Here is a 144179-nt window from a genome sequence, read left to right on the forward strand (position 1 = left end):
TGAGGTACTAATGGACCAAGATTAGATAGGAGGAAAGCTCTATCCTACAAGGATCTATCGGAGAGCACCGAAGCTGAGGGATCGAGATGAGTGATGCATCTAGCAAGCTGAACTAAGAAGGATAACACTTTTGTAACAGGAGATCGAGCTAAAGGATGCATTGGAATAACTAACCAAGAGTTGTGTGAGATGTGCAAGATGCAGAGCGAGGATGAATGGATGTGAAAGCTGTGATAGAGATAATGATACGAAGCGAAAGAGGATGGACAAGCTGACAGACCAAGAGATGTTAAAAGTGTACAAAGTTGTTTTGTTTTGTTTTTGCGAGATGGGAATTTTTTTGAAGGGTGGGATGACCGAGAGGGGTAGTCAGGGTATCGGGGTGGGCTATAAGGGGTGAAGAGGGGGCTAGAAGGGGTTATTTGCAATCAGATTGAGGAGGATATACTGTTGATTAAGAGCTCTGCAGCGGAGATTACTATGGTAGGTATTGGGCGACCAGAGCACCGAGCAGACATAGTGCGACGAGTACGAGTACGAGGGATGCTTGATTGATCGGTAGGGTCTAAAACCTCTTCGTGATTTTTGTTTATGCTTTCAGTAGATCATTCTTGCAAAGGCGAAAATGCAATCTCGCAGGCATGGGTCCAGTAGGAACGCGAGTGGGATCAGTGGGATCATGATCTTGCAAAAAATAGCGTTGGGTAAGAGTGATGCGGGGGTTTAAATAGGAATTTGTAGGAAAGCGATCCCGGGGTGGGGAATTATGCGAGAACGGGGTAGAGTCAGTGGGATCATGTCCCCATGAAGAGGAACGTGATTTAGGTAGCGGGAATGCATCCCCGTGTGTTAAGGGTTTTGCACAGCGAAAAAGTGGGAAAAAGGGGACAGTGCAGGAACGCGATCCCATTAAATCAAGGATCAATGGGATCGCCAGGTGTAGAGACTGCGAGAATGCGCTAGTGAGATCAGGGTAAAAGGTCAAGGGTTTAGAGCAGAGTCAACATCGTGATCCCGCCGAAAGATAGTTTCGCGAGAACGTGGGAGGTTAGGCTTCGTGGGAATGTTATTTTCACGAGAATGCAATTTTTGCAGAACAAAGGTAGAAAAAGCAGGGGAGGGTGGGAGGATAAACAAGGAGATAAAAAAATTGACATTTGGATTTGTTTTGGTGGTGTGCAATGGTCGCTGGATGCATTAGTGTCACGGGAGAGATGAGCAACAGTGTTGTGCGTTGGAGAGATGTTGACACCAGCCGATTGGGTGCGGATCGAGGTGATTGGGCTAGGTCACTTGGCGAGGTTGCCCCATACTCGCACCTACATGATGATGGTCACAGCGCTGTGCAAGAGATGGCACAATGAGATAACGATGTTTCACCTACCGACAGGAGAGATGATGGTGAGACTGGAGGATGTGTACCGCATATTTAGACTACCAGTGCAGGGGACGCCAGTCATGGCGACCAAAGAGATGAAAGCAAAGGTGGCTGTGTAGAGACTGGTAAGGCCTAGAGTGGAGTACAGGATTCAGAGGGGATAGTTTTCACTAGATGAGCATCTTGATCGTGTGACAGCAGAGAGGCAGATCTACTTCCATGTGCTGGGGCTATTTCAGGGTACATTGCCTCATATACAGGTGGGATAGGGGTTACACTGGCATTGATTCCAGTAGTGATGTAGATTGTGGATGCGGGATGCCTAGCGGCATGGGGTTCTCTGATGTTGGCTGAGCTATACTGGGACCTACATCAGATAGTGTACTAGGGCGATGGCCGACAGGGGAGGAGTATTGGGTTCCCTACACTTTTACAAGTATGAGCATGGGAGCATATCGTAGTGCTTAGGCTATTGGGGCACAAAGATAAACAACCAAAGGAGCCAGTGGCATACAGCTGGGCTGAGCCATTGACATACCACCACATAGATTCAATGGATTACTGGAGAGTGCAGATTGATGAGATAGTGACGGTGGTATGGAGGCCATACATAGGCCTAGGACCATGGGCAGAGGAGGGAGAGCAGCTCCCACACACCATTTCTCCATGTTTTGTGTTCGGGAGGTAAGAGTATGTGGTAGAGTAGTACAAGCCAGATAGGCACTATGGTAGTTTGGGTGGTAGTAGGTGGCATTAGGAGATCTGCACTAGTATCAGCAGGTCACACGTGAGCCAGTGTTGATGTACGGGCTAGCCCTGCGGAGGGATGGGTTGCTGAGGGCATGGAAAGAGCTGGAGCCAAAGCAGTGAGATTGGTTTGGTGGGGCAGCAGATGCGGGCTCCACACAAGAGTAGCAAGATACTTTTGTGAGGTAGAGACTAGTGGGGAGAGCACAGGGCACGACGGTGGTGGTGGTGGCGGGGGAGCTAGCCTGAGAAGCTCGACAAGGGCAGTATGTGGCGAGGGGGTTGCGGCAGCAGTGACACAAGAGGAGGAGCTAGCCTGGTAGAGGAGGAGGGTAGGGGGGAGGAGAGGAGAGTTCAGCCAGAGAGGAGAGCAAAGGAGAGGGGAACTTAGCTGGAGAGGAGATGAGAGGAGGCACAGAGGTGACAGAGGGTAGTAGGGGGAGAGGCAAGGGGATCATCTGCCGGGGGAGGAGATGACAAATTGATAGGCTCGAATGCCTCGCTAGAGAAGGCACACATAGTGATGAGCCAGCTGCTCCAAGATACATAGCAGGAGAAAGATCAGCTCTGGGTAGAGCAGGATCAGTTTAGACAGGAGCAGGATACAGCCCAGGGGCAGGCAGACAAGACAGGGGTGGAGGTGGGGAGGCTACAGATGGAAGTGGGGAGGGTGGAGGGGAGGTTGGATGCCATGACTGTGGAGTAGTAGGGGGTGTAGGCTAGACTAGACGCCCTCCAGCAGGAGCGAGATAGGTTGGTGGTGGAGGTGGCGACCTTACAGGTGTAGGTGGCAGTGGGAGGGGGTTTGGATGAGCTACAAAGACTGTGAGCAGAGATGGAGGAGTTGAGGGAGAGGGCTGGATTCTACCGAGGGAGGTACCATGCCGTAGTGTCAGCATCACAGATTGAGCACTACAGGCGACTGACATGGTCAGGGATAGCGGGTACCCACACAAGGATGTAGGGAGTAGGGGAGAGTGGATGGAGCACTGGGGGGAGAGTATAGGCAGGTCCCAATGCACAGGGAAGAGTCAGAGGGCAGGGTTGAGTTAGTGGAGTGGGATGAGAGAGGAGGTAGAGAGTTTTGGGATAGGGGAAGGATTGATGAGGCCGCCACCTCCACCACCACTAGCATTAGGGGTCGGGAGAGGGGCACAGGAGGAGACTGATGAGGCAGGTACGATGGGTTGATCATCAAGGAGTAGGAAAATTTTTAGGATACTAAGTGCCATGTATATATCGACTTTTTGAGACACATGGAGGTTTTGTGCAGGCTCAGACCCGTTTGTATGATATGGACATTTGTACACTGATGGACTGTTATTCTTTCATTCTTTCATTGATATATAGATCTGATGATTTTGGTGATATATGTGTTATGGATTGGTGGTGTTATGTATAGTGGTTGATAGTGATGTTTTGATGGTATTGCTAATGATTGGTGATGCAGGATGCGACATGTGCTATGATTTTATGATTGTGCTGATAGTTTGTGATGCAGGATGTGATTTTTTGATGATATTGTACACACGATGTAATATGATTTTGATGTGATTCAGCTATGATAGTGCAGATATGATGTGATGTGATTTTGATCTATGATATCACAGATGTGATGTGATTTGATGTGATCCTTGATGACATGCTTTTCCTTATGATATTGTAGATGTGATGATGATGAGATTTTTTGTATGATAGATGTGATAGGTTTTTGATACGATCCTGATGATGTGATGTGGCATATGATGGATGTGATGTGATCCCAGAAAATTAATTTCTTTGGAGAGTATTTGATATGATGTTGCATGATGATAAGTACAAACTATAAAATAAGTGAGAAATGTAAAATGAATCACCAACTAAAGGATAAACAACAGATTTATGATACGAAAAAAGAATATAATGTCATGAAACTTAGGATATGTTAACACAAACTAAAGATGGATCAAAGATTAAAACAAAAGAATTACAAAATAAAAGATGAAAATATAAAAAATGAAGTACAACTTAATGATGAACTACAATGCTAAAATGAAACCTATACTAATAATGAATGACTATAATGCTAAAATGAATCATAATCTAATGATGAGCGACTATGCTAAAATGATTGATAATCTAATGATGAATGACTATGCTAAAATGAACCATAATCTAATGATGGATGACTATGCTAAAATGAACTATAATCTAATGATGGATGACTATGCTAAAATGAACTAAAAGAGAGAATGGTAAATTTATGATATGCTAAAAAGAACACAAACTAAAAGATACACCTAAGATTTATGATAAGCATGTGAGAATAAAATAAAAAGACCGAATGCAATGATATTTCGTGATATGATAAAAGGATACAAGCTATGATAATACAACATACGAGATTCGAGGAGATGCAAGACAAACAATGATGGTGGAATAGGATAACCAATGCTTTAACTTATGATAGTGTTTTATGATATAAAAAGTGTTCATAGGAGATACTGACTCTAAGGAGAATAATGTTGGAAAAAGAGTGACCAACAAACTCGCAGTCAGGAGGATAACATAGATTTTTTAGAGCTAGGATAGTAACTTATGATAGGGATCACATCATGAGAAAGAGTAAGGATTGATGTTCGAGGTTTTGAATCAAATGATTATGAGGGTGGAAAAGTGATAGTTCAAGGGAGAGGGGTGATAAAAAGGAGGAAGATACCAGGGGTTTCTAAAAATAGAAGTGAAGCGTAGGAGAAGCTTTAGCATGGGGTACTTTGTGAGGAAGTACCACTATGTAGTGTGAACACTTTAGTTGATATAGGATTGTTAGGGATCTGCCAAGGTTACTAAGAACGTCAAGGCCTTTTCCCAAAATTCCATAGGACTGACTCAAATAGGCATACAAGGATTGCCCCAGCATCACACATGAGTCTTAGAGAGATCAGCATTGGAATGATGCTGGATGATCCACAAGCAAACAAGATTACCCAAGTGCATCATGTTTTATCGAAAGATGAAAACATGTTGGAAATATGCAAGGATAATATCAAATTGACTCACAAGCAGCAAAAGACTGTGATCGAAACCAACCTCCTTAGTTGTCCCAGTCAAAACACACCATGATATGAAATGATCATGGCGATCTTGAGGAGGAAACAACAAAAGATACGTGGAAACAATCAACCAAAAAAGAAACAATAAAAGATTTTGCAAAGTGAAAAAGGAACCTTTTGTCAAAGGGATTAGCTGACGGGTTGCAACAAGACTGGGATAGTATGTACAAGTATGACTAGTTAAGGACATGGGAACTCGTGACTAGATAGAAAAACATAGTAGTAGGTATATGCATGATGGGGGAAAGCTCAGGATGAGGAGATAGCATTGTTATAATACATGGTTTTGGTTAGGTGGGATTATGTAAAGCGTGATTTATGTACAAGGGTCCGGATATTGTTGTATTCACATAGGTATGGTACATGGGAGACAAGGGTTAGTGTAGAGGTATGAGACACATGTTATATGGGTTGTATATGCTACACATGGTAAAGTAAGCAGATAAAAAGCACTTAATAGGGTAGATCTAGTAGAGTACAATGGTGGGATACATCGAGTATGATACATGGGATGCTATAATACCAGAATGAGGTGGGATGTTGGCATAGTGCTAAGTGCTAGAGGATGATGTTGCGAAGCATGTCGAATAACAATGAGGAACACCTTGGAAAAGTGGGGGGGGATGAGTGATATATTATGGAGGAGTGATAAAGGGGTGTGTGTCGGTGATAGATAATGGAAGAGCTGTAGTACACCTAGTGCCTATTTGCTAGGTTTTCACCAGGGACCTATCCAAGGCGCTTGAATTACCAAGTTTTCACCATTGGATGCTTTATTTTTATTTTATACCTTTTTTTTTTCCTTGATTTTCAAATTTTGTCCTTAGTCATAGAATTTATTGAGGTGAATAATGTTGGTAGGATCATTTAAGACTTCACCTTCAAGGGTAGATAGCTGATAGGCTCCTGAGCCAAAAGATGCTGTGACCACATAAGGACCAAGCCAGGTGGGTTCGAACTTGCCTTTCTTTTCTCTATCAGCTTGAACCTTCATATTCTCTTTAAGGACCATGTCACCTTCCTAAAAATTGGCGGAGGGACTTTCCTATTGAAATTGCGCTTGAGGCGACTTTCATAGACCATGAGATGGTCGTAGGCTTGTTGCCTTTTTTCATCAAGTAGATCAAGTTGAGTAAGTCAAGTCACTCTATATTCTTCATCAGATATCTATCCTTAGAGAGAAATGTGGAGTGATGGGAGTTCAACCTCAATAGGTAGGACTGCTTCAACACCATAGACCAAGGAGTATGGAGTTGTGCTAGTGGTTGTATGGAATGAAGTGCGGTATGCCCATAGGGCGAGATTAATTTGCAAATGCCAATCACAGCCAGAGTCATTGACAACTTTCTTGAGGATTCTGAGTAGGGTTTTATTAGTTGCCTCTACTTGACCGTTACCTTGTGGGAAATACGGGCTAGAAAAGCGGTGGTGGATGCGGAGGGAAGTGCACAATTCTTCCATATTTAGGTTTTCAAAATTACCTCTGTGGTCTGTGAAAATGGTAGTTGGGATGCCAAAGCAACATATGATATGATACAATATAAAATTGGACACCTAAAATCCCGTGGCAGTAACAAGGGGAACTACTTTGACCCACTTAGTGAAATAATCAGTGACAGTGATTATCCACTTGTGCCTTTCTGAAGAAAGTTGCACAATAAGACCAACAAGATCAAATCCCCAGTAGGCAAAAGGCCATGGTGGTGCAATGGGTTGCAAGTCTTGTGCTAGAACCCATATTAAATTAGCATGTTTTTGACAAGGTAAACATCATTTCACAAATTCACATGCATCCTGTTCTAGAGTAGGCCAATAATATCCAGCTCGAAGGATCTGCTTTGCTAGCACCATCCTGCTCGTGTGAGCACCACAAAGTCTATCGTGTACCTCTTTGAGAGCCATCACAACCTCATTTTGATCTAAACATTCAGAGAGAGTATCATGATAACCACGACGATATAGGGTTTGGGCGATGATAGTGTAATGGGAAGCTTTGCGAATAAGGTTTTGGCATTGGGCTCATGTGAGGTGAGGAGATATGATACCATTTAGTAGGTAAGCATGAATTTCATGGTACCATGGAGATTGGGGACCAACCAAGATACAAAACCATGTTGATTCATCATTCTCATATGGGGGTTCATGCAGTTGCTCAACCAAGAATTCATACTGCGTAGCTTCATGTGGTATTTTCGAGAGAGAACCAATAGTAGCCATAGCATCAGCTACCTTATTATGGAGTCTAGGTATCTATATGAACTAGATCTGAGTGAAATGCTCCTTTAGTTGATCAACCAGATCTTTGTAAGGTAGTAACTTGTCATCCTTGGTTTGATATTCATTCAAAGCTTGTTTGATGATAAGCTAAGAATCACCATAGACCTGAAGCTCTGTGATATTCCATTCAATGGCAATTTTTTGTCCGGCAACAAGGGCCTCATACTCTGCAATGTTATTGGTACACTAAAATTGTAGCTTGAAAGACTTAGGGATATAATTTCCTTGAGGTGTAACCAAAAGTATGCCCACACCGAAGCCATGAGATGTGTAGGAGCCATCAAAATATAGCTTCCAGAATGATTGTTTTCTATAAAATAGAGGTATTCATCTAGAAATTCCATGATGAGTGGGTGATCTACAACTAAGGGTGCATCAGCGAAATGATCTGCAATAGCCTGGCCTTTGATGGCCTTTCTGTCAACATATTGAATGTCAAACTCACTGAGAAGCATAACCCATTTTGCCAGGCGTCCGATGAGTACTGTATGAGAGAGCATATATTTCAATGGATCAATCTTTGATATCCATTGTACAGTATGACTCAACATGTAGTGATGCAGCTTCTGGGTGGCAAACACTACTGCTAAGCATGCCTTCTCCATTGGTGTGTAGTTGAGCTCATAGCCCACTAATGTTTGGTTGATGTAATAAATAGTTCATTCCTTTCCTACATCGTTAAGTTGTGCTAGCAGAGCACCTAATGCTGTAGGAGTAGTTGTGATGTACAATATGAGGGGGCGCCCTGCAACTGGAGGAACCAAAATAGGTGGATTAGCTAAGTATTGCTTGATGAGCTCAAAATTGCGCTGGCAAGCTGGGTCCCATTTGAAATTTTGATCTTTCTTAAGTAAGTGAGTGAAAGGTTTACAGTTATCAGCAAGCTGAGAAATGAACCGCCAGACTGATTGGAGTTTTCCTTGCAAAGAACGAAGGTGCCTGAGTGTCTTAGGAGGAACCATATCCATGATGGCTTTGACCTTCTTAGGGTCAATCTCAATACCGCGTTGTGACAAAATGAAGCCTAGGAGCTTCCCTAAAGTAACACCGAAGATACACTTCTTTGGATTTAGCATGAGACAATATTCTACTAGTCGGTTGAACACTTCCTCGAGGTGAGATAAGTGATCCAAAGCATTGAGAGACTTGACTAGAATATCATCCACGTAATCCTCAAGTATCTTATGGATTAGGTCATGGAAGATGACCGTCATTGCACGCTGATAGGTTGCCCCAGCATTCTTTAACCCAAATGGCATCATATTGTAGCAAAATGTGCCCCAAGGTGTAGTAAATGTTGTCTTATGCTAATCTTCTTCTGCTATACAAATCTAATTATATCCAGAGGAACCATCCATTAGTGACAAGAGTTCATGACCTGCAGTGAGATCCACAATCATGTCGATATTTGGTAGGGGAAAGTCATCCTTTGGACAAGCTTTATTAAGATCCCTAAAATCGGTGCAAATTTTAATATCACTAGAGGGCTTGGTAACAGGTATCATATTAGAAATCCATTCAGAATAATCTATTGGTCGAATGATTTTGGCCTCTAGCAACTTCTCTAGCTCTGCTTTGACTAATAAAGCAACTTTGGGGTGCATTTTTTGAAGTTTTTGCTTGACAGGCTTGGCCCTTGGATCCACTGCCAGATGGTGTACAACTAATTTGGGGTCCAACCCTGGCATATCCTGATATGACCAAGCAAAATGGCCTATATTTTCATGAAGAACTTCAAGAAGAAGATCTGTTTGTTCAGGTGGTAGAGAGGTTGCGATGTATGTGATATTTGGTATCTCTGTCAGACTGATGTTTAGAGGCCGAGTTTCTTCTATCAAAACTGAAGATATAGGAGGTCGATGCTCTTGCGGGGGGAGGATGAAATCTCCATCCTCAGGTACCTCTAAGAGGTTTTCACCGTTGGATACATCCTTTATTTTTGTTTCATTTTTTGAGTCACCCAATGGTGCTCCAGAGGAGTTTTCACCATGGGATGTTTTTCTTTTATCTTTTTGCTTTTTTGCTTTTTTTAGAATTGCACTTTTGCGACTAGAGATTTCCTCCTCCCTGAAATAACCTACAGGATCCAGCTTGTATACATATGTCGATGGTGGAGGCGGCCGTTTATGTGGCATTTTTGCCCCCATGAATTTAAGGAGCGCATGCTCAGTAGAGAACTCATCAACATGAACGACACTTGGTTGGTCCCAATCTATGAGTTCGAGGTGAGCGAGGGGGAGGTTGATGAGATTCAAGGATAATTGGTAGAGCACAAAGGCTCCAAGGATTATTTTGTCAAGAAAAATATCATCATAAGCTTTCTTTTCAACTTCCTCAGGGATGTCTTCAACCTCGACGAGAGTGTTTTGGATGTTCATAAATGCGTGGCCTTCTGTTGTAGTGCTCCCAGTTGTGGGGAGTCCATTGCCCAAGCCTTTGGTTTTTTGCCCTTGGTGTGCTTCTATAGGCTGTCTCATACCTAATTCCTGGCAGCCTAAACCACCTCCTTGATAATCCCATTGCTTCGTGGCCAAGCGATGTGACCAGAGATATTTCTGTTTAAAGTGATCAAAAAGTGCTTCACTTTTAGGAGGTGGCTCTTTGTATAACCATGTGTTAATGTCTGGTGTGTTTTCTGCTCCATCAAGGATACCTTTGGTGACAAAAGTGGTAGGGCCCAACTAGTGAAGTTGAGAGGTGGTTTTTGGATAGGCCCTTGATGTATTGGGCATCCTTGAGTATGTGGGTCAAGTGGTAAAGTGCCAACAACAAAAGCATCTGTGAGACTATACTTGCCACAACCTTGGTAGTTGATCTTAACTGTGGAAAGAGTGGAGGCTAAAATGGTGTCCAGATCATGGCAGGTACCAGAGGAACTGGCCATGGTGGTGCCAATTTTGATCCTAGGATATTGATTGGTGTATGAAGCTTCAATCGCATTGCAATACGCAAAGGGTTTAGGATCTGCGTGGATGGTTATCTCAGTGCCATTATGCAAAAATTTGATGCATTGATGATATGTGTATGGAACGGCCTTCATGGCATGAATCCATGGACGACCGAGGAGGATGTTATATGGAAGATTAAGATCAACTACATGACAAAATGTTTCTTGAGTGGCTGGGCTGACTCTGATAGGGAGCAAGATGGTTCCTTCGGTAGTACGCTCCAAATTTTCATATGCCTTGATGGTGATCACCTCATTGATGATATCTGCTTCAGTATATCCTGCTTGCTTGATGAACTTTAGAGTACATAGGTTTAGAGCCGATCCATTATCTATCATGACACATTTAACTACAAAGTTAGAGACCATGACAAAGATGCAAAGTGGGAGGCTAAAAGATGGCCAACTAAGCTGAAAAACTCAGTGGCATTTATGTCAGAGGGGATGCGAGACTCACGTATAGTGCTGTCAAGGATCTCTTGATAAAGTGGGCTTGTCCGTAAGAGATCTAGGATGGAGATCTGGGCCGGTGTGTTTCCAAGGTGTTCCAAAATGTTATACTGTGGCCCTAGTGAAGGTGATTCTGATGGAGATGCTTGAGATGGAGGTGGACGTGCTGATGGTGGTCTAATTTGTGTGGATATAGGTGGACCAACTATATTGAGTTGCATCCGACGGGTAGCAACTACACACTGAGTGTTTGGGCCTTTGACATTGATGACATTGACAGATGGTTCAACTTGGGATATGCAACCAATTAAGCTACCATAGTCTAAGTATGTTGAGGTATAATTCTGAGACGTGTCTTGGTTGTCACCTTGTTTACCCAAAGCATTGTTAGGTTTGTTGACAGGAGGGTTTGTAGGTGCCTTTCCTGGGTTTGTGTTATGAGGAGGGAAAGCATTTTGATACATCATTAATCCTGCATTAGGTGAGGGTTGTGCCCCCACTGTGATGTCTTTCTAGTCAATGAGGTCCTACACATAATCCCTAAGCTGCATGCATTTAAGGGTAGTGTGCCCTTTGACACGATGGAATTTTCAATATTCGTTATCTTTGTACCAAGATGCTCTAGACTGATTGGGTTCCAAGGGTTGCATTTGTGGATATCGAACAAGGTTATCTTTGGCCAATTTTTTGAAGATTGTATCAAGAGGTTCCCCCAACGAGGTGTATGTTCGTGGTTGTCTCTGAACACAAGGTTTATTACCTATCAACAATGTGATAGCATTAGTTTGATTATGAGGAACATGTATTCACTGATGAGTTTGCATGGATGGCTGGTGATACATAGGAGGTTGCTATTGATAAGTTTGTTGTTGGCAAAATGTGGTGGGAACACTAGTAGCTGCCCCAACAATATGGACTTGTCGAGTGTCAGTGGCACCATCTGTCACTGTATTCTTGTTTTTGTTCCAATATCGGGTTTTGTCATTGCTCAAACTGTGGTCCTGGGTGTTTTCTTTGTACAATCTAATGACACCATCCTTAATGAGGCCTTGCTGAAGGCCCATTCCTTTTTCTTTGATGTCCTTGTTTATTTGCAAATAGTTCATAACCATATGATGATCGAGGATAGGGTGTGTGTTGTTTATGAACATCTTGACAAGATGGCACTTAGGATGGTGCAAGAGATCCTTGTTGTGAGGATCTACCAGTGTTGCAGGTACTCTATAGGACTTTCTCCTCCCTTTTTTTTGGTGTGGACAAGGTCTACTACAGATAATTTAGTTTCAACGAGATGGGTATACTGAGCAACAAAGGCCTCAGAAAGTTCTACAAAAGTTTTAATAGTACCTTGAGGTATACGACAAAACCATTCCAAGGCTGGTCCTGCTGGGCTCCTGGGAAAGAGCCACATGAGGAACACATCATTATAAGCTACCTCCTAACAATGCATATAGAATTCCTTAATATGTGTGACTGGATCACTTTTCCCCCTAAATTTTTCAAACTTGGGGATCTCAAAATGTTTAGGAAATGGAGTAAATGTGATAGTCCTATCAAATGGGTATGGGCAATCATTTTCAAATTTGAAAGTTTTGGTGTTTGTCCCATCCTTGAGGGCTTTGAGAGCATTTTTCATTTCTTCCCATTTAGACTTTATAGGTGGAGGAGCAGGTACCCCCGATCCAGGTGCCCCCGGTGTAGGATACGTGCCAAAATCTGAAGTGTGATATGGAGAACTCTGATGACCATATGGTGTCTGTGGAAAAATAGTTTTCATAGCCGGTGGAGTGGATGCTATGGTTTGATGGAATGTGGGTTGTGCATATTGTTGCATCTGTTGAGGTTGGTGTTGTAGATAACTATGAGGTTGCTGCCCTATGAGATACTTTTGTGTGGGTGCTTGGGCATACTGCTGATGTGAAGATTGCGGCTAGAATGGTGGTAATGCAAATAATGCTTGTGCTCTTCTCTAGGAATATATGCCATGCCCAATATATGTGGGTTGTGCACCTACTTGAGAGTAGGATTGATTTGGAGTAGGCGCAAGGTAGTTAATTTGCGGCAAAGTGTTTACTTTAGGGCACTGCAGTGGTGGTGGATTTGGGCTATTGCCTAGAGGTGGCATGGAGAAATAGTTGGTGAGGGGTGGGAGTGAATAGCCATGTGAAGCAGTGGATGACAATGTCGGAGGTGCAGACATTACTGCAGTGCTAGGGGGAAGACTAGTGATAGGTGCCTGTGTTGCAACAATATTCCAAGGTCCTAAAGGAAAAGCGGCTAAAGAGCTTTGGCTAGTTACAAAGGGGTTGATAGTGATGTTTGGTGGGATGGAGGATGAGGTATTGGACCCTAATGGTGGTATTTGAGTAGCAAATGAACTAGATGTGATATGGGGTGGAAGCGAAAAGGTAGTGCTGCTAGATGCAAATGGAGGATTTGGTGGAGCGAAAAAATGAGTGGTGGAAACAGATGCAAATGGTATACTTGAGGTTGGTTGAGATGTAGTATGCACTAATGGTTGAGTGGGAATGGGATGAGTGTTCTGTGGAATGGGAACTAACACTTGGGTCAAGGGGGTATTTGGGTCTGCTGGTTCTACCTGAGGTGGTTGCTATCCAAACAATAGACGAGTAGGATCTGTTATGTTGATAGGTGGTGGACATCCAAACTCAAAGACACCAACATTGTCTTGTAAGAAATTTTCCATGATGGTTTCCTTGTTGTGATCTATGATGGTATTTATGATAGTAGCATGACCAGGTTGGTTCATAAAAACCTCAATATCTATGGATGATCCTAGTTCTTCTAGGATTTGTGGTGGTGGGTTTGATGGTGTCAGGGATACTATAGAGTATGGCTGAGCTCAGGATGTGTTACCACTATGACTAGGATCCATGTCTCTTTTCCGTGTGTGCCTACCAAAACGTGTGGTGGGTGGCATGAAAGGATGCTTCTCCTAAAGATGCAAATGCAACAAGGGATGATACTAAGGGTGTCTAAATGATATGGTGCTAAGTGCAAGAAGCTTGTGTTTTCCTAAAATATGAATATGGGAAATGTGATGGTGATGCAAAAGGTGCGACCCTGACCTTTGGCTCAAGGTGATGTGGGACACCAATAACAACCTGTTCCTAGCAAAGTGTTATGTTTCAAGGATACTCAAGATGATAGGAGATGTGATGCAAAAATGTTTCTAAGTGAGTGAGGAAATAACACTAAGACTTTAACAATGCAGGTGGACTATTCTTCTTCAATAACCCAAGATGAGAGGAGATGGTCTAACCTCAAATGCTTGAATGGGATAGTGCAATTCCTAGATGAGAGACTAAACCTATAAGCGTGTAAGTGTGTGCAGAAAAAGGAAGGACCTAATCAGAATGAGTAATAGTAGAGTTGTCGATAAGGCTCATATTAACACCACGTCGAAGGGTTAGGTTTTGGATTTTGTAGTCCCATTCAATTTGCAATGCTACTTCAGCTCCGTCTTTCTCAATTTGATCCAATTTGGAAATCCTAGGGTTAGGGGTATGTTTCTTATGCTTTGGTTCAATTTCCTTATAGGCTGGTATTTGAGGAAGCTTAGCCTTCTTAAAATTATTCTTGGGTGGCTTGACATGAGATATTTCCAAGGATTAAAAATCACAACCATGGGGTTTTTGAAGGTAGTGACTAAGCTAGGATTGACCAAGTTTGACAAACATTCATTCAACAAGTAAAAGATCAAGCAATAGATAGGAACAACCAGATAGAAGTTTTGATTCCCAGAATGTGATACTTGCGCCAAGGAGTGTGTATGTTTTTACAAATGTTTCTAACAATCACTTCAAGCACATGAACATCCTAGATGGTTGACTACAAAGTTGACAGTTGGTTTATCTAGGGAGTTCTTGATAAATGCAAGGTACGTGAGGCCCAAATTCGTAGATGAAACCAAAAAGATGTCACATAGCCAAGAGGAGCAGTAACCCACTTCTCCTCTTTCACTTCTCAAGGGTATAAAGTTCCTTGAGGCTTAGCCCGAGTGATAAAATCTTGATCCCAAGAGAGGTGTCTTTGGATTCACCTCTCGATCTTTATACTCCACTGGAGCACTAGAGTTGAGGTCATCCCAAGGGGTGATGAAATCCCTAAGCAGGCCTCCTAAAAAAACTAAGACAAGATTTTGGATTCTAATATTATGCACCCAAGATGGCCTGCAAAGGTGACAAGGGGAGAGAAGACTCAGATGATCTTGGGATAAAAGACAGATGTTCTTTTCCACTGACACTTAAGTTGTCTAGTCTAGATCTTGCAAACACACATGTTTAGGATGCAAATGTTCAATTCCAATTTGATATACATGAACAAAAGAAAATGCGATCAGAGAATGAATACACAAAGGAGAGTTAGGGTCAACAAGAAAGTAAACCTGCACGCCTAGAGGCCCTCCACGTTAAGTATTGATTGATTTTCTTTAAGGCATTTAAGAGTTGGTGTTTGTTCATTTTAAGGCCAAAACAAAGATGTGTGTAAAGCTCGATTTCAAGTACGTGCCCAGAGGCCCTCCACATAAAGATTTGTTCAATTTTTATGCCCAAATGAAGTGTTAGCGAGACTAATGTGCATTCAAGAAATTTTCTATCTTAGAAAAACCAATAAAAACTCAAGTGAGTGGAGTTTGATTTTTGTGGAGCACTTAACACCCTCTTAGGTAGACCCATCCCCATATATGGCACTGATATTGCAACCAATGGTTAGAATGATGGGTGATTAAAGAGGGTGAGTCCAACAACAAACACACTCAAAGTGTCTTTATTTGTTTTTATAACTTAGAAAGTTTCTAAAATGTGGATACTTTTTATGCCCCAAAAGATGAAGTGTGTTTGCAAGATTGTTTTCAACGTGCACCTAGAGGCCCTTCACGACAAGATGGTATTCATTTTAGCTTTGCATTCAAGAGTGAATTTGAGTGAACATACATTCTAATAAATTTTTAAAAAAAACACTATTCATTTTAAGCCCGAATTGAGATGTGTGTTTTGTTTGTGATTATGCATACATGTTCATTTCCTAAGATTTAACCATGCAAGATAAATAAAAAGACAATGACAATGACTAGACTCTATGAAATAGACAGCGTTCCCGTAGGGAAAATGTGAGAAGCAGCGTTCCCGCAAGGGTAGCATTCTCGCAAGTGAGTTCGCAATCTCGTCGGAGTTTTCTTTCACGGGGATGCGTTCTCGCAGGTTTACGTAGGCACGAGAATGCGAGGAAAAATTGGTAAAAAAAACAAAATAAAAAATCAGGGAGTTCATTTTGAATAGAGAAATCCTGTTGGTTTAGGATTTTTACAACTTTTTTGCACACGAGAATGACAGTTCCGTAGAAAGATAATTTATTACAATTTAAACAGTAGCTATAAAAACAAAGCGCATTCCCATAAGCAGGAATGACGATCCCACTTCTCTGAGGTGCATTCCCGCTGGAGGATTTCTCGATGGGGATGCAAAGCAATTTTTAGGATACGTGGCGGAAGCTGTTTGGTGATGAACTGCGAACTCGCTGTCGCAAGTTCGCGTTCTCATCGGCGAATGACTGCGTTCCCGTGGTTGCAGGATCACGTTCCTAGTTCACGAGATCGCAAAACAAGCTGGTTTTGAAGTCTTCAAAAATAAAAAATAATGAGATGGCCGGGAGCGCGATTTCCAAAAGGTGACCTGTGTACCTGCAACAAGATCAGCAAACCTAACACAAAAACTCACAAGCAAACAAGTTTAATTTGGTTAGTTAAAAAAAAAAACTTAAAAATTGATTAGATTGACCCAAATGCGAGGTCCCACTGGGCGTGCCAAAATGTGTATGTGAATTTAGTGATGTTAGGAAAATAATGAAATAAACAAAGCATTCACAAAACCAAACTAACAAAACATATAAAGAGAGACAAAGTGAGGTCCTCAAGTGAGAATATGAGCCATGGATAGGCTCTCAATGAGGATGATCACTTGATTTAGAGATGTGTCTATTTGATAGGATGTATGCTCGATTGCTTCCAAAGGCTTCAATGGATGTTTGATGGCTTTTTGGTGTGAGTGAGTGAGATTGGTAAAATGGCTTCTCAAAATAAAATTTTAAGTTTATGGTAATGGATTGTGCTTAAAATGGCTTGGGAGGGGATTCCTTAAATAGGCAAAGGGCTTGAGGGATCGATGGATAGGATGGAAGGAAAGGAGAAAGCTTATGGAGGGTTCAAATTGAATGAGAGGAAAGAACATGGATTGTGCTTCCTTATAGTCAATCAGGGAGTGACACATGTCACAGGGTCATTGGTTAGAGCAAGAGGGGTTGAGGGGTCAACAAAGGAGGCTCAAAGCTCATAAAGACCCTCATAATGGCTTGTAAGAGCAATAAATGGGCTTGTAAGAGTCATTTATGGCTTGTAAGAGCACTTATGGCTTGGTGGTTGGGATATTTTGAGAGGAGACTTTGGCTTGGTTTAGGAAAGTCTTAAGCTTGCTTAGGAATGTGAAAATGATTAAGGGATGGGTTAGGCTTGGGTTAGGATTAGTTTAGGGATGTTAGAGATGTGCAAGTGGATGGTATTGATGAGGGTGGGTGAGTTAGTGGCTAAGCTTAGTTAGTATGGGTGGATGGGGTGGATTAGGCTAAATGGAGGATTTAGGATAGTTTAGGGGCTATTAGATTTGAGGGTTTTATTTATTAAAGTGATTTAATAAATTTGGGATTTGGAATTAGATAGGAGAATAAGATTTAATTTATAAATGATGGGTTATTTGATTTATCAATTAGGACTATAGATGATTAATTAAATTAATCAGCTAGGGGATGACAAAGGATTAATTAAATAGGAATTTAATTAATGATGCCTTTAGAAATAGCTAAATAGGATTACCAAAGAGGTGTAATCAAATTTAGGTGTCTGCACGTGCAAGTGCATCATTTCATTCCATATTCACCATTACATGCTAAGGCATGTTGCATCCATTCCTTTCATATGGAATCACACTTCAAAAGCAGTTACATGTAATTCCACTTTTCATGTCATGACACACTGCATCTCATTCTCCACATGCGATTACATGTAATCTCACCCTCCATCCATATTTACATGCATTTCCATCTTTCAAACCTAAATACATGTTCATTTTACATTTAATCCACTTTATGTTTAATGAAATCTAGAGAACTCATTTTTGACTAAAGGTTACACTTCTAAAGTCGAAAGTTATCATTTGCACGCATCCATATGGATTCCATCTTGCAATCTTGACAATACCCACAAAAACCCTTTATTTCCCACATGCAAACCATCTTTCCAAGTCTGACTTTGGCAATTTGCATCCACATACATACACTTTCTGATTAATTTCTAACCATCATATGTGTTCCATAAGTGTCTAATCCATACTTCGAATACTCACCTCTCATGGATTCATCATTGTAACTCAAATCCAAAAATTCTTAAGGACTCAATCTCATTGGAAGATGTTATCATCTTCATGTTGTGACACACTATTCAAGATATGTCAAAACTTCTTCAAAAATAAACATAGATATCTCATCAAGAAGGCATGTTTTGATTCTCAAGAAGTAGTAATTCATTTAATCTTTATTTTCCCTATGGTTGTTTGAGAACCTGAGTTCGTGTAGGAATGTGTCAAGCACTTTGTTCAAAAAAGAGAGTTGTAGATGCTTATCAGAAAATTGTTTTGAGTTTACATCCTGATACCTTCAAGAAGGTTTTGAAAGTGTTAGAGATTTCATAATGTGCTAATCTACAAAGGAGAATTCACAACAACTTGAGTGATAAAAGCTTGATCACATCAAGATTTCAAATAACAACAAACAATTCATCAAGGAGAGTTAGAGACTATCAGAAGACATAACACCATGATTATCAAGGTGAATGTAGAGGTAGAAAATACAAGAACTCCCAATCTTGTTATCATCCGAGATTGCATTGCCAAGTACAAGGCCCTTTAGAACAATCCCTAGGATTATTTCAATTTTATTTTGTCTTTCTTCTTCTTCTTTCATGTTTGGAATTGAAAAGGATGTATTACATAAAAATGTGTAATTACATGTAATACGACTTACATGTGTAATGACATGTAATCTGACAATTTCTCTCATAAGTTAGACCAAGTCAAAGTTGGTTGAGTTGCTCCCACTTTTTCCCCCATCATTTTCTCAAGTCCTTTTCCTATATAAAGGAGTGCCCCCCTCATTGTAAAAACCATCTTTTTTTGTATGCAAGAAAGATTTACCACACTTGTGCAAGCATAACTTTGATTGTGTAATATGAATTTGGGAGAAAAGTGAATAAAGGAAGAAATTGGATTCAAAGCTTTGACTGGAAGCAATTGTGATAGAGAAAAGATTTGATTGTAATTTGTGTCTATTGTCTTTGATTCATGTTATTATTATGTGTTCAATAATAGAGCATAGTGAGTTAAGAAGAAATTAAAGTCAAAGCTTTGACTTGGAGCAATTGTGGTGATACATAGAATAGAAGTTTTGAAAGTAGCTTGTATTACCATCTCAAATTCATGAGATATAGTTATAATTTCCCTACTTATGGAAGTATTTGTGCCCCAATAGTAGAGGTTTTTCTTATAGAATAGAATAGAAATCATCTACTTCTAGAACTCTTTGCACCCCAATGGTACTGATTTTTCTTATAAATTAAACAAACAAGAATTAGAGCCAAACTGACATGCTTTCAATCAGCCTTTGAGTTAGTATTGGTTTATCAGTATCACCATTTCTAGCTACAAGATAGAAATGTATTTAGAGATTTCATCTTGCCCGTTACTCGCTCCACATGTAACTGAATTCTTTATTGAAAGTTAAAAGGAAAGAATATTAGTAACACCCCTTACAAAATCTCTCAACTTCTTTCTTACCTTGAGTTGATCCAAGGAACAGTGAGAAGGGGGAGCCTTCCCTTTAATGTAGGAGAGATTTTGTCTCACACACTATGGTTGGTCTACCTATTTTGTGATTGGTTTTACCCAAAACTATCACTTGCAAAATATTCACCCGACAGTTTTTTGGTGACTCTATTGGAGATACAATGCACATTTGAGACCCTCATGCTTTCATTTGAAGCATGCATGTGTCCTTTTTCATCATAAATCTTCATTGTAATCTTGTTTTTTGAAGTTATTTCACACATTTACCAAGGACATGTAAATAGACCAAGGTCCTTGGGGAAATGCTTTTGGAACGTTGAATCTAGCTCCACCTCTACATGATCTTCCTAATGGCTCACAAAAGAATTTACCCAAATTCAGTAGCGAAGAACAACATCCTGATGAGCATATTGTTTCTTTCTAAATTTCATGTAGTGGTCATGCTATTGAATATGAGGATGTGTTTGTTAGGTTGTTTGTGGAAACCCTACAAGGTGTGGCTACTGATTGGTTTTAATATTTACTACCACATATTATCACAAACTGGGCTACTCTCATAGCCAAGTTTGAAGAAAGGTTCAAGCCTCTAGAAGATGCTCATGCATTGTTGGCTTGACTTTCTTAGCTGAACAAGTCATCTCATGTGCCTATGTGTGATTTTTTTTTCTCATTTCAAAAAATTGACACAAAGAATTCCATTTTCTTCTCAACCTAAAATTGCCAATTTAAAGTGTTTCTTTTTCAATGTTGAGATTCATGAAGTCAGTTTTCTATAAAGGAGAGAAACCACGACTACTCTTGCAGATGCACAAACATTGGCAATTGAAATTGAAGATGATCTTATTCTTGTTGGGAAAATAAGAATTGAAGCAAATGAATTTGAAGAAAGTTATCCTTTTTACAATTCACCTTCTTCTAGCACAAAGATAGATCCTATAGTGTAGAGTTTAGCGAATGAGTTACTTTCCCTCAAAAGGAAAATAACTTAAGGCATGTTGTATGAAGATGAATCAAGGAGAGCTCTTCCAACTATCCCTCATAGTTCTATTATTGGGAATCAACAAAAAATAGCTTCACCATCTATGAAGCTTGTAATTGAAGCACCATTAGCGAAGACAACAGTAAAGCATCTTGTATTTGAAACTAGCGATCTTACTATTCTCTTCCAAGAAAAGAAAGAAGACATAGCTAGTGACTCTTATATCTGATGTACAGAGTCTCAGAAGACTAAAGATAAAAAGATGAGGAAGGATATTTTTCGTTTCAATATTCAAGATAATCAAGCTGAAAATGATGTATTTGTGTCTCAAGGTCACGAAGTTGAGCATACAATGCATAAATATTCTATCCCAAAGATTTAGAAGGAATTTCTCATAAACCATAAAGACATTCCCAACTTAGAAGTTTGTGAAGAGTATGTTGATCTATGCAGTGCAAGAATGTCATCACAGAAATCAAATGAGCAAGGTTTTCTCGAGTAGTTTGAGGTGCTAGTAATTGATGAACCAATCAAGCAAATTGTAGTTAGAAATAACTCAGGGTTTTTCAATCAAGGGGATGTTCAATTTGACATCTTTCTTGGTTGGACCTACCATAAAAATTATAGGGCTAAGGCTAGGGCTAGGCTAGGCCATACCATAAAATTTTAGGCTAGGGGGTATAATTTTAGGTATGGTATGGTATAGGCAAATTATTGATGTAACACTCCTTGATCTCCGGTCAACTATTATCCACATACACTAGGGGGCAACTAGCGACATCTACTTCTCCTTCCTCCCCACCATTCTTCTGTCCCCACCCCTTGTAGACTTCACCTAAAAGCCGAGGCCCAATACCACCGTTAAAGAAATATGTTCAAGACTAAAGGTGCAGTTTCAATTCATGTAAGCATCTTGGAGCAATAATACATGTGATTCATCTCAAAAGGGTGAATTCTTCCATCTCTTCTAAGAGGTCTTATGTGGCCTTGGTATCATTACTCCAGTTGTTCATGTTCCATCAATATAAAGTTTCCTATGAACATGTCAGGTACCTTAAGGTGCTAAAAAAAGGTAGCTACTCTGTTGAGCCCATAGATGGTTTCATCTAAAAATTTGTATTTTTGGCTAGTTTTAATTAGGTAGGTTTTTCTTTGTTTACAATAAGTGCACTTGCACATTTTATTTTATTAGATTTTTTTTTCTTTACTCATGTTAGTTTTGTTTTATTTTTGGTCGTCTGATTGTATCACCCACTGGAGTGGATGAAGGCACTTAGAGAATTGGACCTATGTCACTCTTTGTTTCCAAGAATAAATGAGTAACATTCCCTACATAGAGCCAGTTGTTGCCTTGCATATTGTCACCACAAAATGTTGGTAACAATAGGAAAAAATTTCAAATTATTTTCGCATTTCTCTAAGTCTAACTCATTATTTAATTGGTTAGTATTGATCAACCAATTGATAGTAATTGGTTTAATGGACTCTTTTACAAAAGGCTCTCATCAAGTCTTTTTAGTTTTCTATTTATCGAGCCTATGCTTGATTTTTGAGTCCTTCAATGTCCTTTTTTAGTGTGTGTTTATTGGATTTTAGTCCTTTGGTTTTTCTCAAGTCATTTCTTTTAGTTTTTCCTTCGATTTGGTATATCTTAGGGCTTAATTGGAGTTGACAGTCAAAATATATGATCATTTTAGTTCCTGAAAAGTGGACTCTCCAAGTGCAACTGCACGAATTATAAATATCATGTTATATTTTTAAGTTGACATTCAATTTTTGAAAAATATAACATAAATTCACTTTATGTTATATTATTAAGTTACTTTATCATTTTGATTTTTCACTTAAAGTAACTATAGTGCACTTTATGCTATATTTTTAAGTTGAGTTACTTTTTGATTTTTCACTTAAGTGACTATATAAACTATATAGTTTAATTTAATTTTTGATTTTTAATTTAAAACATCCTAGTAAATATTATTTTTTAAATGATATTTGCATGATATATGATAAAACATATAGTATTAATATTATTTATGGCCTAATAAGTAATATTTCTTCAAAAATTAAATGAACATGTGCTTATTTAAATCACTTAAGTTGTACAATTTTACCTTTTAGACCCAAAATATGCAAATGCATCTAGAGAGTGAGCTTTTGAACTAAAAACATGTAAATGCCTTTGATTCAAAATATGCAATGACCTCCCAAGAATGAGCCAAGCATATTTCATATTTTTAAAACATGCATATGCACTCTAAGAGTGCGTTCAACATGTTAATTATGTAACTTTGATCTCATTTTGATCTAATTTTATAGATCATACTGATCTTGTAATACATGTATATCATCGTCTTAGATTTTTATCCTTATCGGCAACCTTCCTAGATGCATTTATTAATGTTTCTTTGCATGATAGTTGTTAGTATATTTACTAACAAATTATGTTCACTAGGAGATGCCGATCTTGGAATATAATAACTAAGTTATATATAAGGGTCGAAAAAGGAAGAGACATGTCCTTTCTAAGGACATGCCTCTTGGGTGCATTATAATTATAAGGTTAGAACAAGGTTAGAGAACACACAATACAAAATAAAGTCTACTTCTCTACATTACCTCCTTATATGAATTATTGCAGAGTAAGAACATTTCTAGAATTGAGATTATACCATTGAAGACACTTCATATAAGTTTGATATATAAGATCATCTTCAACAAGCAACTAAGAAGGTATTATTTCAGCTTGATTTATAATAGATTTTTCAGAAACTTTACATGGTATCGAAGCTCTGGTAGTCGAACCTAGGCTTTGCAAATTGACAATTAAATTTAAATATCTAGCAACATCCTTCTACATTTAATGGCTAGAACAATTAGACCTAAAGATAGGTTTGATGGAAAGGAACACTTCGTTGCTTGGAAGTTCAAAATTATGACGATTCTTGAAGACAATAATGTGAAATAGTTTATTGATAAAGAATCCAAGCAACGTAATGCCGATCCCTATAAATCTATCTGGGGTAAAGGAAATAGGAAAGCCATGCAAATCATATTAGATGGAGTAAAAAATGATATAGTACCTATGCTCATGAAACATCAAACAACATTTCATATGATGACTGCATTACTAAATGCATATGAGGTTAACAATGCGACTAGAACCCTTGCACTAAAAAGGCAACTAAATCATATATAGATAAAGAAGGGAGAATCTATGAATTCATACTTCCTAAGGGTGGCTAGTCTAAGAGATGAACTTGCAAACATAGGGACCATAATTGAAAACAAAAAGTTAACACTTATGACTATAGATGGGTTACCAGATTTGTGGGAAACATTCTCACAAGGAGTAAGTGCTAGAGACAATCTTCCAGACTTGAATAGACTTAAAGGAGATTTCCTTCAAGAAGAATCTAGGAAACTTAAGAAAGGAGGAAAATTGAAAACTAAAGATGAAGAACTTCATGTTCTCAACACAAATTCCTATAAAAGTAAGAAGAAGCACTTCAAGAAGAAGAAGGGTAATCAAAGAAATGACAAACCTAAGAAAGATTCATCCAAAATAAAATGCTTAAAATGTGAAATGTTTGAACACTATAGATCTAATTTCCTTGAGAATACAAAGTGAGAAGTAAATTGTACAAACATTACTAGGAAAGAAGAAATCTATGAACCTAAAAATTGTTTATTATATTTTGCTAAATCAAATGAAGTATCAAGAAAAGCATGGGTAATTGATAGTGGATCATCTCAACACATTACAAGATACAAAGAAGTACTAGATTCTATATCAGAGGAAGTTGATGGCAAAGTTACCATTGGTGATAATTCCTCTCATTCATTCAAAGAGATTGGGAATTACACCTTGAAATTGAAGTTAGGAATTTCTCTACATCTCAAAAGAGTACTCTATGTACCAGGAATAAAGAGGAATCTAATATCTATTACAACACTTGAAGATGATTGACATAATGTTTCATTCATGGATAGTAAAGTAATGACATGGTCTAAGAACAATTCATTTAAGAAATCAAAGTTGATTGGTCATAGAAAGGGATTGTTGTATGAATTAAATACAGAACCTGGTCAACCCATTCAAGCCTTAATTCATGAAGCTATTGATAAAAATGAAATATGGCACAAAAGGTTAGGACATCTAAATTTCAAAGCCTTATCAACTATAGAGAAGATGGTTACTAGTTTACCTAAGTTGAATAAAGATCATTCAAGCATATGTAAAGGATGCACCCTAGGTAAGAACACAAAAAGTTTATTTCATGATAGCACTAGAAAAACTAACTATTTTGGAATTAGTTCACTCAGATTTAGGTGGACCTATGTCTATTCCTTCTCTTGGAGGATTTTGATACTATACACTTTTCATAGATGATTTCTCTAGGAAAACATGGATTTACTTCTTAAAATGTAAAGAATCAAAAGAAATCCTTAAGAGATTTAAAGAATTCAAAACCTTAATTGAAAATTTATCCAGACACAAAGTTAAAACTCTTATGATTGATAATGGAGGGGAATATACTTTAGAATTGTATAAAGATTTTTGTAAAGAAGTAGGAATTAAGAGGGAATATACTATTCCTTATAACCCACAGTAAAAAGGAAGAACACAATAATTATAAAAACATCAAGAGCTATGATATTTGATCAAAATTTAGAACATTATATTTGGGTAGAAGCCTCTTGTATTGCAGTTTATATTTAAAATAGAAGTCCTCACTCTCATCTTACAGATAAAACTCCTAAATAAGTTTTTACTAAGGCTAAACCTAATATAAGCCATCTTAGGATATTTGGGTGCCCAGTATATATACATGTCCCAAAAGAAAAGAGAACTAAGTTAGAACCCTCTGAGAGGAAAGGTATTTTTGTCAAGTATAGTGAAACATCTAAAGCATATAGAATTTTCGTACCTAGTCAGAAAAATATTGAACTTACTAGGGATGTAATATTTGAAGAAGATTTAGCATTCAAAAGAGCCCCAAGTTTTGAAGATCCCACACATATACCTAGTTCTGAGGAAAATCATGAATCTAAGTCTCAAAGGGAGAATATTGAAGAAATTGAAGATAAAATTCAAAATCTTAATCTTGAGGTAACTCAAAATTCTAAGAAAAGACCACTTTGGGCCATTAAGACAATAGAGGAAGCACAAGACTTCGTTGCACCATCTAGAACCTTTAGAGAAAGCAAAAGACCCAAAATATTTTATAGTTATGCATCAAACATGAGTGATTTATCTAAATTAGAACCAACCAATATTTTAGAGGCTATTAAACATACATCTTAGAAGGATGCTATGATGTAAGAATACCAATCCATTATTAAGAATGATGTTTGGGATATTGTTCCAAGGCCTGAAGAAAAATCAAGTGTTTCTTCTAAATGGATATTTAAAATTAAGCATGTTACTAATGGTACCATTGAAAAATATAAAGATAGTTTTGTATCTAGAGGTTTCTCTCAAAAAGAGTGAATTGATTATGAAGAAAACTTTGCTCCAGTTGCTCGACACACCTCTGTAAGAGAAGTCCTAGCTATTGCAGCATCGAAGGGATATAAAGTACATCAGATGGATGTAAAAACAACATTTCTAAATGGAAAAATTATAGAAGAGGTATATTTGGAATAACCTGAAGGATTTGAAACTCATAACCCTAAAGTTTTTGTTTGTAGGCTCAAGAACACTCTCTATGGGCTTATGTAGACTCCAAGGGCATGGTATGAATGAACTGATAAGTATCTCACTAGTTTAGGATTCTCCAAGAATGAATCTTGTCCAAATCTATATTATAAAAGGGATAAAGATGATATGGTAATTTTGATACTATATGGCTACGATTTACTAATAATAGGTGATGATCATCTTATAGATCAATGCAAGAAAGATCTAATCAGAGAGTTTAAGATAAAAGATTTAGGACTCCTTCGTTGCTTCCTATGACTGGAAATATGGTAGAATTTTGATAGCATCATACTTAACTAAGGAAAGTATACATTAGACATCTCGAAGAGATTTGGAATGTGGAATTGCAAACCTATGCCTTCTCCAATGGAGACTAATCTAAACTAACTTAAGGAAGCAGCTACAGAATCACCCTCCATAGATTCCACTTTTTATAGATAGATGATTGGGTCTCTTATGTACTTGGTAAATACAAGACCTGATATTTGCTACACTATTAATGCCTTGAGTCAATTTATGTGTGAGCCAAAGGAGATTCACCTAGTTGTAGTTAAACACATCATGAGATACTTATAAGGCACTCTTAATCTTGGGCTCAACTATGAGAAAGTTGAATTGGACTTACATGGGTACATAGATTCAGATTGAGCTAGAACTGTTACTAATAGGAAAAGCACTTTAGGATGTTTCAGTTTAGACTCAACAATGATATCTTGGATATGCAGAAAGTAGGCATCAGTAGCATAGAGTTCCACAAAAGTTGGATACATTGCCACAACAATAGCCTCTCAGGAAGCAGTTTTTCACCATAAAGTTACTTGTAGGATTATTTGGTCAACCCATGAATCCTACTATTATTCATTGTGATAATTAGAGTTCCATAAAGCTTTCTGTGAATCTAATTTTTCATGATAGGTCCAAGCATATTAAAATTCCTTACCATTATGTAAGAGATATGGTAGATAAGAATACTATACAATTAGAATATATTTGCACTATAGATCATACATAAGATATTCTTACCAAACCTCTCTCTCAAGTGAAAATAGATCACTTCGGGAAAAGACTTGGTATGGTTGAATTGTAATACATTTGTATTCTTTGATTATTAATAATTTTGAATTAAAATTATTATTTTTAGGCTATTGACTATTACGGGCTTCACCATTTGTATTCATTATTTAAGAGGTGATGATCTTTGAGATAATGAACACTTGTATAAAAGAATTATGAGAGATGAGGATCTCTTAGATAATGTGTTGAATGGTAGAGAACTACTGTTAGATCTAGATGAGTTCAAGATCATGTTTTGATGTAGACATTTCTATGTCTATGAGTCACAACTTGGATAAAGAAAGAATTTAGTCATTCTCCAATTTTTATCTCATGTTCTAGTAGATCCTAACTTAGGATCATGTTGTGATATAGGACTGCCAATACCTATGAGGCACAACTTGGATAAAAGAAGAATTCAATCATTCTCTAGATTTTATCCTATATATTACATTCCATTTAATACTATTATCACAAGTATAAGTGATAAGTCATATCAAAGATATAGTAATGTGTTCAATAATACCACATGCTTATAAGATTTAGATAGATATAGAGTATCCATCTATGCTTATTCATCTTAATTGATGATGCTAGAAATGTTATCTCTCCGTATGAATATCAAGTTAAGAGGGACTGTTAATTTTGTAACTTTGATCTCATATTGATATGATTTTATAGATTGTATTGATCATGTAATGAATGTATATCCTCATTTGGATTCACCTCTTTAATATTTCTTAGATTGTTAACCTTATCATCGACCTTCCTAGAAGCATTTATTAATGTTTCTTTGCATGATTGTTGTTAGTATATTTACTAACAAATTATTTTAACTAGGAGACATCAATCTTGGAGTATAATAACTAAGTTATATATAAGGGCAGACCTAGGAAGAGATATGTCCTTTCTAAGGACATGCCTCTTGGGTGCATTATAAATATAAGGTTAGAATGAGGTTAGAGAACACACAATACAAAATAAAATCTGCCTCTCTACATTATTGCCTTATAAATCTGCCTCTCTACATTACTGCCTTATACAAATTATTGCAGAGTAAGAACATTTCCAGAATTGAGACTATACCATTGAAGAAACTTCATATAAGTTTGATATAGAAGATCATCTTCAATAAGCAACTAAGAAGGTATTATTTCAGTCCGATTTATAGAAAAATTTGTAGAAACTTTACACAACAAAGACCAACACTTAGACATATTTTAAAACATGCACATGCATCTTGAGAACCCATTCTTGACCAAGATGCATATTTTAAAAATATGTTAATGCATTCTAAGAGTGCATTTCGGTAAAAAGAAGCTCAAAACATGTTTTAGAACATGTATATACATCTTTAAAGTAAATTTGTCTTATAACACATGCATTTGCATCCCAAAAACCCATTTTTGAAGATTCAATGGCAAAAACTTCATTTTTTCCTCCTCCAAGAATATGTTTTTCATCTAAAATGCTTAGATTTACCCATATAATAGCTTGAAATCCATCACAGGGGGGGGCATTTTTGAGTTTTAATGCATGTACATGAATTTCGGGGTCATGATTTTGCATATTCAAGACAAAAATGACTCAAATACATGCATTTTTTAGCCACGTTTTTGCTAAAAATGCTCAAAATTGGGGCAATTTTTATCATGTTTTGACTCAAATATAAGTCATATTGAGGTTTTAATCCACATATATTCTATTGGAGAGAACATTTTTTTCCTTTAGATATCAAAAAAGCTTCATTTCATGCCTTTTATTAGTATTATGGCCCACGTGCAATCCATCTTTCCAAGTCTAACTTTGGCCCTTTCCATCCATATACATACGCTTTTTGATTCATTTCTAGCCATCATATGTGTTCCATAAGTTTCTAATCCATACTTTGAATACCCACCTCTCATGGATTCGTCATTGTAATTAAAATCCAAAAATTATCAAGGATTCAATCTCATTGGAAGATATTATCATCTTCATGTTGCAACACACTTTTCAAGATATGTTAAAATTTCTTCAAAAATAAACAGAGATATCTTGTCAAGAAGGCATGTTTTGATTCTCGAGAAAGAGTAATTTATTTGACCTTCACTTTCCCAATGGTTATCTGAGCACCTGAGTTCGTGCAAGAATGCACCAAGCACTTTGTTTAAAAAAAAGAGTTGCAAATTCTTGTCAAAAAAATATTCTGTGTATACATCCTAACACCATCATGACAGTTTTCAAAGTGTTAGAGATTATAGAATGTGCCAATCTACAAAGGAGAATTCATGACAACTTGGGCAAGAAAAGTTTGATTAGATCAAGATTTCAAATGAGAATAAATAATTCATCAAGGAGAGTTAGAGACTATCAAAAGACATAACACAATGATTATCAAGGTGAATGCAATGGCACAAAATACAAGAACTTCCAATCTTGTTATCATGCAGGATTGTGGTGCCAAGTACAAGGCCCTTCAAAATTATCCCTAGGATTGTTTCAATTCTCTTCCATATTTCTTCTTCTTCTTCTTTCATGTTTGTAATTGAAGAGGATGTATTACATGAAAATGTGTAATTATATGTAATATGACTTACATGCGTAATGACATGTAATCCAATAATTTCTCTCATTAGTTAGACCGGGTCAAAGTTGGTTGAGTTGCTACCACTTTTTCCTCCATCATTTTCTCAAGTCAATTTCCTATATAAAGGAGTACCCCCTCATTATAAAAAAAATCTTTTCTTGTATGCAAGAAAGCTCCGCTACACTTGTGCAAGCATAACTTTGATTGTGTAGTACAAATTTGGGAAAAAGTGAAACAAAAGCAATTGGATTTGAAGTTTTGACTAGAAGTAATTGTGATAGAGAAAATTAGCTTTGACTGTAATTTGTGTTTATTGTCTTTGATTCATATTATTTTTTGTGTGTTCAATAATAAAGTATAGTGAGTTAAGAAGCAATTAGAGCCAAAAATTTGACTAGAAGCGATTGTGGTGATACATAGAATAGGAGCTTTGACTGTAGCTTATATTAACATCTCAAATTCATGAAAAATTGTTAGAATTTCCATACTTCTAGAAGTCTTTGCACCCAATAGTAGAGGTTTTTCTTATAGAATAGAATAGAAATCATCTTCTTCTAGAAGTATTTGTGCCCTGATGGTAGTGATTTTTTTTTATAAATTAAACAAATGAGACTTAGAGCCAAATTGATATGCTTTCAATTAGCCTTTGAGTTGGTGTTGGTTTATCAGTATCACTATTTTTAGCTACAAGATAGAAGTGCATTTAGAGATTTCATCTTTCCCATTACTCGCTCTACAAGTAAGTGGATTCTTTCTTGAAAGTAAGTGGAAAGAATATTAGTAACACCCCTTACAAAATCTCTCAACTTCTTGCTTTCCTTGAGTTGATCCAAGGAATGATGAGAAGGGGGAGCATGTTGGAATTCTTTAGAATAATAGGGTGGGTGGGGGGGGGGGGGTGAATCAGTTATCCAAGGTCTAGATGTACAAATAAAACTTTTCAGTGCTTAACATATTCATATCCATAAAACCATAACATGCATGCATCCATTAGATCATACAATACCTTAACTTAGTAGCTTATTGTCCTAGGTCAGAATAACTTTGCAGAAATGTAAAAATGACATACCACAAGAACATTCACACAATTTGACACAAGGATGTAAAATGTAAACCAAATTTGGGAAAAATCACTAGTAACATGCTACCCAATTTTACTCTTTTGAAGTGATGCTCTGTGAAAGGCCAATCCTATTGAGGTTACAATACACATTGTTAAATGTGACTTGGTCAGTCAATCACCTTGTTAAGAGTGACCCTTATTAGAGGACTTTAGAATATTCCTATAGAATGTCACTTGGTTAAAGGATTTACAAATAACTATTAGGTCAACCTCAATCCAAAGGGTTTTATCCACATTGGTACAGTTGTTAGAAAGCAACATTAGGATTTGATTTGATAAAAAATTACAACTCACTTGTAGATTACAAATCTCTAGTTCAATCCTCCATTCTACTTGGCATTCATACTCTTCAGCTCTAATAACTTGTTCACCCTTCAAGCATTCATCCCCTTAAGTCTTCTTGCTTTGTATGCCAATAACAGTCTCTTTTGTTCGGCCACTAGATGAAGCAACACCCTAGACTTCTCATCTTCTTTAGGATCTCACACTATTGGAAATATAAGAGGAGTAGCTAAGAGGAGAGGGGTGAATCAGTTACTACTAAAATAAATCCCAAATCCCTTAGATGTTAGTACAAAATGCATACAGATAACTGAATACTGCTGAAGCTTGGTAAACACATAGAATACTATAACTCAGTAATAACTTTATTAGCTCAATAAAAGATTAACATATAAATCATTAGATGTTATCTGTGATTATCATTACTTTAACTTAGTTGTAAAAACATCAAGAAAATAGCATGAACACATTTAACACCAAGATTTAACGTGAAAACCCAATTTGAAAAAAAACCACCAATAGCAACTAGTTACTGATTTTCACTCTTCTAAAGTGAGTCCTATTAGGAGCCAACCTTATTAAAGGTTACAAAACACACTATTAGGTGTGACCTTGTTAAAGGATTTAATCACCCTATTAGGAGTGGCCTTGTTAGAGGTCTTGATAACAATTCAATGGTATTGCCACCTTGTTAGAGGATTTGCAAATAGCTGTTAAGCCAACTTTGTTAGGAGATTTAGATTAATACTACAATGGTTAGAGAGTAACAATGAGATGACTTGATTTGAATGCAACTAAATTACTAATTTTAGATCTCTATTCTAGCTTGTACTTGATCCTTCTTGATCGAATAGGGCTTTGCTTCTCCACAAGGATATTCTACTTATTCTTCAAATTTGCTTCCTTTGCTCATTACTAGATCTTCAATCATATCATCACATTCACTTCCACTTTTCACACACACTTTGAAATCACAAATTGACCTTATACTTATATCTTCCACTTTGTCAAGTTAGCTCAAATACAACTTACAATAATCAATATCCATCACCTTGGTTGATTGGAATCAATAGATAAATCAATTAAGCTTAATACAACAAAATAAGAAAATCCTTTATTAGCTGACCCTGCTTGATAGAAACCAACTTTGAAACAATTTCCTTCATTAACCAACAAAAGATTTGTTAACACTACAAACTTACAAAAATCCTTTGGCAACTGAGTGAGCTCGGTTAGTCCTGGTTCCATCCAACTTTCCTTTGTTACCCGAGTGAGCTCGATAGACACTACCTTCTAAACTAGGCAAACATTCTTGTTAGACACTGAGAACTATTTTTGTTGCCTGAGTGAGCTTGGATTATACTAACTAATAATGATTATGACATTTGTGTAACATCAAAGACAACACACAATTGATCAACTGTATCCAACAATCTCCCTCTTTGGCATTGATGACAACACAACATGTCATAGCACAATGAAATTTTGGATTTTAGATTTGAGAAATCCCTCTATTAGTATACTTCTTTGGAAGACTTCTCCCTCTCTGGTTTCTAACTTTATTCTGGTTCCAAAAATTTCTTAGAGATATGACAGTAAACTTCTTCCTCTTTAACAACACATTCCAAAGACAATAATTTTGTAAATACCAACGTACCTTAAGTATTGATTCATCTACAATATGCCCTTGCCAATTCTTGCACTAACTGATTGATCTTCAATAGGTTCTGGTTGATGCATTCACTAAAATTCATATAGTGAATTTCAAATAGGGGAATGACCCCTATCTTACCTCTTAGATACAGAAATGCATCCTTAGGTAATGGCTTGGTGAATATGTCTGCAATATGTACCTTTGTATTCACATATTCCAATTTGACTTCTTTATCTTGCACCAACTCTCTTAAGAAGTGATATTTTATAGCAATGTGCTTTGTTTTGGAGTGCATTACTAGATTCTTTGATATATTGATTGCACTAGTGTTATCACAATATATGACAATTGGATCTTTGATCTACCTTCATTCCTTCTAACAATTGTTTGAACCAAACAATGTTAGAACAATTGACTGCTGCTGCTACATATTCTACCTTTGTTGTGGATTGAGACGTATAATTTTGGTTCTTGCTTGTCCAAGATACTAGTATTTTGCCAAGAAAGAATGCTCCACCACTAGTGCTTTTTCTATCATCAAGACTTCCTGCCCAATCAGCATCAACAAATACTTTCAAGTCAAAATTGCATTCAAGTTTATACCATAAACTATAGTCTTCAGTACTTTTTAGATATCTCATGATTCTCTTGATTGCTATCATGTGATTTTATTTAGGATTTGCTAAGAATATTGACAATATTCCAACTACTAAGATATTAGGCCTTGTGTATACTACATACTGCAATTTTCCAATCATTGATCTGTACGTGGTCTTATCTACTTCTTTGGAATCATCATTTTTGGAAAGCTTATGTCCAGTAGACATAGGTGTTCCAACTGGTCTTGAATCTTCCATTTCAAATTTCTTCAGTATCTCCTTGATACACTTAGATTGAGTGATGTAGATACCATTCTTGTTCTGTTATATTTGCAATCCAACAAAGAATTTTATTTCACCAAACATGGACATCTCAAATTCTTTACTCATTTCTTTTGAGAATGCTTTGCATAAGTCATCATTTCCTATAAATAGAGTGTCATCAACAAATATTTTTGCCAACACAATCTTCTTATTTGGTCCTTCCTTGATATATAGACTATTGTTATCATTAATCCTTTGAAAACCAATCTGTACCAAGTAATTATGGACTCTTTCATACCAAGCTCTAGTAGCTTGCTTAAGACCATATAATGCTTAGGATCTACAAAACCTTATGGTTGTTCAATGTAGACTTCCTCATCAAGAATTCCATTCAAGAATGTAGATTTGACATTCATTTGATATACTTTAAATCATCTATGTGTTGCATATGCTAACAAAGTTCTAACACCTTATAGTCTTGCTACAGGAGCAAAATTCTCACCATAGTCAATTCCTTCTTCTTGAGAATAACCTTTGTATACTAATCTTGCTTTATTTCTTAATACCTTTCCATATTCTTTCAACTTATTTCTAAATACCCATTTTGTACCAATTACATTTTTATCCTTGGTTCTAGGAACAAGAGTCCAAGTTTTGTTCTTTTCTATCATTCTATCTCTTCATTTATTGCGTCAATCCAAATTTCATTTTCTAGAGCATCTTTAACACTTCTAGGTTCAAATTTAGCAAGTAAACACGTACCTTTTAATTTACTTCTTGTCATTGTTCCATCAGATTTGTCTCTAATGATCTAATCAAGTGCATGATATCTTTTGAAATATCCTTCTAACATAGGCTCCTTGGTCTTTGAATGAGTTCCACCATCTTCTTCTTGAACTTTAGTTTCAAGCTTGGGTCCTTCTGTTTGTGACTTGATTCCATTAGGTTTAGTTTGAATTGGCTTGGTAGCCTTTGATTGTGACTCGGGTCCTTGCAGCTTGGGTTACACTATCTGCAACTTGGTAACTATTGGAGTTTCTGGGGACTCAAGAGATGAAACTTCTTTTCTATTAGATAGATTTGACAGACTATCAGGTTCATAGTAAATGAATCTTCTATAGTCTTCAGGTTCCTTGTTTCTTTCTTCTTCACTCTTTTCTACATATTCATCAATTCTAACATGTGCACTCTCTATAATTTTGTGAGTAGACAAATTCAAACATCTATATGCTTTACTTTTGCAGGAGTATCCTAAAAATATGCCTTCATCCCCTTTTATATCAAAATTTCCTTTTCTAGATTGTTTCAATATGTAACATTTGTTGCCAAATACTTTCAAGTAACTTACATTAGGTTTGTAGCCATACCATAGCTAATAAGGTGTCTTGTTTGAATCTTTCTTCAACTAAAATTTGTTCAAGGTATGAACTGTAGTGTTGATAGCTTCCTTCCAGTATTTGAGAGCAACATTCTTTTCAATCATCAAAGTTCCTGCACAATCCATGACAGATCTATTTCTCCTTTCTACTATACCATTCTATTGTGGTGTACTAGGAGTAGATACTTGCCTTTTGATTTCTCTTTCAATGCAAATTTTTTTGAATTCATGGGAGATGAATTCACCACCTCTATCTAATCTTAGGCATTTCAACTTTTTTCCAATTTCTTTTTCTACTCTCACTTGATACCACTTGAATTTTTGAAATGCTTCTAATTTTTCTTTTAGGTACATTACTATCATCATTCTAGAGTAGTCATCAATAAAGAGAATGAAAAACTTTTCTCCACTATAACTTTCTATTCCAATAGTTCCACATAAATCTGTGTGAACAATTTCTAGGACTTCTTCTGACTGATAGTCTTTGCTTTTGAAGCATGTCTTTCTCATCTTACCAATTTGGCAATTCTTGCATAGACCCATGCCAGGCTTCTTCAAACTAGGAATACCTCTTACTCTTTTATGTTTGATTATCTTAACTAGATTATCAATATTCACATGACATAGCCTTTTGTGCCATAGCCAACTTTCCTCTACTTGAGCAATAAAACATTAACAATAACTAAGATCGAGATAAAATAGATTACCTTTTGTTTGCTTCCCAGAATCAACCAAATTTCTTTTTCCATCCAGCAGTTTGGTTTGTCCATTCATGAATTCTACCTTGAATCCAATTTTATTCAACTGTGCCACACTCAATATATTATGCTTTAGTCCTTCAACCTAGTAAGCATTATCACACACAAGTTCTTTAGTCAACAAGATACATCCTTTTCCTTTTATGTTACAAGGTTCATTGTTTCGAAACCTTACACTACCTCCATCATAATATTTCATATGCTCAAATTTTGTTTTCTCACCAGTCATATGATGTGAGTAGCCATTGTCAATAATCCATATATTTTTTTTTCTACCATGAGAGATAAGTTCCATCTTATCTTCTTCATCATCCAATTCATCTTTCACAACTATATAACATTTTATCTTCATTGTTATTAGAATCTTTAGCCATAAAATAAGATTTTTTACCTTTATCCTTGAAGCTCTTGTAGTTCTTGGAGTCCTTCTTACCTTTATGCTTATTTCTTTTCTTCTCATCCTTAATTTCCCTATTTGGACACCTAGCAACAATGTGACCAATTTCTTCACAAGAAAAACATATCAGAGGAACTTTACCTTTGTACTTTCCTATTCCTTTGGAATACTTTCTTGCAAGTAGGGCTTCAACAAATTCAAGATCACTGTCTAAACTTTCTTTTGATGATCCATCTTCCCTACTTCTTGATTAATTAGATTTTGGCTTTTTACCCTTTTATTTGAGTGAGAGTTTAACTTTAAATGCAGATTCAATATTCTTTGAAGTAGGAACATAGTTATCATAATTGTCTAACTCAAAACCTATTAATCTTCCAACTAGAGCATCCAACCCTATTTTATGATTTGGATCACATCTCATTTCTTGAATAGTAGATACTCTAATAGCATAAATAGGAAGAAGAGTTTTGAGTACTTTACTTACAATAGTTTCCTCCTTGATGTCTCCTCCAGATGCTTTGATTGCACTTACACTGACTTTGATCCTTTCCACATATTTTCAATGTTTTCATCTTCTCTCATTTTCATTTGATCAAATTGTCCTCTAAGGCTTTCTGCTTTGGCTCTTCTTACATTGTCATCTCCTCCATAGATATCTTTCAGTTTGTTCCACATTGCAAAAGCAATTTCGCAATCTTTTACCTCATCAAATTCAACATAACTAAGAGCAGATGCAATATCAATCATCATGATATTATGATTCTTCTTTTTACCAATGTCTTCAATTGATAATGTTCCAGTGAGAGTCTTATATTTAGCATCAAGATACTTACAACTTGAATCACTGATGGTAGCTAGATGTAATCTCATAAGTCCTTGCCATGTTGCAAAATTGTCTCTGTTCATCTTGGGAATCTCTCTTTTGTAAGACATCATGATCTTTAGCTTAGTTCCTTGAAACCTTCTTTGTAAGCACCAACTACTCTGATACCAATTGTTGGAAATATAAGAAGAGTAACTAAGAGGGGAGGGGTGAATTAGTTACTACTAAAATAAATCCTAGATCCCTTAGATATCAGTACAAAATGCATACAAATAATTGAATACTGCTGAAGCTCGGTAAACACACAGGTTGCTATAACTTGGTAATAACTGGATTAGCTTGGTAAAAGATTAAAATATAAATCATTAGATGTTATCTGTGATTATCATTACTTTAACTTAGTTGAAAACACATAAAGAAAATATTATGAACACATTTGACACCAGGACTTAACATGGAAACCCAATTTGGGAAAAACCACCAATAGCAACTAGTTACTGATTTTCACTCTTCTAAAGTGAGCCCTGTTAGGAGCCAACCCTATTAAAGGTTACAAAACACACTGTTAGGTGTGACCCTATTAAAGGATTTAATCACCTTGTTAGGAGTGGCCTTCTTAGAGGTCTTGAGAACAATTTAATGAAATTGCCACCTTGTTAGAGGATTTGCAAATAGCTATTAAGCCAACTCTGTTAAGAGATTTAGATCACTGCTATAATGGTTAGAGAGCAAAAATGAGATGACTTGATTTGAATGCAACTGAATTACTAATTTTAGATCTCTGTTCTAGATTTTACTTGATCCTACTTGATTGAATATGGCTTTGCTACTTCATAAGGATCTATTTGACTTATTCTTCAAATTCACTTCCTCTGCTCTTCAATAGATCTTCAATCATATCATCACATTCACTTCCACTTTTCACACACACTTTGAAATCACAACTTGACCTTATACTTATATCTTCCACTTTTTCAAGTCAACTCAAATAAAACTTACAATAATCAATATTCATCACCTTAGTCAGTTGGAATTAATAGATAAATCAATTAAGCATAATACAACAAAATAAGAAAATCCTTTGTTAGTTGACCCTGCTCGGTAGAAGCTAACTATGAAATAATTTCCTTCATTAACCAATAGAAGCTTGGTTAACATTGAAAAATTATGAAAATCCTTTGGCAATTGAGTGAGCTTGGTTAGCATTGGTTCCATCCAACTTTCCTTCATTACCTGAGTGAGCTTGGTAGACACTGCCTGCTAAACTAGGCAAACACAGGAACGCTTAGTAGACATTGAGAACTATCTTCGATGCCCAAGTGAGCTCGACATATACTAACTAATAATGATTATGACATTTATGTAACATCAAAGACAACACATAATTAATCAATTGTATCCAACACACACATGATGACCTTTGCTTCTGGCCAACTACGTCTATAAAGAATTTATATTTTTTGTCACTTAACCATAATAATCCATTTTAGGGTTAGGTAAGATTCAGTGAATCTACTCACTTTTCTATTTGAGTTCCTCTAGAAACTTCCTCTATAATATTTCTTGAATTCACCTCAAAATGGTTTACCTTGAATTTTGTGCCACTAGCTCATCATAGTAATCTTCCACATGCTTCACATAATTCAAGAAATCAAATTAGTTGGCTCAAATTTGTCAAATCTTTGATTTAACACTGTTTGTTGTCACTCGACATCTATACTATTCTATCACTTGACCAACACTAATTCACTCAACAAACACCAAATTTTACTAATGCTCAATATCAATTAAAATTTACTCAGCGTATACTAACTTTCATGTTTTGTTGTATACAAGAAAGCTCTGCAACACTTGTGCAAGCATAACTTTGATTGTGTAGCATGAATTTGGGAGAAAAGTGAATAAAAGAAGCAATTGGATTTGAAGTTTTGACTGGAAGCAATTGTGATAGAGAAAATTAGAAGCTTTGACTGTAATTTGTGCCTATTGTCTTTGATTTATGTTATTATTGTGTGTTCAATAATAGAGCATAGTGAGTTAAGAAGCGATCAGAGCCAAAGCTTTGACTAGGAGTGATTGTGGTGATACATAGAATAGGAGCTTTGACTATAGCTTGTATTACCATCTCAAATTCATGAAAAATAGTTAGAATTTCCCTACTTCTGGAAGTCTTTGTGCCCCAATAGTAGAGGTTTTTCTTATAGAATAGAACATAAATCATCTACTTTTAGAAGTATTTGCACCCCAATGGTACTGATTTTTCTTATAAATTAAATAAATGGGATTTAGAGCCAAACTAGTATGCTTCAATCAACCTTTGAGTTGGTGTTAGTTTATTGGTATCACTGTTTCTAGCTATGAGATAGAAGTGTATTTAGAGATTTCATCTTGCCCATTACTCACTTTGCAGGTAAGTGGATTCTTTCCTAAAAGTTAAGATTAAATAATATTGTCAACATCCCTTACAAAATATCTCAACTTCTTGCTTTCCTTGAGTTGATCCAAGGAACAATGAGAAGGGGGAGTCTTCCCTTTAATGTAGGAGAGACTTTGTCTCACACATTGTGGTTGATCTACCTATTTTGAGACTAGATTTACCCAAAACTGTCAGTTACAAAATATCCATCCAACAGAGATCAATTATATATTTACAAGGTTTGAGAAAATATCATTCAAACTATTGAATGAAAAATTGGGCAAGCAATTATTGAAAAGGTTGTTATTATTCCAAGCACTAGTACATTTGGGCTCATTTTTTGACCTTTATTGGTTGAAATTTTGACCCATTTTTTGACCAATCTTCAACCAAATTTGACCAACGAATTGGTTGAGAATTTTTCAGTCAAAAATTTGATGAACCTACTGGATGGTCAAAATTCTAACCAATACGTTGGTCGAAAAATGTTTAGGTTGTTGAGCCATTTTCTACCATTCATTGGTCAAACTTTTGACCAATGCTTGGTAGAAATCTGCGAGACATTGGTCAAAATTTTGACCAATGCATGGTAGAAAACTAGATGGCATTGGTTGAAAACTTTTTGGTCAAAAATTTGACCATCCAGTAGGTTGGTCAAAACTTCGACCAATATGGTGGTTGAAAAATATTAGCATTGTCAGCACATTTTTTGCCATTCATTGGTCAAACTTTCAACCAATGCTTGGTAGAAATCTGTAGGGCCCATATCATGGACAATGATATTATGGACCCACTTCCCGTGTACTAGGTACGAAGATTTTTGATCGTGAGATCGAGCTGAGATCAAAGGGTGGCATTGACTCGCTATGAAGAAGTGCTCGAAAGTTAAGTATAGCGAGTTAGCGAGTGTGGCCCACCACTGTTGAAGTAAAATTGCTGTCCACAAGATCAAGTTTGGATCGACGATGCTCATTGACTCGCTACAAAGAGATGTGCAAAATTAGGTATAGTGAGTTAATGAGCAATGGAACCACCATCGTGTTCTTAAAGGTTGTTTTAATTGTCTACCACATGATTAAAGTAAGATCAATGATCATCGCTAGCTCGCTGTGGAAAGGTGCTCAAGAATTATGTATAATGAGTTAGCGAGTTGATGACATGTGTCCGTAGTCATCCATGGGCCCGGTTTGAAGCACCAGCCTTAAAGGAAAGGTAGAGGTGGAGGTGTTTTATTGGCTTGACTGCCAATGTGTTAAGAAGAAAGCTGAGTTAGCTTAGTTGTCATTCCCAGATTGTAGGATTTTTCAAGGATCAACGACACAAGTTTAAAAAAGAAAGTGCGACGCCACTCTATTTTTCTGTTTGATGCATTTATGATAAGTGAAAGCTTCATGTGTGGGAGAAATAGAGTATAACACAGAGATTTTCATTAATTCCAGTCCCACGCAAACAAAGATTGCAAATTTTTTGAGCACAAGAGCCTGATTGATTGTGTTGTGTTAAGCCTGGTAAAGATGTGAAACTATTCTTCTATCGTTTGAGAGAAATTTTAGAAGTTCAGAGAAGAAAAAGTTCAACAATTCAAGTAAGTACTCATATTATAACCTTTATGGCATTCCAATTCTCTCAATACTGTCAAAATGCCTCCTAAGAAACCATTCTCTAGGAAAATTAATTATATGGATAGGAATGTCCACGATGATTTATTAGAATTACTCCCAGAATCTACTGTATAGCTTGCACAAGTTAAAAAGTTAATTTCCTTAAACCCTAGGCTTAAAATTGGTGATGGCCTATATGACAAGGGGAACTGGGTTAGGGATGTAAGGAAACTCTGGTGCGGAAATAGCTTCCTACACTAATCTCATAAGGAAAGTACGATACAAATCCTATTAAAATCTTCTACACTTACAGATTCAATATCATGTAAACAACAATATTGCAGCCAACCATGCATACAAAAAATAAACAGAGAAAGAAACGCATAACACAAAGATTTTCCAGTGGGGAAAAACCTTTCGATAAAACAACCCCACCCCTTCAGAACCTGAACAATGTATTATCTTCAACAAAAGATTACAATACACTTGCAGTGCAAGCTCAACATTGACAACAGAAGACTCCAGTAGCTACATGCAGTACCAACAATATACCTTTTTCGCATCACATCTCTTCACAACCCTAAAAATGCTTATAATATGCGCTTCACTTTTAGGGCTACTCCCAAAGGTAAATCGTATTAGGGTTTTACCATTCTCTGAGAAAATAGGAACCCCGAATTTTTTTTCCCCACTATTGGGATAGAGTGTACAGTACTCAAATATCTTAGTTGCCACATGTCTTCACCTGTCATTGAATCTTCCTAACATAGCTCTTACGTGCCATAGGAATCTGTCATAACCGTTTTAGTCATGATCTCCTTACACACAATTCAAGATGTCGACACATCAACATTATTTACAAGAAATACAATTTACAAAACAAATAATAAGAATAGGAATTATACAAGGTTGAGAAACCTTATTCCTAACAAGGGATGCAACAACTACTCAAACTGGCCTTATCTTGTTTAAAAAGTGGTTTTCAGAAAGAAAGTTGTTTGCCCCACATGCTAATGTCTGGAATTTTGATTTGGGAAAGTTAGTAGTCCCAAGTGTTTTCATGGATTATGATTTTCTTGAAGCCATTGCTAAGAATTATGACCAAGCCATTAGGGTTGTAAGAAGAAATCAAACTGCTAGAATTGGAGAATGAATATAAAGCAAAGAAGGATGTAATTAGGGGAGGTGCACTAAGGGCACATATTGGTACAATAGGAACTTTGCCAGTAATTACTGTAGCCTCTAGAGAGCCTTTTAAGAAGAGTCTTTTCACTTCCCAGGCTATAGAGATATACAGGACCTTATGCTGAGTTTTTGGTGAAGATGAGCAAGAATTTATCCCCATTGGTTTCATGTACATGGTGGTTTAGATTGCTTCCTTCAGTGTAGATGTTATTTTTGATTTTGCTTCCTTTTTGGCTGAAGAAATTCACATTGGTTTAGTTGGGATTGCGAAGGGCAAGGTGGAAAAAACTTTTGGTCACTACTCTCTATTAATGCATATGCTTTTGTTCAAAGGAGTGACATATTTTGGTAATGAGATGGAACTAAACAAAGAGGAGAATGGGGAAATACTGCCAGTCCAGTTGTGGAGTGCAGATATGACTTGGGACGCAAGTAATGCTAGTTTTGTCAGATTTGATAGATATTTTATTGCTAAATTGAGATGCCTCATATTGAGTGACAATCCCAGAATCCCTAGGGTACTAATGAGTCTCATTAGGCCTATGGATAACCCCCATGACTTGAAAGTTTCACATAATTGGGGAGATATCATCCCCTACCCTGTTTCTACTATTTTTAGAATCTATGGTTTCAAGGGGAACCCTCATGTTTTTCCTTACCAAGTTCCTTTGAAGGTGGGAATTGCTAAAGTTTTATGGCAGTTAGGGAGAGTGGAAGAAATGTTTTTGTTGAAAAGGAAATTAGGGTCAATTTTCCCTACCTGCATAGTGGCCCATCAGTTTGTGATTATAAAAGGGGGATGGATCTTTTTGCATAAAATTTTGGGGGCAGTATATGATGGTTGTCTCTCATCCCCAATTTTGTGATTCTGAGGGATTTTTCAATCAGATGTTGAGGCATAGAATCAAGTTGGGACCGGTCAAGCACGATTCTTATTATCCAGAGGATATTATAAGGAATGAATTCTCATTGCAGGAGCAGGAAAATAAAAATGAAAAATGGAGAGTTTATTCCTGAGTCTTAGAATTCATTCATTGTTTTGATAATAAATATGATCCTTTGGATAATGCTATTACAGAGGCTGAAAAAATAAGTAAGCTCATGAATACCTTCCCTAAAATAATGGAGGTCATGAATGAAAAGAAACAATTTTTTATTAATTCATATCTTGATAAGGCCAGAGAGGTCATGAGGAGGTTGGCTTTCACTCCAAATGTGAGAATTGATAAAATAATTGTACAAAAGAGGCACGGATATACTATAATTCAGAATAAAAGGGTTCCTATAGACAAGGGCAAACAAATAATAGGATCTACCAGTATAGCCCAAGAGGAGAGACTTGAAGAGCCTAGTCCTAAGAGGCAAAAGGTAATGACAAAAGAAAGGTCTCAAGATGAGGAATATTCACCCACCCAGTCCCCTTTGAGGATTGGAGAAGAGCAGCTCACTAGTGAACAAGTTGAACAAATGGGATCACAGGGAGATATTTTTATTACTCAAGCAGAATTAGATGAGGGTAACCCTCCAAAACTTCCTCTCCCAAGTTTGGATCTAACAATAGCTGATTATAGAGGCAGGGAATTGGACCTTGCATTAGAGTAGACAAGTCATCAATTTTTGACTGATGACAATTTTGTGAAATCAAGGGCTTTTCAACAGTTTGCATGGAGGACAAACATGAACGTTTTCGAGGAGAAATGTAAAAAGATGAAAACAGAGCATCCATAAATGGATGAAACTTCCATGAAAAACCAAATTAAAGAAGAAATGATGAAGGAATTGCAAAATATAAGCCCTGAGGAGGGGAGGAAAATGATAAAGGCATCTAACATTTTATTATTGCCCAATTGGGATATTGCAGATGCATTAATTTTCAATTCTGTTTCAAGTAGATTGGAGTTGCAAAACCCAAATAGAAGAGACTTCCAAGGCACTTCATTCATTGAAGATCAAGCTACATTGGTCAGTTGGTCATTGAGAAAGGGATCTAGAGCCACACCATCACAATCAGATGAGTTTGGGTTGATGGGAAATATACTTGTAAGAAGGGTTGCTGACACTTCACATGTACAGGCAGCATATTAGAATGTGGATTCTTCTAAGTTTGTGTTGGTCACTACTAAGAAGGAGGAACAGGTTATGTCTAAGTTAAAAAATAAATATGAAACACTTCTTGAGACCTATAATAGGGAGGTAAAAAAGATAATTGAACTTGAAAACAAGGCAATGGGGAAATCCACAAGGCCAAGAATAACATGCCCCCATCCTCTAGTGGAACCTTTTAAATCCACCCCCCTTGTAGAGATACCAAACACACCTCAAAGACCTGAATATTATACAGCTGAGGAATTTGAAGAAGAGAAGAGCAAACTATGGGCCTTACATGTAGAGTTAAATACACAGTATGAGGATAAGCTTAGAAAGGCTCTAATGTATTTAGCGGAAAAAATTGAGTGGCCCTTATTCTTTGATCAGTTGGTAAAAGTAATAGATATATGGGAGGAATTGAAAAGTCATGATGATACCCTGAAGCCTATTGTTAATAAATGGGGAAGAAGGGAAAAGGAAATCACCCTTCTATGTTATTCAGTTATAAAGTCTTCCAATGACCATGTTGAAAAATTGTATGATATTGCTAATGACCTGTTAGATTTTGATAACAGGAGAGTTGCTCTGCAACTGAAAATTGTTTCTTATTTGAATAAGTACAAGAATAAAAAATTTGATCTATTTCTTTGTGCCTTGGATAGAAAGAAGAAATTGAAAAATAAGGAAGAGTGGAGTAAAGAATTGGATGACCTTTTCTGCACAAGGATAAATAAAGTTATTAATGAAAAGGGGCATGCCTAGTGGGCCACCACGACAGAGGAATTGGTTAAAGTCCAATTATTTTTTGATTCTTTGAAGAAAGAATTTGTTGGTTTTGAAAAGGAGGCTGGCTATATTTTAAAAAAGCAAAATGATATCCTACAATTCAGCTGGCCGGATGATATACAATTTGACACTTGGATGGCAGATCTTCTGTTGGACAAGCAGTTAGAAGAGGACAGTTCAGATGATGATGAGAAACAAGAAGGTGAGGTGCAAGTTATTGACACCTCTACCCCAGAACTTAAAGAAGAAGAAGGGGAAAATGTAATAATGCCTGCTCAGGGTGAAAGCAGTGAGAACCCACAAGAGAAAACCAATTTGGATGTATCACAAGATCATCCTTCTTTGGCCAGCTTGGTAGCCACATATTCTGAGGAGCCAAAATAATGAGAGACAAATTAGAAGTTGATGATTCACAACAAAAACTAGAATGGGCCTACCTAAAGGAATATTTGATACGCTTGGCATTCTATTGTGATTGTTTTTGTCTTTTGTATGATGCTTTGTTCCTTGGATACTTGTCAGATCACAATTGCCCTTTGCTTGTTGCAACTCATGCTATATAAATGAGTTTTCAAGGTATTGTGATGGTCTGAGACTTGTGGAATTTTTTGTTTCTTTCAAGAAGAGTACATATTCAGTCAGTCCAATAGTATGCAAAGGTTTTGAGTTTTATTCCATTGTACTTTCTAATAAGCAAATTGAAATGACAGAAATGGCAATCTATTCTGGGCATTCAATTGGTTTTCTATTGGTTATTGTATTAGTCATATGAAAAGGATAATACAAAGGGGTATTTACACTATATCTGTGGATCATCAATTTCTATCTCTAGTTTATGGGTTTGTTTATTTGAAGTCATTTAAATAAGGTTTATTTGGCTGAATGCAGTCTGGATGGGTTGTATGCTGGTTTTATTGTTGCTTTTAATTCAAGCAATTATATAAATGCTTCATTAAATCAGTAGGGTTTATGAGTTCATAAAAGGGATATTGCATAAGAATGGAGATGGGTGATTGCAGTTGATTAATTCTTATACAAGTTATTTGAATTAGATCTCCCTCCAATAGTCAATTTCTTGCCCAATGGATAAGGCATTGGTCCTATAAATCAGAAGTAAACAAGGATGAATTCTGGTGTTGCATATCAAATCATCTTACAAAATCAAAATTATTTTCAATCCTATTCAAGAATTATAAATGCTGGTCTCAACTCATTTATATCTAATTCCTGAGTCTTAGGTAGCTACTATTTCCAGGAATATTTGTAAATTTTAGGGGAATTATGACCAGATCTGCTGATAAGGGATGTGTATAAGTTTGAGAGCATTGAAGAACTGAAGTGAGCTATGTATGTATGTGAGGGTAATAGAGGAGAATCAGAATGAAAGTAAGATAATTTCATTTTTGAATTCTACTACACTGTGCACTTGTACAGATCCTTTCTTGTTCCTCTTTGTGCCCACCACTTAGCCCACATTATTGAGTGTCCTATGCAAGAAAGTCTTATAGCAAGCAATTTACCCAAGATTCTTGGAGTTGTTCCACTATAAGATATGATGAAATCATGAACTAATTGCCTATTATTTAAGAAAATGAGAAACACTATAAGACACTTTGTAGTGCTGCAATAATAGCCAAATCACCAAAGTAGGCATACTTTTTGGATCATATTCTCTCTCAGACACAGATGTAACGTGCATTTTGGTTGTAGGTGATTTCTAGGAGCTTGGGGTTCACTATCAATTCCAACACCTTCGACTAAATTTTTTGAACAAGTCAAAAGTTGTTCCACTATAATGATTACTAATAAAATTTATCATTGTTCAGGTCAAAAGTTTATCGTTAGCAAAAATGGTAGATAATTTTGTTCATGGTCTCAAGGAAAACAAAGACTACTTGACAATAGCAAGAAACAACACAGATGACTTAGAAATAGTCTATCATAATGAAAGACATATTTTGTCCATCATAACACTAGTAGTGCTCTACTGTCTCATTTTTGGTAACAGAGACACCCCCCAAACATGAAGGATTCATCCCCCAAACATCTTCAAACATGAAATGATCCACTATCTATTAGATTGGTGTCTAATCCAGGCTAAACCTCCATCAACAATTACCATCCAACACTGCACTTGCACCAAGTTTTCCCACTCTCCTGCATTTGGTTAATATAGTACAAATAAATTATCACAACCTCATTGTCTCCCACCAGTAATAGTGACTACAGGTGGTAGGAGAGAATCTACATTGGAAACTTCAGAATAAGTACAGTTGAATATGCCTAACCAGTCACTGGTTTGAATGCACTAGTCTATTATTCCTTACTCAACTCGTAATGAAAATTAAAATAATGCGTGGACAAGATAACAAAAATAATAAAATTTTCTCACATTAAATATTAGTCAAAATGCATTTGATACATCAAGGAACTCATTGTTCCATGGGACAGAGAATAGGATTATTTTATTGATTATAATTTTTTCACAATGCCTTGTCTCACCACCCCAACTCTACTTCTCCCCCAAACACTCGACAAATCCCTTCTAAATAACCAAACAACAATAAACAACCACTGCTGTCTAACTATTTGACTGTTACGAGTTAGTTATAAACTAAAATTTGTTGTCTAAGTTGACACAAAGTGTCAACTTTGACAACTTACAATCATATATGCCTTTAATATATTTCAGTAACCTTTTCAAAGGTTTTATAACTTCACTAACCCTTCCAAAGACACCTAAAACCCTTACGAGCTGTACTAGGCCTAAAGACACCTAAAACCCTCACAAGCTTTTCTTTGCATTTTTTCTACATTTGATACTTTTCTTATAGGTGGACATGTCTATCACAAACATCCAACATGTCTGTCCTTAGACTTCATGGCAAAAACCCTATAGACAACACAAAAAAAATAAGGACATGAACCATCCAAATGTCTCTAATAGCTTGTGGATATCCCAAAGATGCATAAGTGCATGACTTGTGAAAAACAAAAAGATAAGACTAACTTGTATAACAAGCGAATAACCAAAATGATTTTATGTCTGTGTTATGTTTGACAATGACAATGATATTTGGATTCAAGTATGAGGAAATTTGTATCAATCAATTCATTAAATATCATTTGAATACAAAGAAGATTTTAAGAGATTCAAGAGCATAATTATAAGCCAAATTTGTGGAAGACCTAAATTAGACCTAAGTGAATAGACATGTGAAGGCTTATTTTGAATATGATGAGCAGATCTAAGACAGAATTTTTATGAAGGTATATTCCAAGTTTAGAGCATTTATTGAAAAACACTATTTAAAATCTTGGTGGATTATTCATAAGTACAAGGCATATTTGTTGAAGACCTCAAAGGAGATCTAAGGCAAATCTACCTACATTATAAGCACTTTGCATTTCAAAGGCCAGTTCCTTCTGCATTACATGATTTGAGGTTGGTGTCTCTTGCTAATTGAGTCTACACATTTGTTTGAAGTTATATACATACATACATATATGTGTGTGTGTGTGTGTACATACACACACAATTCACCTACAAGGATTTCCATGCTAAATAGTAAATGCATCTTGTCTTCTTTTGTTAGACATCAACTATGTGAATGCTTTCTACATTGCTTTCAGTTGACTAAATATATATAATAAAATATGTAGGTTTCTATGCCAAACTAACTCCAATGTGGACAAATATCTAATAATTGGGATTTAAACTAAGCAAGAACTATATGTTCAAGGAACCAAAAGATGACTACAATGAGACTATTACAAGTGAAAAAACTTCAGTCTCGTTAAAGAGAATTGGGATGTGTGTTTGAAGACTTAACAAATTTGAGCTTCATTTGGTTTCAAGAATACTATGATATTCTCTAGTTAACAAGGCCAACCACATGAAGGTGGAAGCTCATTTTGCCTCATCCCCCTCCCCCTAACATCAATCTAAAGTACCCATTATCATCTAATTACATACTTAATTCATTCATTCATCCATTTATGAATTATAAGATTCAATCAATACAATCATATAAAATTCATTAATATGATATAAAAATCATTAATACACAATACTAATCAAAACTTCATTAACACATAACAATATTCATTAACATAAAATAAAAATCTGTATTAATATGCATCATTCATACATAATTACTTAAAACAAAGTTCTTTCATTATCCAACAAGGTTTATCAAAGAAGATTTTTAAAACATCATTTCTTTTTTTTGTTTTTCTGAGCTCTCTTAAGAAAAGTGCTCATAGGGACATCCATATCTGCTTCATTCTCCTCCTCTTCTAGCACGTGTAATGTCAAATTATGATGGCTCCTTCTCTTTGGAGGAGCAGAAGGTTGCTGCACTAAAGGGGGCTCTGTTGCAAGAACAAGTGAATGCGATAAATTGGCATACTCTTTTTCTTTTTCTAATTGCTACAAGTTTGTAATTAAGTACGAGTATAACATAAAATGCATTTTTCTTACCTAACAATGCCACATCATGTACATTAACATTTTGATCTGCCACCGCGTCAACATGTTGAACACTTGGAACATGGTCCAGTCCTTCAGCATGATGTTCAACATGCTTTGAAATATTCAAAAATAGGATACAAGCCAAATTCCAATTGAAGATGTTAAATTGTATTCATAATTGGATAATTAATTTTCAATAGCAAATTAATACCTCCACCACTATAATGCACATCATGGCCTTTGTCAGGAGTAGGTTCTGTGGTAGGATATGAAGGCTGCAATAAAATGTTATGCACATTGTTATGTAGTCAATTTACGTTTAAAACTAATACCAAAAAAGAATCTTCTCAACTATTTAATTTCATTTACTTTTCATCTAACCAATTTACCCATGATATATCATTTGGTGCACTGGATTCTTGGGCAAGGCTTACAGATTCTTCATGTAGGCATGCAACCACAACTTTATAGCCTTCCTTCAAGGCAATTTTTTTATCTTCATCTGTGACCTCCACATTGAAATCTGTGCCCTATGGTTGTTGCTTGATAATGTCAGTTTTCCATGTATGGTTTCATTAAACAAAACTATTTGCAACATTATATTAAAAAAAAAAAACAAAATTCATTGCTCTACTTACAAGTCAAGATTGTAGATTCATATAGCCACCAGAGCTAAGTTTATGTTGGCCAACCTTTTCTATTCTCGCTTTTGTAGCCACGGATGTGTCTTGCAATCTATGAACAATTTCAAACATCTTAGATTATTTATTTACAAATATCAATAATTAGTGCATGATTACAATGTACTTAATACTATAATGACATACCTCTTTTTTCCCTGTGCTGCTTCATTATCTCTATCTTCACATAGCCTTTTCTCCTTTGCATCTTCTATTATTTTATTCCACACCATTGGTGGAATCATAGGAGGATGGTCATACTTTGGGTTATCCTTAAGACCCCTTCTATATTGATCCCTCATAGTCTTTATATGCTTTGCTGCTCTTTTCAGAAGTAGGCCAGTGTCAAAAATGTTTTTCCCAAATTTCTCCTCAATGGATGCAATCAGCTGATTTTTTAGTTCCCCAGCTTGTAAATTCCACCTTTTTAAGAACAAATAGATTGTTAGATCAATAAATTTAATATATTACAATAAATGGAAGAAAATAAAAATTATGTAGCAATGATATGAAACTACGTACCTTTTACGTATGGTGGGTCCAAACCGTCTCAATGTCATATGAAAAAGATGTTCAAAGAAAGCATTATTACCTACAAAAATATAAAGGGTTTATCAGTCCAAAATGAGTAATGTAAAAGTAAACTAAATTTATACTTTAAAAAATATCAATTCTAAAGCACTTGGAAGCTTTTGTTCTCTTAATGGAAACATAGTTTTCTTATTCAACAACAATGTCCCTTCATACGGACCAGTACTAATCACACAAATTGCTCCAAGAAATGGACCAGCTTCAGTAGTACTGCTTTATGTTGCTCTATCAACTGAAACATCATAACAATTAAATGACAATTTTAGTACTGCTCTCTGTTGGTCTACCTCCCTACCTATGTCCATGTCTCTCTATGTGTGGCTATATATATATATATATATATATATATATATATATATATATATATATATATATATATATATATATATATATATATATATATATATATATATATATATATATATATATATATATATATATATATATATATATATATATATATATATATATATATATATATGTATGCATGCGTGCGTGGTGTGTGTATGCATGTGTTTGTGTGTACGCAAGCTTCTGTAGACATCATTTAAGCACTAATGTGCTACTTCGTTGTTCATCAACTTGTAGATAGACATTAAAAAATATAGCACATTACAAAATATAGCAAAAAAAGGTTTTACCAGTTCTACTGGGCATAGATGATGATGTTTGCATGGTCCTTGTTGCTGACAATGCAGCAGACAATAGCGGACCGCCAACCGAAGGAGGAGTCTGCACTTCATCATGAGCTGAAGAATAGAATATTGTTAGCAAAGACATTTGCAATGGATAAAGATCAAATGGGATACTAGCAAGAAACGTTGACAAAAAAAAGGTAAGTGTTATAATGTTGATCAAAACAAACAAAGTGTTACTTACACAAAGGTACTGTGAAACAACCCTGACCATGTTTAGCATGTGATGTCACAACTAGCACATATGTCTATAAAGGAACACATAAAATCATAGATCATGATCCATAAGATACTATAAAATATTAATATCTATTGAACTTCTATTACTGTTTTAGTCGAATTACTGCTTACTTTCAAAGATTGGATTCTACGATCCAATTCTATTCTTAGTGCCTCTTTCTCCTCACTTCTGTCACCCTTGATGATAATTTGAACAAGCTCATTAGTGTATCTTTGTGTAATTTTTTGGGTGATGAATACAAGGTCAGTACTAAGGCCAATGTCATGTAGATATGACGCCTGTATTTCAGATTGCATTTGATTAAAGATCATTGTAGCTTTTTCCTATCATTTGTGACATCAAATATTCGTATACTTTCATCAAAATAACTCCAAAGACATAAAGAAAATAACATAATAATAGGACATTTTTTTCTATATTAACATTAAAATTTACAATAATTAATGTTTACCTCTATTGAAGGTGTCTAACATGGTGCATCCATATCGCCCTGTGAAAAAAATTAGTAAGTCTTAGAAATCAGCAGCGAAATTAAAGTAATAGACTTACCAAAAAAAAATTTAATAATAAAGTAGATTGTATATGAAAATCATTTGTCTTAAGTTAAAAATTGAGCGTAACTAATGTTTATATGTAAAAAAATATTTGGCATGTTCTACTTAATGTTTATCTGTGCACATATGGTTTGGAAAGAAATATTTGGTCATACAAGACCCCATCATAGTTGACATTGATCGTACCTGAAGATTTCATTGATCATCATGATCATCATCCATGCCATCATCATCATCATCATCATCATCACCATCATCATACTCGTCACTTTGATCGTCGTTGTCACCACCACCATCTTCATCACCATCATCATCCTCTTGATCACTATCATCATCATGACCATCATCACCATGATCATCACCATCTTCATCACCACGATCATGATCGTCATTAGTATCATCATCATCATTATCACCATTATCATTAGCATGACCAAAATCATCACCATCTTCTTCTTCTTCTTCATCACTAGGTAACTGTCATTCCTGATAATCATTTACTTCCTCTTGTGCTTCTTCAATATCTTCTTCTTTGATCACATTATACTTTACTAGCCTTCCTCTTGGGTCATGTCTAACAACAAATGACCAACCTAGTTTATCTAGAACACCAAAGTAAAACACTTGCTCGCATTGACTTGGAAGAACATAGGGCTCATCTCTGGCTGGCTCAAATGACCTTGTATTAATCATAGTAAATCCACTGTCGTGTTCAATAACAGTCCTATTAGGATCATTTTGATTCAGTCGTAACCTAAACCATTTGATGACAAATAGAACTATTTTGAATGAATTACAGTCTCACTCAAGTATATCATCCAAAATGCCATAGTATCGATTTTCAAATTGTTGAGGATGTATGTCAGTTCTAGATGAAATATTGGTGACTGCGAAGACAACACTTATCCCAAAATCACACGTTTTCTTCGTTTCATCTAACTTTTTTGTGCGGAATTTATAGCCATGGTAGTATATAGCTTTGTGCTGTTTGACCTGCAATTATTCAAACATGTCAAGAATCTTCTCATTGATCTATGAGTTGATATTAAACTTATGTCTCATGATTAGTAATCTTATGCATACCTTTGTATCTCTTAAGCCATATATTAGATCAAGTACCATTGGCATAACATTGGGATCTCCATTACGATGAGCTTCTTTAACCAACGATGCAACACCATCCCATGTTAATGAGCGACTATTTTCTTGAGACTGTTCAATCCACACTGTCATCCAATCAAGGTTGTTTTCAATATACAAGTGTAGTGCATCCCACTCACGACCAACTATAAAGAAGACAATTACACCAGTTAGAAACAACTTATATATTGATGATGGATAAGAATTGTTAAATTACAAAAAAAAAACTTATAATTACCTCTCACCCTCCTCAATCTACCTTTCCCTGTCAGGTACTCCCCTTTGAATTTGTCATTACAGTTGGGATCCCAAATGCGATCTAGATGGATACCTGCTGCAAACTTTGGAAAATATTCACTAATATACACCATAGTCTGGTATATCATATATCCCTCTATCATAGAACCCTCAGGACGTGCTCTTTGTCGAACCAAGCCCTTCATAAATTTCAAATGCCTCTCAACCATCCACATTGATCTAGCTTGTATAGGTCCACACAATTCAATCTCCTCAACTTGATGTATGAGGTAGTGTTCTTGAGCATTGAAAAATGTTGGAGGTAAACACTTTTGCATTTCACACATAAGCTGTAGAATTTTTATCTTCCAATATTTTATATCTTTTTTATCAATTTCTTTAGATGATAACTACCTAAATGAGATTCAACCCTCAAAAACACATAGAGGAGATTTCAAATAAAATTATACAATAGATTTCAGATAAAAAGCTACAAATCTAAGAAAAAACACTCTTCTAACTTCATGTATTTTCCAAGATCATATATAACTTGTTTAATACTATTGTCAAATTGTTGTGGAAGGGATAGAGGTAGGACAAATTGCAATCATTAAAAAATGATCGTTTCAATATATTATTAAATAATATAATTGGTACTACATTTAGTCTTACAAATATACTGTAAATAGAAAACATGACTTACCTTGAGGAAGGTATGCCAATCATGTGTCTTCAACCCTAGCCCAAAATCACCTTTCTTTGATAAAAGAGTGCTTATATTTGTAGCAAATCCTGTTGGAAATTTTGTTTTTTTTATGACTTCTTTTAATGCATCACTTTGTTGCTCCGTTAATAACCAAGGAAGGGCACTTGTATTTATGCGATCTCCATTCCTATTTGATTCAATGAAAAATTTTAGTGCATGATTAGATTCATGAATGTCATTACAAATTTTAGCAATTTGTTCTCTATCACACCTTCCATCCAACATTTTCCATAGTGTCTCTGTTACATTCTTTCCAATATGCATAGCATCAAAAAAATGCGTGATTGGGAGATCCTTGTAGTATGGTAACCTACTAAATTGAGTAGGATAACTTTTCATTCCTCTACGAAGTTGGTCATTGATGCCTTGACAACCTTCACGAGCATCAGTTACAGCATTAGTAAATATAAAACAATATCGAAATACAAATTGTAAACTTCGGATGACAAATTGAACATTACCTCGACGATTTAGTCGATTGTATTCCAACTTCCATAAATGAGGTGTCATTCTTCATGGCCTTGATGATGTCTCTTCTTTCCCATTCCGGCAATTCGACACCTATGATTATTGTGGAGAAATTGTCTAAACTCATCAAACACCTACTTTCCTAAACTTCTCGAATGATGACATTTCATCTTTGGACCACAAACTGGACATGCAAATTTTCCCTTTGTCTGAAGACCTAAAAGATCATGTATAATTAGATCATGTACAATTATTATGCGCAACTTAAGCATTTGATAGTAATGTGTAAGTACTATAACAGACCAAAAATATGTGATCTTAACAATATAACATACTACAAAAATAAGTTAGCCCAAGGGCATCATGTATTGTCCATACAAGCATTGCATGGAATTGAAATTGTTGATGTCCTATTGATCTAGAGATGTCATACATAGTGATGCCATTCCATAACTTCAACAACTCGTCAATTAGGGGCTCAATATACACGTTCATATCTTTAACTTGGTATTTACCTAGCAATTGAATTAACATAAAAATTACGTAATTATTATAACCATTTTCATGCACTATTTATAAATTAATTTAGATAACTATAAAAAAAAATACCTGGCACAATCATTGACAACATTATGTGCTCCCTCTTTATGGACATCCAAGGAGGAATTTTATTGTTAATAACAAAAATAGGCCATACTGAGTAAATAGATCTCATATCTCCATATGGTTGACACCATCTGTTGCCAATGAAAGTTTCAGATTACGAGGTTCTTCTTTAAAGTGTGATCATGTTTCTTTTATCTCTTTAAATGCAGAACCATCAGTAGGCATTCACATAATGTCATCCTGACTTCTATTGTGTGCATGGTAATCCATAAATTGTGCCAAGCTAGTACACCTGAATAACCATTCCAGACGTGGAATAATGGGAATGTACCGAAGAACCTTGTGAGGCACTTTTTTTGTTATTTGATCTGACCGATATCTACTAACATGACAATTAGGACATTCTGTTGCAAATTCATGTTGTTTATTATATAAAATATGATCATTGGGACATGCATGTATTGTCTGATACTTCATTTCAATCTGATCCATAATGTTAGATAATTCTTGGTACGAACGAGGCAAAATGTTTGATGGTGGTAACAAAAACTCACTAATCAACCTACAACAACAAATATGCATTGTTAATATAATGAATAGTAATTGTATGCTAATATTGAAGATGAAAAAAATGACATACCTTAGCATACGTGACATTGCTACATTGGATATGCTATTCATAACCTTTAAGTTCACCAACAACACTATAGCCAACAGTGGAGTTGTTTGGGAGCTTGGGTATAAAGGCTCACGTGCCTTCTCAAGTAAAGGTATATCAAGACCATCTTCATCATTATTATCAGATTCACTAGTACCATCATTGTGAGCCTCTTCATCACTTGCCCCAATACCATCTTCTTCAGTCATGTCCTCTGGCACATTATCATCTTCTTGCATGGGAGTGTTATCCTCAAATTGGATATTCACACCTCCATTTTCCTCCAGTAGGAAATCCACATTCAACAATGGACGAAAATTGTGGCCCCCTTCAACATGACCATATTTCCTACAATGACTCTGGGCTATTGTGATTAGAATTCTTTGATTCTTTAAACCCTTATACTTTTTGCAAGGACAATAACATTTATCAGGTTTTCTTCAGAATTGAGCCCACAATGCAGCCATTATCTCATTATTTTCTTCTAGATTCATATTGTTAGGCGTGGTCTTTCTTCATAGGAAAATATACCTACAAATAAATTGGACATGTTGTGATTAATGTTTATATCTACACATATGGTTTTTGTTAATTACTGTTTTCAAATGTAACTAAAATGATTACAAACATATCAAAAAGGACCTTCACAGGTTCTTATTACATCAATTGTTCTAACATGGTCATGTTGGTTATCTTGAGACCTTAATGTCTTCTCATGCCTTCAACCTTGACCTTGATGCTCTTGCATCATTCTCCCAAGGATCAAGGAAAGTTGGATCATCATGGAATTGAGTAGGCGGACCTTCTAGGAAGTTGCAATACATCAACCTTGTAAGTGTCATGTCAATGCAATGGGTACTAAAAAAACAATTTAAGTTGATGAGAAATGGTTGTTATGAATTCAAATTGTAAGCACCTCTAATTTTCAAATGGCGATCAACCAGAACTAGCTGACAATCTAACCTAAAAAATACATTTTATGCAAAATTCCAATCACAATTAAAGACATTTAGCTATTGGAAAATGGCAAGATTATGTCTTATTTCAGATATGCAATAAAATGGGCAAGAAATGTGGAAGAACATTAAGTTTTTATCCACCAAAACATGAGTAAAATTGTATAAACTGAATGTATTTTTAAAAATAATGTCAACTCCCTTCAAAAGAAATATTTTGCATGCAACTTACTTGCTGAAGATATTTCAAGTTTAGCAACTCTTTAATCACAGGATCCACAATAGTTGGAAGCTTTGACCTATTTGTTAGCTGTGGCTTGGCTTGCAGCAACAAAAAATTCTTAGTATATGCATCTCAACATTTAAAAAATACATCAAGCAATTTAGGTCAGTTACAGTCTGTAAATTAACTGGCATTTGTTTCTTCTTTAAGATATTCGACAATCAAGTACAATTAATAGGAATACAAGAGCAAAACTTGGAATTCTACTAATGTCATCAATGCTAATCTTGGGTACTAGTACAAAGCCAGTAAGAAATCTTCAGTTGTACCAACCAAGATATTTACAAGACTTGATCACAAAAGGTTCATTTAGCACAAAACAACTTCAAAAATATTGTATATATACACTCTTTGACGCTGTCAAAGGGAACAATTATTTTAATGATGTTTTACGTAAGAATTGCTAGAGGAAATGATAAGCATGAAATATATTCAAGTTTTGACACTAAGGAATTGAAACATCCACACTCAGGAATTGCCTGGAGTATTTAAATTCACTCAAATTATGCCTTACAACTTCTTTGAAAAATAATGATTTAGATATTCAGTGGTATCTTAAGTACTATTTACTAGTGCTTGCACCAAGCATAGGTGCAAGAGTATAGTCGATAGTGGCATGCAGTTGATCATTTTAGAAATGTGGTAGCTAGTAGCATTGTTTTATAGAAAAGCCCTATACTATTATTTGGTAGGAAGATAATTAGAACCAAAGTAAACATGGTGTGCACAACTAGCATCATTTGATTGCTTTCTATTTTGAGGTGTAAAATATTTGGTGGATCTTAATTTTTGTGGAAACTATTTTGAGCAAGGATATGCTAAAAATGAGTTCTTCTTCTACAACCATAAAAACTTATCAGATTCACTATCCAAACTATTGAGTTTCAACCAAATATCAATATGTAGTTTATGAACAGTTGGCCTAAATGGTTGTTGTTATAATTGAGAATAACACCGAGCTTGATTTGATGAGTTTTTTTTATTGACTCATAAATTTTCTAATAATTCAATAGATTAACCCATTGATAAAAAAACATGGAAACTCATTAGCTATTATTGTGGAGTTATATCTCAACATTGGCTCTAGTATTTCTTTAGTTGGCAATCGTGCATTGGTTACATTTGGATTATCACCAGCTATTGCAGATGATGGAAGTGATACTATGTATGAAGTTTCTAATATAGGAACTCCATGAGAAGCTAGAGATCATTTAATGGAGATTTGGTGATGAAAAATGGGATCTCTAAAGATTAATAGAGCTTGTTGAAGTTAAGAGGGCTTGTCAAAGTGTTTTTTGAAGTGTCCTATGTGTTTTTTGACAACTAGGATTGGTTATAAAGTGTAATGTCCTCATTTTAGCTCGCCATGGTTTATGTTTGGATTGACCTATTATTGGCCCTCGTAGGTTAAGGCTGATGGATAGAGGGCCCCATCTGGCAAAACAAGAGAATCTTTCCCTTCTATAGTATAGAAGTGTTTACGATTGCTCCTCATTTGTTTCAGTTAGGTACACTTACAATTTATAGTAAGTTATGTATCCAACATTTCTACATTTGGCAAGGCACCTGGATCGATCTTAGCACAGTGACGACCCTTGGTACTACTAATTTTATCAAATATTTAGGGAATTACTAGTTATAGTAGGTTAGGAGTTAATAGAGAGAACCATTAATATTTTTAGTAAGGCAGTTGGTTGTGTGATGGAAGCAATGGTTGACCAACTGGTTTAGATGAGACAGAGAGATGATGAGTAATCAATGAGATATTAAAATTATAGTAACAATAATAAAGCTATTTATAATGGTTATATTGTAAATTTATTACTTATCTTCATAAAGTATTATTGAGGAGCCATTATATTTAATCGAAAAGTATGCCTTTAATAATGACATAACTTAATTCAAACACAAAAAATAGTTATATAAGTCATTAAAGTGACATATTGGTGAAGCCTCATGAGTCAAACTTTATTGAGGAATTATAAAAGCCCTAGAAATGAAATTGATTGATTTTTTGTTTATGAGTTTTGACTTTTATATTGGATGTTCCAAGGAAGATTGCAATGTTGAGTTACAAAACATTATATGACTACTCCGAGTCTTTATTACATTCAAAGCATGAAATTTAGTACTGGTCCTAAGTTTTCATAGCAATCAAACCATGGATTTTGTATTGATTGATTCTAAGACTTTATATTATTGAAACCATGGATTCTAATGTTAATTCTAGGTTTTTATGTCATTCAAAACATGAACTGTAGAAGAATTTATATGGTCTGAAGGGATGCTGCTCCACACTTCTCGTTACCACCCTTGTGGTCAAATGTTGTTCTTGGACTCCTGGGATATTATTATTGGGTAAAGCTTAAACAATCTTGAATTTGTTTGTTTGATTTTGCTATTTGGGGTTCTTTGGAAAGGGAGGAGATCTTGGTAGCGACAAGCCCAAACTTTAGATTGTTGTTCCTTCTATGGCTTTTGGTGGAGCATTAATAAGTTTTGTTCATTCTATGAGAAGAAATACACATAAGAAAGTAAATTCATTCAAAAAATCTGTGACAACTTATCATGACAGACAAAATGGAGATGATACCTTCTATTTGGAAAATAATTAAATATCTCCAAGGAAATACCAAATTCAAACTCATGCTCAGGTTGCATGTGTCAACATTCCCCATCGACCTTAGTCGCAAGGCTAACTAACTTATCAAGAGTGTGTATCCCACAAATGAAATTGGTATAGATGTTACAACTACCAAATTTGGAGGGCATGGAAATTCAGTCATCACTATCCTATGTAGTACACTTAATTTCATATGTTGGAATCATTTTGTGACTTGTACACATGATAGTCCAATAGTTTTTAATGTCATCGTCATCACAATTTTTGTATGATAGTCTAATAGTTGCAGGTGGCATCTTCGTCACAATTTTTCCATGATAGTTTTGTTGGTCTGAATTTTTGCATAATCGAATTCCTTTGTCCAAGGTATAGAAGAATTCAAATTGGGATCCACCTATGGTGAATAGGGTTTCTAGCCAAGTCATATTTTGTAGGTCTTTGAAGCAAATATTTGTCAAAACCCTAAGTCTTGTTTTCTTTTAATTTTTTTGGGCGCGAAACTAAAAATATGCGAAGATTCCCATCCTTTTCAAACTTTTCATGCCCTGAGTCACATCTTTTCTTTTGTGTTTCTGACTGTCCGATCCCTAAAAGATCTACGACAATCGCTATCTTGCTATGAAAAGATACAAGTATTTTACCCTTAGTGACATAGCGACCATCGCTAAGTTGAAAAGCGGTACCGTCAGGTGGAAATATGGTGACCGAAGATTGTATTGTTTTAGAGATATTTCATCACATTTATAATAGACTTGTTAGAACCTGAAAAGGAATTACAATATTGAGGTACAAAGGGCATCAATGGAAATCTTAGCTTTTTCGATTAGTTGCTTTTTCGCTATCAAAGAAATTGGGCACTTTTCCGTTAGTGACATGATGCCTTCACCAAAAATAATGGCCAGCAGTCACTTTTAAATTTTTGATGATCGTAAGTTTTTTTAGGCTGCGTGTACACGTGCTATTTTATTATGTGTCAGATGCATTAATAAGGGTAGTTATGAGTTCACTCGCCTTTATCTTTCCGACCCTAAATTTTGATGAGTCACTAGAAATCGCTATGTCGCTATTAGAGAATTGGTGTCTCTCGCCGTTAGCGACATAGCGCCCAGATGAAAAGTAGTACTATGAAAACTTTTCAGAGTAAGTGGGTCCCAGAAAATACTCCATTAGATATCAATTATAAAGCTTTGGAACACACTAGCATCTAATGGGCTACACGTATATGTCGAGAAAAGCAAAGACATCGAGATTCACTATGTCGCTATTGGGAACTTGTTCTTCTCACCATTAGCGACATAGCGCCCGATCGAGAAATAAAAAAATATGGGCCCCAAGCAACAGGTAATATAGCCAAGATTTCATCACGTCATCAATGATTGGACCCACGCCCTATTCACAAAATATATGAAAGACTCTGATCGTCAGATCTATCTCATATCCATGATCGTCGCTATCTCGCTATGGCGAGTTGCACGAAGGTTATGAATAACAACATGGCGACAAGGGGGCCACCATATTTCTTTTGAGCAATGCATCAAATGTCATCCGCATGATCAAATCAGGATCAATGACGGGCGCTATCTTGCTATGGCAAGGTGCTCACTCTTTATGTATAGTGAGATAGTGCCTAAGTGACATGTGTCCTCAAAGTTCTGTGGGTCTAGTTTAGAGGTGCCAACAATGAAGGAAAGGTACACATAGAAAATTTTCATTGGATTGACTGCCAGCTTGTCAAGAGGAATATGAGTCATCTTTGCTTGTATCCCTGGATCGTAGGATTTTTCATAAATCCACGGTGTAAATTTGAATATAGAAGGTGATGCCACCTTGTGCATTTATGAGAGATGAAAGCTTCGCATGTGAAGAAAAATAGGGTATAACACAAAATATTTTCTTAATTCCACCATACTCGAACAAAGATTCAGAGCATTTCTAAGCAGAAATAGTTGTTGAGAAGACCGTGCTGGATTCCGTAAGATTGTGAAGTAGTTTGTTCACAAAAAGATTGCAGTAACACTGAGAAGAACTAGAGCAAAATTCAAAGTAAGTACTTGCATTATAATCCTTCTGCTGTTTCAATTCCTTCGAGAGTTAATTAAAATGGCTCCAAAATAGAAAGCATTTTCTGGTCAAGAGAACTATTTGGATAGGAATGTCCATGATGATTTTCTTGAACTTCTCCCTTCTTCCACTGTTGAAACTGTAGAAGTTAAGAGGCTAACTTCATTAAATCCTAGGCTGAAAATATTAGATGGGCTGTATGACAAAGGAAACTGGGTTAGGGATGCAACAACTTCACAGACTAGTCTTGTTTTATTCAAAAAATGGTTTTTAGAGAGGAACCTTTTTGCCCCACATGCCAACATCTGGCATTTTGGTCTAGGGAAATTGGTGGTTCCCAGTGTTTTCATGGATTATGATCTTTTGGAAGCCGTAGCTAAGAATTACGACCAAGCCCTTAGGGTAGTGAGGAGAACTAATGGTGAAATCTTGACTACAATCAACATAGAGGAGATTAGGGAAGTTTTTAGTTTAGGGCCTGTCACTGATTATCATGTGCCCATTGATTTGAAAGGGTTAGAAAATGAGTATATGTCTAAGAGAGATGTAGTTAGGCAAGGAGCACTGAGTGCACACATAGGTAGAATTGGAACACTGCCACCAATAACAGAATCCTCCAGAGAGCCTTTCAAAAGGGCATACTTCAATTCTAGGGCTATAGAAATATATAGGTCCTTGTGTAAAGTTTTTGGGAGAGATGAAGAAGAGTTCATGCCTATGGATTTTATGTATATGATTACTCAGATTTCCTCTTTTGGTGTGGATATAATTTTTGATTTTGCTTCTTACTTAGCTGAGGAGATTCACATTGGACTGATTGGAATTGCTAAGGGTAAGGTGGAAATTTTTTTTGCCCATTATTCTCTGTTAATGCACATGTTCTTATTCAAGGGAGTAACATATTTTATTGAAGAAATGGAATTAGACAGAGAAGAGAGTGGAGAAGCATTACCGGTTCAATTGTGGAGTGCAGATATGACTTGGGATGCAGAGAATGCCAGTTTTGTCAGGTTTGATAGGTATTTCACTTCAAAGTTGAGATGCCTCCTATTAAGGGATAATCCAAGAATCCCCAAAGCATTAATGAATCTCATTAGGCTTATGGAAAACCCAAGTGGTTTGAAAGTTTCACATAATTGGGGAGATGTCATTCCATATTTTGTTTCTAATGTATTTAGAATATATGGTTTTAAAGGAAGCCCTCACATACTACCCTACCAAGTGCCTTTGAAGGTAGGAGTTGCTGAGATATTGTGGCAGCTGGGAGGAGTGGAGGAAGCCCTTCTATTGAAAAGACAAAAGGGGTCAATTTTTCCTACTTGCACAGTGGCTCATCATTTTGTAATCACAAAAGGAGGTTGGCTTTCTTTGCACAAGGTTTTGAATCCTTATAAGATGGCCACTTCCCATCCTCATTTTTGTGATTCTGAAGGATTTTATCATTTGGCTCTGAGGTAGAGAATTAAGCTTGGTAAAATTGAGCATGAATTTTATTTTACTGAAGACTTAATAAGGAATGAGTACTCCTTGCAGGAGCAAGAGACTAGGAAAGAAAAGTAGAAAGTCTTTTTTAAAATTTTGGATTTCATTCATTGTTTTGATCTAGATTATAGTCCTTTGGACAATGCAGTTACAAATGTAGATAAGATAAGAAAACTTATGAATAATTTTCCTGAAATAATAGAGGCAATGAATGAAAAGAAGCAATTCTTTATTAGGTTCTACCCGGATAAGGCCAGGGAAGTAATGGGAAGATTGGGTTTTACTCCCAATATAAGGGCAGGTCAATTAATTGTCCAAAAAAGGTCAAGATATACTATTTTTCAAAATAAAAAGAATACAGTGGACAAAGGCAAACAAATAATTGAGTCCACTAGTAGGGTTTTGGAAGAGAGGCCTATTGAGCCCTCCTCTAAGAGGAGGAAAATAATAAGAGAGGAGGATTCTCATGTTGAGGAGTATTCAGCTTCATAGACCCCTTTGAGAATCAGGGAGGAGCAGCTCACTATTGAGAAAATTGAACAAATTGGATCATAAGGGGGAGTTTTTGTCACTCAAGCAGAGATCGATGAAGGGAACCCCCAGGAACCTCCTGTGCCAAGCCTTGAGCTGACTGTAGCTGATTTTAAGGGAAGGGAATTGAACCCTATTTTGGAACAAGCCAGCCAACAATTTTTGTTAGATGATGGTTTTGTAAGGTCTAGGGCTTTCCATTAATTTTCTTGGAGGGAAAACATCCACAATTTTGAGGAAAGATGTAAGAACATGAAAACAGAGCATCTAGAAATGGATGAAGCCTCCATCCAAAACCAAATAAAGGAGAAAATGATGCAAGAATTCTAGAACATTATCCCTAAGGAGGGAAGGCAAATGGTAAAAACTTCTAACATACTATTGTTAGATTTTCAACTCTGTTTCTAATAGACTGGAGTTACAAGACCCAAATAAAAAGGAATTTATAGGGACTGCTTTTAGTGATGATCAAGCTGCTCTTGTTATGTGGTCATTAAGAAGAGGATCCAGGATTGTATTAGCACAACATGATGGTTCAAGACTGATAGGGAATATTATTGTGAGGAGAGTTGCTGATACCTCACACGTACAAGCAGCCCACATGAATGTGGATTATTCTCAGTTTGCCTTGGCTATTGCTAAAAGGGAGGAAAAGGAAATGTTTGAATTACAAAGTAAATATGAGGCAGTTGTGGATGCCTACAATAAAGAGGTAAAAATGAGAGTTGAGCTTGAGAACAAGCTACTGGGAAAATCCACTAGGCCTAAAATAACATACCCTCGTCCCCCTATTGAACCTTTCAAATCTATCCCCCTCATTGAAATACTAGACACACCCCAAGGGCTACAGTATTACACTGCTGAGGATTTTGAAGAAGAAAAGAGTAAACTGTGGGCCTTACATGTAGAGCTGGAATCTAAATATGAAGATAAACTAAGAACAACTCTTACATATCTAGGAGAAAAGGTTGAATGGACACTAATCCATGATCAATTGGCCAGCGTGATTAACATTTGGGAGGAATTAAAAGCAGGTGATGAGGCTCTAAAGCCTATTGTGAACAAATAGGTGAGAAGGGAGAAAGAATTAACCTTATTGTCTCTATCTGTTATAAATAATTCTCATGATCAGATTGATAAAACCTTTGACATTGTTTCTGATCTTACTAATTTTGATAGCAAAAGGATACATTTAAAAAAGATAATAATAGGCTACTTGGACAAATATAAGAGCCAAAAATTCAATTTATTTCCTCATGCCCTAGATAAGAAAAATAGTTTGAAAAGAAAAGAGGAATGGGCGAAGGAACTTGATGATTTATTCTATTTAAGAATGAATCAAGTCATAAATGAAATAGGGCATGCACGGTGGGCCACCACAACAAAAGAAATGGTGAAAGCCAAAATATTCTTTGATTCTTTAAAACAAGAATTTGTTGATATTGATAATGAGGCTGATTATGTAATAAAGAAATAGAAGGATATTTTGCAATTCAATTGGCCAAATGACCTAAGGAAGTCCAAATCATTGGTACCATCACTACTCAAACCCAATAAGAAGAAGAAGATAAGAAAAACCTGTCACTTTTAGTTGCAGAACCGGGACCACAAGATGCCAATACAATTAAAGAAAAGGAAAAGGTAGAAGTTGTCCTTACCATGCAGAGTGAAGGTGGTGGAAGCCTGCAGGTGGAGGTTAATGTGCCCTTGTTAGAACAAGCTTCATTGTTGGCTAATTTAGTAGTTACATATGAAGATAAATCAGATCAATAGCCAACTCAGCAACATTAGAACATGTAACAGAAGCTGACCCATCGAAAGGAATGATTTGATTTTGATATCTTCTGTTACCCATAGTTTTGTCATTTTGTAATAGGTGTATGTAGATATTCCTTGTAAAAGGCACCTGTTAGTTTCTCTTAGCCTGAAGCTTGTTGCATTTCACACTATATAAGTAAAATTCTAGGGTAGGAGAAAAGGTCCGAATTCTATTTGCTAAGTGATACACTTAGTCTGTTTTTGGTCCACCATTTTTGAGCAAAAATTTGTGATGTATTTTCTCTGTCAGATCTTTAGAATACATGAATATAGAATGATTTGTGTTTCTTTCTAAAGGTCATTTTGCGTCTATTGTAAATTGTATACATTTTTCAAGGAAAATGAATAGAAATTATGAACTGTCCCCATATCAGTTCTTTCTGAACTTTGTCTCCTTTTGATTACTTGGTTATCTTGATGTTGTATAAGTAAAGGCTTGTGCAGTTGATTGCAGTTCAATTAGGTTGTATATCTGTTTATCATGGCTGTTAATTCAATGGATTAAGTAAAAGCTTTGATGAATTTGATAAAGTTGCTATAGTAGTGGAAAGGATTTTGAATGATGATTTCTGATAAGAATTGCTGATAAAATTTGTTGTAAGGCAACAAATTAGATCAAGAGATTCGTAGTAGACTCTAAACCCCAATGGATTAGGCACTGATCAAATTTAATCCAGCTGAAAGAGAAATGTGTCACACATGATTGTCAAAATACAGAATTATAATCAACTTTACTTTTATTTCTTGTAGATCTTCAAAGTTGGCCTCTACTTGTTTGCATGGAATGTTTTAGCTTTAGTTAGCCATTATTGCTGAGAACATTTGCAGACCTATAGAAGATTTTTGGCCATATCTGTTATATGGGATGTGTTTATTAAAGTATCAAGAATTGTACATGTATTGGAGAATTTGAGATGAAAATTAGAATGAAACTAAGATAATTCTCATACAGTTTTTTCAGTCTTGTATCATCCTTGGGTATACCCACCCTGGTTTTGCAGAGCCAAAAGAGTAGAAAACCACCCTTGGTTTTGTAGAAGTTTGGCCCAAATGGTGTGCACATATAATTGATAATAAGAATTGGCTAGTCTTTAGACTGTGTGAGTATTGTCATCTTGGTATTAAGAATTTTGTTGCTTAGTAGTTTTAAAACACCAACAAGTTTGTTATTCATCCAAATGGAAACCCTTGTAGGAAGACCTAATTGCAATGCAACAATTAAATGTAATGTTGAAATATAGGAGAGAGATTCTTTTGGTTGAACTAGAAGATAAATCATCTTCTAACAAAATGACAAAGACTTTCAGTGAAGGATCCGAAGTACATCAATTCAATTATAGTCTATTAAATTTACGTGCCATCTTCATCATAAGTTTTTGAAGATAGTCCAGTATTTGTAGGTGTCATCTTCATCAAAAAATTTCCATGATAGTCTATTAGTTTGAGGAGTCATCTCCATCACAAGTTTTCCATGGCATACTTGTAGTTAGAGGTGCATTGAAGACCTTTTATCACTACATGAGCTAGTAGTAGATGGTGATTATTCATTATCATCATCATCATCTAACATAGAATCACATGAATATCATGTTTTATAGCCCACATGGCCTAGGTATTGAGGGTACAACTCCAAGCACTAAACACACCAGATTTCAAATTATTATCTTTATGTGTTGATGTTTAAGTTGAATGTTCTAGAGTTGAAGAGATAAACACACTCAATTTTTTTTTCTTTTTGTTCTTTTTTTGAATATGAAACTGTTATCTAAATGATACAATATAATTATGTATTATTAAAACAAAAATACAAGAAAAATATGATACCAACACAACTATATTTATAAAACAAAAAATTTGTCATTATTTCTTCTAAGCTTTTACAACTATAGCTTCTACATATACATTTCCTTTCTTTTCTTTCATTACTGTAACAAAAAGTATAATAGTTGTTACAATAGACCAACATTCCAAATGATAAATTTGCATCTACACACTTTCAATAAAATGAAACAACAAGTACATTACATTCTTTTTACAACTAGACTCTTTTTAACACTTATCATCAAAATATCACTGAGAAAAAACACTTGAGCAAAGACTCTCCCATTTATATTACACAACAATGGCTGAACTTTGGCATAAAAAATAATAATGATAGTAATAGTATTCACTTCCATCTTCAATATTATCATAAAAACCTACAACAAAAATACACATGTACTTATGGAAATATGCTCAAAGAGAAATCCCTCTCCTCAACCACCGGAGATGCAGGTGTGATTGGAGGTCATGAATGGAACAACTTTTGAAGTCGAGCACATCGGGAAGAATGAAAGAAAGACAATATCAAGAGTTTCGAACTACTATTCCACCCCCCCATATTGATGCAAATGCAGGGCCCCCTTTCATATTATTCCCAGGGCTAGCAGGCATCATTAATCAAGTGGGTGGAGAAAACCTGAAATGAAATAGGGCTTAGAGAAAACCATGCGAAAATGCAAAGATAACCATGCGAAAATGCTCCAAAAATGTCAAATGAAACCGGGTGTAAAAAATGTAATTGGGCAAATGTTTTTTGAACTTTGCGGATGTATAAGCCCTGTGTTGGTCAAAATTTTGACCAACACGGGTCTTATATGTAAAAAAATGAAATTTTTGCCTTTACATTTCGACCACCCTAAATTTATTTAGTTGATGGTCAAAATTTTTGGTCGAAAAATGATGTTAAATGTAGTAGTGAGGAAAAGACAGAGTTCAAATATTTTAACAAAGATTTGTTAAGGGTCCTCGTCTTCTATAAAGATTTTTTTTTTGGCAGAATTAATCACCTATCGATGAAGTGGAAAATAATTAAAAGATTTATTGGGGGGAAAATATTTTTGTGTATTCAATTATAAGGTTGAGTGATATATTTCTTTCCTTAGTCTAGTTGTGATATTCATGGCATATGCAAATTAAGAGCACTAAAATAAGGTCGAGGATTATTATTTTTATTTTCAAGCTTATAGTCTTGTTGGCATCTTTGAAATATGGATGGTCAATAATCTTATGATTGTTGGTTTAATTACTTTCTCAACTTCAATAGAAAATTTATATTGAGAGAATAATTAGTCATTATTAGAAGATTTAGCACAAAATATCATGATTTTATTGGATATTACTAAGCATAGAATAATCATCTAGCTTTATATGCTACAATGAATAAACATACCCTCGGTACGAGTGTGTATCATCTAGGGTGATATATCAAATAAATTGGAAATTGTTGAGTTCAATTTGTGGGTGTTACACATTGAAGTATGAAAAATTAGAGAGTGATTTTTCCAATTTATGAAAGGAAATGATGTCATCTAGTGGTAACCTCTTGCATTCAAGACAAAGTCTCATGAAGAGTATTGATTTTTTCAACGTAGATGGTGAGAGTGTGAATTGGAAATGAATAGTTGATAATGAAATATTAAGAAACAAAAAAAATTAAATCTATTGCAAACTCCAAGACATTGTCTTCTAGGTGATTTGTTTGGTGTGATTTTTAGCATTTAAAACTGCATCAGATAAAGAGCATGATCTCTAGTGTGAAATGGAAGATAGAAAATTATTTTTATATAATCACATGTGAAGCTTGTAAGTGTCCATAGAGTCCATAACGTGGACCTCTTCTACTCACTCTTGTCCCCCATTAAGCTTCCAATGGCCACATGGATCATCAACAAAAGATTTTTTTAGGGGAGAATACTATTAAGAGAAATTTAGACACCTAGTGCTCCAAATAATTATTTCCCTTGGGATTTAGCACCAAAAAAAAATGGAACATAGAAAAGTTGAGTGTTGTTCGTATTGTAGGAGCTTGAAGATTATATTTGTGTATGTTGGATAACCTCAATCAACTTACATTAATTATTGTACTATACATTCATGTAACTACACACAATTGGAACCATTGGTGATTACTTAGAAATATAGTTTTGCCATTCATAAGAGGTTAGACTTTCTACAGTTTTAACCATAAGTTTATGCTGATGCTTTGAAATTATTATTGCTTCAATATTCTCTAACAATATGCATGATTGGATTTATATAAAAGATGATGCCTAACTCTAAATTTTTCGTTTAAAAGAAACGAAGTATTCAGTTGTTTTAAATATGAAAAAAGGGGTCATGCAAAGCAATTAAACTTTTTTGCTTCCACCAAATATGTGAAAATTCTAAAAATAGTAAACCCTCCAATTCTTTGCACTAATCATTTATTTTGTTGGTGGACGATGCAAAAAAGATAATAGTGAAAAATTAGGAAGCATCTAAAAGACAAAATGGAACACAATCAAATCAAAGTCAACTCCCCTTGCCCAAGAGGAAACCCGATAAGGATCTAGGAAAATATTCTATCACCAATAAACATCAATCAACTGGAAATACAAATATTCTCAAACCAAAACTGAAAGAGGATTCAAGTTGGATTCAAATAAAGAAAAAAGTAGAAAAGCAACTAAGGTTTTTCTCCAAAACTAAATATGGGAAGAATCAAAACAATTTACAACAGACTAACATATTGCCTATCCATTGCTTTAATCTATATGAAATTCTATCAAAGCTCCTAGATATCTCAACTAATGAAGGTGAGAAATTAATCTTAGAGGGTACTCCTAAAATATCTCCTCTAGATCAACCAATTCAAGAAAAAATGTCAAGGATCCAAATTAAGACAAGATCAGATGATTGGAATCATAAAAAGGAAGAAAGGTTATTTCAAAAAACTAAATAGAGGCATCAAAGGGAAAAATTCAAAAAAACATTATAGAAAAGCATTGATAAAGAGGATAAAAAATTAGATGATCCCAGGTGAATAATGAATCTGAATAGGAAATGCAAAGACAATATTGAATCATCAAATAAAGATAATATGCCCAAGGAGAAAACACGTCCATTTTGGAGCAAGCCTTTAAATAATTTTAATATTCTAAATAAAATCCACTATAATTTCTATGAAGAAGTCAACAAAAGGAAAGAAATGATTGTTATAGTAAGCAACCATTCTTCTAAAAATTAATGGTTTCATTGTAAAAACTTTGGGTTATATGCATCTGGAACAACCCTACTCCAACCAAATTCACTTTAGAAAAATGGATAAGTGCAGGTTGTAAGAACCAAGTAAGTATGATCTCCCTCTCAGATTCAGTAACTTATTTTCATTATAATAGTAAGCAAATTAAAGAAGAATTAATCCAGGACTCTATACATTTTCTCAATGGCTACAGTGTAACCTTTTGCAATTGGGTTCCTAATTTTGATAATTCTTTCATTAACAGATCAATTAAGCTCACATGGATAATCATTAAAAACCTTCCTATAGAACTAATTCATATTTAAATTCTTAAGAAAAAAGAAATTCTATAGCAAATTTTTAGGTCTAGAAACTAAGTTTTCATCCTCTAATGATATCAAGATATTAATTAATATTAATTCTAATTTTCAAACCTTAGATCCAATTAAATCATTATGAATAGATCAATTTATAGGTTGGAACCATTCTTATACCAAAATTTTGTTCAAGAATTTATGTTTTTTGATGTAGAGTCAAGGCACAATAATTATAACTTTTACTCAACCATTAATCTTACTATTGATGTTGTACTAAATAAATATAAGAATCAATTTCTGATGTTGTACTAAATAAATATAAGAATCAATTTGAGGTGGAGCAGCTCTTTGGTGTTTCTAGAATAGATAAATGTCAATATTTAGAAGCATCTGAAAAGAAAGGGAAACTCCTCAAAAACAAGATCCAAATTCCCAATTTAGAAATTAAAGAAGGAGAAATAGTGGAATTATAATCTAATCTATCTTAGTATCTAGCAAGGATAGTAAGGAAGACTCATTAGATAATAATAATAAAAAGATGTTCAAATAAAAAAGATAAATGATCCAAAAGAAAAGCCAAAGGATATAACCAAGAAAAAAATGTACTTCTTAGATACTTTAGTCTTTAAAGATAAGATCAAGAATTTGGAACAACATGAGGTCTGTAAAAAACAAAACCTATTTATTGAAGACATAAAAAATTAATTTGAGAACACATAGTAGGTTGATTGAATGTATAATGTTAATTCACAGCAATATATGTGATCGACTCATTTTATGGGATAATGAACATAATCCTAATACAAATCAAGTTATTTTGGATATTGAGGAAAAGCATGGTCATGTACTATCCTCAAAAATGATATCTATACAACTTATTCAACAATGGAAGAACATGACATAACTAATATAAATATTAGGGAAATAGAATTTCCAGATCAAGACGAAGGGAATAATAAGGAGAATAGGAAATCTAAATCTGTACTGATTCTTAAAATTAAAAAATTTACTTAAGAACTCTTCTCTAAAAGATTTTGTTTGAAAGAAAAGAAAAATATTAAATAGAACCAAGAAGAAAAGTTAGTTAAAGAAAAAAGAGAAAAAAATAAAATCTAAGAATTGTAACCATAAAGATAATAATGTTGAAATAGTTAATGCAGAAAGTATTTTTAATCTAGAAATCAACAATATAGTACATAAATGTGTAGATATTCCCAATAATTCAAAATTAATTTTAGGAAATACTAAAGAAATGGTGAAGCTTAACACTAAAGAAAGTCAAGGAATTGAATTACATTCATATAATCTAGTAAATGAAAAGAAACAAAAGATGCATAAATTTTGACAAGCTCCTTTTGGAAGAAAAAAGTTATTTGAAGATGTTAACATTTAGTCTCCAATCTCTACTTTGGACTTAGAAAAAGATAATTTTGAGAACATAGACTCTAGCTCCTTTTGGAAGAAAAAAGTTATTTGAAGATGTTAACATTTAGTCTCCAATCTCTACTTTGGACTTAGAAAAAGATAATTTTGAGAACATAGACTCTGAATCAGAAGACAAGATTAGTAAAGAAGCTCTAAAAGAGAAAAAGTGGTTAATAGATAGAATCTTGAATTTAGATAAGTTGGAAGTAGAAGAGAATATTTTAGATTGTATTCAACCTAACCATAGTCTAATTAATACCATAGAAATTAATGCTTATACAATAAAGACAAATTCAAACTCTATACTACTAGAAAAGGAAGTTGAAGGAAAGTATAAAACCTTCAAATCAACAAAGGTTAATAATAGCACTTCTCAAGGCATAAGGGAACCAATTTTACCTTATAAGGAAGATGCAAAGGAAATGTCTGCAACACAAATTTGACTCCCTATTGAGGGAGAATATTTTTGGAGAGAATTTGAATTATTACCAGATGATCAAAATCTAGATAACCTTGAATCTTATTGGGAAGAATTTAGGATTCAAGCAACAAATTTAGATATTTCCCAATTTGAGGAATTAAAAGAATTGGGTAAGGAAAGTTCTAACAAAGGAATTAGTAATAAAAATTTGGAAGAGTTAAAAAAATATGTTTGGACAAAGAAGAAGAAGATTTAATTAAGTCTTATGTGTAGAATGCAAATAATAACTTCGATCATCTTGGAATTGAAGCAAACATGAGTGGTTTAGAACCCCCAAACTATGGAAAAATAAAAAGAAAAAGAGGTAGAAAACCCTTAGATGAACTTAGAGCACCTACAAGTTTGGCTAAAAACTAGAAAGAGATTAATGCCCTTTTGAAAATAGGGAAGGGGAAGTTCCCTCCCTCATAACCATGAATATAACAACATGGAATATTAGAGGACTAAATGACCCTAATAAAAAATGCTTATTAAAACTCAATTTATCTTTATTTGAATATGAAATAATTATAATTCAAGAAGCTAAACTTAACGAAGAGGAAGGTGAAAAGTTAAAAAAAATAAATTAGGACTTTGGAAAATGGATTTAGTAGAATCTAATGGGGCATTTGAAGGGATTGGTATTATATGCGATCCAAGGCAAATTGATTATTCTCCACTTATATCTATCAAAAATTGGATTTGGGGGTAATGTTAAGAGTTACAAAAATGATTTACAATTTTCCATTATTAATGTATAGGGAAAAGAATTATGAAATGAGATTAGTAATTTATTAGAAACTAAATATCCATAAAATATCCTTTTTGGGAGAGATTTTAACACAATTCTAGGCTCTAAAATTGCTTTACAAAAAAAGTAGGTGGATATTTGAATATTAATCAAGCCATGTCTAATTTTAAAGAAAATTTTAATAAAGATAATCTTTTAGATATTCCATTATCTAATGTAACTTTTACATGGACTAAAATTTCTGCAATATAGCTGAAAGATTGGATAGAGTTATCTTCAAAGAAAAAATTATTTCTTTTAACCATCCTTTATGTTCTTCTATCCTTCCACATGCAGGTTCTGACCATTTTTTAGTTAGGTTAGAAATTGGGGATCCTCAAGAACCCTCGAGAAATCCATTTGAGTGAAAAAAAAATGGTTGTTAGATAAAAACTTTTCTCGACAAAATTAAACAATCATGGCATGAAGACACATTTGAAGGCTCAAAAATGTTTTTCTTTATATCTAAATTCAAATCATTAAAAGAAAAAAAATTAAAAATGGAGCAAAGACCAGTTTAATGATAGTTAAAAGAAAAGAAAAGAAAACAACACAGAGTTAAAAAAACCTTAACAAAGAAATCATCAAGGTAGGTATGAAGAACAAAAAATACAACAAAGAAAAATACCTTTTTATCTAAAAAAGAACTTACCCTAGCAAAGGAAGAGATTTTTTGGAAACAAAAATCTAGAGAAATTTGGCTGCTAGAAGGAGGTAGAATTACTAACTTCTTTCACAATATTACTATCGACTATAGAAATGTAAATAGAATCTCAAGAATTAAGGATCTCCTAAGAAGGATAACTAAGAATCCTAACAAAATATTAGAAATGATTGTTAAATATTTTTTTGATGCTCTGAACAATTTTGAATCTTCAAATTTAATAGCTCAATCTAAGATGCTAGGATCGATTCCTAAACTAATCACGATAGAATAAAACAAATTCCTAAATAAGAAATTTACCAAAGAAGAAATTAAAGTGGTTATCTTTCAATTCAATCCTAATAAATCTCCAAGTCTAGATGGTTTTTAGCTTTTTTTCTTTCAAAAATGTTGGAATATAATAGGAGAGCATCTCTAGAAGGCTATTAAAGATTTTGGTTCTCTCTTGGCTGAAATAAATAAAAACTTTCTAGTTTTAATTCCAAAAAAAATCGGAGGAGATGGGAGGCTTTAGACCTATAACATTATGTAATACTATTCATGAAATCCTATCTAAAGCCCTATCCAATAGATTACAAGATTTTTTACCAGACTTAATTTTGAGGAACAAATATATTTTGTCCCAAATAGATCCATTTTTAATGGTATTATCATAATTCAAGAATAAATCCATTCAGCTAGAAAAAATAAGGAATCTTCTATGATAATGAAATTGGACATTTAAAAAGCTTATGATAAGATGTATTGGAGATTCCTTTACAAAATATTAGAAGCTTTCGACTTCTCTCACCAATGGATCAATTCAATTTTTAACTATATCTCAAACCCAAAAATCTCCCTTCTTATGAATGGTTCTCCTAAAGGAATTTTCAACACTTCTATAGGTATTAGACAAGGAGATCCTATATCTCCATTCCTCTTCATTATAATGGCAGAAGCTTTTGGGAGATCTATAAAAAAAGCTCAGTCAGATAGAAAAATTAAAGGCATCAAAGTCACAATAGGAGTTTCTAACATTACACATCAACATTTTTTGAATGATACTATACTACTAGGAGAAAGCACATTGGAAGAAGCACAAAACTATAAACAGATAATAAATAATTATATGGAAGCTTTTGGCTAGAAGATAAATCCTAAAAAATCATAAATCTTGTTTATTAATATGAAGGAAAAAATGGAAAGAGATATTTGTAGCATAATGGGATACAAAAAAGGATCATTCCCATGTAAATACCTTGGTATTCAACTTGAAAAAGGAATAAAGGATGGTAAATCTTGGGACACGATTTTAGAAAAAGTAGATAAGACCATGGCTAGTTGGAAAGGGAGATGGTTAGCTAAAACAGGAAGGACGACTATGACTAAAGAAGATCTTTTAGCTATTCCTATCTATCATGTGCCATGTCTTCCTTTGCCCAAAGGTGTAAAAAGGAAATTAGATTCAAAGCTAAAAATAATAATTGGCAAGGAATTGGAGAAAAGAAAAAATAAGCTTTGATTAATTGGGATAATATTTATAAACCTAAAGAATTTGGAGGATTAGGTATAAAAAAAATTGTTGGCAAAATGAAGCTTTGGGGGCTAAACTTATCTAGAGAATTTTCAAGGATTATAATAATAAATGGGCTAAAATTCTATATCACAAATACCCAATTAGTAGCAATCCATTATCTTTGTTTAGAACTTTTAATCCACCAAAAGGGTGTAGAATTTGGAATTTTATGTTGATTTGTCAGTCATTAATATAAAAAATATGATTTGGGATATAGGTTTAGGGCAAGATGCCTTATTTTGGGAAGACTCATGGGATGGGCTTACATCTTTGGATATTGCTAATCTATCTATAAATATAAAAAATATACTGACTCTTCAATGAGGTAAGTATGTGAGTGACTATAAAATCAAAATCAATAATAATCAATACGGGGGATGGCAATGGAAACCTTTTAATGATACACTTCTTTCAATAGATAAAAGAAACAATTTTAAACAATTCCTAAGTAATAGATAAACAAACCATAAAGATAGGGAAGATAAACTTCTAAGGAAGGTAATTACAGAGTCAAGTTAGGATATGAGAGTATTATAAACTCACAACAATGGGACAAGATTGATATCCCTCTAAATCTATGTTGGGATCTAGTATGCTTACTAAAAGAAGGTATCTTCTTATGGGCAGCTATGCAAAATAAAATCCTAACTGTGGACAAATTCACCAACATGGGATATGAAGCCCTGTCTAGATGTTTACTTTCCAAAAATGAGTTAGAAACTTCTGAACACTTACTTTTCTCAGGTCCTTTCACAAAATCTTGTTGGTACTAGTTAAGCAAGAAATAAGAAATTAAACTAGCAATCAACCTTCCCTAAAAGTCTATTAAATTTCTTAAGTAGCTGTCCAAAGTATGGAAGCTCTAAGATTTATAGTAATTTATGGAAAATTTCCCCATCAATTCTTATATGGGAACTATAGAAGTTGAGAAAACTAACTTCACAATTCGCTAAGAACACCTGCATGCAAAATAACCTGTTGCTGAAAGGAAACCAAAGAGGAAAAAATGAAGCTTAGAAATCTCAGCGAAGTGAGAGAAAAATGTATTCCAAGATGTAAAAAAACAATAATGATAAGAGTTCAACCTTAAAGGTGAATGCAACCCTAAAAAGGAAAAAAAAACTACGTTACACATTATAATTAATATAAAATATTAATTATATGCATCTAAGAGATAGCTTAAGTAAACTAGAGTAATAGACAACTTAATTAATTAAATCAAAGTGATCTAATTAATAAGTGTAAACAAATAATTACTCTAACACCCCCCCTTAAGTGAAGCTTTGGAGGCAAGCTAACCTAGCTCAACTATGAAAGTAGGAAAATGGGTCCCAACAACAAGGCCTGATCAAGTACCCAAAACAAGGAAATCTCTATAAACCAGAGACAAAGGAGAAAATCTAGTGGGAAAAACTCCTCTCCAAAAAGAGATAGAACAAACATGCCAAAAAAACATGATGGAAGGAAGGCCTCAACAAGAACCCCCAAGGACAACTTATGTAACCCCAAGCATAGAACACAACTGAAGATAGCGTGGCAATGCAAAAGGTTTGGTGAAGATGTTAGCAACCTAAGCATCAGTGGAAATATACTGCAAAGAGAGAACACCAATTTAAACCCGCTGACGGATGAAATGCATATGAAGCTCAATGTGTTTAGTGTGTTGATGCCATGTAGAAGTTGAGAAAATTATCTTCACAGTTCACCAAGAACTCCTGCATGCAAAATAACTTGTTGCTGAAAGGAAACCGAAGAGGAAAAAGTGAAGCTTGGAAATCTTAGCAGAGTGAGAGTAAAATGTATTCCAAGATGTAAAAAATAATAATTACAAGAGTTCAACCTTAAAGGTGAACAAAACCCTAAAAAAGAAAAAAAATTAGGTTGTGCATTATAATTAATATAAAATATTAATTATATGCACCCAAGAGATAGCTTAAGTAAACTAGAGTAATATACAACTTAATTAATTAAATCAAAGCGATCTAATTAATATCTAATTAATAAGTGTAAATAATAGCTACTCTAACAGGAACTATGGAAATAAAAAAATAGATGAATCTTTAAACCTCCTTTCTTAACAATGTAGAAGCATGTATCACTGAGGTAGCCAATAATAATCTCAAAAATACCTATAAAGAGGAAGAAACATTTTCTGATTGGGATGCAAAAATACGTAAACATTGGTTTAATCTTATTAATCCCCTGTTGATCTATGCTAAAGCAAGTAAATTAGATAGGAGAAATTTTAAATGGGAACCACCTCCAATTGGATGGTCTAAGTTAAATTTTGATGGGGGTACTAGAGGAAATCTAGGCATAATAGGTTGAGGTTGTGTTATTTATTCTAACAAAGGTGTTTTCTCATCAAAATGGGCCAAACCTCTTGGCTTATTATCAAACAACTTAGCTAAATTAGAAGTCTTGATAGAGGGTTTAATAATATGTCGAGATCTTGATATTAACAAATTGATAATTGAAGGGGACTCTCAAATCATTCTAAATGTACTAAGAAAAAGGGAGACCCCCAATTGGCTTCTCAATTCCAAGCTAGAAAATGCCTTAGCCATAGTTAATCATTTTGAGGAAATTGTTATTAAACACATGTATACGGAAGGAAATAAAGAAGCAAATAATCTAGCAAATAAAGGGGTAGATGGTGAAACTATTTTTTAAAGATACATTCATTTATAAATAATCCCTATATATTTCTTATTAGACAGGGACATTAGAATGCCAACAAACCAAAAAGGATTATCATATTTGGGAACCTTCCCCTTATGGATGGACAAAGTCTAAGCTTGTTGGGGTTTATAGGGGTAATCTAGGTATAGTTTTTCTTTAAAGGTTGAATCTTTTAATTAGATAAGAGGGTATCCATAGCTTAAAGGGCCTAATATATGGACTTGATGTTAATTAACTTAGCTATATTAGATACCTGGACATGTGGAATTATCAGAGGTCAAGATATAGTTTTAATTAGATAGTGTAGGGTACTAGAAAAGTATTCTAAATGATTTTAGAAAAAGAGAGCCCTCAAAATGGTTTCTTAATTCCAAATGAATACACCTTAATCTCTATAAATAGATGTGATGAAATTTATATAAAAATTATATAGAGGGATATTAATAAAAAAGTAGACGACTTAACATATAAGGGAATAGATGGTGTTTAAATTATTATATCATAAAAATGTATAAAGGCCTATTTAATTTTTAATACTTTATTTTCTATTTAATTTTTAAAAAATGTATCCTACTATAAGGATTACGTCCTTATCGAATTAATAGTCTATTAATTATATAAAAATCACTATAGATGGAAGGACCTTTATATATATTTAACTTACAAGGTTATAATTTAATTAAAATTATATTAATATTTCTTTCAAAGAGAGGAATCCTAAGAAAAATCAATAGATTAATAATATTTAATTACCTCATTTACCTTCCTAGTAATTAGATAATTTTATTTAAATATTCGTAATTAGTAACTTTAGTGCTTAATCTCCCTCAGCCAAATTACATTGACTAAAGTTAGTTATGGTTCCCTTCTCATTATATTTTAATCCCATTATGATTTTATATGTTCCTATGACACTAAGTTAGTTTATATATTAGAGGCATCTCTAATTATCAAATACAAAATAATGTAAAGATACACATGAATGAGCAATTACCCATAAATTTCTAGCTAAAATTGCTCAATTTTCTAGGACGGGAATTATTATTTCTTAAGGTGGATTTCACCACCACTTTATATAATTAATTTTAGTTTTATAAAAAATGTAGCAACCTCCTTATAGTGCAAATTAGTACACTCATCATCATCATGTGTTTGACACTTAATCAAGCCTGGTTTTATGAGATCTTTTAAAATTATAGAAAATTAACATTTATTAGGTACTCTTGGAGCTTGGGTGTTATCTTCATCAAGTATCCTATTTATGGTCCCTAGGTTCTCTGGTTTTATGGTAACTATTTTTCTGGTAGTGTCAATATCCTCACCTGACTACAAGTCTCATTTAGGAAGGCATTGCATTATCGATTCATGGACACTGGTATAGTTCTTTTCCATCAATTTGAGAATAATAGAATGGAATTTCTAGGTTCGGGCAAACTAGAAAGATGGAACAACATTCTCCAAAGCCAAGATGATATGGTTTGGTTTGTTATTGGTAGAGCATTAGGAGAAAGGCATCTCAATTATAGTAATTCATGGATAACCAATTGTGAAGTACTGGGGTGCTTTATTGTTGTTTATTTAAAAGATGGAATTGCTCACTCATATACGGTCAAGCTATGTGAGGCCATTTTCATCCCAAATTGGATGAAAGGATTGTGCCAAGTTGTCTTTAATATCAACCACAAAATGGAAATTCCATACCTTAAAATGTATATGGATTGACCTAATGGTAGCCTTAAATGGGAAAAGATTCCCAACAAATGGTTTAACTATTAGAGATCAAATTTCATTTGATAATTTCTAGCAAGAGATGGAAACTAATATCTACTTTCTCCTTCATTGGTGTAACATAGTCAGAGAAAGGAATAACTTCTGATTGATTCCAATTTTCAAGAAGACACAAATTGATCCTCCTCTAATATCGATTGATGAAGATCACAATGTGTACAACTTCTGCCTCCCTCAACTGAAAAAATCAAGTTATTCAAAAAAGGTTAAGAATGAGGCTACCTTGGAGCAAAGAGAAATGGTTAAGGATGAAGACATAGATACAAATATTTTGGTATTTTATCGCCTTGGCATGTGAAGGATTTATGTTTTAGGTCTTAGTAGGTTTTTAGTTCTAAGATAAATTTAGGTTTGTTAATTAGCTATATTTTGAATCTTTAGATAATATGGACTATGGTGCTATTTTCAATTAAAGTAAAAACCTTGTATAAAGACTTATTTTAACACTAAGGCTTACTTGCAGACAATGTATTATACAACTTCTTAATTTTATGGTTTGATTACTCTTCTAAAAGTAAGCTTTTTAGCTTAGTCCTTTGAAGTTATTTTTGGATGTTTTATCTCCTAGTTTGGAACCCTCTAGTAATCTAGTAATCATTTTTTAAGAGTGGAGTTCATAACTGATTCTGTTACAAAATTTATTTTAGTTTTTGGGTTATTTCTAAGCTTTAGTTTGTTGGTTAAAAAACCAAAATTGCTAAATCATAATTATCCCTTTTATAAATCAAATTAGTACATATCATTGAAAATTATGAATTCAACTATTAGAGACTCAAAGCAATTGTAGGTTCTTTCTTGGTCTTAGATATTTGATAATCTATGAAATATGGTTTCTCCAGAATTAAAAGTTTTGGCTTAAATTCCTATCAGATTTCAACTATAGAAACTATATATTTAGTTTGATTTTTCTAAGATTATCATTCTTGTCCATAACTGATAAATCTATTTTTAGTCCCTTTCCCTGTATCAACCTCTTTCAATTTTATTGTAATATGGACTATGAAAGATTATTATTATTTAGTATAGATTTAAATCTATAATTTAACTAGATTCATTTTCATCAACATTAAATAGTTTATTAAGATAGTAGAATCTTAGTCACAATATAATCTAAAGTCTAGGATTGATTTGAATTGTTTGGATAATCCTCTACTATATACAAAACCAATTTTGAAAAAATTGAATATAGTATTAAAAATATTATTTTATTAGACAATCTTTGTGTTTGTTACCTTATCCCTTTCATAGAAAGGATCCAGTTCCATGTTATGAACGTCTTAACACTCTACTCAAGCTCTTGATTTATGAAAATTATTTGAAATTGGTTTTAACATGTTATTAGATCAACATACGTAAACATGAATGGATTTATTATAATAAATTAGATTAGGATTGAATATAAAAAAGACAACCCATTTCAAATTAGCCTCTAAAAGAAGTAATTAAGTTCATAGTGCTTAAATATTTTAAAGGCTAATTAATGAATTATATTCTAACTAAGGAGGATAGCTTAGTTCTAATTTTTATTCACTATTTTTAATGTCAAACCCTATTTTAGACTTCAAGGATAAGTTGTTGATAAAATCCAGTGTTAGAAGTTTAGAGTAATAAATTTAGTTTGGAAGGAGTGACTTACTCGGGTGATACATAGATTTAAGAAGTTAATTGAAATAAACAGATTGTTTAATTTTTAAAGCTTGATAACTCAAAGAGTAGCTTAAGGATCAGGCTTTGACCAATATAGAAATGGAACCGCTTTAGCAACTAATGATTTGATTTTTCTCATATCACAACAAAAAACTTTATTTAAAATAAAAAATACTTTATTTATTACTAATCTTAAGCAAATATCTCTTGGCTTAATCTCAAATTTATTTTGTTAAGTTTATTAGTTAATTTCAATTTTGTTAGGTGTCCTAATCCTTTCCATTTGTTTGATTTTTTTTTTTTTTTTTTTGAATAAAAAATATTTTTTTGGATTGCGGTATTTTAGTCTTTAGTTGTTTTCAAATCCCTTTCTTAGCCTTGTATCATATCCCTTTGGTATTTATTTGTTCCTTGTCAGTTGTATGCAAATATTCACCTGTTCTTTCAACTTATTAGAGGTTATTATTTTCTAGTTTTAGTTTTATTTAGGTTTCTTTAGTTTGTGTTTTCTCTTTCCCGTGCTTCTCTAATTTCATTAGTATTTGCTCTCTGGATTAGTCTGCTTGGTTTTTCTAGCTATGCTTACTGCACTCTTCATTTAGAAATCCATTTTAAGGGACATTGTATGTTCAAAAATAAAAAAAATGAACATTATAATGTCCCCTAAAACATTTTTCCTCATTGTTCCTTTCCTCAAGTTCCTCTATTTTCCTTTATAGGTATAGGGTTTTCTATTGTTTTCAAATCTTGTCTAGTTTTCTTTTCTTTTGGCATAGATTAACCATTTAAGTTTTAAGTTAGAAAGTGTTTTTCTTTCTTTGGTTTTGGTTTGTTATCCTATACTCTTCCTATATCAATCATTTAGTGTTCTAATTAATTAAATTAGGATGGTAATTCTATTAAACCTAGTTTTAGTATCCCATTAGTATATTTTGAAGTAGAATTACTCTAGCTACAAAACTATCATTCCAAATTTAGGAAAAACTCTATTCACATATTAATATTAATTGACTCTTAAATTTCTAATTATATAGTCATTTGGGTTGCTCGATCCCTTGTCCTTCCATATTTTTGATTTGCAGTAGTAAAAAGCACACATGGGTAACAAGATTTATATAGGCTCGTTGGATTCAAGAAAAAAGCTATGGAAACTATTATCAAACTCCATGGGCCACAATTTTGAACAGCCTTCGAGGGACCTATAATAGGAACCATAATTAAGGATATCCTATTATCGATGCATTTTCTAGTTACAAGGGAAGTATATCAAATTTTGGGTAGATAATTTATCTTTAATATACATAGATATAGAGTCCCTACAAACATCACTTCAATGTTTCTAGCTATGGTCCATACAGTAGAAGCAATTTTTTTTCGAATAGAACTATTATGCAGGAGATTGTTCAAAAATATGTTCTTAGGTGATCTTGAAAAATAATATGAATGGAAATTGTATGATCCCTAGACCATGCAATTATGATATAAATTTGGTAGGAAGAAATAATGTAGTGTTATTTCCTATCATTTTCACTAAAGGATAAAGGAGATTCAACAAATGGAAAAATGTTGTTAGAAGAAAGATGGATTTTTTTTATGTACTTTCTTCACGTCAGATATCCTCCTAGACATGATTGGACAGACCATTTTATGAAGGAGGATAAATTTGGCTTGTGGAAAGATATCAAGAATGTTAACATCGAATATATATAGCCCAACCATCCTTTTGACAACATTTGCAATTCAAAGTCCTAATCTCAATAGCATGTTCTTATTTCTTCTCAAAATGTAAAAAGCAACTAGAATGTTGAACTTTTCTTATTTTCTATAATCTATATCATGTTTTGGCATTGAATAAAAAAGAAGAAAATTCCCCTTTGATGAATTTGTTGATAGAACAACCTAATTTGCATAGTTTGAATCTTGACTACTCGCTAACAAGGTGATCTTAGCCAATTTTAATTTGTAGGATTTTGAAAAGGAAAAAGCTTTAAAATTGGAAATTTGAAAAAGGAGATAAAGTTAAAATATTATAAAGAACATTATAAGGAGCATTCTCTTGAAGCTTAAGTTCAATTAATATATTTGTTCTTTGGGTCTTAAAGATCTATTATCTATCATATATATATATATATAATTATTATTTTGAAAAAGTAAATTTATGTTATTCTCATGTAATTTATTACTATTTTGAGTAGATAGAGCCTCTATCTTTATATTTTATAATTATATTGGTCTTCTCATGCATAAGCACACTTTGCAAACCTGTGGCAAATAAATGCAAATATTGAAGTGAAACTTAAGGCAATATTATAGGTGGGGTTCATTATTAAATGTTTACAAAAATAATTAACTTCATGAATGTTCAATTTCCTTGTATATTTCTTTGAAAATATGAAATCAAAATTAGCAAATTGATGAATATTTCATATTGTGATATTCAATAAGTGTTTGACACAATGACAATGCCTAGTTTGTGAAATTTGGGTACCTTTTGTCATGTAAATTGGGGCTAGAATAATGCTAGGGAGTTTTTGTAGATTTAGACTTCATGTAGTGTATCTCATTAAGTTGGAATTGGTTAAGATTAGGAAGTATTGGGCATATTGAAGACTAGAATTGATATGTTTAGCCAAACCCCTATTGTTACTTCAAACAATGATTTCAAGAAGTATTAAATTCTCTCACTATATATGTTGGCAGAAGGAATTATAAGGTCATGTGGTTGTTAAAGATTCTAGATTGTATAATATATCTAACAAAAATAAAAATATAGAGTTTTTGCTACCCCTCTTAGCAATTTGGGCTCATATGTTAATAAAATTTCATACAAGGTTGTTTAATATAAACTATCCAAATACATAACCTAACTTCTATCAAGATTCAAAAAACAAATCATATGTGTGTTCTTTTTAGATGAACTAAAAAGGAAATAAAATTGGAGTGGTTGTTTGTAGTGGTAAGTATCAAAGTCGATGCATCTTGACTAGTTAATAGACAATCTTGAAAAGTAATTTTTTCTCAAAAGAATTCAATGATACATATAATGGTAATCAATTATGGGACTCTTAGAAAGAACAAGAAGTGGGCATTTTGTTGTATATGTTTAGCTTATAATTGGAACTGATGAAATTCCTATATAGTGTTCTTTTCAGTTCAAAGAATTAGAAACTTTTTTTTTCAAAGTAGACCAAGGAGATTGGATAATTTTTAATTGGGCTTTGTAGCCCTTAATGGTTGCCTTGGTCCATCAATGATTTATGAAACATCCACATAAATATGTTATGTTTTTAGTTGCTTCACATCTTAGTGAAATTACATGATTAACCAAACCTATAGGAACATACAATGATTATGTATGGATAATTTTTTTTCACCCGACATTGAAAATTTTCTAGGGGCTACATGATGACAAAGGTCTTGACTTTTTTAAGAGGGTTAAAATATTGGAAACTATGAAAAAGGTCAAATCATTGTCCATTATGACTGACCTTGAATGTAATTATTTGATTCCTCATATGTTTCAATGCTTCTTGGTTAAAATTAGGGAGTATTATCAAGGAAATGTGAAAGTTTGTATGCACACTATTTGGTGTAGTACCAAACATCCACTCACAACATTACATTCAATAGAAAGAAAACATAACAGAGAGAAATACAGATGCAACAAATAATTTTTGAAACTCCATATTTTTCCATTCACCATCCTCCTTCTACATTGTTCTATAGCTTCTTAAATAACCAAAAACACCCACAATTCAAAAAATAGGAAATTACATTTTTTGGCAGATTTTTACAAATCTTGAAATTTGCCATTTTTTGTAACTTTCAAAATTACACCTAGAAAGCTGAAAATAAGACTAGAGTTTCCTAAAACTATGATAACTATACCTACCAACTAATATTAAAATTTGGAAATACCCATTCAAAGTTACTACAAAAAACAAATTCTAAAAAAGGCACAAATATTACGAAAATAAAGTTTTGGAGGTCTAAATAGATTTTTTGGGACCTAAAAAAAAAAAATCCTAGACACAATGGAGAAGAGTTGAATTTTCAAACCAAAAAATGCCTCATAATTCAAACACTATAAAAATTTGATAGAAAACCTAGGTCTAAGTCAAAATTCATGACTCCCCAAAGTTGATGCGTCATTCTCCCCTTCATGAAAGAAACACAACTCTTGCAAGTGACTAGTTGTGAATTGTTGTAGCTTTGTTGGATCTAACTATATCACTGTCCACTCAAATAATCATGTACTCTCTATTTTAGGTAACTCATCCCATTTTATCAAGTATCTATTATGTTGGCCATGCTTGGTGGAGGTAGTATGCTTGTCAAGAATTTTGGCAATCTTTTCCTTCTTATTGGGAAGGTGGTGTTTTTCCAATCCATATCCTGTTCATCCTTTGCCTCTGGAACATCTCGATGGAATGCATATAAATTAGAAACATTAAATACAAGAGAGATGTCAAGATTTTCTGGTAAGCTAACCTCATAAGCATTATCATTGATCTTTTTGATGATTTTGCAAGGCCCAATGTTTTTATGCTTGATTTTATGGTATGTGCCTATAGGGATCCATTCAAGCCTCAAGTAAACCATCACCAAATCAACTTCAATAAATATTTGTTGTCTTTGAGTAGCATCTACAACAATCTTGTAGTTCACATTAGTGTATTGTAAATTTTGTCTCACATCTTCTTGGAGCTAGTGAAGGTGTTTAACAAAAGCTACTCCATCATCACTAATTCTATCACCCAATGGAAGTGACACAAGATCTAGAAAAACTTGAGGGTTCTTGCCATAGATAATCTGAAAAGGAGATTTTCCTATTGATCTATTAACATAACTATTGTACACAAATTCTACCTGGGGCAATACCAAGTCCCACTATTTGGGCTTCTCACCAACAATGCAATGTAACAAGTTTCCCAAGCTCTAGTTGATGACCTTTGTTTTCCCATCTATTTTGGTGAAGGAGGGAAAGATAAATAACTAGGGCCAAGGGCACACCCAACTATCCTCAACCACTTTGCAGAGTAAACACAATAGAAGCAAACAATAGAGAACAACATCAAGGAGAGAGAGTAAAATATTTTATTGATTCATCAAGTAATCAATATACATGCCTAGCTGTAAGGCATTCTGGGTTACAACCAAATACAAAATATAGCTTCTAGATCCATGATCCAGCTTCTAATTCATATTTCCATACATATATGCATCCCCTCTCAAAACCCTCTAAGCCCCCCTTTTAACCTAAGCCTAAGCACTCTATTTATACATGCCAAAATAACTTATAGAAGATTCTAGAACATTACATAATAGAAAGGTTAACCTCAAAATGGTCAACACTCATCCCTAAACAAGATCCTATCATTAAATTCACAATCAAAATTAAACAGGCAAGTTAGCTCCAAATAAGAATCAAAATATAGACAACTTAGCTAAAGAAGGAACTAAGCATCAGAGAATAACAAGCTCACTTGACACACATTAGATAACTTGAAAGTATCTAGAACTTGACAGCAATAGGAAATTGGTACTCAATAATAACTAGAACTCAATAGCAACTGGCACTCGTCAGTCACTGGAACTCAACAACAACTGACACTCAAAAGTAATTAGAACTCAGTAGTAACTAACACTCGATGATAATTGAAACTTGTTAGCAACTTGTAGAATGAACAAAAGTGTAGGATTACAAGGAAACCTAGGATGCTCCTACATCAGACAACCAGGGTTGGAAGAAATGATTCTCTTGAATCATGAAAGTGCCATAACCTGAGCTGAATCCAACTTAGATTGAGAAATCCATGTAGCATCTTCAACTAGTCTATTCTTCCACTTCACCAAATACTCATAATAATCTTTTCCTCTTGTGCTCTTACCAATTCTTTGATCCAATACCTTTTCAACTTCTTCAATCTACTTCTTAGGATAATAATCTAATACAACAACTTCATCATCTAGCTCATGATCTTTATATAAATCAGCAACATTGAATATATGAGATATATCCATGTTATTAGGTAACTCAACTTCATAAGCATTACCACTATCAAACTTCTTCAAGATCTTACAAGGTCCAAACTTCAGCTTTAGCTTATTGTATGTTCCAACAGAAAATCTTCCTTTCTTCAAATGAACCATCATCTCATAAACAACTTGAAAAACATGATGTCTTCTAGACTTATCAACATTCTCCTTATACTTCTGATTACTTTGTTCCAACCTCAACTTTATTTCCTTATGCAAAGACTCCATAAAATCAACAAATTCTTCCCCTGAAACACTTCTCTTTTCTTCACCAACAACATCCCTCAAATCTAATACTCTAGGCTGCATTCTTATAAAAATCTCAAAAGATGTTTTCCCTATACTCCTATTCATAGAATTATTATATGCAAACTCACCTTGTGCCAATACCATATTCCAATTACTTGGCTTATCTCCAACTAAATATCTTAGAAAATTACCCAAGCTTCTATTTACAACTTCTATTTGTCCATCTTTCTATGGATGAAATGTAGAGCTAAACTTTAATTTAGTACCCATCTTCTTCCACAAAGTCTTCCAAAAATAGCCAACAAACTTACTATCTCTATCAAAAATAATACTTTTTGATAGTCCATGCAATCTCACAATCTCTTTGAAGAAAAGTTCAGCAACATGCTTAAATCTGATGTCTTCTTACATGGTATGAAATGAGCCATTTAAAAAATCTATCCAAAACAAAAAAATATAGAATCATACACCTTCTCTATTTTAGGCAATCCAAGAACAAAATCCATATTGATGTCACTCCAAGGTTCTCAAGAACAACAATAGGTGTCTACAAACTAGTATTCTAACTTACTCTTTTTGTAACTTGACAAACTCCATAAGTTTTCACAATTTTTTGAACATCCTTATACATTTTTGGTCAATAATACTTCTCCTTCAGCAAACTCAATGTCTTATCAATTCCAAAATGTCTAGCTAATCCACCACTATGCTTTTCCTTGATCAAATTAACTCTCACAAAACTTCTAGGGATATAGAACTAAATTCCTTTAAAGAACATACCTTCTTAAATGAAATATTCATTATACTTACTTATCTGATATGTTAGATTTGGTGCTCTGCACTCTCTCCATGCCTTAGAAAAATTAGTTCAATATCATAAAACTTTTTCATTTCATCAAAACCAAGAACTTCAACCTTCATCTTAGTCAATAAAGAACATCTTCTACTCAATGCATCAACAACTTTGTTAGTAACTCCACTCGTATGCTTGATAATAAATGTGAAACTCTACAAGTACTCAACCCACTTCATATGTCTTTGATTTAATTTATGTTGAATTCCCAAGTACTGTAAAGATTTATGATTAATATACAATGCACAATCCTTAGGAATCAAATGATGTCTCCACTTCTTCAAGGCTTGAAAAATAATGTAAAACTCTTGATCATAGACAAAATACTTTCTTTTAGCATCATTCAACTTCTCACTAATTCTCACTAAAGAAAGCAACAAATTTACCTTCTTGACTCAATACAACTCCTATTGCGCTACCACTAGCATCACATTGAACTTGAAATACCTTATTGAAATTAGGTAAAGCCAATACAGTCAACTCAACAACCTTTTTTTTCAAAGTCTCAAAACTATTATCACCTCCACGTGTCCACTTGAATTACTTTTTATCTTCTCTCATTGTCTAATTCATAGCTTTACAGAAAAAACTAAAATTCTTTATAAACTTCCTATAAAAACTAGCCAAACCATGAAATGATCTTACCACACCCACATTCTCAGGTGTAGGCCACTCCAGATTGCTTTAACCTTCTCAGGATCCTTATTTAAACCATCAGATGAAATCACAAATCCCAAATATACAATCTCTTCTTTCTTGCATAAAAGAACACTTTTTTAGATTAATCATCAACTTCTCTTCTTTCAATCTCTACAATACTTGTCTAACATGCTCAAGATGTTCTTCCTTAGTCTTACTGAATAGAAAAATGTCATCCAAATAAAAAATCACAAACTCACCCAACAATCTTTTCAAAATTTCATTCATTAACCTCATGAAAGTACTAGGTGCATTAGTCAAACCAAAAGGCATAACCAACCATTCATACAGACCATGTTTTGTCTTGAAAGTAGTCTTCCATTCATCACCTTCTCTGATTCTCATATGATGATAGCCACTCTTTAAATCAATCTTGGTAAAATGCTTTTCTCCACTTGTATGCAAGAAAATCCTAATTTGTCAGGAGTATGCGTAAATAAGAAAACATTAGTTGTGCATGTACATATGAAAGATTGGAAACAAATTGAAATACAACTAAAACAAGCTCGAGTTTAATGACTTATGTAACTAAAAATTAAAATCCTCATGCAACCTCAAAGTAGCTCAACAAGGGCACCAATAAGAGGCCTTGTTGGTGTGCTCAAGTGTGAAGGATGTTGATGTTCCCTCTCAGACACAACTATTGAATCCCAATATAATAAAAATGCAATATGGAGTATGTGAATTTAGACTAAATGTGTGTAGAATAATTTTAAGAAATGGCTATGTGAGCCAATCTCAAAGGATTCTAGGTTGTGAAATGGAAATGAAAAGAACCAAAGTAGTAACAATAATCTATCATGAAAGATGCAAGCATAAATGCAAGAAATATAACATCTACTAAAGGGTTAGTAACAATGCATAAAAATCACTATGAAAGCTCTAACTCTATACTAGCATGATAACAATACAAATGAGGGAGATAGAAAATGCTTGAGACAAGGGCTCTATTTATAGGTTTCTAAGAGGCCTTGAGGAGGTGGCATCTATGTGGCATCCAAAAAAGTAACCTAACAATTTCTCTAAGTGGACCCCAAAAACACACTTCTTGGGATTAAGGCACACTTTTTATTTCTTCAATCTCTCAAATATGGTGGAAAGAACAAAAATGTGGGAATCATGTGTCCTATATTTACCTAGAATGTCATCAACATAGTCTTCCATTATTACATGTAGAAGATCATGGAAGATTGGAGTCATTGTGTGTTGATAAGTGGTGCCAACATTCTTCAAGCCAAAAGGCATGACTTGATAACAAAAAGTTCCCATGAGGTAGTAAATGTCATTTTGTGTTGATCTTCTTCTATAATTTTGATCTGATTGTCACTAGAGAAACCATCTATTAAAGACAACATTTCATGTCTGGTAGTCAAATCCACTATGAGATCTATGTTAGGAAGTGGAAATCATCCTTAGGACATGTGAGATTTAAATCTAAAAAATATAAACAAATGGGGTTACCCTAGATGCTTTACCTATAGGAACAATGTTGGAAACTCACTCAAGATAATCAATAGGTTAGATGAATTTTGCCTCTAGCATTTTCTGTAGTTCTACTTTGATCAAAAGTGCTACCTTAGGATGCACCTTGCACAACTTTTGTTTCATAAGTTAAATCTTTAGATCTACTACTAAGTGATGCACAACTAAATTTGTGTCTAAACTAGGCATGTCTTTGTATGTCCATGCAAAATATTTTTCCTTTGTGTAGGAAGTTAGTCATCACTTTTTATTCTTCGGGACTTAGGGTAGTTGTAATGTAGGTGATTTGTGGATTATCTACTATACCCAAATTAACTAGAATTGTGTCCTCATCCAATATAGTTGACCTTTCATCCACTGACTTACCTTTCACCAATCTTAATATATCCCTCTTCTGGCACCTCTTGGAGGTTTTCACCAGAAGATGCATCCTTTATTTTGTCTTTTTCTTCATCCAAAAGTGCTCCAAAAGAGTTTTCACTAGAGGATGTTTCTTCTATTTTTTATTTTGATTTTCTTTTTCATTTTTGTGACTAAGAGAGTTGAATTGGCTACCAAAGTAGGATTCCTCATTGTATTGGATCTCATGTTCATAATCTTGGAGATTCTTAAGGCCAAAGAGTGCCATGACTACTTTGTCTAAGTTACATAGATTAAGAACTGGTGGTGTGCCTTGAAGGTCTTAGTCTATCATGTCAAGATTGGTGAAGGGTAAGTCAGTGGATGAAAGGTTAGCTATGGTAATGGCATGGACATAGTTATCTAGGTCATCTTAAATATATTGGAAGGGGATTTTTAAGAATTCATCCTCCTCAGTCTCAAGATCAAGTTCAGCTATACAATAATTATCAACAAAGGACACCTTGGATTTAATGGAGCCCAAACCACATCCTTTAGGATAGCTATTAGCTTCAAGGGGTTGTCTAATTCCATCTTCTTTAGGTACAAGGACGATGCTATGATATCCCATGCTTTCAATGATGGGAGGAGCCTTGACATACTTATCTTTAGGGAATTCCATATGATCATCTTTTTCATCAAAATATAGCCAATCTAAGATATTAGACTCCATGTGTTCATCACTAAGTGAACCCCAATGTTCAAAGGTCATTTTATTAATATGCATAGTATCCTTATTTGTAGAAGGTGGTATTTGGGAAGGTTTTCAAAATGATAAGGGGGAGAGTGGTAGTTGTCCAAAACATAAGACATTTTCAAACTTATACTCTCTCATTCCTTGGTCAACAAAATTAACCTTCTTCATTGTAGTATGAACCTTAATATCTTCAACCTTCTCTTTTCCTTTAAAAGAATTGGGATCAATATTGGATAACTTTGGTATTGTTGTGGAAGGTGATTCTATTATTGTGAGAGATATAGGTATAACCTTAGCAAACTCACTGACTGGACAAAAATTTGTTGGGGCACCTTCCAGTCTCTTACAAAAGGTAAAAGGCAAAGGATCACCTAGAATTGTGACCTCTCTTCCTTGGTGGGGAAATTTCAAGCATTGATGATATGTAGATGGGACTGCTTTTAGTGTATGTATCCAGGGTCAACCGAGCAAGATGTTGTATGGTAAGTCCAAATTCTTAGATTGTGGTGACTAATTAAGGAAGTACTATACATACTCCATAATTTCTCATGATTTTGGGCCAACATGTAATTATTAATTATAACCCTAAAGCAATACAATACTTGTATGAAAGGGCTTAGGGTTAGGGATTGTTTCATTAAAATAGTGATGTAAAAATTGGTTCTTATGGTTGTATTAAGCTATAAGGAATTACAAATTGTAATCAAGTTGTAATCACTAGATCATAATAATATCGGACTTGCTGTTTGGTGGATGTAGTCCAGGGATTAAGTGAACCACGTTAAATCTTGGTGTCTTGTGTTCTTTTTTGCGTGATCTATTATTTTTTTATAGTTTTTATATTTGCATGTAATTGTTATTTCTATCTGTGGTTTAATCTTAACAAGTGGTATTAGAGCGAGGGCTTTTTTTAGTTATCCTCTGTAGAAAAGTCTCACGGTTGAGTGGGAGTGATGGTAGACAAGGGTAAGCTGAGGGTTGAGAAGTTTAATGGGTAGAAATTTTAATTAGGGAAGATGCAAATGGAAGACTACCTTTATCAGAAGGATTTATGGAAGCCATTGGAAGACAAAACCAAGAATTAGGGATCTATGTCAAATGATGACTGGGATCTTTTGGACAGAAAGGAACTCGAAAGCATTCAATTGTGCTTAGCACCATCGGTGGCATTTAATATTACAAAAGAAAAGACTACATAAGAGTTGATGCAAACCTTAGCAAAACTGTATGAAAAGCCTTCTGCTTCAAACAAGGTATTTCTCATGAAGTATTTATTTAATACAAAAATAATAGAAGGTAGATCTATTGCAGATCATTTAAATGAGTTTAATACTATTACTAGTCAGTTATCTTCTGTGAGTATCAATTTTGATGAAGAAATTAGGGCTCTCTTGATTTTGTGTTCTTTTCCTAAAAGTTGGAATGGCTTGGCAATGGTTGTGAGTAATTCTATTCTTGGATCTAGTACCCTAAAATATGATGATGTGATCAGTGTTATTTTTAGTGAGGAAACTCATAGGAAAACCTTAGGTGGATCTACATCAGGAAGTGCTTTGAATGCCCAAATTTGAGGCAGAATGATTGAGAGGAAGTAATTTCAGAAATCATGGGAAATCAAGAGGAAAGTCAAAGGGGAGGAGGTCTCAATTGACAAGACAAAACAACTACTAGTACTGTGAGAAACCAGGGCATAAAAAGAAAGACTGTTGGACTTGAAAGAAAAATGAAGGAGATAAACCAAATGGAGACAAGGAGGCAAATGTGCTAAGTAAAAACCCTAAAGAGGATGCTTTGCTTCTATCTTTAGAAAGTGTTAATGATTCATAGGTTTTAGATTTTGGTGCTTCATTTCATGGTACACCTCATATAGGTTATTTCATTGATTATGTCCAAGGGGATTTGGATTTGTTTATTTGGGGGATAATGAACCCTATCATATTGTTGGAAAGTGAAAAGTTAAGATTAAGTTTTAGAATGGGAATCATTGACTGCTACATGAGGTAAGACATGTTCCAAGGTTGAGTAGGAATTCAATTTTAGTAGGGCAACTCAGTGATGAGGATTGTGTAGTTACTTTTAATGATAAAAATTGGAAGGTCTCAAAAGGTTCCCTTGTAGTAGCAAAATGTGTGAAAGTAGGCACCTTATATCTTTGTACAGGTCATATTGTTCCTTCTACTTTAATTATTTTAGAGAAAAATGAATGTTTAGGAACAATTGCTATAGTTGAGTAGGGAGAACAAGTAGCTACTATAGATTCTAATACAACGTTGTGGCACAACAAACTTGGGAACACGAGTGAGAAAGGTAAGAAAATACTTCATTCAAAGAAAGTTTTCCTAGGTCTAAAATGTGTTAATATGGATTTCTATGAAAGTTGTGTATATGGAAAATAAAAGAGAGTGAGTTTTGTGAATACTGGAAAGAAAAATAAAAAGGAGAAATTAGAGCTTGTGCATACAATGTATGGGGACTGGCTCAAGTATCTTCCCTTGGTGGCTTTCATTATTATGTTACATTTATTATAATGCAACTAGAAAAGTATGATTTTATTTTCTTAGACAAAAATCTGATGTATTTCAAACTTTAAGAAATGGAAATGCTTGGTTGAAAATGAGACTAGTAAGAAATTAAAATATCTTAGATTTGATAATGGTGGTGAGTATTGTAGTCATAAATTTGAAGATTATTGCTCGACTAATGGTATTCATAGATAGAAAACTATTCGAGGGACTCTACAGGAAAATGGAGTGGCTGAACACATGAACATGACTATAATGGAGCATACAAGGAGCATGAGTTTGCATGGTGGGTTTGTTGGATACAATCGATTAATTGTGTGTTGTCTTTGATGTTAGAAAAATGTCATATCATTATTAGTCAATTTATGCCAAGCTCACTTGGGTAGTAAAGACAATTCCCAATATCTACTAAGCATTCCTGTTTGCCTAGTTTAGAAGGTAGTGTCTACCGAGTTCATTCATTCACCAAAAGAAAAGTTGTAGAAAGTGAGTGTTAACTGAGCTCACTTAGTTAATGAAGGAAATTTAGATGGAACCAGTGCTAACTAAGCTCACTCAGTTTCCAAACGATTTTTATGAGTTTGCAATGTTAACCGAGCTTCTATTGGTTAACAAAGGAAATCATTTTTGAGTTAGTTTCTATTGAGCTAGGTCAACCAATGAAAGATTTTCTTATTTTGGTATATTAATCTTAATTGATTTATCTATTGATTCTAGCTGACTAAGGTGATGAATATTGATTATTCTAAGTTGTATTTGAGCCAACTTGACAAAGCAGAAGATATAAGTATAAGGTTAAGTTGTGATTTCAAAGTGTTTAATGCATGTATGATGATGTGATTAGAAGATTTAATGATGAGAAGAGGAAGCAAATTTGAAGGATAAGGAGAATATCCTTGTGGAGCAGCAAAGCCATATTCAACCAGGAAGGATCAAGTACAAGCCAAAAAAAAGATATGTAATCAATAATTGAGTTGCATTCAAATCATCTCATCTCATTGTTACTCTCTAACCATTGTAGTAGTGATCTAAATCTCCTAATAGAGTTGGCTTAACAACTATTTGCAAATCCTCTAACAAGGTGGCAATTCCATTGAATTATTCTCAAAATATTTGACAAGGCCACTCCTAATAGAGAGATTAAATATTTTAATAGGCTCACACTTAATAGTGTTTTTTGTAACCTTTAATGGGCTTTGCTCCTAACAGGGCTCACTTTAGAAGAGCGAAAATGGTAAGTAGTTGCTATTGATGGTTTTTCCCAAATTGAGTTTCCACGTTAAATCTTGGTGTCAAATGTGTTTATGCTATTTTTTATGTGTTTGAAACTAAGTTAAAGTAATGATAATCATAGATAACAACTAAAGGTTTATTTGTTAATCATTTACCGAGCTAATTCAGTTATTTTCGAGTTACAACATTCTGTGTGTTTATTGAGCTTCAATAATATTTAGTTATCTATTTGCATTTTGTACTAACATCTAAGGGATTTGGGATTTATTTTTGTAGTAACTAATTCACCCCTCCCCTCTCAGTTACTCATCTTATATTTATAACAATTGGTATTAGAGCTTTTGGTGCTTGCAGAGAAGATTTCAAGGACCTAAACTAAAGATCAGGTTGTCTTACAAAAGAGAGATTCCCAAGCTGAACAGAGACAATTTTGTAGCAATGCAAGGACTAATGAGGTTACATATAGCCACCATTAGTAATTTAGGTTGAAAATATATGGATGCTGAATACAAAACTCCCATTGGCACATTATTAGTTGAAGATATTGCTTAAAAGAAGAATCATAATATCATGATAATTGGCATTGCATCTACTCTCAGTTATGCTAAATTTGATGAGGTAAAGTATTGCAAAACTACTTTTAAAATGTGGAACAAACTAAAAGATATTTATGGAGGAGATGAAAATACAGAAGAGACAAAGTAGAAAGCCTTAGAGGACAATTTGATCAAATGAGAATGAGACAAGATGAAAACATTGCAAAATATGTGGAAAGAATCAAGGCTAGTGTAAGTGCAACCAAAGCATATGAACGAGACATTAAGGAGGAAAATGTTGTAAGTAAAATTCTCAAAACTCTTCTTCCTATGTATGTAATTAGAGTTTCTACTATTCAAGAAAAGATATGTGATCCAAATAACAAATTAGGCTTGGATGCTCTAGTTGGAAGATTGGCAACTTTTGAGTTATATAACTATGATAACTATGTTCCTGCTTCAAAAATTATTGAATCTACATTTAAAGCTAAACTCACGCTCAAAGAAAAGGGTAAAAAGTCAAAATCCAGTCAATTAGGAAGTGAAGAAGATGAAACATCATAAATTTTAGATAGTGATCTTGAAGTTGTTGAAGCCCTGCTTGCAAGGAAATATTCCAAAGGCAGAGAAAAGTACAAAGGTAAAGTTCCTCTGATTTGCTTTTCTTGTTAAGAAGTTGGTCACATTACTGCTAGGTGTCCAAACAAGGAAATCAAGGATGAGAAGAAAATAAAAAAGTATAAAGGCAAGGACTCCAAGAACTACAAGAACTACAAAGACAAAGGTAAAAAATCTTGTTTTATAGCTAGGGATTTTGATAACAGTGAAGATGAAATGGTATATATTGCTATGAAATATGAATCTGATGATGAAGGAGATAAGATGACACTTATATCTCATGTTAGAAAAAATGATATATGGATTATTGATAGTGGCTACTCACATCATATGACTAGTGACAAAATAAAATTTGAGCATATGGAATATTATGATGGAGGTAGTGTAAGATTTGGAAACAATGAACCTTGTAACATAAAAGGATAAGGATGTATTTTATTGACTAAAGAACTTGTATGTGACAATGCTTATTGGGTTGAAGGACTGAAGCATAATCTACTCAGTGTGGCAAAATTGAATAACATTGAATTTAAGCTAGAATTCATGAATGGAAATGCCAAATTACTAGATGGAAAATGAAATCTGGTTGGATCTGGCAAGCAAACAAAAGGTATTCCATTTTATCTTGATCTTAGTGATTGTTCATGTTTTATTGCTCAAGTAGAAGAAAGATGGTTATGGTGCAAAAGACTATGTCATGTGAACTTTGAAAATTTGGTTAAAATAAGAAAACATAGAAGAGTAAGAGGTATTCCTAGTTTGAAGAAACCTGACATGGAATTGCCAAATTTGTAAGATGGGAAAGACAAGCCTCAAGAGCAAAGACTATCAGTCAGAAGAAGTCTTGGAAATTGTTCATACAAACTTATGTGGTCCTATTAGAATATAGAGTTATAATGGAGAAAAGATTTTTAATCTTTTTGTTAATGACTACTCTACAATGATGATAGTAATGTACCTAAAAGAAAAATCAGAAGCCTTTCAAAAATTCAAGTGGTATCTAGCTAGAGTAGAAAAAGAAACTAGAAAGAATTTGAAATGCTTAAGATCAGATAGAGGTGGTGAATTCATCTCCCATGAATTCAATAATTTTTGTATTGAAAGATGAATCAAAAGACAAGTATCAACCCCTGGTACATCACAACAAAATGGTATAGCTAAAAGAAGAAACATATCTATCATGGACTATGTGAGAGCACTACTAACTGAAAAGAATGTTGCTCTCAAATACTGGAAGGTAGCTATTAGCATTGTAGTTCATACCTTGAACAACGTTTAGTTGAAGAAGGATTCAAACAAAACACCTTATCAGCTATGGTCTAGCTACAAACCTAATGTAAGTTACTTGAAAGTATTTGGCAACAAACGTTATATATTGAAAAGGAAAATTTGATGTAAAAGGTGATGAAGGCATATTTTTAGGATACTCCTATAGAAGTAAAGCATACAAATATTTGAATTTATCTACTCACAAAATTATAGAAAGTGCACATGTCAAAATTGATGAATTTGCAAAAAAGAATAAAGAAAGCAACAAGGAACCTGAAGATTATAGAAGATTTATTTACTACGAAACTGATACCTTGCCAAATATATCTAAGAGAAAAGAAGCTTCATCTCCTGAGTCCCCAAAAACTTCAATAGTTACCAAGTTGTAGACCGTGCAACCTGAGCTACAAGGACTTGAGTCACAATCAAAGGCTATCAAGATAGTTCAAATTGAGCCTGATGAACTCGAGTCACAAAAAAAAGACTTGAGATTAAACAAAAATTCAAGAAGATGGCGGAACTCATTCAAATCCCAAAGAGACGGTGTTAGCAAGATCTGTCAGAAGGCATCATACACTTGATCAAATCATTCGAGACAAATCAGATGGAACAATGACAAAAAAGAAAATTAAAAGGTACATGTTTACTTGCTAAATTTGAACCTAGAAGTGTCAAGGATGCTCTGAAAAATGAAAGTTGGATTGAAGAAATGAATGAAGAGATAGAACAGATGGAAAGAAAGAAAACTTGGACTCTTGTTCCTAGACCCAAGGATAAAAATGTAATTGGTACTAAGTGGGTATTCAGAAACAAGCTAAATGAAGATGGAAAAGTGTCTAGAAACAAAGTAATATTAGTGTGCAAAGGTTATTCTCAAGAAGAAGGTATTGACTGGTGAGACTTTTTCTCTCATGGCAAGACTAGAAGGTGTTAGAACTTTACTAGAAAATGCAACACATAGAGGATTTAAAGTATATGAAATAGATGTTAAATTTGCATTCTTGAATGGAATTCTTGATGAGGAAGTCTACAATGAAAAACCAGAAGGATTTGTAGATCCTAGCAAAAGAGACATGGTTTACAAACTACACAAAGCATTATATGGTCTTAAACAAGCCCCCAGAGCTTGTATGAAAGACTACATGATTACTTGGTAAAAATTGGTTTTCAAAGGACAAATGACAACAATAATTTGTATATCAAAGAAGGACCAGATAAGAAGACTGTGTTGGCAAAAATATTTGTTGATGATACTCTATTTATAGGAAATGATGACTTATGCAAAGCATTCTTAGAAGAAATGAGTAAAGAATTTGAGATGTCCATGTTTGGTGAAATAAAATTCTTTCTTGGATTGCAAATACAACAGAACAAAGATGATATCTACATCACTCAATCCAAGTATATCAAGGAGATACTGATTTTTTTTGGAATGGAAGATTCAAAACCTATTGGAACCCCTATGTCTATGGGACATAAGCTTTCCAAAAATGATGATTCCAAGGTAGTAGATTAGACCAAATATAGATCAATGATTGGAAAACTATAGTATGCAGTTCATACAAGGGTTGATATTGTATTAGCAGTTGGTATGGTGGCAAGATTCTCAGAAAATCCCAGAGAAAATCACATGATGACAATCAAGAGAATCATGAGATATTTAAAAGGTACTGAACAATATGGCTTATGGTACAAACTTGGAGGCAATTTGGACTTGACGATCTTTACTGATGCTGATTGGGCAAGAAGCATTAATGATAGAAAAAGCATTAGTGGTGGAGCATTCTTTCTTGGTAAGAAACTAGTATCTTAGACAAGAAAGAAGCAAAATTGTACATCTCAATCCATAGTAGAGGTAGAATGTATAGCAACAACAATCAATTGTTCTAACATTGTTTGGTTCAAACAACTATTAAAAGGAATGAAGGTAGAGATCAAAGATAAAGTAGTCATATATTGTGATAACACCAGTGCAATCAACATATAAAAGAATCTAGTAATGTATTTCAAAAAAAAGAATACTACTATAAAATATCATTTCTTAAGAGAATTAGTGTAGAATAAAGAAGTCAGATTGGAATATGTGAATACAAAAAAAAATTGCAGACATATTCACCATGCCATTACCTAAGGATGCATTTTTGTATCTAAAAGATAAGCTAGGGGTCATTCCCCTATCTGAAATTCACCAAATGAAGTTTAGTGAATGCATCAACCAGAACCTATTGAAGATCAATAAGTTGGTGCAAAATGGGCAAGGGCATATTGCAAATAAATCAATACTTAAGTTACATTGGTATTTACAGAATCATTGTCTTTGGCATGTGTTGTCAAAGAGGGAGAAGTTTACTGTCATATCTCTGAGAGATTTTTGAACCAGAATTAAGTAAAGAACCAAAGAGGGAGAAGTTTTCTAAAGAAATTTTCTGAAAGAGGGAGAAAATTTTGAATAAACTTGGTAGCAGCTATTGTAGACAGAATCTAGTGAAAGGAAGAGCTCATATTGACAGAGGGAGTTCTCAAGTCTAAAATCCAAAATTTCATTGTGTTATGATATGTTGTGTTGCCATTAATGCCAAAGAGGGAGATTTTTGGATACAATTTATTAATTGTGTGTTGTCTTTGATATTACACAAATGTCATATTATTATTAGTCAGTATATGCTGAGCTCACTCAAGTAGTGAAGACAATTCTTAGTATCTACCAAGCATTCTTGTGTTTGCCTAGTTTAGAAGGCAGTGTCTACCAAGTTCACTCAGGCGTCAAAAGAAAAGTTGTAGAAAGTGAGTGTTAATCGAGCTCACTTGGTTAATGAAGGAAAGTTGGATGGAACTAGTGCTAACCAAGCTCACTCGGTTGCCAAAGGATTTTTGTGAGTTTTCAGTGTTAACCAAGCTTCTATTGGTTAACAAAAGAAATTGTTTCTGAGTTAGTTTGTACCAAGTTGAGTTAGCTAACAAAGGATTTTCTTATTTTGACATATTAAGCTTAATTGATTTATCTATTGATTCCAGCCGACTAAGGTGATGAATATTGATTATTCTAATTTGTATTGAGCCAACTTGACAAAGTGGAAGATATAAGTATAAGGTCAAGTTGTGATTTCAAAGTGTGTAATGCATGTATGATGATGTGATTAGAAGATTTAATGATGAGAAGAGGAAGTGAATTTGAAGGATAAGGAGAATATCCTTGTGGAGTAGAAAAGCTATATTAAATTAGGAAGGATCAAATACAAGCCATAATAGAGATTTTTAATCAACAATTCAATCACATTCAAATCAAGTCATTTCATTGTTACTCTCTAACCATTTTAGTAGTGATCTAAATCTCCTAACAGAGTTGGCTTAACAACTATTTACAAATCATTTAACAAGGTGGAAATTCCATTGATTTTTTCTCAAGACCTCTAACAAGGCCACTCCTAATAGGATGATTAAATCCTTTAATAGGGCCACACCTAATAGTGTGTTTTATAACCTTTAACAGGGTTAACTCCTACAGGGCTCACTTTAGAAGAGTGAAAATAGTAACTAGTTACAATTGGTAGTTTTTCAAAAATTGGGTTTCCACATTAAATCTTAGTGTCAAATCTGTTCATGCTATTTTCTTTTATGTGTTTGTAACTAAGTTAAAGTAATGGTAATCACAAATAACATCTAAAGGTTTATTTTTTAATCATTTACCAAGCTAATCCAATTATTACCCAATTACAACATTCTATGCGTTTACCGAGCTTCAGTTATATTCAGTTATCTATTTGTATTTTGTACTGATATCTAAGGGATATGGGATTTATTTTTGTTGTAACTAATTCACCCCCCCCCCCCCCCCCCTTCAATTACTCCTCTTATATTTCCAATAGTGTGGCCTTACACATGTGGGCAGAGGCTATCAATACTAGTGTACGTTTGATTAATAGAGATCCCTCTACTCCTTTGGGCCATGGTATTCTAGAGGAAGCATGGACTGGTAAGAAGGTGAGTTGTTCTTTTCTCAAAATCTTTAGTTGTGAAGCATTTGCTCATATAGATTTTGAAAATAGAACCAAGCTAGAAGCTAAGTTAAAGAAATGTATATTTTTTGGATATGACATTAATGAATTTGGTTATAGGATTTAGGATTTTGAAAATTATAAAATATAAGAAGTAGGGATGTCATATTCAATGAGAAAGTGTTGTAAAAAGATTTTTTGCATCAACACGAGAAGAAAGAAGATGATTATGTAGTACTAGATGATACTCCAAAAGATGATGTTCCAGCCATTCCTCATGATGTGCAACAACTATAACAACAAATACCACACACACTAGTGAATGTTAGACGATCAACAAGGCTAATTCGATCTCCAAAAATATTTTCTCCCTCTTTGTATTCTATTTTACTTACTAATGCTAGTGAACCTGAATGTTATGATGAAGCTATGCAGGTGGATACTAAGATTCAATGGAGTCTACAATGAAAGACGAAATGGACTCTTGCTAAAAAATAAGATATGGGATTTATGCAAGTTTCTTGCAGGTAAAAGGGCTTTACAGAATAAGTGGATTTACAGGTTAAAAGAAGAGGATTGAGGTAAGAAAATATTTAAAGCTAGGTTAGTTGTAAAGGGATTTGCACATAAAAAAGGCATTAATTTTGATAAGATATTCTCTCCTATTTTTAAAATGACTTCTATCTGTACTATTTTAAGTATTGTGGCTACTAAAGATTTGCATTTAGAGCAAGTTGATGTTAAAACTATTGACATATTAGTCAAGTTTATTATTAGTGACACACATTTATTCAGATTGTATATAACTACCAAGCTTATTGTATAGTGAATACTATTTGCCAAGCATTTTAGTTGCCACTAAGTTCTACAGTTGCTACTAAGTCCTTTGGAAAAATTCTAGTGTTTACCAAGCAGCTATAGTTATAGTGAAGATTAGCAGTGTAAACTGAGCATCTTAGTGTATGCTGAGTTTACTAGTGCAAATTGAGCTATTTAGTGTTTACCATGTTTGTAGTTTATGTGATAAAACTCCAATGATATCCGAGCCACTTAGTGTTAACTATGCGACTTAGTTTATATTGAGCTCAAGGAGATCTGTGTTTACTGAGTCATGTAATGGTAAAGAAGTGATTCAATTTATATGATGAGTTTCATAGTATTTACCGAGGCACCAGTGCAAACTGAGTTCAAGACTACTTGGAAGTGATTAGTATGGATTGAGCTTCTACATCTATTGAATGCATGATGATGCCGAGCATTGATAGTGGATACTGAGTATCAAAACCTTACTGAGTCAGTCTTCAAAACCTAAGTGTCTTCATTTGGGTTGACTTTGTAATATTTGTGTAAACTTGTATTGTGGCCCACTTTGTAATTTGTATAATTAGATTGGTACACATGTAATGTATTGTATCATATCCAAGTGTGAGTAAGAAAATATGAATGCAATGTAATCGAATACAATCAGAGAAGAGTAGATAAGACCAAATTACAAAGGCTACAACAATATAAGTAGTAGCAAGGAGATATCTATCACAACAAGGTGATTAGTACATAAAGGAATCTCATTCAAAAAACCAAGTTGTAGATCAAAGATCAACTACTGCTTCATCCTAATAAGTGGATTAGTCAAATCCTTTAACAAGGTAGACCTAACAATCTTTTGTAAATGTCTTTATCGAGCGCATAATTTATTGTATGTTTGTAAATCCTTTCACAAGGTGGACCTAGTAGTCCTTATTGCTCCAGACAGGGCAGATCATTAGAAGTGATCAATATAAGCCTTAACAGGTTGAGTTTATATTGTAGTACTAAAGCTTGTGGGTATCATCTCCACCCTAGTTTTACTTTCTATTTAGAAGGTTTCTAGGTCACCAAATATTTGTGTCATAGTGTTATGAATGCTTTCATGTTTTTAGTTTCTTATGCATGCAATTAGATTAGATTAAATGTGATGGATTAAATGCTAATTGAATTATTGGATTAAGAGTTGAAATTGTAGAAGTTTTAGAAGTTATTTATTCACCCCTCCCCTCTTAGTAACTTAGCATAGTCTTGAATATTTTCAAAAATTAGTATTAGAGCATTGTGGTTCTTAGGAAAAAGTTTAATAGCTTGAGCAAAGATCAAGGCCATAGAGATATTTAGACTTGACAAAGCTGTTGACAATGAGAAGCTAGATTTGGAAATGGCTATTACCCAACTCAAGAAAGAAAAGGAGCAACTCTCTCAATCCCTGAAAAGAAGAAAAGAACTTGCAATTGAAATGAATGATCATCTCTACATTGAAGAAAGAATTGAAGACCTTCATTCTATAGGATTTGATGAAATCCAACTCCACAGCTCACCAAGATCACCTACATGCAAATACCTTGTCAAAGGGAAACCAAATAAGGAAGAGGTGGAGCTTGGAAAAATCCTAAACAAACTTGACAGAGAAGATATTGAAAAAAAAGAAAAATGTATTTACAATGATAATGAGATATGAGTTGTGAAAATACAATGAGAGAGGCCGAATATAAAGGCCTCATCGAAGCTTTTAGAACAAGCTAGAAGATGCTATAAGATAAGGTTGACAACTAAGCAAACTTTCACAAAAAGGTGGAACATGCTAGAAGGGAACAAACTCCCATGTTGTCAACAACTCATCACTACAACTATTAACTACATGCATTAACCTAAGTAAACTTAAGTAAATAGAATAAATAATTAATAAATAAATAATTAATTACTCTAACACCCCCCCTTAAGTGCAACTTAGGAGAATGCCTTAAGCTCACAAAACTAAGAGAAAATAAAAAATAGGTCTCGAAAACAAGGACATGTTAGGTACCTACGTACAATGAAAATAAATGCAACCTTTGTAAATGGGGAAAGAGGGAAAACCTCATGGGAAAAACCCTCTCCCAAAAAGAGGTAACCTAGTGAAGGACTAAAAAAGCATCCAACTAGAGGAATGTCCCATAAAACATGAACAAAAAGTGATCATGAAGAGCATTACTAAAGCATGAAAAAGCTGCAAATTATGCCATCAGAAAGAAACTATTGATCTAAAGAACCTCCATGGAAAAAGAAGGCATGAACTGAGCATGTCTATATGGTAGATGATCCATCTCACCGAAATACATAGGTATATAGAATCAACCACTGAATACATAGCTCACACTATTGAACCATTGAACCATGGAAGCATTACAACACTAGAATAACCCCCCCTTAATGTAGATGAGGTGAGATGATAGAAAACTAAGAAGGTGGGCCAATATCCTCTACAGATAGAACCAAGAATGATGAGAGAGTGGAAGAGATACAAACACCTATAAAGACACGGTCACACTGATATTGTATGGGAAAAGAAAAGGAAGAGGGCTAAAAAATGGCAAACAACTATCCCGTCCATGGTGCTTTATAAAATAATTCAAGTACAACTATCTCAAAACAACGTTCATGAATCCAAAATGTAAGAGTGGCACTTTATCTTAGTGTGTGTACATAAAAGTGCTTACAATTGATAGCTACACTAATTAGAAAAGCAAAAAAGCTGATACAAAAGATAGTACAACCCAAAAAAAAAGATCCCATGCCATGAAAATGATCCTTGGACCTGGAACATCCAAGATATCCACTATAGAGCAAAAATGTCAAAAACATGATAGAAAGAGCATGGGGAATAATTTGAAGGAAATGATAGTATTTTTGAAAAGATGACAAAACTAGCTTTCCAAAAATATAAAATTTTCAAAAAATAGACATGGGACGCAAAAGATATGCTTGTTAGAGTGAAAAATAGAAATTTAGACTTTGACTACAAAAATGAGCAATAAAACTACATCAAAATCTAAAAATACTTGTATCAATGTCTTCCTCTCATAACCAACTTTCTGGCACTTGTTTTGGATCAAAAAAATACCTCCCTATGCTCAAGTGATGGCCAAAAAACTAGAAGTAGGTCAAAAAGGACCTCGAAGAACCTATAGGTGATGCTGATGCAACATTGATGTCAGCATTTTATGACAAAATAATTGATGGCCACATTGCTATTGCAACAAAAAAGATGCCACGTGGCAAGGGGCTACAAGTGCACTGACGTGGCAGGGAGCCACGTGGCTCTTGTGCCACATGTCATGCAAAAAATGATGCCAAGTGTAAAAGCTATCCATGTAGGTAGAATAGTTAGCGGGGGTGTGGAGTAGCGGCGACTATTGGCAGTGGTGGCCGCAGTGGTGGAAGCCACTAGCGGTGCCGCTGGTCATGGTGGGTGGTGGGTGGTTTGCTAGCAATGACCATGCTATGGTGGCTGGAGGGAGGTGGGGCTAGTTGCAGTGGCCTATGAGTTGCACAATAGTGGCCCCACGGTGGTGCACTGGTGGCTACCCAAAAACACTTGCAATTTTTATTTTTTTATTTTTTACGAATAGTTTGTTTGTACAGTTGCTTGTAGGGAGCCAAATTTATTTTTCCCAATTACTTGAAAGCAAAAATTTAAAAACTTTATATGAATCCTGACTATAAATGGCCTTTAGATCCAATGAGAACATCTGTTAGGGCCCAAAGTGCTCCAAAAAAATGCTCTTTCTTTGGACTAAATAAAAATGCACAAACAGACTAGGGTTTGTGTCTTTGAATCGTGGCTTCAAAAATCTTTCAGCCAAGAAGCTATAGGGAGGCTTTGATACCATGTAGAAGTTGATAAAATCTAACTCCATAGCTCACCAAAATCACCTACATACAAATAACCTGTCGAAGGGTAACCAAATAAGGAAGAAGTGGAGCTTGGAAAAATCCTAAATAGACTTGAGAGAGAAGATATTGCAAAACAAGAAAAATGTATTTACAATGAAAATGAGATATGATTTGTGAAAGTACAATGAGAGAGCTTGAATATAAAGGCCTCAAGGAAGCTTGTAGAACAAGCTGGAAGATGCTAGAAGATAAGGTTGACAACTAAGCACACTTTCACAAAAAGGTGGAACATGCTAGAAGGGAACAAACTCCCATGTTGTCAACAAATAATTACTACAACTATTAAATACATGCATTAAACCAAGTAAACTTAAGTAAATAGAATAAATAATAAATAATAAATTAATTATTTACTCTAACACCCCCCCTTAAGTGCAACTTAGGGGAATGCCTTAAGCTCACAAAATTGAGAAAAAATATAGAATAGGTCTCAACAAAAAAATCATGTTAGGTACCTATGTATAATGCAAAGAAATGCAACCTTTGTAAAGGGAAAAGGGGAAAAAACTCATGGAAAAAACTCTCCCCGAAAAAGAGGTAACCTAGTGAAGGACTGAAGAAGACTCCAACTAGAGGAATGTTCCATAAAACATGAATAAAAAGTGATCATGAAGAGCATTACTGAAGCATGAAGAAGCCACAAATTTTGCCATCAAAAAGAAACTGCTGATCTAAAGAACCTCTATGAAAGAAGAAGGCATGAACCGAGCATTTCTATATGGTAGATGATCCATCTCATCGAAATGCATAGGTAGCCAGCCACTACAATCACTTAGTATATAGGATCAACCATTGAATACATAGCTCACACTATTGAACCATTGAACCATGGAAGCATTACAACACTAGAATAACCTCCCCTTAATTTAGATAGGGTGAGATGATAAGAAACTGAGAAGGTGGGCCAATATCCTCTATAGATAGAACCAAGAAAGACAAGAGAGTGGAAGAGGTACAAACACCTATAAAGACACGGTCACACTAACGTTGCATGAAAAAACAAAAGGAAGAGGGCTCAAAAATGGCAAACAACTATCCCCTCTATGGTGCTTTATAAAATAGTGCAAGTACAACTATCTCAAAACAACATTCATGAACCTAAAATGCAAGAGTGGCAATTTATCTCAGTGCATGTACATAAAAGTGCTTACAAATGATAGCTACAATGATCAGAAAAGGAAAAATGCTAATACAAAAGATAGTACAACCCAAAATAAAAGATCTCATGCCATGAAAACAATCCTTTGACCTAGAACACCCAAGATATCCATTATAGAGAAAAAATGCCAAAAATATGATAGAAAGAGCATGGGGAAGACTCTGAAGGAAATGATAGTATTTTTGAAAAGATGACAAAACTAGCTTTCCAAAAATATAACGTTTTCAAAAAATGGACATGAGACATAAAAGATATGCTTGTTGGAGTGAAAAATAGAACTTCAGACTTTGAATACAAAAATGAGCAATAAAACTACATCAAAATTTGAAAATACCTGCACCAATGTCTTTGTCTCAGAACCAACTTTCTGACACTTCTTTTGGATCGAAAAAATATCTTTGTATGCTCAAGTTATGACCAAAAAATACAAGTAGGTCAAAAAGGACCTTGGAGAACCTATAGGTGATGCTAATGTAGCACTGATGTCATGTTGATGTTAGCATTTTATAGCAAAAGAATTGATGGCCACATGGCTATTGCAACAAAAATGAAGCCAAATGGATGCCACATGGGAAGGGGCTACAAGTGCACTGACATGGCAGGGGGCCACGTGTCTCCCATGCCACATGTCATGGAAAAAATATGCCAAGTGTAAAAGCTATCCATGTAGGCAAAATAGTTGGTGGGGTTGTGGAGCGGCAGTGGCTGCTGGCGGTGGTGACCGTAGTGGTGGCAGCTGCCAGTGGTGTCGCTAGCCATGGTGGGTGGTGGGTGGCTCGCTAGCGGCAACTGCACTATGGTGGCTGGAGGGAGGTAGGGCTGGTTACGGGAGCCTACGAGTTGCGTAGTGGTGGCCCCATGGTGGTGCACTAGTGGCTACCCAACAGTGCCTACAATTTGTATTTTTTTTATTTTTACGAACAGTTTGTCTGTACAATTGCTTGTAGGGGGCCAAATTTTTTTTCCCAAATGCCTAAAAGCTAAAATTGAAAATTTTTATATGAATCCTAATTGTAAATGGCCTTCAAATCTAATGAAAACATCTGTTTGGGCCCAAAATGCTCCAAAACAATGCTCTTCCCCTAGATTAAAGAAAAATGCACAAACAAACTAGGGTTTGTGTCTCTGAATTGTAGCTTCAAAAATCCTTCAGCAAAGAAGCTACGGGGAGGCTCTGATATCATGTAGGAGTTGATGAAATCCAACTCCATAGCTCACCAAAATCACTTGCATGCGAATAACCTATCGAAGGGAAACCAAAGAAGGAAGAGGTGGAGCTTGGAAAAACCCTAAACAGACTTGAGAGAGAAGATATTGCAAAATAAGAAAAACATATTTACAATGAAAATGAGATATAAGTTGTGAAAGTACAATGAGAGAGCCCAAATATAAAGGCCTCATGGAAGCTTGTAGAACAAGCTGGAAGATGCTAGAAGATAAGGTTGACAACAAAGCACACTTCCACAAAAAGGTGAAACATGCTAGAAAGGAACAAACTCTTGTGTTGTCAACAACTCATCACTAAAACTATTAACTACATGCATTAATCTAAGTAAACATAAGTAAATAGAATAAATAATAAATAAATAAATAATTATTTACTCTAACACCCCTTCTTAAGTGCAACTTAGGGGAATGCCTTAAGCTCACAAAACTAAGAGAAAATACAGAAATGGTCTCGACAACAAGGCCATGTTAGGTACCCATGTACAATGCAAAGAAATGAAACCTTTGTAAATGGGGAAAGAGGGCCAACCTCATGGGAAAAGCCCTCCCCCAAAAAGAGGTAACCTAGTGAAGGACTGAAGAAGCCTCCAACTAGAGGAATGTCCCATAAAATAGGAATAAAAAGTGATCATGAAGAGCATCACTGAAGCACGAAGAAGCTGCAAATTTTTTCATTAGAAAGAAACTGTTGATCTGAAGAACCTCCATAGAAGAAGAAGGCATGAACCAAGCATGTCTATATGGTAGATGATCCATCTTACCGAAATGCATAGGTAGCCAACCACTACAATCGCTTGGTGTATAGGATCAACCACTAAATACATAGCTCACATTATTGAACCATTGAACCATGGAAGCATTGCAACATTAGAATAACCCCCCCTTAATGTAGATGGGGTGAGATGAGAGGCAACTCAAAAGGTGGGCCAATATCCTCTATAGACCAAACCAAGAATGACGAGAGAGTAGAAGAGGTACAAACACCTATAAAGACATGGTCACACTGATGCTACATGAGAAAACAAAAGGAAGAGGGCTCAAAAATAGAAAACAACTATCCCCCCCATGGTGCTTTATAAAATAATGCAAGTACAACTATCTCAAAACAATGTTCATGAACCTGAAATGCAAGAGTGGCACTTTATCTCAGTGTGTGTACATAAAAGTATTTACAAATGATAGCTACAATGATCGAAAAAAGAAAAAGCTAATACAAAAGATAGTGCAGCCCAAAAGAAACGATCCCATGCCATGAAAAAGATCCTTGGACTTGGAACACCCAAGATATCCAACATAGAGAAAAAATGCCAAAAATGTGATAGAAAGAGCATGTGGAAGAATCCAAAGGAAATTATAGTATTTTTGAGAAGATGACAAAACTAGCTTTCCAAAAATATAACATTTTCAAATAATGGTCATGGTATACAAAAGATATGCTTGTCGAAGTGAAAAATAGAAATTTGGACTTTGACTACAAAAATGAGCAATAAAATTGCATCAAAACCTAAAAATACCTACACCAATGTCTTCGTCTCGAAACCAGCTTTTTGGTGCTTCTTTTGTATTAAAAAAATACCTCTATATGCTCAAGTTATGGCCAAAAAATTGCAAGTAGGTCAAAAAGGATCTTGGAGAACCTGTAGGTGATGCTGATGTAATGCTAACATTAGCATTTTATGACAAAAAAATTGGCAGCCACATGGCTGTCGCAGCAAAAAAGAAGCCATGTGGTAGTGCCACGTAGATGTCACATGGCAAGGGGCTGTAAGTGCATTGACATGGTAGGGGACCATGTGGCACCCATGCCACATGTTGTGCAAAAAATGGTGCCAAGTGTAAAAGTTATCCATGCAGGCAAAACAGTTGGCAGGGCTATGGAGCGATAGTGGCCACAATGGTGGAAACCACTAGTTATGGTGGGCAATGAGTGGCTTGTTGGTGGTGGCCGCACTACGGTGGTTAGATGGAGGCATGATCAGCTACGACAAAGGCTCTGCGGTGGTGTACTAGTGGCTGCCTAACGACACTTGCAATTTGAATTTTTTAATTTTTTACGAACAATTTGTCTGTATGGTTGCTTGTAGGGAGCCAATTTTTTTTTCCCAGATGCTCAAAAGCCAAAATTGAAAAAATTTATATGAATTTTGACTATAAATAGCCTTCCTAATCTAATGAAAGTGTTTATTTGGGCCCAAAGTGTTCCAAAAAAATGCTATTCCTCCAGATTAAAGAAAAATGCACAAACAAACTAGGGTTTGTGTCTCTGAATCATAGCTTCAAAAATTCTTTAGACAAGAAGCTATAGGGAGGTTCTGATACCATATAGGAGTTGATGAAATCTAACTCCATAGCTCACCAAGATCATCTACATGCAAATAACCTATCGAAGGGAAACCAAAGAAGGAAGAGGTGGAGCTTGGAAAAACCCTAAACAAACTTGAGAGAGAAGATATTGCAAAACAAGGAAAAAGTATTTACAATGAAAATGAAATATGAGTTGTGAAAGTACAATGAGAGAGCTCAAATATAAAGGCCTCATGGAAGCTTCTAGAACAAGCTGGAAGATGATAGAAGATAAGGTTGACAACTAAGCACACTTCCACAAAAAGGTGGAACATGCTAGAAGGGAACAAACTCCCGTGTTGTCAACAACTCATCACTACAACTATTAACTACATGCATTAACTTAAGTAAACTTAAGTAAATGGAATAAATAATTAATTATTTACTCTAACACATTCAAGTAATTCATATGAAGCCAATGAAGCAATCAAAGAACTTCTAAAAAATAATAGTTTCCTGCAAGAAGTAAGAAAACTAAGAAGAGAACAAGATATTCAATTAGTAAGGCTATGTGAAGTAATGGAGTGGAAAAACAAGATAAAAGAAGAGAGAGAAATGAAGGAACAATGAAATTTAGAACCAATCCCTTTAGCAAGAAAATCTTATTGATCAACTCTCCAATGTAAATGAAGAAATCATGAGCCTAAGTTCTAAAAATGAAAATTTGCCAAATGATTCAAACTCGAAAAGGCAAGTCAATGAGAGAATGATGAAATTTCAAGTAGATATGAATCAATTGAATGAGAAAAATCTCTATACATAGAAAGGAAAAGTACGAATTGGATATATAGAAGAAGGAGAATCATCCAAGCAAGGAGCTCAAAAGAATCAAAGACCTACTTGCAATCACTATAGTAAGATAGGTCATACATCAAAAAAATGTTGGAGCAATGGAAAAAAAAAATTTAATGGAAAGTGCTACAATTTCAATCAACATGGTCATAAGGCTAATGAATGCAAAGAGAAACCAAGATTTGAAGACAAATGTCACAAATGTAAGAAACATGGACACAAGTCATTAGAATGCAAAACCAAGACATTGAATCTAGTAGAGCAGATTGTGAAAGCAATATTTGGTTGGGACTATAACACCTAGTGCAAATGTCATTATTATGGAGAATTTGGACACATTTGAATGAATTGTGTAAAGCATCATTTGAGGAAAAGAGATACTACTAAAAGATGTTTCATTTGTACAAAACTTGGTCATCTTGCCAAGAACTTCATGAATACTAGTAGAATTGAAGGTGAGAAGAAGGAAAAAGTTGATAACATCTGAAAATAGATGAGACAAAAATGGGTTCCAAAGTCTAACAAGAATACAAGTCCAAGAAATGGTGATCAAGTTACTCAAGAATTAGGTGACTCTACCATTTCTACTAAAGTTCTCAATGAGAAACTGGAACTAGGCTATCAAAGAAGACATCCAAAATAGTTCCAAATTGAAAGAACAAATGATCCAAATCTATATTTAGGATACAAAGGGATCATTGAGTACAAGTGTCTACCAAGTTACCTTCTCTATCGAGTGAGGTTGAGTCACAGACTTTACTAAGTGAGGTTAGGAGTAATAAAGATGCATATAGTTATGAAGTTATGAAGACTTTGCGAAGTGTTCAATGCAAAGAAGTGGATGATAGTTTGTCAACATGATTTCAATTGATCTACCTTTCATATTGAGCATTTATGGAAATTTTTTGACAAAAGGCATGGAATCAAAGTCATTCTTACCATGAAATTTTTGAGAGCTACTACGAAGTGTGATCTATAGAGCATCCAAGCATTTTGAGAAAATTGTTAGTGAAAGTTTTCAAATTCTCTCAAAACCTACCAAGTGAAGATGGAATCCAGAAACAACAAGGAAAAATGAGGTTCAGAAATGTTGGTTGATGGAGTGGAATGGAAGGCACCAGATTTCAAGCTCACCCCTACAATTGCGAAAACCCTAGATCTGAGTGGATTGCAGTCTTAAATCCCTCCAAAGGTAATGTTGATCAATGATATTCACACTCATTTTAAATGTGTTATTCAAGAGATTGGCACTTTGGAAATAGATGATGCCCTAGATAAGCTATGTGTGGATGGATTTTTGAAACCCAAGCACCAACACCTAAAAACTAAGGGGTTAACTCACATCCCTCTCATACCACATGAATTTCAATTAAAATGGATTAAATTTATCCTTAGTTAGGTGCACAATGGGAAGTTGTGGTTGGAACAACCAATGTTGATCACAAAGAAGATGATTCATCAAATCATTGGTCTCCCAATGCTAGCCAAAGCAAAGACAAACAAAACCCTAGCTTAGGCTAAACTTGAAAAGAAAACCCTAATAGAATGGGATGACAAAGGAATGAAGATTAGTAGTGTCACAGACATGGAGTTGAAATTTAGAATTCGCATTATTGCATACAAGATTTACAGCTCTAGTAGGTTGAACAGTGTGTCATGTGAAGCTGTGGACTTGGCTTACAAGGTAGTCAAGAATAATTTATCTTTTGACCTTGCTGAGCTACTATTGAAATAGTTCAACAAGAATATGGAAAGCATAAGGACATCAAATAATAACCCATGTAAGTTTGGTTCTCTGTATGTTAAAAATTCTTCCCTCCTAAAGACACTATTGTTTGGAGAAAAAATGTGCCTGTGCTATACCAGATAAATGAGTATATTGTTGAAATGGGTGAAAATTACAATAGTATTATGGACAACTATTTTGATGCATTCAAGGACAAAATGAACAATAGATACTGAATCCCCAAGAAACTTGTTGAAGATTATAAGGATGATGTAAGTTTCATGGTGGATAGTGACAAAGTATACATCTAGGTAGTTAAGCCTAGAATTGCATGGGTAAAACCTCTTGGATATGAGATCAATATTGATGAAACTAAAGATATCATTGAGGCTATTTTCAATAAACCCGTTGATCCTACGGCTCCATATTCCAAAACATATGATGAAGCAAAAGCCAGGATTGAACTTGAAATAAAGCTTCCTCACGTGATTAACAAAGGAAAGAAAAAAATTGCAAAACTAAAAACAAGTTCTACCCTTTTGTTGATAGAGGGAAAAGGTGAGGATGAGGAAGCAGAGGATGAGGAAAAATCTAAGGAAGAACATCTATTAAGGAAGAAGGGAAAGGTATTATCACCAAGCCATCAAAGCCATCTATTGTAGTATTCATAAGAAGATCCTCCAGGGAGAAATTTGACTAGGAAGGAGGAGACATTATATTTAGAAAACATCCACCCACCTTCCAAGATATAAGATTGAAAGATCTAGAAGAAGTAGCCAATATTGTAGAAGTTGAGAAAACCAACTTCATAGATTACCAAGAACACTTGCATGCAAATATCTTGCAATTAAGAGAAACTAGAAAATGAAAAAGCAGAGATTGGAAATTCTCAATGAAATGAGAGAAAAATGTATTCCAAGTTATTAAAAATGAAAAGTAGAAAGGTTCAACCATAAAGGTGAAAAAAATCCTAAAGGGAAAGAAAAGTAGGGTTTTGCATTATAATTAATATAAAATATTAATTATATGCATCTAAGAGAGCTTAAGTAACTAGATTAATAATGAAATTAATTAACTAAATCAAGATGATCTAATTAATAAGTATAAAAAAAAATTACTCTAACACCCCTCTTAAGTGAAGCTCAGGAGGAAGCTAACCTAGTAAAGCTATGAAAGCAAGAAAATGGGTCCCGACACCAAGGCTTGACCAGGTCCCCAAAACAAGGAAATCTTTTTAAACCAGAGACAAAGGAGAAAACCCAGTGGGAAAAACCCCTCTCCAGAAAGAGATAGAACAAACATGCTAAAAAAGCATGAAGGAAGGAAGGCCTCAAGAAGACTCACCAAGGACAACTTCTGAAACCCCAAGCATAGATCGCAATTGAAGATAGCAAGGTGATGCAAATGACTTGGTGAAGATGTCGAAAACCTATGCATCAGTGGGAATGTACTTCAAAGAGAGAACACCATCTTGGATTAGAACACAAATGAAATGCATATGAAGCTCAATGTGTTTAGTGCATTGATGCTCCACTGAGTTGCGGGAAATATGAATAGCACTCTAATTATCACACCATATAATAGTGGGACGATCAAGAGGAAAATAAAACTTATTCATTAGCTATTGAAGCCATAAAATATCTTGAATAGAAAGCACCATTGCTTGATACTCAGCCTCTATAGATGAAAGTGCTTGAGCATGTTGCTTCTTGCATGACAATGTGAAAGGACCAGAGCCAAGACAAAAAACAAAGCCAGAAGTAGACTTTCAATCATCAAAATCATCGGCCTAATCTTAGTTAGTGTAGCCAACAATGTGAGGAGTCCCTACTATGTAGTGAATTCCATACATCAATGTGCCTTGAATGTATCTCAAAATATGCTTAGCCACTTGCCAATGACTCTCATGAGGATCACGGAAGAACTGAGAGAAAAGACCCACTACAAAGGAGAGATCAGGATGAGTGTGTGTCAGGTACAACAAGCTACCAACCAATTGCCAATATAATGTAGGATCCACTGAAGGTGAAGGGCATGAGGTAGACAAGGTGACACTCGACTAAAAAGGTGTTGGAGTAAGATTGCAATCAAGCATGTCAAAGCATCAAAGCATGTCAAGAGCATACTTCTAATGATAAAAAAAATGCCAGTAGAGGACTAAACAATATGAAGACCAAGAAAATAGTATAGCAAACCCAGATTAGTCATCTCAAATTGGTCCATCAATGCTCTCTAGATAGCCATAATCATAGAGGATGAGCTACCTATGAGAATAAAATCATCAACATATAGCACAAGGATCAAAACCTCAGCCTAAAGATATTGAATGTAGATTGTAGGATCAAAATGGCAGCAGGTGAAGCCTGTAGAAAGTAGGAAAGAATCCATTTTCTCATACCAAGCCTGAGGGGCCTATTTGAGACCATACAATGAGCATCAAATTCTGCAAACCAAGGAGGAATCCTACACAAATCCCTGAGGCTTCTCCATGTAGATCTCCTTAGTAAGATCACTGTGCAAGAATGCACTCTTCACATCCATCTAAAAAATGGGCCATCCTTGAGAACTTGTGAGGGATAAAATAAGGAAAATAGAATTCATCTTGGTGATAGGAGAAAATGTCTCAATGTAATCAATACCTTTGACTTGTGAGAAACCCTTCGCAACAAGATAGGCCTTGCACTTATAAATGGAACCATTAGTAGAAAACTTAGTACAATACAACCATTTGCATCGCACTAACTTTCTTCCCTTAGGAAGATAACAAAGATCCCAAGTATGATTCTTCATCAAAGAAGAATACTCCTCCTCCATTGCATTGTCCCACTCAAGATGTCTTGTCGCTGCTACAAATTTCTGAGGATCATCACAAATAGCATGACTAAGAAGACTAGAACTCATAGTATGGGGACGGGTGTGATGAGAAATGGTAGGGTCACCAGCTAGAGATCCTACAGCCTCAACTATAGCTCAAGCCCATTTAGGCATCTAAGGAGGATCCTATGGTGGAGGTAAATGGGGATCAACATGATCATCATCCTCATCATCCAAAAAAGAGGGTTTAAAGGATGAGGGAGTAGTGGTAATTGAAGTAGACTCTAGAGACAGGGTATCTACTGTAGGAAGGTGCTCATCCAAATGGATATCCCATTGAAATAAGACCTCTTAGGAATTAGGATCAAACAAACTATAGGCCTTAACATCCTCATACTAGCCAACAAAGATGAGGTGTCGGCTCTTCCACTCCATGGCTCTCCTCTGAGCATCTAGTATAAATGCCCATGCTTCACTACCAAAAACTCAAAATGAAGATACATTAGGCTTGACATGAGACCAAGCCTCCTTAGGAGTCATATTTTGAATTGCCTTGTGAGGCATCTGATTCTGAATATAGTTGGCACAATTGACTACTTCTGCCCAAAAACACGAATCCATGGACCTAGATTGAATCATACAATTAGCCACCTCTCGAAGGGTCCTATTCTTTTGTTCAACCACATCATTCTATTGAGGGGTGTAGGGCACTAAAAATTTATGCTAAAGACCATATTCAAAGAAAAAATCCATAAAAGCTTGGTTTACATACTCCCCCCATTATCTATGCATATCTGTTGAATAGAAAGACCAGACTGGTTCTCAACAAATGTCTTAAAGACTCGAAATGAATCGAAGACATTAGAATTGTACTTCAAAAAATATATCCATGTACATCTAGAGACATCATCAATGAACGTAAGTACATATCTAGCACCTTAAAAAGGAGTGGGAAATGACATGAGGCCACTATGAATCAAATCCAATGGTGCCAAAGCTTGAGTGGCTCATCCATGTGGAAAAGGATCCCTATGTTGTTTGCCAAGTGCACAACCCTGACAAACACCATATGTATAGGAAATTTGGGGAAGCCCAAGAACAAGTGCCTATGTGTTCATTTGCTAAAGATATCTATAATTGACATGGCCAAAATGCTCATGCCAAAGTCTGCTTACTAAATCTGCATGTGCTACAAGACAAGAACCTATGTCACAAGAGGACTCAAATCCATCAAAGTTGTAGAGGTGAGATGTCGAGTCAACACTTCTAGTAGCCACAATCATCTTAGAATCAAGTAAATCTCAAATAACCACATCATGTGGTGAGAACTCAACTATCTTACCAAAGCCAGAGTGGCAAATATGATAAATGGACAATAGGTTCATCAACATGTCTAGGACAAAAAGTACATCCTGGAAGGAACCCCTAGCTAATGCAACAGAACCAAAACGCATGACTGAAAGATATGATCAATTTCCAACAACAATTTGTGAAGTAGCACAAGGAGCAAGTGAGGTGACTAACTACTGATTGTTTTTCATATGGTGAGAGGCACCAGAATCAAGAATCCAAGTAGGCCCATAAGTCATAGCTCATGTAGTAAGAGCATGACCTTTCCCTGCTAGGGGGATGCAGACTTAGGAGCTGAAATGTAATGCTCCTGCATGGCTTCCTCTAATGCCTCCATTTGTTTCCAACACCTAGAAATGAGATGTCCATCCTTTCCACAAAAGTTACAGGTCTCAATTGATTTCTTTTTAGTCTTGGAGGTAGACTTAGTAGACTTCGAAGAAGATTTACCCTTTGAAGGGTTAGCTAGAGGTTTGGCATCAATTTTTGGTGTATCTTTCTTCGATTTGGCTTTCTATTTTTGTTTCCTTTAAGAAGTTTGAGAAACCAATGCTTGGCTAGAAGAGCTAGAGGCATCTACTTGTTGGATCTTAGCCTATTCTTGTGTCAACTGATCAAAAAATGTCTCAAAAGAAGGCATTTGATGTCTCTTACCCAAGGCATCCATAGTGGAGTAGAAAGTGGAAGAAAAGATCTTATACTATCCTTGCAACTTTGAGAGTATCAAAAAAATACACTCATCATCTGTTTTGTTTTTACCACATCTCTACAAGATTATACACAAAGATTTGAACTTCATTAAGAAGTCTTTAATGGTGGGGAAGTTGGCTGGTGATAAAGAAGTAAACTCTACATCAAGCTGTAATGCCCAAAACTCATTCACTGTGCCAAACAAGTTGTAGAACTTGGTCCAAATAGCTCCAGGAGTGGCCAAACCATCCAAGTGAAATAGTAGACTATTTGAGATGTTCAGTGCAATCAATCCCATAGCCTCATCTATTTTGTTTCTATGCTAAAGAGCCTCAAAAAGGTGCTATAGAATAGGCTAGTTCTCATCCAGACATGACCATAGACCTCATGACATGAGAAGCCTAGTCATTTGTACTTTCTAGGTGTGATAGTTGTGTGGCATGAGTCGGGTCACAGAAGGATCCGACATTGAGAGAAGAAGACAAAATTAGAAGGGTCTTATTCTAAATTAAAGTAAAAAAAAAAGAAATTACCCCCACTATAGATAATGATATCCCTTAAATACCAAAGGAAACAAGTATATAAAGCATAAAAATTGAGAAAATAACTTGGAATTCAGATGTAGAGAAGAGGAAAAGAAAAGCCTCTACTTCAACACCAAAATTGGAAGCTCAAACAAACTTAGAATCAAATGAAACCAAAACCATTGAATTTGTCTCTGAACCATCTTTTTGGTGCTTTTTTTAGATCAGAAAAATACCTCTGTATGCTCAAGTTATGGGAAAAAAACTGACTATAGGTCCAAATGAGGTGCTCACTCGAAAAATATAGACTAGGGAAAATTTTGATGGCCGTACAATCGTCAAATGGACATTGCCAAAAAAAATTCAGCAACCAGTTTGCTAATGTCAACAGTTGGAATTTGATGTCACCCTGCCAAAAAATGATGTCAACAGGGGGTCCTGGGTGATGATGTCAGCCAGTACATTAATGATGTCATGCTAGAAAATGATGATGTCACACTAGAAAATGATGTCAACTAGTCACAGAATGTTGACATAGGCTGATGGAGTCTAACATTGGTGGTGGGTTATTAGGTGGCGGTGCTAGAGCAAAGGAAACCAGCAGAGGTGGCAGCCTTGAGTGTCGCTGCTAGTGGGGGCGACAGACGGTTGGCCTGCCGGTGGTGGCCCGACCTAGGTTGACCTGTGGTGGCATGGCTGGTTGTGGTGGCCTGCGAGTAATGTGCAAGCTGCATGGTGGTGGCTATGTAGTGGTGCTGAGGTGGTCAGCTGGTTGTGGCCAAAAAACTTGATTTTTTTATTTTTTTGAAAAATGTGTTTGTACGGCCTCTCAGGGGTAAATTTTTTTCCCCAAATGCTCGAAAGCCAAAAATGAAAATTTTAATATGTATCTTGACTAAAAACGGCCTTTTGGATCCAATGGTAGCATCTGTTTGGGCCTAAAGTGCCCTAAAAAATTTCCCTTCTCCCTTTTGAAAAAAAAAAACTCCAAAAAAGTTGGGGTTTCTGATTCTGAATTGTGGCTTCAAGAATCTTCAGATGAGGAATGAAAAGGTCCACTCTGATACCATGTAGAAGTTGAGAAAACCAACTTCACAGATCACCAAGAACACCTACATGCAAATATCTTGCAATGAAGAGAAACTAGAAAATGAAAAAGCAGAGTTTGAAAATTCTCAACAAAGTGAGATCAAAATGTATTCCAAGTTATTAAAAATGAAAAGTACAAAGGTTCAACCTTAAAGGTGAACAAAACCCTAAAGGGAAAGAAAACTAGGTTTGTACATTATAATTAATATAAAATATTAATTATATGCACCTAAGAGAGCTTAAGTAACTAGAGTAATAACCAACTTAATTAACTAAATCAAGATGATCTAATTAATAAGTGTAACAAAATAATTACTCTAACAGATATAACAAACTTTAAGTCATTAAAGTATGAAACCAGGATAGCTAAAGAGTAGAAGCAGATTGAAGATCTGGTGATGGACAAGATGGGAAAATGGAAATACTCACCAAATCAGTTTGCTTCTTAGATTCCTAATGATTTGTTGGAGAAAATCAAGCCAAGATCGAATTCGCCATGCAAAATGTCAAAGTAATATATGGGAAAACCTTGAGGAAACTTATATTGAGCATATCAAATGCAGAGGTAAAAGAGTCACTGAAGAAAAATGAAGAAAAATTGACTTTGAAATTCAATACTTGCTTGAATTTTATGAAAGACATTGAGCATGTTGTAAGGAAAGCAACAAACACTTGGAAAAATATCTATCTATTACATAAACCAAGTGATTTTCTAGTTGATGTAAAGGATGATGATGATGATGATGATGATGAAGAGGATAAAGAAGAAAGATGAAGAAGAAAATATTGAAGAAGCAACTCATTTTGATAACATTGATGTTGAAGAGGAACAAGGGAAAGAGGCTATCAAGGAAGCAAAGAAAGATGATGAGGAAACTGATCTAGTTAAGATAGTTGCAATAGTTATTGCCTCACTTCTTCACTCTCTTAGCAAACCAGTGACAACATCAAGTGTAGAGACAACCCCAACAAGTTTGATATTGACTACTAGTGTGAATACAACCGTCCAATCACTCTTTGCTCCTACTTAGCTTAGCACATCATTGACTAAAGTGACCTCCACTTCATCTATCAAGCTACAAACTCTTCCCTCTTCTACCAAGTTGTCTGCTTCAGTTTTGAGCACAACATTTTTAAACACATATATATCAATTTTGGATTATTTAGGTATTTCTATTAATATTCCTTCAATAAGTACAGTATCAATTTTTATAGCCAGTCCTAGCATGTTTACAATAATTTCTATTCTAGCACACAAGCAATAAGTGTAAGGATAGTTGAGCCCAAGGCTCAACTGAGCACAAAATTTTTGGGTAAAGGAAAAGAGATGGAGGAAGAAATAGATTTAGATGAGGAAATTGTAATCCCAAATTGGGACATTTCCAAGCTCACTCCAGACCAAATGTAGTCATTTGGAAAACTCCTTGAGAAGAAGGCCAAACAACAAAGATTAAGAGAGGAAAGAGATAAGGAAATTAAAATTATTGAGGATGTAAAGAACATTTTGGTAGAGGCCATAGGTATTGAGGTTGATTCTTCACAACTAATTTTGTATTAGCTAGTAGAGGCAATTTAGAAATTCAATGAAGATACTGATGGATAGGATAAGCTAGTGCAAAAGGCAAAAAAGAGGTTTAATAATAAAGTGTTGGAGCACATTGCTCAACAAATTGCTATATATCAAGTATAACTTTCTACAATTTTGGGTTCTTTGGAAGCATCTTGTACGAATGTATCATCACTTTTTGGTAAGCTATGTGATGTTTCTAATTCTACCAAGAAAATAAAGGACAATTTGTCCAAAATCAATGAAGATCTTAAGGCTAGCACTCAACAGTTGCAACTTGACCCTAGTTTAACCTCTGTACACTTCCAGAAGATAAGATTTTTGACAAATATGCAAGCAAAACTACTTAATGAAGAAGCAAGGATTAGATCTACATTGGTAGATATACAAAACATGATTCTTCTCAACATGGATGCACTGTAGAGACATATTACAGATTTAAGAACTCTCATCCATGACAATAACTTCTCCATAGCAAACCATATGATAGAATTGTCAACAGAAGTATAAATTGCACTTCACACATGTAGGGCCTTGCAAGACAATTGGGATAAAACTTTGGCAATCATTCTCAAGGTGCTTTCATAATTCCTATCTCATTTTAGCATAAATAGAATAAATCTTTGGCATTAATGTCAAAAAGGCAGAGAAAGATATATGTATAGACAACACATACTATGAATAAGGAGAAAGATATAAGTTATGGGGGAGAAAATGCAATAAGTTCTAAAATCAATGGGGGAGAAAGATACGTACAAAAAGATATGTTGTGTATAGAAAGAAGATGTATAGTATACTATATGAAAGAACCTTATCATGCACATATATATATCTTACAAAATAAATTTTGAAAAATCCCAAAAATAGTATACTCTACCGAGCTAGTATCACAAGGTGATGGATAAAAGGTATTCAAGAAACTTCTTGAATTCAGTTTTGGCTGATAAGTGTTTTTGTCACTAATGCCAAAGGGGGAGATTGTTGACATATCAGTCAAGTTTGTTATTAGTGAAACACACTTATTCTGATTGTATATAGCTACCAAGCTTATTGTACAATGAATAGTGTTTGCCAAGCATTTCAGTTGCCACTAAGTTCTACAGTTGCTACTGAGTCCTTTGGAAAAATTCTAGTATTTAAAAAGTAGTTACAATTACAGTGAAGATCAACAGTGTAAACTAAACATCTCATTGTATGACGAGTTTACTAGTGCAAACTGAGTTGTTCATTGTTTACTGAGTTCATAGTTTATGTGATGTGAGTCCAATGTTAACCGAGCCACTCAATGTTAACCAAGTGACTTAGTTTATATTGAGCTCGAGGAGATATTGTTTACTGAGTCATGCATTGGTAATAAGTGATTTAGTTTATATGAAAAGTTTCACAGTATCTATCGAGTCACTAGTGAAGATCAAGTTTAAGACTACTTGGAAATGATTAGTATGGACCGAGCTTCTACATCTACTAAGTGCATGATGATGCTGAGCATTGACAGTGGGTGCCGAGTATCAAAACCTCACCGAGTCAATCTTCAAAACCTGAGTGTCTTCATTTGGGCTAACTTTGTAATATTTGTGTAAACTTGTATTGTGACCAACTTTGTAATTTGTATAATTGGATTGGTATATATGCAATGTATTGTATCATATCTAAGTGTGAGTAAGAAAATGTGAATGCAATATAATCAAATACAATCAGAGAAGAACATATAAGAGTGAATTAAAAAGGCTACATTAGTATAAAGAGCAAAAAAGAGCTATCTATCATAGCAGGTGATTAGTACATAAAGGAATCTCATTCAGCAAACCAAGTTGTAGATCAGAGATCAACTACTACTTCATCCTAATAGGTGGATCAGTCAAATCCATTAACAAGGTAGACCTAACAGTCTATTTTAAATCTCTTTATCGAGTGCATACTTTATTGTATGTTTGTAAATTCTTTCACAAGGTGGACCTAGTAGTCCTTATTGCTTCTAATAAGGCAGATCATTAGAAGTGATCGATGTGCCTTAATAGGCCAACTTTATACTACAATACTAAAGCTAGTGGGTATCATCCCCACCCTAGTTTTACTTTCTATTTGGAAGGTTTCTAGGTCACCAAATCTTTGTGTGATAGTGTAATGAATGCTTTTATGTTTTTAGTTTCTTATGCATGTAATTAGATCAGATTATATGTGATAGATTAAATGCTAATTGGATTATTGGATTAAGAGTTGAAATTGTAGAAGTTACTGATTCACCCCTCCCTCCTCAATAACTTAGCATAGTCTTGAATATTTAAAAAAAAAAAAAACCTTCCTTCATGGCGATTTGGATGAAGAGATATATATGGCTTAGCCATAGGGATTTGTGGTCAAAGGTAAGGAGAACTTAGGGTGCAAATTGAAGAAAAGTTTATATGGCTTAAAGCAAGCACCTTGGCAATGGTAGCTAAAATTTGACAATTTTATGCATGAGCATGGATATAGTAGGTGTCATTTAGATCATTGTGTTTATTTTAAGAGGTTGGATGATGACAACTATGTTATTTTATGTTTATATGTTGATGATATGCTTGTAGTTGGGTCTAACATGGATCACATTAAGGGGCTAAAATGCAATTTAGCACATGAATTTGCTATGAAGGATTTGGGGGCAGCCAAAAAAATCCTTTGTATGAAGATTTGTAGAGATAGGAAGAATAGGAAATTGATAATATCTTAGACTAATTATGTTGAGAAGGTGTTGCCATGTTTCTCTATGGAGAATGCTAAAACTGTCAACACACCTTTACTTGGTGATTTGAAATTGACTAAGGAGATGTGTCCCAAGACACAAGAAGAGGAGGATAAGATGTCAAAGGTACCCTATGCTTTAGATGTAGGAAGCTTGATGTATGCTATGGTATGTATGAGGCCAAATATTGCACATGTAGTGGGAGTTGTTAGCAGGTATATGAGTCATCTAAGAATTGAGCATTAGAATATAGTTAAATAGATTCTCAAATATATGAGAGGAACATCTAGTAAGTGTTTACACTTTGGGGGCTCTACTACTGATTTACAGGGCTATGTTGACTCAGATTTGGCAGGAGATATTAATATTTGGTAGAGTACTATAGGATATGTATTTACTATTGGTGGGGTAGTTGTGAGCTGGGTTTCTAGCTTACAAAAGGTTAATGCTTTATCCACTACATAGGCAGAGTATGTTGCTGCTACAAAAGCAACAAAGGAGATGATATGGCTTTAGTTTTTATTGGAAGAATTGAGACACCCTCAAAAGGATAATTATTTTTTTACAGATAGTTAGAGTGCCATTCATCTTGCAAAGAATTAAGCTCTTCATTCAAAGATCAAACACATATAGTTGCGGTACCATTTCATTCGGTTAGTTTTGGGTGATAGATAGTTAAATCTAGACAAGATACATATAGATGACAATCCAACATATATGTTTACAAAGGTAGTAACAAGGGAGAAGCTTAACTCTTCTTCAACTTTGGTTGGTCTTCTAGAGTAGACATGAATAAAAGAAAAACAAAGTCCAGGGTGGTTTGATCTAGTGGGAGCCCCATTTGGCAGCAGTATTGCTACATGATCAATCTCCAAGTGGGAGATTGTTGTTTAGTTTGGAGCCTCATCAGTCCCCAAGTGGGAGATTGTTAGATTGTGATGACTAATTTTATCAAGATTTTGGACTGACATGTAATTATTAATTATATCCCTAAAGTGGTAAAATACTTGTATAAAAGGGCTTAGGGTTAGGGATTGTTTCATTAAAAAGGTGATGCAAAAATTGGTTCTTGTGGTAGTATTGAGCTATAAGTGGTTACAAATTATAATTAGGTTGTAATCAGTGGATCGTAATAATATCAAACTTGTTGTTTGATGGACATAGCCTAAGGATTGGGTGAACCATGTTAAATCTTGGTGTCTTGTGTTCTTTTATGTGTGATCTATTCTTTTCTAATATTGTTTATATTTGCATGTAAATTGTTATCCTTTTATTGAAATCTAGGAGGTCTTTTGGAAGCCCCAAGAAATAGATCATCTGTAGTGTACAAAGTTCAAACCATATCCATTATCTATAAGGACTCATTTTATTTTATGTTGTTGTATAAGGACTTCAATGTGGAGTGAAAATTTTTGGTGTTGATCAGGACCTTGGAAATATTTGTTTGTTAAGACAAGGTGTTATTGTGTGGCAAGATTTCCAATCATGGCAGTGAATTGGGATGCATTAATATTTTCACGAACATGAGACTCTAAAAGAGTAGTCTCCAAAATTTGTTTGTGGATAGTTGAGGTTTTTGAGAAGCTCTAGAATGGATATTTTTGGGTGAGTCTTCCCTAATTGAGAGAGGACATCATAGCGAGAAGTAGGTCTTTGTGAAGTGGATGATGCAACAGGTGCATGCAGAACTAATGAATTAGTGGGATTGGGAGTGGAAACTTGCAAAGTAATTCTTCCCCACTGAGTGGTTACACCACAATCAGCTACTTGTAGGACAAGGGTATTTACCTGAGTGTCTACTTCTTCAATGTGGCCACACATAGAGTCAAAACCACATATATGATTTGTTTCTATTTTACCACACAAAGAAGTCAAATCCTAATATGTGGTTAGTAGAATAATCATAATGTAGCATGTTGGGTGTGGAAGCTCGATTGACATTGTTCATATTATTGTTTCCATTATTGTTATTGTCATTGTTGTGGTTGGGAAACAAATTTTGAAATATCTTCAATTTAGCATTTTTAGAGGTGGTCCTCCTTCAACCTTAATTTCCCCATCATTGAAAGAATTTTAAATGAAGACTTTGAGTTTGATACACTTCTTTGTGTCATGTCCTTTTATGTGGTGGTATTTTCAATATTCATTTTCCCTATTTACCATTTTGATTTGGGTTTATTTTCATTGAAGGTTCGTGTGTTGGGAGAGATCATTAAATGGTGATCCATCAACTTCTGAAATATGGCATCCAAGGGTTCATGGAACCTAGAGAACTTTCAATTTTGATCATAATCATGATTTTAGTTGTTATTTTTGTTATTGTGGGGAAATAATTGTGTTTAATTGCGAGGTTGTTCGTTGTTCTGATTACTATTTTGATTTTGACTCTAATTGTCATAGTTTGAATTGTTGTTGTTGTGGTTATGATTGTTGTTGTTGTTGTTGTTGTTTTTGTTTCTACCTTGAAGGTTTTGTATACTTTTGACATTAGTAACACCATAATGGGTAACACCTTTATTTTTGCACCAAAATTTGGGTTTGCTATTTTTGTTTGTGTGATTTTTTGAGGGCAAGGAGCTATAATGTTTAATGGAGTCCTTCTCTAAGAGTCCATTTTAAATGTTCTTGCCTTTCTTGACTAATGTGGCAAAGTCTCTAGGACTAGCCATCTTCATTTGGAAAGAAATTTTTGAGATCAAATTCTTGATAAATATGTCGACTAGGTAGGAATATTCAATTTTGTATGGCATGTGATTAGCAAGATGCCACAACCATTGTAGAAAATTGGCAATTTTTTCACCATTTCATTGTTTTGTATTGGACAAATCACTTAATGAGGCATGATGTTCAATGCTGTAAGAATATTGTGCTATGAATTTTCCTATCAAGTCATTAAAAGAGGTGATGGAACCTCTAGGTAAGTTCATTAGCCATTCAAATGTGGGGCCTCCAAGGTTTCTTGTGAAGAGACTTTTAAGATAATCCTTACTATAGGCCACTCCTTGACACAAGATGAAAAATTCCTTGAGATGTGTAACAGGACATGTTTCTCCCATGTATTTGTCAAATTTAGGAATCTCAAAGTTTGGTGGGAATGGTATCATGTTGATGGATCTGTCAAATGGAAAGGGACAAGTTTCCTCAAAAGAGAAGTCCTTCACCCCTTTTTTGTTCATGTAATGGACCAAATTTTGAAGTTCTTGCAACTATTGGGCTAGATCTTGGTTTGGTTGCATTTGTAATTGTTGGGAATTGATGAACCCACCTCCAAAGTTGTGGATTCCCAAATGTGTTATGAGGTGGTGGAGGTGGTGGTGTGCCACTTTGGCCAATGTATTTATACACAATCATTGGAATTGGCATAGACATTTTCATCATACTTGTTGGCATTTGTAAATAAGAAGAATATATCGGTTGTGTTAGGATTTCCATCTGTTGTATAGGTACTTGCTCAATGTTTAAGCATCCTATAGTTGGACTTGTCAATGTTGACTATAGAATACTAGCATGTGTAGTAGTATTAGGCATAACACTAATAATTTTTTGAATATGTTTTGCACTTTATTGGAATGTGGGTTGTGTTGAAGCACTTGATATAGGTATGGAACTAGTTCTCACCATAGGTTCTTTTTCCTTGCCAGATGGTTGGGCTATGTTTGAAGTTGGCAACACAAGAGCACCATCCTTGGTAATTTTCCTAAACAAAGTGCTCTCATCAAAACTCATAGGGACATTAGCACCATCTTTAACCAGGTTTAGGAAGATCTGTGTCTTATTTGCCCTAATAGATTTTGCCAACATTTCCAAGTTGTATGAATCTGTAAGAAATGTTTGGACATCACTAGGGATGTTATTATTGTTAGTAGGATCTTCATCTTGGTACACTTCTTCATCATCATGTGAGTTACTCCTTAGAATGGTGTTTCAAAAAGGATTCTTCAGTTCTTGTGTGGATGTTGAGCTAGGCATACCAAAGTTTGTACTAAGGGGAAATGTGTTCCCCAATGAGGTTGATCATGGAGGAAAAGTATTCTCCATCTATTGTTGTCTTAATGATTCCAATAAATGTGACATAGGATTAAATGCTAGTCTACCTGATTGTGTTTATACCATACAACTATGACCAAACCAATGGATGAAAGATTGTGGAAGAAAGAGAAGATGTGAGAGATAACTAAATCTTAATGATAAAAGGGTAAACAACCTAAATATGAACAACAGACATTGTTGATTTGACAAACCAAGTGTGATATAGGATAAAAGTATCTTTCTCCTACCAAAGATGGACAAGTGATCTTTGGGCAAGATAGGACACCAAAAATATTACTCACTATTTGGAAATGGACTTGTGATCCAAAATGAGTGAGTAAAATTATGATAAATGTTTGCTTGTGGATAAAGGTCTAGTGTTGTAATCTCAAAAGTTTTGTAACTAAGGTGTTCTTAGGTCAAAAGATTAAGGTCCAAATGATCAAGATCTCTAGAGGAAAGTTTAAAAATGGAAGACTAGAAATTTCAAAAATGGATTAATGTGGAAAATGAGGGTGATATGGTCACTATGCAGATAACTCAATCTTCTCTTACTAGAAACAAAAATTTCAAGTTTACTCTAAGGAAAGAAAACCAATTTTGAAGTTTACTATTGTATAAGATTATGTCATAATGGTCTTGTTTATCTTCTTCTTTCTTGATGTTTTTGATAGTGTATCATAATTTTTTATCACTATGTACTAGGCTCTTCCTTTTCTTATAGGCAAATGATTTGGATAATTTCACCTTCTTAAGATTGACTTTGTCAGTCATAGCAAGAACAAAACAAACCCAGTTACAAGACCAAGCACACAAATTTTGCAAAAAAGTTTGTGACTAAAAGACCCAATGAATTTCAAATGCTAGACCAAATATAAGAACTCATGAAAATAACCATATGTCAAGAGGACCCAATTACAGCTATTTTACTCACTAAATTTTTAGCTCACCATTTCACTCATTTTTGGACTTGTTTGGTATTAGTTTTCGATGTTTAAACACTCAAACACATTGAACACATTAACAATCTTAATAAAGTTTCCACTAAGATGTACAAATATTATCTAGAGGGCATCCTTGATACATGCAAGGTATGTGAGGCCTAGATATGTAGATGAAGGAAAATAGTGCCACATAGTTGGAAGGAGATGGTAACCCAAATCTCCACCTTCACTTCCTAAAGGTATAAAGTTCTTTGGGGCTTAGCCAATAGTGAAAAAATTTTGCTTCCAAGAGAAGTATCTTTTGATTCACCCCTCGATATTTATACTCTACCAGAACACTAGAGTTGAGGTCATTCCAAGAGGTGATGAAATTCCTAAGTAGGCCTCCAAAAAAAAAAGAACAAGAGCACTTATTTCTTGTGCACTCAAGATCACCCAAAGGCGTGAGAAGAGAGAATATGTAAGTGGTATTGGGGTTTAAAAGACACTTGTTCATTTCCAATGAAGCTTAGATTTTCTATCTACTTTTGAAGACACTCGTGTTTAAGCATGCATTGTTCTTTCCAACTTGAAAGCATCATCAACATAATAAAAAGTGAGGATTTGTCAACAAAAGTCATCAATCATATTCAACATAAGTAAATTGATAGAAATGAAGCAAATTCCCTTAAGTCATTCAAGATTGAGTGTATTCATTTTAAGCATCAAGTCCAAATGTTTCATAGGAAGCTTATTTGTCCCTTAAGCATTCACGATTGTATGAACATGTTTTAAACCCAAATCAAAATGTTTCATCGCATTCTTCTTTGACCTTAGGCATTCAAGAGTATATTCACTATCTAACCATTCATTCTAATGAAAAGCATGTCAATTTCCTTAAGGCACTCAAGATTGTATTTGATTACTCTACATATGCATTCAAATGAAAAGTTCATTCATTCATTAAGGCATTCAAGAGTGTGTTTAAACATCATTCATTCCAATGAAATGTGTGTAAGTTTCCTTAAATCATTCAAGAGTGTATGTGTAATGTTACCTTAATGCATTCAACAATTTGTTTGACCTTTTGATATTAGATGCAACATGCATTCCAAGAACAAATGATTAATTCATGCAAGTTCATTTACCATTTTAAATCCTACAAGTGATTAAAATCACTACAAATCTCCCAATGATTAAAATCACTACAAATACTTCAAAGTTTGTTTCCTACACTAAAAAATAGATTAGAAATCCATGTATACCAATCAAACAATGAGCTAGGCATTCAAAAGAATAAGTCAAATTGTCAGTACTTAGAGACGATAGACACCAGGTGCAAACGATAGAAAAACATAGATGACAAAATTCATAGATGATAGAATATAGAGAAATCCGGTTTACTTTTTACTAACATTTTGCAATCGTAGATGATAGAACAATCTCAAAGACGTTACAACTTAGACGATAGACCATGCAAGTGACAGAGTACTGGAAATATTGACTAGTGCAGTTGACAACATATTGCAATAGAGACAATAGTTTAATGATACCTTAGGGTTCAATCTGCCAACAACGTAGATGACCATTCTAGCTAAATTTTGTAGATGATAGTTTGATAAAATAAATAGTTTTCTAGCTTGCCTACTATGTAGATGATAGAATGGTAAACTTTGGAGATGACAAACTAATATTCAGAGATGTTGAAACTTATCAGAGATGAAATAATAGGTTATATTGCACGATTAATTGGTTTTGAAAAATAGGTGCAAGCAGAGATGCCAATAAGCAGAGATGTTGATCTACGGATATGATAAAGCATCTTTGCAGACAATACTACATCCTAATAGAGATGATAGTGCACAAGTTTTTACAACAAGTTATGAGTTTTGGTGAAATTTGAAACTGGAAGAGGGACATGGGTCCCATTGGGTGTGCCAAAATATATGTAGGATAATCCTAATCTATTGGGAGCATGTGTAAACAAGAAAACATTAGTCATACACATGCATATGAAAAGTTGGAAATAAATTAAAATACAATTAAAAAAAGCTTGAGTTTAACAACTTATGCAACCAAAAATTAAAATCCTCATCCAACCTTAAAGCAACTCAACAAGGGTGCTCATAAGAGGTCTTGTTGGTGTGCTCAAGTGTGAGGGATGCAGATGTGCTCTCCCAAACATAACTATTGAATCCTAATATAATGAAAATGCAATATGGATTATGTGATTCTAGACTAAATGAGTGTAGAATACCTTCAAGAAATGACTATTATTGAGCTAATCTCAAAGAATTATAGGATGTGAAATGGAAATGCAAAGAACCAAACTAGTAATGATAATCTATCATGAAAGATGCAAGCATAAATGCAAGAAATCTAACATCTACCAAAGGGTTAGTAACAATAAATAAAAAGCACTATGAAAGCTCTAACTCTATATTGACATGATAACAATGCAAATGAGGGAGAAGGAAAATTCTTGAGAAAAGGGCTCTATTTATAGGTTTGAGAGAGGCCTTGAGGAGGTGGCATCTATGTAGCATCCACATAGGTGCCATAAGGGATACACATGGGCTAAGGGGACAAGCCATGCAAAGGTCAAATAAGCTTTTTTGATGAAAGTGATGGCTCAAGGTTTGCTCACACATGTGTAAGAAACCTTGGAGAAAGGAAAGGGGGACATGTGTGTAAGAGGTGTGAATAAAATAATAAAATTGAAGCTTTATTGGATCTTGAGTTACTCACACACATGTGAGAAAATACTTACATATAAAATTATGTTTAGAAAAGGGTTTAGGATAATTAAGTGAGATTAATTAATGGGTAGGCTTAGAAGGATGAGAGTGATGGTTGTAGTTAGGTTTTAGGAAGGGAATAAGATTAAATTAAATATGATTTAACTTAATCATAGGACTAAAGAATTTTAATAAAGTGGATGAAATTAAATAAATTAGAATTTATTTAAATGGGGATTTATGGAGCACTATGCATTAAATAAATTTAATACATTTGAGGGGAAGTATTCAAATTAAATTTTAATACATTAGAGAAATGAACCTATTTAATTAAATAAGTAGAATAATATGACAAATATAATTAATTATAATGTCATAGGAAATATTAAATAAATCAATATAGTATTTTGGACAATTTTAAGTGTCTACACCACTTAAACAATCCATTATGTCATCCATCCTTGGCATAGGAAACCTATATTTCACTATGATCTAGTTGATAGCTCTAGAATTAGTATACATTCTCCATTTTCAATTCTTCTTAGGTGCCAATATAGTAGGTACAACACATGGAATCAAACTTTCTCTGATAAAACCTTTTTGCAATAACTCATGCAGTTGTCAATTAAGTTCTTCATTCTCTTTAGGTGTCAATCTATATGGTGATTTATGCAGCAAACTAGCTCCAGGAATCAGATCCATACAATGACTTATACTCCTTATTTGTGGTAAACCATCAAAAATATCTTCTACACCAATATCCTTGTATTCATTCAGAAAATTTTCAATTTTTGATGGTACTGAACTTCTACTAGTTTCTTCTGTCACTCTATCATTACCAGTTTCTGTCGTCACTCAGTCATTACTACCAAAACTTGGTCCTCTAGGAATTATAGCAAAACAAATGTGGTTCCTTTTTATTTATTTTTCAAATTTTTTCCCATTGACCGTGCAAATTTTCATAGTAGTATAATTAACCTCATTTGGACTTTCAATCAAAGACAACAATATTTTCTTTTTCTCATTCACCCAAAGAGTATATCGATTCAATCTTCCATCGTGTATAGCATATCTATCATATTACCAAGGTCTACTCAATAAAATATGACAACAATCCATAGGCATAATATCACGTAGAACTTCATCAAAGTAATGTCCAATCTTGAACTTCACAATACATTGTTCACTTACCAATATCTTATGCTCATCTTTGATCCATGAAACATGGTAGGGTTTAGGATGCTTCAATCTCTACAACTGCAACTTTGTAACCAGCTCTTTTGATGCCAAATTTGTAGAACTTCCACTATTAATGATTACCTTGCAACATTTTCCAACCATCTTACATCTGGTTTTGAAAAGATTTCTCCTTAGGACAAGTTCCTCATCACTTCCCTTATTACATAAGGTTCTTCTCACCATCATATTTTCTCTAGCTTTAGGTCCACTTGGTAAACCCACTTTTATAAGATCTACATTCAAAGGATCTATGCCCTTCTTTACCACATCTAAAATAATTACCATAAAATCCACCTCTAGAATAAGAATTACCTCTTCCTTAGTAAGAAACAATACCTCTTCGATAAGAATTTCCACCTTTCCACTCAGTCTTACCTTTGTCATCATTCTTTCATTCAGATTTTCCCTTATCTTGCACATAATTGTCAAATCTGCCACCTTCTCCATAAGATCTACCTTTGCCTCTCTAGAATCTACCACCTCTACCTCTTTATCTTTGTTCATGCTTCTTTGTCAAGATCTCCTCAACTTTCAAGGCATATTGGTATACTTCCTCCACACTTTCCAATTTCACAAAACTTATCTGATCTCAAATTCTAGATATCAATCCATTTATATACCTCACAACTCTCTCAACATCATCATCCACGTGTCTAGATCTAATGTCCAATCTATAGAATTCCTTAGTATACTCCTTCACAGTCATGTCTCTTTGTCTCAAATTTTGCATCTTTCTCAACAAGCTAACTTGGTAATCAACAAGAAGGAATTTGTTCTTCACTTTGTTCACCATTTTCACCCAAGTTTTGATCTTCTCCTTTCCTCTCATTTGTTTATTAGTTTGGAAATGCTCCCACCATAGTGAGACATGTCCTTTCAACCTAGTAACTGCAATCTTTACCTTCCTATTATTAGGAGTGTTTTCATACTCAAAGAACTTCTCCATTTAAGAGATCTAATCTAACATAACATTGGTATCCAATTTACCATCACAAAGAACAACTTCTATAATAGGCTTTGAATTTGACCTAGATAATACTTTCAATAACCTTGCCTCATCTTAATCTTCTTTAGCTTCTTGATTAGGGTTTGGTGCTACTGCTTCATCATTGAGATGTGCTCCTCTCCTCTGGGCTATCTCCATAGCAACTAATCTAGCTACAATTTATCTTAAATTATCTAATATTGTATTATCAGCATTTCCTCTACCTTGAACCATCTTTACAAATTAGGTTCCTACAAGATTATAACCCTCTACAAGTCCTAGGCCAAATCCTTAGATCTACTACCCCACAACCAAATTCACTTAGGGTTCTACACAATTCAATCTCCACAAGGATGAACCTCGAACTTTAATACCACCTAGTGAAAGGAGGGAAAGAGAAATAAATAGGGCCAAGGGCACACCCAACTATCCTCAACCATATTGCAAAGAAAACACAATAGAAGTAAACAACAAAGAACAATAGCAAGGAGAGAGAGAGAGAGAGAGAGAGAGAGAGAGAGAGAGAGAGAGAGAGAGAGAGAGAGAGAGAGAGAGAGAGAGAGAGAGAGAGAGCAAAATATTTTATTGATTCATCGAGTAATCAGTATACATGCCCAACTATAAGGCCTTCTAGGTTACCACCATATACAAAATACAACTTTTAGATCCATGATCCAACTTCTAATTTTTATTTCCATGCGCATATGCGTTCTCTTTCAAAACCCTCTAAGTTCCCTCTCAACCTAAGCCTAAGCACTCTATTTATACTTGTCAAAATGACTTACAGAAGATTCTAGAACATTACATAATATTAAATCCCACCTCAAAATGGTCAACACTCATCCCTAAATAAGATTCTATAATTAAATTTATGATCAAAATTAAATAGGTAAGTTAGCTCCCAATAAGAACAAAAATACAGACAACTTGGCTAAAGAAAGAACCTAGCATCAATAATAGGCTCACTAAATGCACACAAGATAACTTGGCAGTAATTGGAACTCGAAAACAACTAGAAATTGAAACTCAACAATAATTGGAACTTGGCAACAGCTAGCACTCAACAGTAACTAGAACTTGGCAGCAACTAGTAAAATGAACAAAAGTGTAGGATTACAAGGAAATCTAGAATGCTCTTGCATCATTTTTGAGGATGATAGACACTACTAAACTATAACTTGGTTCCAAATTTGCTCTATAAAGTCCTCCAAAAATGACTAAAGAACTTAGTATCTCGATCTGATGTGATGGTCTTTATAAGAACATGTAAACAAACAACTTCTAAGAAGAATAGTTCTGCTATCCTAGTTGCATCATTAGTCTTTTTACATGTAATAAAAATGAACCATCGTTGAAAATTGATCAACAACTACAAAAATAAAATCATTACCTTGTTGACTATGTGGATGACCTAATACAAAAATCCATGCTTAAATTATTCCATGGTTTACTGTGTACTGGTAAATGCATGTATAGTCCTGTATTTTGTGAATGTCCTCTAGCTACTTGATAGACTCTGCACCTTGCCACATATTTAGTGATGTCCCACTTTATTCTAGGCCAATAATACTTATTTGCAACTAAATTTATTGTCTTTTCCTTGCTAATGTGTCCAACCAATCCACCATTTTGAAATTACTTGATAATATTTTCCCACATAGATTCATCTGATATACATAGTTTTTTACCTTCAAAGAGGTACCCATCTTACATAAAATAATCACCTCGCACATGGTCTATCTTACTAGTTCTTGATGCCTTTACTTTTTCTACAATTTCCCAGTAATCATCATTAGTCTCGTATAAAGCCTTAATAGCATTCAAACCAATGATTTCAATTTCCATGGTGGTTAATAGTGTAGCATGCCTACTCAAGGCATCAAAAATTGGTTTTTCTTTCCAAACTTATATTTTAGAACAAAGGTTTATCCCTATAGAAAGGATACCCACTTGGCATGTTGGATATTCAACCTCTTTTGAGTGTTAAGATATTTTAGAGTAGTGTGATCAGTAAATAACACAAACTCTTAACACAAACTCTTGTGAGACCAAATAATGCCTCGAATGCCTTAGTGCTTGAATAATTGCATAAAACTCTAGATCATAGGTGTAATAGTTCTTTCTCAGTTCATTCAAATTTTCACTAAAGAAAGCTATAGGCTTACTTTCTTGGCTAAGAAGAACACCTATTCCAACATGAGAAGAATCACACTCAATTTCAAATACCTTGTCAAAATTGGGAAGTGCCAATATAGGAGCTTCAGTTACCTTTTCCTTCAAGAACTTGAAACTTTCCTGAGCATCTGTTGTCTATGTGAATTCCCTTCCTTTGGTACAATCAGTTATGGGTGCTTCAATGCTGTTAAAATTTTGAATAAACTTTTGGTAGAAATAATCCAATCCATGAAAGCTTCTTATCCCTATTACGCTAGAAGGACTAGACCATTCTAAGATTGCCTTGATCTTTTCTGGATCCATGTACACACTAGCTTCAGAAATGACAAAGCCTAAAAAGGTCAAACTAGTTTGTATGAACCTACACTTCTTCAAATTTTAATAGATTTTCTCTTTCCTTAGTATGCCGAAGATGATTTTAAGGTGTTGTAAGTGTCTGTCTTTTCCTTTGCTATAGATCAAGATATCATCAAAATAAACTACAACAAACTTACCAATGTAAGGTCACAACACAATATTCATCAACCACATACATATACTGGGTGCACTAGAAATCCCAAATGGCATAACCATCCATTCATACAAACCATATTTTGTCTTAAATAGTGTCTTCCATTCATCTCTTTCTTGAATGTGGATTTGGTGGTAGCCACTTTGAAGATCAATCTTTCTAAAGTACTTAGCCCCGACTAATTCATCCATCATGTCCTCTATCCAAGGAATAGGAAATCAATACTTAATGGTAATCCTATTAATCACTTTGTTGTCAGTATACATCCTCCATGTGCCATCCTTCTTTAGAGTCAACAACGCGGTTACTACACATGGGCTCATACTTTCTCTGACCAAGCCTTTTTGCATTAGTTATGTTACTTGTTTACTCATCTCTATATGTTGTGGTTGATTCAACCAATAGGATTCTTAATTAGGTAGAGTTTCTCTAGAAGTAAGATCAATATGATGTTAAATATCTCTTTTTGGTAGTAGAACATTAGGTAATTCATCAAGCACAATGTTAGAAAATTCCTCCAATATCTTAATTGCATTAGGTGACACCAAGTTTTCTTGCTTCTCCTCTTTTTACTATTAGTGTATAACAATATCTTGTTACTCTCATTTCTTTGACAACTTATTTCACAGACAACATAGTTTCACTCTTCTTTTCATCCTTAAGTGGTAGAAGAATCAATTTAGATCCATCCTTCCAAAATGTGTAATTATTTTTCCCCCCATCATGCATGACCTTCCTATCGTACTGCCATGGTCTTCCCAACAATATATGACAAGCATCCATAGGGATAACATCACACCATATCTCATATTTATAGAATTTACCTATGGTAAACATGACTAAACATCTTTTTATCAATAGTTACTTCATTTCCTTTTTTAAACCATGCAATACAGTAAGGATGGGGATGCTTTTCACATTATAAATTAAATTTCTCTACCATTTCTCTAGACAACATATTATCAAAACTACCCCCATCAACAATGATTTGGCATACCTTTCCACCAGAAGTGTATCTAGATTTGAAGATATTGGTCTAAAGCCATGAATCATTAGAGTTATTTGTAGGAACTTCACTCTTTTCTAGAATGATCATTGATCTCCTCATCAGGAGGGTTTCTCCCACATTTGGTGAAATCTTTCTTGCTCTTCATCTTCTGTCTAAATTAGGTCACTAATACATTTGGTACCAAATTGCAACGGCAGTGCCGTTGCAGTTTTTTCATCACAACCTTCTCGTCGTCACAATTGTGATGGTAGACCATTGCAATTGCGACAACGACAAGGTTGTGATGAAAAAACTGCAACGGCACTGCCGTTGCAATTTGGTACCAAATGTATTAGTGGGTTCACTCTAGGATGCATTCCTTGATTTCTTTCTATCATGCTATAGTTAGAGAATTCAAAGGCCCTTTGTCCTTCTCCACATCTAAAATAGGTGAAAGGCCTTCGTTGGTTTAATTCCCAGCCTCTTTCACTACCATAACCTTTCCCTCTCTGAAATCCCCCTTCCACTTTCCTAGTATGTAAAATCTTGTCTAGTGTTTGTATTTCTATCAAGTCCTTGGGAGGACTCTCCTTGGTCATAATTAGAACTCCCAAAAAATGGTCTTGTTTTGTCCTCCTCTATTCCCTTAGTTGTACTATCTATTATGCTTTTCTTTGGATTTTAGGGCTAGTTGGTAGGGCTTCTCCATAGTGTTGACATGATGCATTCTCAACTCATCTTGGATAGAAAATTTTAAACCATTTATTATCTGGCAACCACTTTCTCATCATCTTCTTGATTCTCTATTCATATGGAAAACTTATAGAACTCATTCATGTACTATTGCATAGAGGACAAGTTTTGCTTCAAATACTAGAATCTACAAAAGAGGGTTTGTGAATAATCCAAGGGTAATGATTTTTCTCTTAGCTTTTTCTACATCTTGCTCCATGTTTTGATATATATATATTTTTTTTTTGGTTTTTTCCTTTTGGAGGTGATCCCACCATATCACTACATGTCCTTTTAACTTTGTGCATGAAAACTTCATCTTATTTTCCTTTGCCATAGGTTTCCAATAATAAAAATTGCCTATCTCATTTAGCCAATCTATCAATTCATTTGGATTAAGACTACTAGTATAGTTTGAAACTTCAATCTTGATTTATTTCCTTCTTCCTTCTAAATCTCTAAGAATTCTATATTAATAGCTCAATTATTCTAACCTCTCTTCTATATTTTCTTCATTTTCATTAGCACCTCTTCCTTTTTCTTCTTCATTAGATTCATGCCCTTGGGGCATTCCTTAATCATCCATTCATTCATTGAGTCATTCAATCTGCCTCTACATATCCAACATAAATCTTTGCATTGGGGTTACACTTCCTCTTCTTGCTCTAATACCAAATGATGTAGTACCAAAACATCCACTCACAACATTATATTAAGTAGAAAGAAAACATAACAAAGAGAAATACAAATGCAACACATAATTTTTGAAACTCCATATTTTTGGGTTCACCATCCTCCTTCTACATCATTCTAAAACTTCTTAAATAACCATAAAAACATCGACGATTTGAAAAAATCAAAAATTACCTTTTTTGGCAGATTTTTACAAATCTTGAAATTTCTCATTTTTGGTAACTTTCAAAATTACACCTAGAAAGCTGAAACTAAAACTAAATTTTCCTTAAACTGCAAAAACTAGACTTACCAACTAATATTCAAATTTAGAAATACCCATTTGAAGTTATTACAAAACACAAATTCTAAAAAAGGCACAAAGATTATGGAAATAAAGTTTTGGAGGTCTAAATGGATTTTTTGGGACATAATTTTTTTTTCTAGACAGAATAGAGCAAAGCTAAATTTTTAAATCACCAAACTCCTCCTAACACAACCACTATAAAAATTTGAGAGAAAACTCAGGTCCGAGTCAAAAGTTATAACTCCTAGAAGTTGATGCATCACTATTGTGTCCCTAATCCTTGAAGAAAATAAGAAATGTGCAAAAAGATGCATGTAATGACCCTCTAGGGAACCCAAGATAATTTAACCTAAATAATGCAACTAAATTTACTTAATAATTTTTATCTTAAGAGTTTACAAATAATAATGTAGTAACAATGTATTAACAAGAGGAAGCAAGTAAACAAAAAGATAATACATTCATACATTACAAATCAAAACATAAATTACACATCTCAAGGGTTCCATAATGTAGAATTTTATGTACATGTTAAAATATTAAGTACAAATAATAAAGTATAGCTCACATAATGTAGATGCAACACCACCACATGAAAATTCAAAATCTATTTTATTTTAATACATAATCCAAATACATAGAATCTTTGCATCCATTGCACATGTCCCAAGGTATGAGATACTATATGCAAGAAAACCTAATTTGTTGGGAGCACACATAAAAAAGAAAATGTTAGTTGTAATGTGCATATCAAAGATCCAAAAGAAATCAAAATACAACTAATGTTAGATTTGAGTTTTAAAACTATGTGACCGAAAAACTAGAATCCTTATGCAACCTCAAAGCAACTCAATAAGGGCACCCACAAGAGGCCTTGTTGTTGTACTCAAGATGAGGGATGTGGATGTGTTTTACTCAAACACAACTACGGAATCCCATGATTTGATAAATGATATGCAATGATAAATATGCAACTAAGCTAAATGATGAAGAATGCTTCAAGAGATGGCTATGGAAGTAACCATTCTTGAGAGAACTCAATGGATAATGGAAATGCATGCAAGAAACAAAACTAAGAGTACAATTATATCATGAACATGTAAGCACAAATACAAGAAATCTAACATCTACCAAAGGGTTAGTAATAATCACTAAAAAGCTCTACACTTAAATTAGCATGATAACAATGCATATAGAGGAGATGACAAATGCTTGAGACAAGGGCTCTATTTATAGGCTTGAGAGAGGCCTTGGGGAGGTGGCATCTATGTGGCATCCACATAAGTGACACAAGTGAGACACATGGGCTAGGGAAATAAGTCATGAAAATGTCAACACAAGCCATTTTGGTGAAAGAGATGACTCAAGATTTTCTCATACATGTGTGAGAAACCTTGGAGAAAGGAAAGGGGGACAAGTGTGTAAGAGTTGTAAAAGACTTTAAATAAAATAATAAAATGGAAGCTTTCTTGGATCTTAAGTTTCTTACACATGTATGAGCAAACACTTAGGGACTAAAAGGTGCTTAGGATTAATTAAGTGAGTTTAATTAATGGATAGACTTAGAAGGATGAGAGTGATGGGTGTAAAATAGGTTTTAGGATGGGATTAGGATTAAATTAAATAATATTTAAGTTAATCATAAGATTACATAATTTAATAAAGTGGAGGGAATTAAATAAATTAAGATTTATTTAAAAGGGGATTTTATGGAGCACTATGCATTAAATAAATTTAATATAGTAGAGGGGATGTATTAAAATTAAATTTAAATACATTAGGGAAATGAACCTATTTAATTAAATAAATTTAATTAAACAAGTAGAAGAATATGAAAAATATAATTAATTAATTATAATGTCAAAGGAAATATAAATAAATTAAAATAGTGTTTGGGATGATTTTAAGCATCTACATTTTGCCCCTCTTTGATGTGACATCAGGACAACATTGTACCACAGAAAAGAAAATATAGGTTGCCTTAGAGAGGATAGGAGTCCTATGAGTTGTCTCATAGCGACAATAGGAAAGAGGGTGCCCCCTTGGAAAAATAGAGCAAAAAATAAATTTTGGGCAATTTTCTCAAAAAGGACCCTAGAAGAAAAGAAAGGGTAGGAAAAAGGCATGGGTAAGAATTTTGCATGTATTGGGGATAAACAAGGGTAGACATGGCCAAAGAAAAGTTGTGAGCTCAAAAGGGGACCTCAAAGGGCCTATATAAGCCTCCTAAGGGCTCATGAAAGAGTCATTTGCACACTTAGAGACATAGAACCGGAGCGAAGGATGGATCTGATTGAGAGACTACACCTTGGAGAGTGCATTTGGGAGCACCAGAGACCAACTAACATGGGACTACCAGTAAGTTGACTATCTTAGTTTGTCAAATTTTTAATTACACTTTGGAAATGTGCATTTATTACATAGAAAACATGGAAAAAATGGGGTCAAGGTGGAGACAACAATTCTCTGCTCCATCATCTTTGAAGACAACAAATTAGGGAAAATGTCTTTGTAGAGATGACATGATACATCTTGTCATCTCTAAAGAGGATAGGGTTCATCTTGTCATCTTCATATACGATGAAAGGGGGAAAAAGTGGAGTGTAGATGGGGTTGAAGATGATGATCTTTGTGTCGTCATCTCTACAAATGATAATATAGTAGACGTCGATAGGAAAATATATGTCTCTGTGGTTTTCCATCTCTATGAATCCACATCTACATGGATTGGCGTCTCCATCGATTTGGATGAATCAACAGATTCAGGTGATGGGGATGACCAAAGGAGGAATAGAGCATGATGCCCCATGCTTAGATAAGAAAAAAGAGTGAGAAACAAATGATAAATTGA

Source organism: Cupressus sempervirens, chromosome 10 (genome assembly GCF_028749045.1).
Source record: "Cupressus sempervirens isolate cs-2001-9-10 chromosome 10, ASM2874904v1, whole genome shotgun sequence".
NCBI classification, from domain to species: domain Eukaryota; kingdom Viridiplantae; phylum Streptophyta; class Pinopsida; order Cupressales; family Cupressaceae; genus Cupressus; species Cupressus sempervirens.